The following is a 144,179-nucleotide window of genomic DNA, read 5'->3' as shown; positions in this document are numbered from 1 at the left end:
TTATCCGTCAACGGATAAAACTGAAGTACCTTTCAACGGATGACAATTTGCCTTATCCGTTGAAATGTCACATCAATCGATTCAGGTGTTTAACAGCCGTTGATTCTATTCTCTTAACCGTTGATACTCATACATACATCTGTATGTATTGGTTTTAAAGGTAGTTTTTAGAATACTTACAGTTTATTCTTAAAACGGCTGAAATTCACTAACGCATATTTATTGATAAATCTTTATTTTATATTTTTGTTTATTAATTTGAGAAAGCATATAAGTCCTTCTGATTGTTCATTTTTACTTTACGCTTTCTTAAAATTTCAAGCATTTACCATTTTCTCTCTGCAAAAACTTCAAGTTATTCTCTGCAATTTCTACTCACAACAATGGCACCAGTCGTGAAGATTATGTCTCAATCTGGGTTCATCTATGAAAAGAACAATTTCATAGCTTTGGTAGAAAAGAATGAAGCCCACTCAGACTATCACAGAATGATGGACTTCATCAAAAACTGTAAACTTAGCTATGCAATGCTGGAAGCCCCAACAATTTTCTGTGAAGTAGTTGAGGAGATTTGGACAACTGCTGAGTTCAACTCCATGGATATGACTATCTCCTTCACTCTCAAAGGTAAAACTCACTGTATTAACTGTGATGATTTACAAGCATGTTTTAAATTGCCTGAGAACAATGCCATGACACCACACACTGATAGTGATGTATCCAGCATGTTAGATTCCATAGGTTATTCTCTTAACTCTGCTAATTTAGGGAGTATTAGAAGAAAAGGCCTTAGGAAAGAATGGAGTTTCCTTGGGGATGCCTTTATAAAGGTTTTCTCTGGGAAAATTAGTAATTTTGATGCCATAACTTCATCTCTGATTAATATGCTCTATATGCTTGTTTCTGATAGGTATTTTAACTTTAGCAACTATGTGATGCTAGAATTAGGTACTAGATTAGGTAACAAAGCTAATAGACCTAATAACATCTATTATGCTAGATTCTTTATGTTATTGGCTAACCATGTTGCTGAAGGTTTAGTCATAATCAATGAGAATAATAAACTCAAGTGCTGGGCACAAGAGAAAAGAGTTCTTGCAGACTTGATGAGAATGGATCTTAACAGCAGTGTGTCATTGGTATATTTACCAATCATGAATGCACCTCAGGTAGGTGAGGTAATTGCTTCTACAACTCCTACTTCTTCCAACCCCTCTATTTCTTTATCTTCTAGTGTGGCCATGAAATCTGTGATGCCCCAACAGATTTCTACCAAGGTCACCAAAACTAAACTTTCAAAATCAAAGACAAAGAAATCCACCTCTGTTGTTTCTCAAAAGACAACAGTTGTAACACCAACTATTAACCCTGAGGTGAGTGAACAGGGTGTGAGTGGTGAGGGGAGGGGTGAACATCAAAGAAACCCCCAGGATAAGGAAGGAAAGTTGAGTGCTTCCCAAGCTAGCCAAGCCACAGTTTCTCAAAAAGCTGTGGTGGTTGAAAAGGTATCTAGCACATCCCTAGTAGCATCCTCCCAAAAGGATGTTACTATTGAAAATAGTTCCAAACCAGGAACACAGAACAAACGAGGGAGGGACACTAAAGCCAAACACTCACCAACAAAAGCCTTTATTAGAAGAAAGAAGGCTAGAACCCAATCTTCTACACAGGGTGCACACACTGCACAGATACATCCATCTGTATCTATGCCTTCTCAAACTCAGTTTGATGTGACTCCAATAAATATGGAGTCACAGCCCCATTCTCTCACAATAATCACACATCAATCACCAAACACTTCATCACCATCTCTGGATGTGGATATGTTATTCCCATCAATTCCTGATTCTCCCTCTTTACAACTCAGGGAGAAGCCCCACTCAAATACAGGTGATCATCATCTCTTGGATGATTTGTTGGATCACCCACAAATTCTTTCAGATATAATTGAAGGATCTGTGTCACCACATCTCAAATCAATCTACACAGATTCAACAGTTATATCACTTTCAATTTCAACTTTTTTTCCTTCTTCAACGGATATCACTCATCCGTTGACAAGTGGTTGTTCTTCAACGGATAAGCTTAACAGCAGTTATCCGTTGATAACATCAGTTTCACCTTCAACGGATATTCCACATCCGTTGACAGTCTCTACACAAATAACTGAATTAATCCCAAGTGTAGAAGACCTGAATACTGTGCAATCACTCTTAGGATTGAGGGAAGGGAGTGACAATTTGAGTGAGAGGCTGGGTTGCTCCCAGGCAAAAGGAGAGATTGAGAGCTCAAAAATGCATGCTATTTCTTCCAGCATGGCAAAAGTAAGTGAGTGGAGTACCACCTTAGTAGGTGAAGGTGAGGGAGTGAGTTGTGTGAGCCAGGGGGAGCCCCTGATGCAAGAACATAGAGAAAAAGAGAGAAAAGCAGGTACAGTAGATACAAGGGTGGAACCAGCCATTGCTAATGAGTCAATGATTGTGGATGATGCTGAAAAGGAAAGACAATTTCAGCAACATTACAAAGCTGTAATTGATAACATTTCCTTGGATGCTGACACTTTTACTCATCCTGTGACAGCCTATCAACTGTTGGCTGCTCAGGGCAATGAGAAAGCAGAAAGGTCACTACATCTAGTGCACACAACAGAATCTCTTCAAAGGGATAAAGCTGCCATTAACAAAATGCCTTCTACAGCTGGTGAGCCATCTGAGGAATTTGGAGCAAATTCTGATGATGATGACTCTATTTCTTTTGATGGAAGCATGAACTTAGGGGGAGATGAAGGCCCTAGTTCAATTCCAAATCTACCTGAATGGGCCTTGAATAAGGAGTACAGATCAGGGGAATTCAATGTCTCTTTAGTCAAACAAATCAACACTATTCAACAGGCCATTCAGAATACTTCACATGCAAGTATCAAGGCTATCCTTCAAGCTCACCTGGACTCACTGCATCTCATGAAGCTGCAGCAAGTGAAGCAGAATCTGAGTATGGATGATCTCAGGAAGGATATTGCTGACTTGAAAACCTATACTTCAGAAAAATTGGATTCAGTCATGCCCTATGGTACATTGCAGGACTTGGTTTTGAGATTGAAGAAAGAATCTGTTACTGAAAAACGGTTGGCCAAGTTAGAAGACAGAGTTCAAGTTATTGAAAATTCTGTGGCCACCATTCTTCACAATCAACAATCTCAAACCAGTCTCCTAATGCAGCTGGCAAAAGCACAAGGCTTGACCCCTCTCCTTGATGATAACAAAAAGGGGGAGAGTAAAAGGGAAGGGGAAGGAGAGCCATCTACAAAAGTCAACATATCTAAAGTGCTAGTTCCTGCCATCACTACTTCTCCAATCATTCAAATCAAGGGCAAGCCTGATGGAATTGATTTGATTCAGCTAGCAGCAGCTGAAATTCAAGTGAAAGAGCAAAGGAGGAGAATTGATGAAAGGTTGCAACTGTTGTTTGGTTCTATACAAGACAAATCAACATCTGTGAAATACAGCACAAAAATTGAACCAATCAACATGGAGCTCATGCCAGTAGGGAGTCATAAGGATGGAGAAGCTTCTTCCAAAGAACTACAAGCTATAATTCTCAAGCCCAATGAAAGATCCAATAAGGACTCAACAAAGAATCCTTTAAAAGAAGTGGACTTTCCTCCTCCAAAAGCTGATGAGAACAAGATTTTAGGCAGAAGTATTGCTTATCTCAAAAAGACCATGGATGAGGCTGTAAGGAGAAATAGAGCTATTATCATTAGAGAGGGAAAGAGCATATGTGTGATGCAAGGACATCCCAAATTCTCAATAGCCAAGAAGGAAGAAGACAAGCAATTAAAGGCTGACAAAAGAGCACAAGCAAAGCTTGAACAACAGCTAAAGTCAAGTCTAGTTGAAAAAGAAAAAGGGATTGAAGTCAGGGGTGAAGACAAGACTACAAACCTAGATGAGGTTTTAGGGAGTATATTTGGTGAGAGTGTGGAAGAAAGAGAGGAATGGCAGAAAGGAAACAGAAGAAAGGCCAAGGCACATAGAAGGAGTGGAGATAACACTGAAGTAACCAAATCTATATCTAAACCACTACCTTCCATACCTGAACCCCTTGTTGCTGATCCCACAATAAACATCCATGGTGAACCAATCATTCCAAAAGAGGAACCTATTGATTGGGACACTATCAAATTGCCTACCTTTCTAACCACTCTTCCACTACCAAAGAAACAGAAAAGAAAACCAAAATCTACACCTCCCATAACCTCTAAGAAATTCACTCAAAAACAAAAACCTAAGCCTAAGTCACCCATTTCTAAAGATGATTATGTTCACATCTGTGACATAAAAGAAATTTCAGACATTGAACTCTATCTGGATGAGCTGGAGGATGTAAGGGGAATAGCTGCCTACAGACAGTTACCAGAGAGATTAGTGTTCAGATATAAAGGAGCTGGGGAAAGAACATGGCCTCTCCACAGGATTCTGGATGAAGGCTACTCTACCTTGATTAGAGTCTATTCAGCTATACAAAAGGATTCTGGCTTTACCAGAACTGCCAAGACTGAAATTCTCAACAAGATAGCCAATATAAGGAAAACTTGGAGGGAGCCCAATGCTTTACCCAGGACTTTACTCATTCAAGAAAGGGAAATGAAAATTCTCAAATCACCTCATTGGTTGATGGAATTTAGAGATGATAAAGGAGTCAGAAGATTTTTCAGACTTGAAGACCAACTCAAGATTGCCAGCAATGAAACTCTCAAAGAAATGCAATCTAAGTTGGATGTCAGTGTTGAAGATGAAGCTGAATTCTTTAGACAACTCCAACTCCAAATTGAGGAAAATGACAAAAGGCTAGGAAAGAAAACCAGGGAACAAAGAAGAAAAAGATGATTTGCTCAGACTAAAGGAGTGTCCTTGGAAACACTGTAAATCTTCAATTATCTCCTAGTACATACACTTTTGCAGCATTTTTAAATTTCTACTTAGTTTCAATTCATATATCTGTTAAGTGTTTTGTTATCATCAAGTTAACCCTGAATTTATGCCTACAATTCTTATAGACATAAATAGGGGGAGATTGTTAGGAATGTATGTGCATTAGTTTGATGATATGTTTAACAAAATACTTAAGTAGAAATTTAGTGTCTGTAGCCTCAACGGATAAGACCACTTTGGCTATCCGTTGATGGTGTAGCTTTACTTAGAAATAAGTCTAGTGTTATAGCATATTTCAGTCTCTGTATTTAAAATGTAATTCTTGGAAGTTGAGAGAAACTATGAGTCATGTTGACTACTAGATGATATGCAGATAGGAAGGCCAATTGTAAATACTTCATGCCTTGTAATTTTGTATAAGTGAAGTGGTATCAACGGATGACTTAAAGACCTTCAACGGATGAGAAGCTAAGCTTCAACGGATGTCTCTAAAGCTTCAACGGATAAAGTCATCAACGGATAACATCCTTCAACGGATGAGTGCATCAACGGATGAAAGCTTCAACGGATAACATCCTTCAACGGATGAGTGCATCAACGGATGAAAGCTTCAACGGATGTTCTGATGATTAGCCGTTGATAAGGGGTAGTTGTACCTACAAACAGAGGCACATGGGTTGATAGAGACAACTGAGATGTGGTAGCCGAATTTCAGGAACAACAGAAAAAGCAGCCGTTCTTCTCTGGTACAAAGATGCAATAGTCAACAAAGTACTGGAGTGAACAGGAAAAGAAGCAAGTGAAGATCTTATTTTATTACTGTATTTTATATTGTTCTTCACTTGTACACTTGGTAATATATAAACCAAGTAGAAGCTAGTAATTAGATGTGAGATTTTCCAGAGCTGTTTAGAAAAATATTGAGAGAAAATTCATCTAGTTTGTACTAGGATGCAGCTGTGATCAACATTGTTTAATCACAGATTTTCTAAAATACCATCTCTGGTGGAACAACAAATCCACCAGAAAAGTTTTTAAGGTCTGTTGTGTTCTTTACATTTGTGCTTGAATATATATCTGTCTGTATTAGCTTAAAGCAATTCACACACTTGTTCTTCTTGAACACACAACTTTCATAAACTGCTCAAAACTTGAAAAAGTTTTGAGATTTACATTCAACCCCCCTTCTGTAAATCTCATTGTTAGTCCACTAGGAATAACAAGCACTGTATGATTTTTAAATTACTAACTATTTTGAATTTATTTTTGTACAGGACAATTGTTGTTTGATTTTGGTTGTGTTACTGGCATGTTATATTTGTGCAAGAGTATGTATTATGCAAAGGCATGCGTTATTTTCTTCTTATATTATTCTTAAAATTAAAGAGCTCTACTTTTATTAATTGCGATATTTTAGCTTTGTTTATCTTTCTCTCTATTTAGCTTGTAGTTCTTTTTCTCTACAATATATTAAAGTTGCAGATGGAACAACAGTCTCCTTATAGTATAGCAAACAAATAGTACAGGTTTGTTACTTATTCATGTGCGACATCTATTTGTTTGAAACTTTAGGTGATGTGATTTTATGTGTTCTACTTATTGGATGTAATAGTCTCTGATAGAGATAGTGAGACACTTGATTATGATTAAATTACATGTTAAACTCCCACCATATAATAACAGGAAAGTAGCTGTAATTACTAATGTTACACATGAATGTATAAGATATGCTCATATACATCTAGTCTTTTTATATAATAAAGTTCAAATTCATGATAACTTATTCAGTTACATATTGAAAGGAGAGATGTATCAAGTGCCTCTGGTAAGGATTAAATTTTATTTGTAAAAACAGAGCAGAGAGTTGCTGGAAATCATATATGTAACACCTAAGGTCATCCATGATAGCCTCAACCCTATAGCTCTGTAATAACCCTACTGAGGTTGAGCAGTTCAGCCAGTGTGGTTGCTCATAATCATGCCAATATATATTAGGTTAATTTAGACTGTTTGCATAATAACCAAAAAAATCAGAAGTATTTAACTGTAAGCTAGAGCTAGTTAATTATAACTTACGAGGCAAACACCATTCCTGGTCTTTTGCTTAGTTTCTATATGTCTCTAGGCTGCTACTAGATTTTAATAAAGCTTCCGGATACTCAAGAGTCTAATATATTGAAAAATTCGTTCTAGCACAAGAAGTTAGTATTGATATATGTTTATTCAAGTGATGTTAACCATCAATTAAAGTTTAAAAGTTCTTAGAAGAAGTATAAATCTTTGTTTTGAAATATTTGAAATATATGAAATCTGGTAGGACTCAAACAAAAAATTACCTGGGAAGAGCTTGCCAATGAAGAATAAATTTTTGGAAATCTAGAGGATCAAGATAGCAGTTTGCTTTAATGCCTTCACAAATTTCCGTCTCCCCTATTTGGTTTTAGAAGGAATGTCTTAAAGACATATCCCAGCACAATTAGGTTTTTTTGTAGCATTTTGCTTTTGAGTTTTTGTGAAGGCCTCAAGGCTTATCTATGGTTAGACGAATGCATAACACCCCCAATTTTCTTGTATGCCTAATATATAGATTACTACTGTCTGTTCTACGTACGTACATGCCATCTCTAAGAGGCGCCAAGGAAGGGAAGCTCAAAATATTGTAAAAGCAAGTTCTTTGCTGTTTTCGTATATCTCTATTAGTTATATGCAACCAATTGAATTAAATGATGAGTCCGGAAAAATTTTGGTTCATGCAAGTATATCTTGCAAATTTGCGCGTGAAGAAAGTTGGCACAAACATACTTATCACTACATATGAGCCCCTTTTAATAAAGTAAGTCTGAACAACTTTTTCTGGCTATATAAATCACCGTTCCAAGGTTTTGTTTTCCTTTAGCTGAGATGCATGTCTGAGTTAAGTACGGTACAATATCACATACCAGACATGGACATTTAGTCTGGCAAAGTTAATAGAATTTTAAAAGGAGAGCAGTAGTAGCAGTAATTTACAATAATGTTAAATATTTAATCAATTAATCTAGTGTCATGATAGTTTTAGAAAATGTTGAGTAGAAGGTAATACATATATGATAAAAAGAATATCGTAATTTGTATTTATCATGCTTTTTACTTGGCTGATTGTATATATAGACCAATAATTTTAGAATATTAGTTGATTTTGGTTTTTATATTATCATTGGTCTACGTGCAAAGTCTGCACATCAACTTATCAACACAAAAGTCTACACATAATCACATGTGTATATGCCTTATAATTTTTTTTGTCAGGGTATATACCCTATAATCTGAATTTAAAGTACTAAACGTTTAGACCAGATACATTAAATAATTGATAACTGAATATGAAGGTCCTCAGTTAATTAATTCTAGAGAATTTATGTAATTTTAATTGATTTGTTATTGTAGTTTAGGAGCACGTAGGCTTTATAAATTTATTATGATGTATAATGGTCAAGTAAATAGATGCATTATATTTTGATATTGATTATGCATTGCTTGACTGGAATATGCTGGTTGTATCATAGTTTGTTAAGAAGGAAAAGAGGCTACACCTGTTTTTTACACTTTATCGTTGTTGCAGCCATTTTGTGAGAGTGCCAACGCAGTCAGATCTGGTTTAGCTGTACCTGCAGCACAATCTGAATTTATGCCAATGGATGATGTTTTTAAAGCAACAGTCTTAAGCTTCAGAGTCCTCAACTAGAGTCTTTTCGGTAGTCATGCTTAAGAATCCATAGTATGGCTGATGAAGCACACCTTAACATTGTCTTGCTTTCTTCTCCAAGCGGAATCATCAGTGTCTTTAGCGTTACTAGGAAAAAAATCTGATAACCAATATTAAAATTTTGCCTAAAAATGGGATTTTAAGGAAAATATAGGTTGGTTGAACAATTTTTTTGGTTATTATGCAAACAGTTGAGATTGTAGTTTCACCCCTACTGTTTTAACATCACTATGTGCTATTTTCTTATTAATTTAGAGTTCATTTGCACGTTTGATCTAACTGTAATTAGATGTTAATGGTAAATCATATGTTTTTGAGGGTTGACATGGGCGGAATTAGGGTAATATACCTGACAAGTGTGTTTGTAGTAGGCGAAATCCAGACAAATGAGTAGTACTAACTACAAAAACGCAAAACATACAAAATTACATACATTTATGTGTAATAACTTGATTTGGTTTAACACAATGCAGGTGGCGGCAAAGATGTGGAGATTCTTCTGTATACCGTGGTAATAAAAACTGACTTGATACCTTTTGGAATTGGAATAGTAGGTGTAGTGTCTATTTCACACACCCCACACCTTATTTCTATTCACGTTTTTGTGTGTTTGTAAATTTAAATTATATTTTACAAAAAACAGCCAATATTTTTTAACTATTTTGAATAAGCATCAACAGCTTTTTAGTCCTTTTTATGTGCAATTGGTATATATATTAAATTATATTTTTTTATTAGCTGTAGTGTTGTCTAGAGGAGCTGCAAATGGCACTCAGTTCAAAATGGATACATCGAACACGACAGTGAGTCTAGTTCTTACAGATATCTTGTCATATTTGTTTCTTTATTTTATAGGTGTTTGTGGGAAGACTTAATTCTGAAATAACTGATGAAGAACTTAGGCATACATTTTCCGAGTATGGTGAGGTTCTTTGGGGCCAGTTGGGAAAGGGTGTGGTTTTGTTCAAATTTCTAACACGTATCCATCTACGAGTTAGGTTACTTACTATGTGCCTTTATTTATGGGTGGTGATGACACAGAGGTTACTTACTATGTGCCTTTATTTATGGGCGGTGATGACACATAAACTGTTGATAGACGGAATGTGTTGCGGAAGCAGATTAAGGCCAATGTAATTATTGTTGCAGCAAGTGGTAAATATTTAGAAGGTATATTCATTTGCACTACTTGTGTTAATTAAAATCCAGCTTACTATTAAATATAAACGTCAATCAGCTAAGATAGATGTTATTAGATAAATTTATGTGTTTACTAATTACTACTCAGTATGTTATATAATGAACGCTAAACATATATAAAATTAAAATCGCTACTTGGCTATATTGTTTGGAATTTTGACTTTTGTTGCATTAGTATTTCTACCTATGTGATCAGAGTGTTGATAGTGCTATAAAAAATATGTTTGACCATTATATTTTTACATATAAGTACGGGATGAGATTGCATATTAAAAGACATAATAGAAACAACTAAGAGTGTAAAACTCTACCCTTTGATTTCTCACCATTCTGCTTATTTTGTACCCAGGTCCTCAATATTCCAGCTAAAATCTTCCAGTCACTTGATTTAGCATGGACATTGCTAAGAATCTTTCCCCGTGAGCTTCTCCATCGTATATCAGCAAAGACATTTGATCAGTTCTACAGTCGAGATGCAGCCAACTGATGTTGGAAACGAAATCTTTAGTACTTAATTGCATGTTCACTCGTGGGGCTTGAGTTTTGTGTTCAAGGTGCAAGTACAGTAATGATGAAGGTACATGTCTGCATTTCCATTATTGTCTTTCAGATTTGGCAATGTTTAAAGTGAGTTCAAGAGATCCTACCAGCCATTGTACGGTTACAACGCTTGTTTACTTATTTATTTCTTTTAGTGTGAAAGCTGATTTTTTGGGGTATCCATTTGAGTAATAAAATTTTCAATATAAAATGCAGTTTATTTTGATGATGATAATGGACCAGATTATGTATTTAAGCATGTATTCAAATCATATTATTTCTTTAGTTTACCTGAGTGCAAGTTCCGTATATTTGATATATGTTAGTTACAAAAGCAATTGTACATCACTTTTAAAGAAGAAAAATTGATGTCAAAAAATTTAATGTACATCGCTTTTTGATAAAAAACTGATGTCAAAGATTGAAATGTTCAAGTCTAAATTGAACATAGACATCACTTTGTTTGGGATAAAACTGATATTTATGTGACAATATAGACATCACTTTTAAAGAAGAAAAACTGATATCAAAAAATTTAATGTACATCGCTTTTAGATAAACAACTGATGTCAAAGACTGACATGTTCACGTCTAAATTGAACATAGACATCACTTTGTTTGGGATAAAACTAATGTCTATATGCCAATATAGACATCACCTTTCACTAAAGAAATCGATGTTTAATATCTGATTTTACATCACCCAAATGAAAATATTCGATGTTAATGTGGAAAAAAACATAGCTCATTATATGTTTAATCTGTTGTAATAGGTGTAATTTATATATTAAATTATTTATTTCTAACATTTTTTGTAAAAAAATAATGCATGGACATCATCTTTTTTGCCAGAAACGATGTCTAAGCCAGTAAAGACATCGGGTTATGGCCGATGTCTAGAATAGACATCACCGACATCAACATCGGTTGCTAAACAACATAGACATCGGCCAAAAACCGATGTCTATGGACTTTTTTCTTGTAGTGTTACAACTTGCAAACCATAATCTAGCAATTGATTTTTCATCCATAAAATCTATGCACAACAACTGTCAGCAGCAATGCATTCAGCTTCAGCTGTAGAAGTAGAAACTGAATTTTGCTTTTTACTGAACCATGACACAAGCTTATTTCCTAGAAATTGACATGTTCCTGTTGTACTTTTTCTATCAATTCTACAACCTGCATAATCTGCATCTGAATAATCAGTTAGATCAAAACGAGAATCTCTAAGGTACCAAATGCCAAGTTTTGGTGTTCCCTTGAGATATCTGAAAATTCTCTTAATAGCTATTAAGTGAGATTCTCTAGGATCAGCCTGAAATCTAGCACAAAGACATGTAGCAAACATTATATCTGGTCTACTAGCTGTTAAGTACAGAAGTGAGCCAACCATGCCCCTATAACTTGAAATATCCACAGACTTTCCAGTAGTGTTTAATTCAAGCTTAGCTGCAGTGGCCATGGGAGTTTTTGCAGATGTACAATCCATTAGATCAAACTTCTTTAAAAGATCATATATGTATTTAGTTTGACTAATGAATATTCCATCACTAACTTGCTTAACTTGCAAACCAAGAAAGTAAGTTAGTTCTCCCATCATACTCATTTCATACTTACTTTGCATCAATTTGACAAACTTTTTGCAAAGTTTCTCATCTGTAGAGCCAAAAATAATGTCATCTACATAAATTTGAACAAGTATACTAGAGCCATTTACATTTCTAAAGAATAAAGTTTTATCTACAGTACCTCTTGTGAAATGATTTTCCAAAAGGAACTTTGATAAAGTGTCATACCAGGCTCTAGGTGCTTGCTTTAGTCCATAAAGTACTTTCAAAAGATAATAGACATGATCTGGAAAATTTGGATCTTCAAAACCAGGGGGCTGACTAGCATAGACTTTCTCCTCCAAATCTCCATTTAGAAAGGCACTTTTGACATCCATCTGATAGACCTTGAAATTGGCATGGGCTGCATAGGCTAAGAAAATTCTGATGGTTTCAAGTCTTGCAACAGGAGCAAAGGTTTCATCAAAATCTATTCCTTCTTGTTGACAATAGCCCTTAGCAACCAATCTTGCTTTGTTCCTGACTATTATGCCATTTTCATCCATCTTGTTTCTGAATACCCATTTAGTGTCTATTGGTTTCTTTCCTTTAGGCTTGGGCACCAGCTTCCAGACATTATTCCTTTCAAATTGGTTTAGCTCCTCCTGCATAGCTAAAATCCAATCAGGATCCAATAGAGCTTCTTCTACCTTCTTTGGTTCTTCCTTGGAAAGAAAGTTGTTGTATAGACATTCTTCTTGAGTTGCTCTCCTGGTTTAAACTCTAGAAGAAACATCACCAATTATGAGCTCAAATGGGTGATCTTTTGTCCATTTCCTTTGTTGAGGTAGATTAGCTCTAGATGAAGATGCCTCATTGTTGTCTTGATGTGTGATTGAGTTTTGATTGTTAGAAACTCCCCCTGAGTTTGTGGATCTTTGATTTGAGAAAGGGGAACCTTCTACAGGTGATCTATTCTGATTTCCAGCTTCTCTTGATAACCCGACGGATGGTGAATTTTGAGTACCGACGGATGAAGCTGGTTGTCTCCCGACTGATAAAGCAGATTGCCTCCCGATGGATGAAGCATTATGCAATTCGACAGATGTTGAATTTTGTGCTTCATTGGAAGTGGATTTTTCTGTATTATCCTTTGATACTATTTCTTGATCACTTTCATCATCACTGTCATCACTAACCATCTCCACATTGTCGAATTTGAGGCTCTCATGGTAATCTCCATCTTGTAGTCCTTCAATCTTTTTATCATCAAACACAACATGTATAGATTCCACAACAATGTTGGTTCTTAGATTGTAGACTCTATATGCTTTACCTACAGCATATCCAACAAAAATTCCTTCATCTGCTTTAGCATCAAACTTCCCATTCTGATCAGTTTGATTCCTCAAGATATAACATTTACAGCCAAAGACATGAAGAAAATTTAGGGTTGGCTTCTTGTTCTTGAATAATTGATAGGGAGTCATGCATTTTGCTTGATTAACCAGAGAAATATTCTGAGTGTAGCATGCAGTATTTACAGCTTCAGCCCAGAAATATGTTGGCAGTTTAGATTCTTCAAGCATTGTCCTTGCAGCTTCAATAAGTGATTTGTTCTTTCTTTCTACTACTCCATTTTGTTGTGGAGTTCTTGCTGCTGAGAACTCATGCAAAATCCCATTTTCCTCACAAAATGCTCTCATGACAGAGTTCTTGAACTCAGTTCCATTATCACTCCTGATTCTTCTTACTTTGAAGTCAGGATGATTATTGACTTGCCTTATGTGATTGATGATGATTTCACTAGCCTCATCTTTAGACTTTAGGAAATATGTCCAAGAGAACTTTGAGAAATCATCTACAATTACTAGGCAATATCTTTTCCTTGAGATGGACAACACATTGACTGGTCCAAACAAATCCATGTGCAGCAGTTGCAAAGGTTTTTCAATTGTTGAATCAAGTTTCTTTCTGAATGATGCTTTAATCTGCTTCCCTTTTTGGCAGGCATCACACAATCCATCCTTAGAAAACTCCACTTGAGGAATACCTCTAACCAATTCTTTCTTTACAAGTTCATTCATGGTTCTGAAGTTTAAATGGGATAGCTTCTTGTGCCATAACCAACTTTCATCTTGACTTGCTTTGCTGAGAAGACAAGTAACAGATTCTGCATTTGATGAGTTGAAGTCAGCTAGGTACACATTTCCTTTCCTCACACCAGTGAGAACCACTTTGTTGCTTTCTTTGTTAGTCACAACACAGGTTTCTGAGTTGAAGGTTACTGAATTGCCTTTGTCACACAGCTGGTTGATACTCAACGAATTATGTTTAAGACCATCCACTAATGCAACGTCCTCAATGATGACATTTTCCTTTGAAATCAAGCCATATCCCACAGTATAACCCTTGCTGTCATCTCCAAAAGTGATACTTGGGCCAGCTCTCTCCTTGAACTCTATGAGCAGGGTAGAATCACTAGTCATGTGTCTTGAACAGCCACTATCCAAGTACCATAGATTCTTTCTGTTTCCCTGCACACATCAAAATCAAATCAAGTTGATTTTGGTACCCAAGTTTCCTTGGGTCCTGCCTTGTTAGCTTTTTTTTCTATTTTTTAGGCTTTATTTCATTTGACTTGGGGATATCAGATTCATCCTTAGTCATTTGAGTAGGGCCTTTGAAACCATTCATTGCAACAGAATTATCATGCATATTATAATTAACAGGGAATGGCATGCTATTAGTGAATATGTTATTCGAGTAAGGCATGCTAAATGGCATTTGTGGCATACTAAATGCAACATAATAAGAATTAGGTGCAAATGGCATATTAGCAAACTATGCATTCATATTCTGTGTAGACATAGCATTCATAGGCATTGGAGGCATGACATTCATGTTGGGGAAGTGAGGTGGCACAGACATGGAAGTAGGCATGGCAGATTTGCAATTAACAGACAAATGGTTTACACTACCACACTTGACACAGATTTTTCTAGGAGCATATTTATCAGGTGTGTAGTTATTATGTTTGTTAATCCCTACCTTACCATTTCTATTATTTTTCTTTTTAGCCTATGTTTTAACCTCAATCTTTTCCAGTCTGTCACTCAATTGCTTGACAGTCATATGACCAACATTAGCCTTTTTCACCTTCTTCACTTGACTCGATTCTCCTGAAACAAAATTCTTGGAAACTGATCCATATTTCTCATGTAACTTGACAAGTTTGACTTTGCTCACAGGCTTGCTCACAGTCGACGGATGATGATTTATGTCACTCGACGGATAATCCTTTTTATTATCCGACGAATGACCCTCATCATCCATCAAGTCTACATCTGTTAGCAAACCTTCAACCAAATTGGATTCCAGCTTCTCTTTGCTTCTCTTCCAGGCTACATCACAAAAAGACTCAATTTCTTGAACTTTGGTGATTTGAGCATGGACATCTCTAGATGATTTCCATGCCTTAATCACCTCATGTTCACGATCAAGCTACTTCTTCAAAATTTCTTCTTTCTTCAAGGACTCCGTTAATTCCTCCTTGACAATCTTACACTCAATTCTCAATTTTTCAAATTCAATGAACTGAGACTCTAACACATTATTCCTCTCACTTAAAAATAAATTGTTTTCTTTAAGTTTAGCATTTTCTTTAGTGAGTGACTTAAGTGTAACACGTAAATGATATAACTCAGTAGACATGTCATTTATTGCATCATTACACTCAGCTTTAGATAAATGTGCTAGGTTTGTTGTAATTACCTGATTACTTGAAGAACATGTTTCTGTCTCATCAGACTTGGCCATTAGGGCTAGATTGACATAGCTGACATCTTCATCTTCATCTAAACCATCAGCTGCCCAGTCATTCTCTTGAGTAATGAAAGCCCTTTCCTTTTGTTTGAGCAGTTCAAAATATTTCTATTTATAATCCACAGGCTCAAACTTTTTCTTGTTGGAATCAGACTTTCTACACTCACTTACAAAATGCCCTGCTAAGCCAAATTTGAAACATTTGAATTTTGATTTATCTACCATGTTTCTATTTGGCTTAGCTGCTCCAAAGTTCTTTTTGAACTTGAGCTTGGCAAACCTTCTTGAAAGGAATGCTAGGTGTTCATCAATGTCATCTATGTCATCTTGGCTCAAAGAATCTTCATTTTCTGCAACCAGCCCCTTGCCCTTGTCTTCACAGACCCTTGAAGTTGACTCAACAGCTTCCATCTTCACTTCCCTCTCTTTCTCCAACTCAGCAACTAGTGCAATGGAACCTCCTTTCTTTCTCCCTTTCTCCATTCTTTCATCTTGCTCTATTTCAAGCTCATATGTCTTAAGAATGCCATACAGTCTCTCTAGTGTAAAATTCTTGTATTCTTGTGAGTTTCTCAAGGAGACTGTCATTGGTTCCCATTCTTTTGGTAGAGATCTTAGAAATTTGAGGTTAGAGTCTTTGCTTTGATAAACTCTTCCATGCAACTTCAGAGCATTTAGTAGTTTTTGAAATCTACTAAAAATATCAGTGAGGTTTTCACCTTCTTCAAAGTGGAATTGCTCATATTGTTGAATCAGTAACTGCATCTTGTTTTCTCTAACTTGTTCAGTGCCATCACAGATAATCTGAATAGTATCCCAAACTTCCTTGGCAGTTTTGTAATTGATGATGTTGTCAAACATATCACCATCAACTCCATTAAACAAAATGTTCATGGTCTTCTTGTCCTTCCTGACTTGTTCAATGTCAGAATCTGACCATTCATGCCTTGGCTTGGCAACTGATGGATCATTCCCAGATGCAGCTCTCATTGGTACATGAGGGCCTCTCTCTATACAATCTACATAGGCATCATCTTGAGAAAGCAAATGAAGATGCATTTTTACCTTCCAATGATGGTAATTGTCTTTATCCAGAAAAGAGATCTTGACTCCAACATCCTTCTTGTTCATCTTGCAGTTTGTTGTGATCTTTAAATTCTTTGTTCTTCAAGAGCTTGCTCTGATACCAATTATTAGTCCGTTAACAATATAACAAGAATTACAGAAGGGGGTTGAATGGAATTCTTGAAACTTTTTCTTTAATAAAACTTGTTCTAACTCAAATATATATATATCAGTGTGAGTTGATTAGCCGAATGCGGAATAATCACTTAAAATGAATCAAAACACAAGTAATTAAAAACAAGAGTCTTTAAAAACTTTCTGGTGGATTTGAATGTATCCACCAGAGATATATATTATATATCGAGAGAACTCTGTGTGCAAAAAGCTCACAGCTGCTTACAAAATGAATAACAACTTGAAAACCCAATTTTTTTAGAAAGGATCCAAGGGGACATATGTGGACCTATACACCCATCATCTGGCCCATTTAGGTACTTCATGGTATTAATCGATGCCTCAACTAGATGGTCTCATGTTTGTCTTCTCTCAACTCGTAATGATGCTTTTGCAAAACTACTTGCCCAAATAATCAAATTACGAGCTCAATTCCCAGATCATTGCATTAAGTCAATTCGTTTAGATAATGCCGGTGAATTCACATCTGCAACTTTTGTCGACTATTGCATGTCTGTAGGAATCTCAGTTGAACACCCAGTTCCTCATGTACATACACAAAATGGGTTAGCCGAGTCTTTTATCAAAAGACTCCAACTTATTGCAAGACCGCTGTTGTTGAAGACAAAATTACCTACATCTATTTGGGGTCACGCAATACTTCATGCTGCTAATATTATTAGGATTAGACCAACTTCCTACAACCAACATTCTCCGCTACAACTGGTACTTGGTCAAGTTCCTAATATTTCTCACTTCAAAATTTTTGGAAGTGCCGTATATTGCTCCATCACAAAGATCGAAGATGGGAGCTCAAAGAAGAATAGGTATCTACGTTGGTTTTGATTCCACATCTATAATTAGATATCTGGAGCCTCTAACCGGAGACTTATTTACAGCAAGATATGCAGATTGTCATTTTGACGAGTATATGTTTCCTCCTTTAGGGGGAGATAAACATTCAAACAAGGTTAATCCTGACATAACATGGAATGCATCGGGATTATATTTTCTAGATCCACGTACTGGTCAATGCGAACTTGAAGTTAAAAGAATTATTCATATGCAAAATATCGCAAACCAAATGCCTGACGCATTTAACGATTCTAGAAATATAACTAAATCTCAAATACCTGCAGTAAATACTTCAGCTAGAATAGATATACCAATTCAAAAATCAGATACAAAAGAATTGGTTACAGAATCAAAGCCACGCCTGAAGCGTGGTAGACCGGTCGGTGTAAAAGATGTTGCCCCACGAAAAAGAAAAATAAAGAAAATTACCCCTGAAGTGGCACATGCTCCAGAAGAAGCAAATACCCCTAAAGTGGTATTATCTCCTGAAGAGATTCCAGTCCCCGAAGATAAGGGATTACACAATCATGAAATTTCAATAAATTATGTGCATGATATGAAATTATGGGATCAAAGTAAAGCCATAATCGATGATGTATTTGTGTATTCCGCAGCATTGGATGTGGACATAAATTCTGATCCCGAACCACAAAGTGTGGATGAATGCCGTCGAAGAAAAGACTGGCCAAAATGGAAAGACGCAATCCAAACAGAATTAAATTCATTGCGTAAAAGAGAAGTATTTGGACCTGTTGTCCTAACACCAATCAATGTGAGCCCTGTTGGTAATAAATGGGTATTCATAAGAAAACGAAATGAAAAGAATGAAATTATCAGATATAAAGCCCGACTTGTAGCACAGGGGTTTTCTCAAAGACCTGGCATTGATTATCAAGAGACATACTCGCCAGTGATGGATGAAATTACTTTTCGTTTTATATTAGGTATGGCATCTAAAGAAAAAATGGAAACACGTCTTATGGACGTCGTTACTGCATACCTGTATGGTTCACTTGATAGTAAAATTTTTATGAAAATCCCAGAAGGGTTAAAAATGGATGAGTTCAAGAAACCTCGTCATAAATACTCCATTAAACTTCAACGATCATTGTATGGACTTAAACAATCTGGTCTTATGTGGTATAACAGACTTAGTTGTTATTTACAAAAGAATGGGTATATTAGTAACCAAATTTCTCCATGTGTTTTTATCAAAAAATCACAATCTGGTTTTGTGATTATTGCTGTATATGTGGATGATTGAAACCTTGTAGGAATAGCTACAGAGGTTGATGAAGCTGTCATATACCTAAAGACAAAATTTGAAATGAAAGATCTTGGAAGGACAAAATATTGTCTTGGTATACAGGTCGAGCACTTGTCATCAGAAATTTTCCTCCACCAATCTACATATACAGAAAATGTTTTGAACATATTTTACATGGATAAATCTCATCCATTGACTACTTCAATGGTGGTTAGATCTTTAGAGCCTGATAAAGATCCATTTCGACCACGAGAAGATGATGAAGAGGTTCTTGGTCCTGAAATCCCATATCTAGGTGCAATTGGTGCACTTATGTATCTTGCAAATAATACAAGGCCAGATATTGCATTTGCTGTGAATTTATTGGCTAGATTTAGCTCTGCTCCGATGGACAGACATTGGAATGGGATTAAACATATATTCCGTTATCTTCGGGGAACAACAGACTTTGGATTATTTTTCCCGAAAAACTCAACATCTCAGTTGATCGGATATGCAGACGCTGGATACTTGTCAGATCCTCATTCTGGAAAATCACAAACTGGATATGTATTTACATATTGCGGTGCAGCCATTTCCTGGAAATCCACGAAGCAAACTACAGTGGCAACCTCAACAAATCACTCAGAACTCATTGCAATTCATGAAGCAAGTATAGAATGTATTTGGTTGTGGTCTATCATCAAGAATATTCAAGAATCATGTGGATTGCCAGTCATCACAAGAAGTCCTACTGTCATGTTTGAGGACAACACTGCATGCATTGATCAACTCAAGGAAGGATATATCAAAGGGGACAGGACGAAGCACATTTCACCAAAATTCTTTTACACCCACGAGCTTCAAAAGAATGGAGAAATTGATATACAACAAATTCGATCATGTGACAACCTTGCGGATTTATTCACGAAATCATTACCGAATTCAACATTTGGGAAGTTACGACATAACATTGGAATGCGTCGACTCAAGAATTTGTTACAAGAAAACTTCGGAAAATGATTAATTTTTCCAAGGGGAGATTGTACTCTTTTTCCTTCGCCAAGGTTTTTACCCACTGGGTTTTTCTTCGACAAGGTTTTAACGAGGCAATTTATGATCCACACTGTCATGACAATCAAAGGGGAGTGTTATAAGTTGATTGCCATGTAGTCAAAAGTTAAATAGTAAGGCTAGATTTATAGGAGTAGAATTTTCACATTGCATTTAATAAACATGTTGCTTGTATTGGCTATAAATAGCCTCACTTGTTACACATGAAGAAGCACAAAAAAATATATATAGCTTCAGCTTCTTTCTCTCTACACAACTCTTTTTATCTCCATTTCTGCTCTATTTAGTTTTACAAAGGTTCGATATAATACTTTTATAGCTATTATTTTACAATAATATGTTAAATTTTGAGGAAAATGTTAGATTTTTTTTTATTGTAGGTAACCCGCAGCCGCTACCCTTCGGGTGCGCATTGGGTAAACCCTACGGGCTTACGCAATAGCCTGCAAACCACGTGAACCAAGCTAAACCGCATTTAAGCGACATGCTCTGACTCAGGAGGCATAATCATAAATTCTCATCCCGTGGGATTCAAATCTGTGACCAAGAGGACAATTTTCCTCTCTTTAACCAACTGAGTCAACCCTTGCAGGCGGAAAATGTTAGATTTGTAACATGCTATATAGACTTTCACTTTCTAAGTAATGTCACGAAGATAAGAATGTAATTATAAATTAAGTTATAAAAATCAGGTAAGTTCTTGAGATTATATCATATAATTAACTATAAATAATTATTTTCATTTGTTATTATTACAGTTGAACCTCGATTAAATAATAATCGTTAAAGTAAAAATCTCGTTAAAATAATATTTTTTTCCGGTACCAACATAATGGATACAATATATTTTTACTTCCGATAAAGTAATAAACTCGATAAAATAATATTTTTTGCGGTAACAACCATATTACTTTAAAAGATTTAACCGTAATAACATACCGTTATAATAGGTTCTAACAACATATGTGGGATGTAAGTGTTCTTTCGGAAGAAAAGCATTAGGATCAAAGTGAATGCATTTAAATATTTAAAATGTAATCGGAATGATGGGTGAACATAATAGAAAAATTATAAATTTAATAATAATATTCATAAATGAATGTACAAGTTCCGAAAAGAAAAAAAACAATCGAATGTATAAATTTTGGTTTGATGGGCCCAGGATATGTTTTGAGCTGAACGGCCCAAGAGAACATTAAATTGGGCCGATTTACTGAAAAGGCCCAGTGGCCGTATATAGCTGCCTCTTGTCTGAAATCGAAGTCGAGCTATATAGGTCGTACTAATTTCTAATTCTCCCTTCCGTACAATACAACTAATAACTCTAACTCTGTAAGACAAAATGGTGGATAAAGACGTTGTTCGTGTGGTCTTCGGTATAATCGGTAATTAGGGTTTTAACAAATTTTGTATAACAATTTCTGATTTAACTTCACATTAGGGTTTTGTGTTCAAGTTGAGGTCTTTAAGTGATTTGCTACTTAACATCAGAGTAGCGGTGAGGGTTTACAAGTGTTTGTGTTTTATATTTTTTTACAAATGTTTAGTTCTGCAAATAATATAAAACAAAACGTAACTGAACATATTACATTATTTAAAATAAATATCCTGACTTAATATGCATTTAATAGAAATATGCATTTAATAAAATATATCTAAGAATTACAAATGTAATCGTCAGTATCAGTGTTTGTCCAATCCTGATAGAGATAGGCCAACCCATCAAGGTCAGGATTTATTCAGTTTCAGCAAATTCTGATCCAGGCGGCGGGACTTATTTAGCCTCAACAAATCCTGATTCAGGAGTCCGAATTTAAGCAAATCCTGGTCAATATTTGTCCCAGCAAATTAGAGTTTGTAAATTTTGATATATATTTATATTTATATATATATATATCGTAGGTAACCCACAGCCGCTACCCTTCGGGTGCGCACTGGGTAAACCCTACGGGCTCACGTTATAACCTGCAAACCAGTGAACCAAGGTAAACCGCATTTAAGCGACAGACTCTGACTCAGGAGGCATAATCATAAATTCTCCTCTCGTGTGATACGAACCTGTGACCAAGAGGATAGTTATCCCTTCTTTAACCAATAAATTAAGTCAGTAAATATTTTAATTAAACAAGCAGTAAAATTTCTCGCACTGGTCGCCTCGCGTACGCGAGATGCCGATACATTCACCCAAATTGCCCTTCGACCCGACCCGTATCGTGTCGTGGCGAGGCAAGATGGCGGCGCGCATGTGTGTGTGCGCGCGAGACACACAATAACACCATGCACACCCACGGGCCTTAGTAGTTGTATATTACTCTTATACATGGTGCTATATAAAGCACTCAATCTCTCATTACCTTATCAATGTGAGATAAACTCACACAACCATTTTCAATCTACTAACTTCAACTCAATTTATTTACGGTTTTCACTAAGAAAATGACTTAGATCCAAACATGAAAGTTTAAATTCTCATATCAAGGATCAACCTCCAACAATTAGTTTTAGGAAATTACATCAAGAACATGTCCAAAACAAGTCTCAAACTTTTCATTTTCTAACATTATCTTGCCATGACGATGAACTGTCTCTTTTTTGTGTTATATAGTGTGTCATTTATTCATCCTGGAAACTTACTTCTGCTAACTGCTCTTGGCACCGGCCTTGCTATACATATTGCTTATCTCATCATCTTCCTCTCTACGCCATAGAAACTCTCAAGAAAATGCAGGAGATGCTGGATATCAACAAAGAAAATGAAGCGGAATTCAACAGACAACTTGAACCGCAGAATAAGGAAAACAATGAGAAGTTGGGGAGGAAAACAAGGGAATCGAGGAAAAGAAAGTAATTTGCTCAGACAAGAGGAGCACCTTGATAATGGCATGTAAACTTCTTTTAACCTTCTTTGTACATTTCTATTGTAATGCAACATTTTACAAATTGTCTACTTTTCAATGTATTATCTTTATAGGGTGTTTTGTTGTCATCAAATCAACCTGAATTTATGCCTATAATTCCATTAGACATAAGTTGGGGGAGATTGTTAGGATTATGTTGTAGTCTTGATGATAACTCACCAAAACTCTTTAAGTAGATTTGTTTTGTGTCAATTAGAAGTCTTCAACGGATAACCTCAGTTTATCTATCCGTTGAAGGAGTAGCTTATGTTAATAAGTATGTAGCACATTCTGTACACTATGATAACTGATGGATTTGATAGTTATTGTCGTTTCCAAGTCATGTTGACTACTAGCAAGATTTACAAAATAGGTGGGCTAAGTATAAATATAAAATGCCTAGTAATTTTGTATAAGTGAAAGAGTGTCAACTGCTAAGCAAACATCTTCAGCTGCTAAACTACAAGCTTCAACGGATGACTCTACAAGCTTCAAAAGATAACTCAATATTCCTTCTACGGATAAGTTAGTCGGGAGGTCTTCAACTGATATCAGATAAAGTTTCAACGGATGTCAACAAGAAAGTTTTAATGGATGACACTAATATAGTGTCAACGGATGACTACAATAAAGTTTCAACAAATAACATCAATGTAGCTTCAACGGATGATCAACAAGATAACAGTTGATAGTGACTAGACAGAAGTTGACATAGTCACATGAGTTGATAGTGCACAAAAGGAATGTGGCAGTCTGCTTACAAGTTTTAGAAGAAAATAAAACATTTCCATTTCCATGCAAAACAAGCTCTTTCAAAGATGCTATATCTTTCTTGGATTGCATTGGACATAGAAATAAAGAAGCATGTGCATGGATCTAACTGATAGAAATATTATGTTTATTTTATTGCACATCTAAACTTGGTTCATATATAAACCAAGTGTAACAAGTATTTTAAAATAACTAGCAAGAACAAAAGAGTTTAGCAAGCTGTATCTTTAGAAAGTACTCTCAAGTTCTAAGTTGTACTAAATTACTTGTAAGCAGTTGTGTGCATTTTGCATCACAAAGATTTCTTCAAATATACATCTTTGGTGTAAAGACAAATCCACCAGAAAATTTTAAACTTGTGTTTATTTACTTTGTGTTAGTAGAATACTTTAAAAACTTTATATGCATTCTTGCATATTCACAAACACAGTTGAATATTTCAGAAAGAGTTTTTCAGAAAACCAAAAAGAAACTAAAATTCCTTTCAACCACCCTTATGTAATTATGTTGTTACATTATTGGAAAATAACGCCAAACCTGACCTTCTACTCATAAAACTTCATGTCAACGCCATCATGCTACATAATTTTTTGTTTTCATTTTAAAATTCTTATTATATAGGCCATATCCTCTATTTTAGCATATTTTATTTTTGTTATTTTAACTTTTGAGTAAATAAAATATTAGTTTTTACTGTTTATGTAACTCCGTTTGTTTTATTTTTATAGTTTCATTAAAAAATTTCAAAAATGCCAGCATGTGTTATCTTAGCAGAAAAAAGGTATTGAAATTGTGTTGGTATCAAGAATCGAATTTGTGTCCTCTTCTTCAAGAAGTTTATCTTGGTACCATTGTGCTATAATGAATTTTATTATTTTTATTTTAATAGTTTCTACAATAATATTGCTGTAATTTAAATTTTGTGGTCACCCACCACCACCACCACCCCACGCGCGCGTGTACATACACACACACACATATCAGTTATGTATATCAGTGATTTTTTAAAATTTTATGATTTATAGTTTTAGAATATTAAATATTTTTATACTTTATTTGGATTTGTTTTCTAAAACTCATAATTCAGTTTGATTTGCGAGTTTATCAAGTCAAGAGTATTCAATTAAATTCAGGAGTACTTGGAATGGGTACTCGGATCAAAAATCAAATATATAAATTTAACTAATATATTAGTATAAATATGTATCATATAAAAATTATATTTTACATATAGATGAAATCAACTGAAACTATATATATTACTCTTACTCATATCATTATTGTATACATACTCCAAAATAACAAAAAAAACATTAATTATAATTCATTACGGAGGTGTAAACTATTAAATTGTACAAAATTGGGCAATATATATTACACAACGAGATAAGTGAGTAAATTTTGTAAGCCTCTCAAATTATTAGGTAATTATGTTGGTTCAGTGTTTTTTTACCCTTTTATTCATTTTTGACTTTTTCATGTTTAAGTCGCTAGGTCCGAATTTGACTCGAACTAGACTTAAAATCAGGTTATATACTAATGAAAAATCAGCTCGTGAATAAGTTCGAGTATGTGTACTCGGGTCGATATCTTGGCCAAGACGTTCGAGTTTTAAGATAATGATTTTGATTAGTCGAGCAGTGACACAAAATTATATTAAAATTTGATCAAATATAAATAATATATAATATGTAGTGCATTTCATTTTTTGTTATTAAGCGTATTTCTAAAGTAAGAAAATTAGTGCTGAAAGTTTTATTAAATTAGACAATAATCATTTTTACACCCTCGTGTTGGCTAATTTAGTTTTAATCATAACACTTTTCTGAGTATACTTCATTTGTTATTATCATCTAAGAGAGTATGTCATTTTCTATTAGTTTTAATATGTCTTACACTATTATTAATTTATAAAAAAAATTCAATTTGTTTCACTCGCCTTTTAATCAACCTATGTGTTAATAATTGAGGAGTGAGACCAATTAATAACCAATATGCTCTCTTTTTTTACTATTCATTTTTATAATCTCAACAAAATAAATAGCTAGTGATGAGTATTAAGCCCGCCTCTCTTGACCCCGATCTGATCCCCGTCCCATTAGAGTCGGTGATTCGAGAAATTTTTTGAGGGCGGGACGGGGAACCAAAAAGGTTTTTTTAAAAATTTCGAGGATCGGGGCAGACTCTAGGATTAGTGTCTCCCCGTCCGGATTCTCCAACCCCAATTACATGAGTGTGTGTGTCTATTTATATATATATATATACACACATATTTATATATTATATTAAATATTTTTTATTAAATATAGGATTTAAAATATTATATTATAAAAATAATGGATAATTTTGCGGACCATTTTCTTTTACATTGTAATATATATATCATTATTTAATATTTTAATATATCATTATCTTCGATCTAATTCAACCACCCATCAACCACCATCACCTTTGGCGTCCATTATTTCCGGCCACCACCACCCCCGACAACCATCAGTAATGACCACCGTCAAATATAAAATCAACATCGTCTAATCAAAAATCATCACCGAAAAATGAAAAATCACCACCAGAAAATGAAAAATCACCACCGACAATCAAAAATCTCCAGATTCAGTTCTTATCTTCTCCCTCCAGATCCACTCATGGTTACCAACTTCGACCACTATACCAATATAATCACCGCATCATCATCATTAATCATCACCGATCACAAACAATCAATAGAAAAATCAAATTATTAAACACTTCAACCACCTCCTACGATTTTCACCAGCATAATAACATCACATCATCGTCATCACCACCACACACCACCACCAGAATTACTAATATTTTAAATATCACCATTGTAGAGTAATCAAGTAATACTATAAAATTAACAAAAAAGGAAAAACAATATGAGAAAAATCAAATCGAATAGTAGTTTAAGATCTAAGTTCGGTTAATTATAATTTCGTCGGAAAATATGAAATCGTAATTTAAGAGCTGAGAGCGAGCAGGAAGAATTGTCGTGGAGCGGGGATAGAAAATGGTTTTTACGGACTCGTCAGAGTTGAAAGGTGGAGTCTGAGGAGGGAGGGAGAGGAGAGGGGGAGAGAAAAAGTGAGAGGAGAGAGATGGTGAAGCAAGAGGGAAAGAGAGAAGGATACGCATATATGATGTTTTTCGGCGACAGGGAGGCGGACGAAGCTGCTAGATGGGGTGAGGTGAAGCAAGAAGGAGAGAGAGAAGGATACACACATTTGATGTTTTTCTAAGATTTTTATAATTAATTTTGTCATCGTAATATTCTTCTAAAGCTTATACTTTCTATTAAATCAACTTAGCATCTTCATATTTTTCTGAATTTCCTTTTTAATATCATTTCTCCGTTTTTCTTAAAATCAACTTGCTATATTATATTTTCCTGAATTTTTTCTTTCATTTTTTAGCATATGAAGTAGTACAAAGACAAGTATCTGTAAATATGTTTGCTCGATATTTTTTAAAATCGTTATATAATTATATTACATATTATATATGTTATACTAGATGACACCTCTCATATATATTTTTATAATTTTCTCAAAATTTTATATTATTAAATAGAAAAAATATTACATTGACTATTGACTAATAAATAATATAATTTTATGATATTATGTTTATGAATAATGAGAGAGCGACTCATTGGAGTAAACATATTTAACGAGAGAAGGATTTTTTAAACTTTTTGATTTATTATATTTATTTATTATTCATAATTTCATAATGACAAATATAAGATAAGAAATATAAGAAAGAAAAAAGTTGGAACATTATTTTAGAAGACAGTTGCGAATCGCGGCTTAGTAAACTAGTTTCATAACTATTTAACACTAGCTTAAATCTCGTGCGATGCACGGGTTCTCGCTAATATTTTAACTTTTTATTTATCCCATCATATTATAATTTTAAAATATTTATATAAATATATAAAAATAATAAATTTATAAAAAAAATAATAGGATAACATGTGGTCGTAGTTTAGTGGATAAGTATGATAATATAAGGCCTGTTTGGCGTACTCTTTTTAAGTTACTTATTAACTTATAAGCCCGTAAGTACTTATCGACGAGTGTTTGTCGACCCAAATTATAAGTCAAATTTACAACTTATATGCTGATAAGTTGAATGTTAGCAGCGACATACTTTTTCTCAACTTATTTTAATTTTTCGCTTTTTTTATTAACTTTAGTTTTAAAATATATGTTTGTAAATATTATTTAAATTTAAAATTCATGAATTAAGATAATTATATCTAAAAATTATTTATTTTAGTTCATTTAAGTTAAAAAATTTCTGATTTTTAAGTAAAATTATCCAAACACTTATATAACTTATAAGTGTTCATCTACTTATCACTTATAAATCACTGATTCATTTAAAGTCATAAGTTAGTTATTTTAAAATTTTCCAAACGGGCACATTTTTTTAATAATAGAATAAGTTGTGATTGTAGTTTAGTAGGATAAATAGACTATGTGTGTAGTAGTTTAATAATTTAGTAGTTTAGCGAATATATAACACTATTTATTTATTTTTTGAATAACCAAAATTAGGGAATAACCATTGAACCAAATTATACCCCATTTCAGTTATTATAGAAATATTGTTGGAGGAAGTTCATAACAACACGAAATCGGAGCACTACAAGAAAAACGGCTAAATACAACTGGTCCATAACCGGTCGTATTTAACTAAATACGACCGCTAGCGGTGGTATTTAGCTAAATACGACCGGTTTTAGTCTCGGTCGTACATATGAGAGTGATATTTAGTAATCGGTTGTATTTAGTATAAATACGACCGTCTAAATACGACCGCCAAATTCGACCGGTTAAATTCGACCGCCACCGGTCAAATTTAAATTTCACTTGAATTTTAAAATTCCCACCAAAAAAATTGAATTTTTCTAGAAAAATTTAAAAAGTCCGCCCAAAATTAAATGCGACCGTATACGGTCAAAAATACGGTTCTAAATTCAACCGGATGTAGCCGGATTAACTAACAGGAATTTTTAAAAAAAATAAAAATAAAGCCCCTAATTTAAATTTTAATAAAAATCAAAATTTTTCTTTTTGCTTCTTCGCTTTCCGGCCAACTGCCGGAATTTCTTGAGGCCCCTTTTTTCCCCTCCCTCTCTGTCTCTCTGGGTCCAAATTTGAGTCCTGGCCTAACATAAGTATTTGTTAGAAAATGGAAAGTTTGAGGCATATTTTATATATGTTATTGATATGATTTCCAGAAACTAACACTTGGAGGTTGTTCCTTGACATGAGGACTTAAACTTTCATATTTGGATCTAAGATATTTTCTTAGTGGAATCCATGAATATATTGAGACAAAGTTGCTTGTTTGAAATGGGTTATGGGGATTTTGTCCCACATTGGTATTGTAAAATAAAGATATTGAGTTTATATAATATCTTGTGTTAATGTTGTTTACAACTACTAGCATAAGTGGAATGCTTGTGTGGCCTAGTGCTAGTGGGAACTCTTATATTTTTTTTCTAGTACAAGTTTAATTATTTATATTGATTATTTAATTATTAATATAAAATATATTGAGTAAGGATTATTTTAATCATACTCTGAATATATTTTGTAATATTAATATTAATTAATCAGGATATAATATAAATAATAAGGAAAACCCATTTTGTTTACTTTTTCTATTTTGTTACTTGGTGTACCACATCGAGTAAAATAGAAGAAGAGCAACTTGAGATGCCTATATATTGAGAGGTATACTTGAGATTAAAATGACACAAGTCTCGGTGCCTACCTCGCAAACATATATGAGTTGCATAGGTTTTTTGGGCAAACTGAGGTGCGAGTCGTCGTTGATCATTGTTGGTTCTGTGGCCAGATTGATATGTTGCTGTTTTATCCTAGAAGCGATATTGCTGCATTCCATCACAGCTTAAGTGGGGGCAATAATCTCTTCAAGAGCAGTCAAGTCCTCTTGAAGGGTTTGGCGACTCAGCTGTTGTGTTCTTTTTCTTATCAGAATTTGGAAAGCGATAAGTGTAATATCCCATATTTTCAAATATTATTATTATAATTATTTGGAATTATTTATGTGAATTTTATGTGAATTTTGGTGAATTATCTGGTAATTGGAATTGATGTTTGGGTGTTTATATGTGATATTATTTGAGTATTTGAATTATTATATGTCCAGAATAAAATATAGATAATTGTGATATTTTTCTGGTAATTTTTGGACTGTTAGATGATTTTATATTGATTTATGAATTATTAATTATTTTCTGAATAATTACCAAAATTATTTTATAAAGCCGGGAATCGTCCGACTTCAACCGTTTTTACGTTTTACAACCCGAAACTCTTCCGAAAACTCCTTCCTAACCTAATCTGGTAATTCCGGACATTTTCCGTGTTTTGACTTTTTCAATCCGGATTACGGTTTGACCCGTGTGCGTGGCCCGGCGCAATATTTTCGATACGATAATCATTTCGGTAATCGACAAAAACCCGTATTCTCGAGAGACGGGATATTTTTACGTTATTTTCGTATATAGTGTTTTATAAAAAGCTCGGTTTTGATAATTATCCAATTCTGGTATTGAATTGTATCGTTTTTGTAGTTACTTAGTGGCTAAGTAACTAATTCAATGATCCAAAACGATCCAAAACGATCCAATATTCCATAAATATAAATAGCCTATTAATTTCATTTATTTCATTTTATTTTTATTAAAAACAAAAATCAAGAATATTTTTGGGGTAAAATTTCTTCAAGAACAAAGATTTGATGATTCTGGGAGTTCTAGGAAACCAAATCAAGCGTTCTACATACCAAATTGATCCTTGTTTCGAGCCCGTTCTATTGGTACCAAAATCACGATCCGAGAGTAAGTATTGGGAAAAATCGATTTTTTGTGTTCTTGAACTTGGAATTCGTTTTTGATTCTTGGGTACTTGTTTGTTGTTTTTGATGATTGATAATTGTTCCTGGGATTACAAGGAGTGGTTTAGCATATTATTTCGTTAATTTTGGTTATGATTTGAGTAAGTTCGAGTTCTAAAATTTTTCAGATTTTTCAAGTCGATTTTTGAGATTGTTGTGATGTTCTTGATGATTTTTAATGATTGGGATAGTTTCTAAATGATCTAAGCTTTATTTTGGTGGTCGAATCATCGAATTTGGTTCGGAATTGATGGAGTTCAATATTTTGGTGATGTCGCCGGAGTTGGGGTGGGTTTTGGCCGGGGAATGCTTTCCCGGAGTGGTTTGAAGAAGGTGATGGCGAGGATGGATTCCTGGAAGTGCGAGGAATGAATTGGTGTTGAAACCGTGGCAAACCATGTTGTTTTGGCTGTTCTCGGGACTTCACCGGAAATACAGAGATGCCGGCCGGATTCTGGGTTTCCAGATTTCCGGTGAGGTGTTCTTGAAATTTCGGCTATGTTCTTGAGTTGGCCACTGTTTGATCCGATGGGGAAGACAAACCCCAACCCTGAATCTGTTTCTGCCTTTTTAGATTTAAAAATAATTTAAAATTCTTTTTGTTATTTACAAAATTCATTTTTATTTTGAAAATCATTATTTTTAATTCTGAAAATTTATTTTAATTTAAAAATAAATCCAAATTATTTAGTTATTTATTTTAATTGATTATTTAATTAGATTTAATTAGTTAAAATTGATTTAAAAATTCCGAAAAATAGTTCGAGCTTTAAAATATTATTTTAAATTATTTTCCAGGCTCAATAATTCTTATAAAATTATTTTCGAGTGTTCGAGCCCTATTATTTAATTATTAAATGATTCGGAGACCCGTTTAAATCCGAAAAATGTTCAAAAATTCGTAATAAATCAACCGTTCGTCCGTTTAATATGAAACGAACGCGTACAGACTCAGAAAAATATTTCGCTTTCAATAAAAATATTTTCGAGACCCAAATTCTTTTGTTTCAAAAGGTCGCTTATTTTACGAATCATTCTGAGTCAATTATTGATCGATAAATCTTATTTTGACCCAATTTCAGTTTTAAACGTACTGAGTCCTGTGTTATATGAATTATGTGATACGTGAGTTATGTGATTACGTGTTATATGAATTATGTGTGTATGTGGGTCAAGATTCCTGTGATTGTCTGTTATATTTATGTGTGGGCTATCGTATGGGTAGACGATAGGATTTTGACGCGTAGTTCGTCGAGTGATTATCGTTTAGACGATTAAAGCTATATCTTTTAATTATAGATGCGGATTTCTCGAGTTGATCGGGACAAGACGTTGGATAAAGAATGAGATGGAATGGTATTGGGTATCTGGCTTCTAGCAATCGCAGGAGCAGCATATCAGTCAAGTGTTGAAAAGAAGGACGGTGATGTTTTAAGACAGAATTTCAGAATATATGCGTGTTTGCGAGTGTGACTAACTGCTAAAAACCCAAAGGCAAGTACCCCTGACTTCACTTATCGTTCAAGTGATGTTTATTTCGAATCATTTTATGCAAGTATTTCTATCATCACTTATTGTTCAAGTGCTATTTATTTTGAAGCTTATTATACAAGTATTGCTTTCCCTCTTCAGTTCAAGATAGATAAATGTTTTACATATCGCTGAATTAAATGATTCTATTTATGCAAGTATTCTTCTGCTATTCTATGATCAGAATAGCTAAGTGATTTTACTTATCCAATTATTGGATTTATAAATGTTTTGGATTTTGAGAAAAGTGATTTGGTTGCGAATATTCCTACCCAAGAATTGGAGGAATAAAATTATTTCGGGTGTCGGGTATCATGACCCCATTTCAATAAAAGGTTTTAAGATTGGATCATAATTGCGTAAGTGACCGGGACGGACGGTCCAGCGGAGGGCTATTTCTAAGTGCCATATGAATATTATGACACCATTTTGCCACAGGCTAGTTATGCCTTTTTGTTTGAGTACTCGTGTTTTTGGGGTCACGTTTCTATGAATCATGACCTTGTGCTATCACACGGGCTGATCAGCATGTGATAGTACGTCCGTCGGAGGATTATCCTAATCTAAATTATCATATCATTTTGATATTCATAGAATAAATGATTTATTAACTGATTCTGTTTTGGATTAAAAGTACTGATTATGTTTTGGATTAAAAGTGAAATTGTGGCTTTGATTCAGTTTCTGATTTTGGGGATACTTACGTTGTTGTTAAATATCAAATGTGGTATTAGTATAGATGATTGATGTTGACTTCAGTATGGGTATTGTGAGCATCAAAGTTCGTATTGATATCTAATTTGATATGACAACAAAATAAGTATTAATATCAATAGTTGAGTTTTGAGTAAAGTTTATGATGCATTCCATGATCATTGTTTCATGTTATTGTGGTTTACGATATTTCCGTAAACACTGTTTTTACGAGTTTTATTCTCGTCAAGATTCAAAGTATTGCTGAAGCATGTCGCTCAAGAATATCAAAATGCTTTTGAATACAATTAAGGAATCAATTCTGGGGTTCCTCAACTAAAATTTTATAATTCAACAACTATGATTTTAAAAATGTTCTGCTCTAATGCAGATGTCGGTTTTATATCAAACGACCCTATATTTACTATAATGATCTTGCTGAGCATTTCTTCCGCTCATACTTGCCTGTTTTTAAATTTAACCTCCAGTGAGGATTAGCTTGCTGTTTAGCCGCGTAATTCGAGGAAGCAAGAGGAAGCTTTTCGAAGGTGGTTGGTCCAGGGTTTGCGGACTAGTGTAAGTTTTATTATGTAAAGTTGTTTATATTATATTATATTATAATTGTGTATTGTATTTGGGCCTAGTATACTTCTTTTCGAAGTTATACTAGCGGGTTAAGTTTTAAGGTTGAGAATTATTAAAAGAGTTTTAAAAGAAAGTGAAAAAAAAAATTATTTGTGGAATTTGGAATTCTTGTTTCTAAAAATGTAACCTTAAAAGATCTTGGAGTAGATAGGGGTCATTTATGATAAATATCTTCCGCTGGCATTTATTTATTGATTTAACAGGTTATTTTGGATTGAGGTTTCATCGTGACGACCAAATCCCTTGACCCCGGATTTGGGGGCGTTACAGGTTGGTATCAGAGCTGAGGTTATAGTAAACTAGAAACGAGAGTGTGTAGGAGTGTGTATAGCTATGTGAGGACGTTTGAGCTCATATCGAGTTCCTGTTGGACTATTGGATATAGTACCAACGAATAAGTTAAGATAAGGCAAATTTGTTTGAGATGGTTGTGCTAAGCCGGATGGAACTCCTGGCAGTTGCAAAACTTCTATGGTGGAATCTTTCGAGACTACGATTTGACGACGATGAAGATTATCGATATCCTTAAAACATGAAGAAGTGTCTAGAATCGGACGACGAGTCAACAGGATAGTTCAGATAGAAGATAAGTATTAAGACTTTGGCAATACCTTTTCTTTCTATAATTCCTTTTGACATCTCTCAAAAAGAAGTAATTGTTAGAGAATATATTCCCTAACACTCATTTTCAATCATATATGTGTTTTAAATGTGCCAGAGGCTGTCGTGAAGCCTATTTTTTTTGGTTTTGATAGCTCTGTCAAGTTGTGATAATAAATTCCACTTTTATTATTTGGTGGATAGTTTCTTGGTGATGTGACACCAGTTGCTCATTTGGTGTCAGAATTTTGTTCTCTGGATTTCATTCCTTCAGAAATATCAGCTTTGAAATCTTTTCAGTTTTATTCATTTGATTTTTGATCACTTTGATATTCTTTCATTCTGACTGAGATGAATAACCCTAATTATAGGGGACACAAGGTAAACCTGTCTGTGTGATAGGAGTTGGATGGGACGCCATCACTTGTGTGTATTGTGAATACATGAAGGTTAACAACCTTTAGTAGTGTCTTAATTTGGACACGCAATACCAAGTTCATTTGATCATATTGATCTCTCAGTTATTCTTTCATTTCAACAACACTTTCTCATAAATTCAGACTTTGGTACCCACAATGGTGAGACATCCGTTATGATATCAAATTCTTTTCTTTTTGAAATTCCATGATTTTATCAATCCAAACATTCGAAGGTATGCCAATCAAGTTAAGTTGAGTTATCATGGTCAAGTCAAAGCAGGGTTATGTAACGAGATTACCAAAAGCAACAGTGGACTGCGATGCGGTTATAATATTAGTGACATATACGAAGTCAATCTGTTTCTGTATTTCTCTCTTTATCTATCTTTCTTTTCTTCTCTCTATCTTTCTTTCTATTCTTCTTTCTCGCGATCAGTAAAAGTGATTTTATTGAGGAATTGGTCAAAGAATGTAGACGGAACAGTGGTACACAGTAAAGCTCCTGTAAAAGTTTTTATTATGCAAGGAATACAAGATTTGTTCGAGATTATGGAAAATTGAGTTTATTTGGAATTGGAAAATTTGTGATAAGATCCCTAGTGCTCTCTTCTGCTGATTCCGAGGACGGAATCCTTATAAGGGGGGTAGATTGTAATATCCCATATTTTCAAATATTATTATTATTATTATTTGGAATTATTTATGTGAATTTTATGTGAATTTTGGTGAATTATCTGGTAATTGGAATTGATGTTTGGGTGTTTATATGTGATATTATTTGAGTATTTGAATTATTATATGTCCAGAATAAAATATAGATAATTGTGATATTTTTCTGGTAATTTTTGGACTGTTAGATGATTTTATATTGATTTATGAATTATTAATTATTTTCTGAATAATTACCAAAATTATTTTATAAAGCCGGGAATCGTCCGACTTCAACCGTTTTTATGTTTTACAACCCGAAACTCTTCCGAAAACTCTTTCCTAACCTAATCTGGTAATTCCGGACATTTTCCGTGTTTTGACTTTTTCAATCCGGATTACGGTTTGACCCGTGTGCGTGGCCCGGCGCAATATTTTCGATACGATAATCATTTCGGTAATCGACAAAAACCCGTATTCTCGAGAGACGGGATATTTTTACGTTATTTTCGTATATAGTGTTTTATAAAAAGCTCGGTTTTGATAATTATCCAATTCTGGTATTGAATTGTATCGTTTTTGTAGTTACTTAGTGGCTAAGTAACTAATTCAATGATCCAAAACGATCCAGAACGATCCAATATTCCATAAATATAAATAGCCTATTAATTTCATTTATTTCATTTTATTTTTATTAAAAACAAAAATCAAGAATATTTTTGGGGTAAAATTTCTTCAAGAACAAAGATTTGATGATTCTGGGAGTTCTAGGAAACCAAATCAAGCGTTCTACATACCAAATTGATCCTTGTTTCGAGCCCGTTCTATTGGTACCAAAATCACGATCCGAGAGTAAGTATTGGGAAAAATCGATTTTTTGTGTTCTTGAACTTGGAATTCGTTTTTGATTCTTGGGTACTTGTTTGTTGTTTTTGATGATTGATAATTGTTCCTGGGATTACAAGGAGTGGTTTAGCATATTATTTCGTTAATTTTGGTTATGATTTGAGTAAGTTCGAGTTCTAAAATTTTTCAGATTTTTCAAGTCGATTTTTGAGATTGTTGTGATGTTCTTGATGATTTTTAATGATTGGGATAGTTTCTAAATGATCTAAGCTTTATTTTGGTGGTCGAATCATCGAATTTGGTTCGGAATTGATGGAGTTCAATATTTTGGTGATGTCGCCGGAGTTGGGGTGGGTTTTGGCCGGGGAATGCTTTCCCGGAGTGGTTTGAAGAAGGTGATGGCGAGGATGGATTCCTGGAAGTGCGAGGAATGAATTGGTGTTGAAACCGTGGCAAACCATGTTGTTTTGGCTGTTCTCGGGACTTCACCGGAAATACAGAGATGCCGGCCGGATTCTGGGTTTCCAGATTTCCGGTGAGGTGTTCTTGAAATTCCGGCTATGTTCTTGAGTTGGCCACTGTTTGATCCGATGGGGAAGACAAACCCCAACCCTGAATCTGTTTCTGCCTTTTTAGATTTAAAAATAATTTAAAATTCTTTTTGTTATTTACAAAATTCATTTTTATTTTGAAAATCATTATTTTTAATTCTGAAAATTTATTTTAATTTAAAAATAAATCCAAATTATTTAGTTATTTATTTTAATTGATTATTTAATTAGATTTAATTAGTTAAAATTGATTTAAAAATTCCGAAAAATAGTTCGAGCTTTAAAATATTATTTTAAATTATTTTCCAGGCTCAATAATTCTTATAAAATTATTTTCGAGTGTTCGAGCCCTATTATTTAATTATTAAATGATTCGGAGACCCGTTTAAATCCGAAAAATGTTCAAAAATTCGTAATAAATCAACCGTTCGTCCGTTTAATACGAAACGAACGCGTACAGACTCAGAAAAATATTTCGCTTTCAATAAAAATATTTTCGAGACCCAAATTCTTTTGTTTCGAAAGGTCGCTTATTTTACGAATCATTCTGAGTCAATTATTGATCGATAAATCTTATTTTGACCCAATTTCAGTTTTAAACGTACTGAGTCCTGTGTTATATGAATTATGTGATACGTGAGTTATGTGATTACGTGTTATATGAATTATGTGTGTATGTGGGTCAAGATTCCTGTGATTGTCTGTTATATTTATGTGTGGGCTATCGTATGGGTAGACGATAGGATTTTGACGCGTAGTTCGTCGAGTGATTATCGTTTAGATGATTAAAGCTATATCTTTTAATTATAGATGCGGATTTCTCGAGTTGATCGGGACAAGACGTTGGATAAAGAATGAGATGGAATGGTATTGGGTATCTGGCTTCTAGCAATCGCAGGAGCAGCATATCAGTCAAGTGTTGAAAAGAAGGACGGTGATGTTTTAAGACAGAATTTCAGAATATATGCGTGTTTGCGAGTGTGACTAACTGCTAAAAACCCAAAGGCAAGTACCCCTGACTTCACTTATCGTTCAAGTGATGTTTATTTCGAATCATTTTATGCAAGTATTTCTATCATCACTTATTGTTCAAGTGCTATTTATTTTGAAGCTTATTATACAAGTATTGCTTTCCCTCTTCAGTTCAAGATAGATAAATGTTTTACATATCGCTGAATTAAATGATTCTGTTTATGCAAGTATTCTTCTGCTATTCTATGATCAGAATAGCTAAGTGATTTTACTTATCCAATTATTGGATTTATAAATGTTTTGGATTTTGAGAAAAGTGATTTGGTTGCGAATATTCCTACCCAAGAATTGGGGGAATAAAATTATTTCGGGTGTCGAGTATCATGACCCCATTTCAATAAAAGGTTTTAAGATTGGATCATAATTGCGTAAGTGACCGGGACGGACGGTCCAGCGGAGGGCTATTTCTAAGTGCCATATGAATATTATGACATCATTTTGCCACAGGCTAGTTATGCCTTTTTGTTTGAGTACTCGTATTTTTGGGGTCACATTTCTATGAATCATGACCTTGTGCTATCACACGGGCTGATCAGCATGTGATAGTACGTCCGTCGGAGGATGATCCTAATCTAAATTATCATATCATTTTGATATTCATAGAATAAATGATTTATTAACTGATTCTATTTTGGATTAAAAGTACTGATTATGTTTTGGATTAAAAGTGAAATTGTGGCTTTGATTCAGTTTCTGATTTTGGGGATACTTACGTTGTTATTAAATATCAAATGTGGTATTAGTATAGATGATTGATGTTGACTTCAGTATGGGTATTGTGAGCATCAAAGTTCGTATTGATATCTAATTTGATATGACAACAAAATAAGTATTAATATCAATAGTTGAGTTTTGAGTAAAGTTTATGATGCATTCCATGATCATTGTTTCATGTTATTGTGGTTTACGATATTTCCGTAAACACTGTTTTTACGAGTTTTATTCTCGTCAAGATTCAAAGTATTGCTGAAGCATGTCGCTCAAGAATATCAAAATGCTTTTGAATACAATTAAGGAATCAATTCTGGGGTTCCTCAACTAAAATTTTATGATTCAACAACTATGATTTTAAAAATGTTCTGCTCTAATGCAGATGTCGGTTTTATATCAAACGACCCTATATTTACTATAATGATCTTGTTGAGCATTTCTTCCGCTCATACTTGCCTGTTTTTAAATTTAACCTTCAGTGAGGATTAGCTTGCTGTCTAGCCGCGTAATTCGAGGAAGCAAGAGGAAGCTTTTCGAAGGTGGTTGGTCCAGGGTTTGCGAACTAGTGTAAGTTTTATTATGTAAAGTTGTTTATATTATATTATATTATAATTGTGTATTGTATTTGGGCCTAGTATACTTCTTTTCGAAGTTATACTAGCGGGTTAAGTTTTAAGGTTGAGAATTATTAAAAGAGTTTTAAAAGAAAGTGAAAAAAAAATTATTTGTGGAATTTGGAATTCTTGTTTCTAAAACTGTAACCTTAAAAGATCTTGGAGTAGATAGGGGTCATTTATGATAAATATATTCCGCTGGCATTTATTTATTGATTTAACAGGTTATTTTGGATTGAGGTTTCATCGTGACGACCAAATCCCTTGACCCCGGATTTGGGGGCGTTACAATAAGAGATAAGTTTTCTTTACTGTCTTTGTCAATTACAGTCTTTATAGTTTGTTATTACCTTCGTATTTTGTTTCGTTAGTTGATTATTTGGTTATTTGCCTTGTTCTTGTTATTATATATATATATATAACTGCCCATTGTTGCTGTGTAGTTAGAATTATACCCAACAATCTTGAAGAAATTATAGTTATATATAGTTAATTAGCAAGATGGTTAACGAAACTGGTGATGTTCCTAAAACTGTTGAGACTGGTTCTGGTTCTGGTGGTACTACTACCATTGACTGGACCACGTATCGTTTTCCCCATCCAATTGATTTATCGGGTATGCCTAATAAATTTAGTGGTGGAGCTTCTTTTTTTTTCTCGTTGGCAGAAAAAGACGAAGCTCTAGTTAACAGTTAAGGGTCTATTGTTAGTGGTACAATATGATCCTCCTGTATTGGATCAAGAGAAAGCTGAATCTGTTAAGGTTTATGCTTTATGGGCTGAGAAGGATGGGGTGGCTAGGGCAGCAATTTTGGCATCCTTGGAGAACATCTTGGTCGATGTTTATTCATCAGATGCCTATACTGCTAAAGTCTTATGGGATAAGCTGGACCAAACCCATAATACTGATTCTCAAGGATTTGAGAAGTATTTCGTGGCTAGATTTCTTGATTTTAAGCTGGTGGATGAAAAATCTATGACTGAACTGGTTCATGAGTTTGAGATGTTAGTTCATGATTTGGGTGAGTCCGATATGGTCTTGCCTGAGAAGTTTTGAGTGATGTTTGTGATTGAAAAGCTCCCTAAGTCTTGGGAAGAGTTTGCTCTCTCCCTGAAAAGACAGAAAGGAGAGATCACATGGACTAACTTGATGTTGGACATCTCTGTACAAGAGCAGTACAAGTCCAAACAGGGACATGTGTTGCCTGTGGAACATGGGAGCTCGAAGGTGAATGTAGTGATTATAGGAAAGAAAAGAAAGGTAGTCACTAAGAAGGCTAACACTAAACCTGACAAGAACAAGGCTAAGAAACCAAAGGCGAACAAACCATGTTGGTCTTGTGGACAGGTTGGTCATTGGAGCAAGGACTGTCCAGGTAATAAAGCTAAGAAAGCTGGAGTGGTAGCTCAAGCAAATACTGTGCTTGGACTTGGAACCACGAGTGGGCCAGTAGCTAACATGGTCATTTGTGAGGTTGTTGCCTCTGGAACCGATGACTGGTATGTTACTTACCACCCTGTACTACTTTCCACTTATCTGTCACGTGAGTGGTTGATTGATACTGGAGCTAATGTACATATTTGTGATGATATTAGCATGTTTGTATCTTATCAACAGTCATGGAGTGACAGTGACGATCGGGAATGCTAGTGTTGCACAAGTTCTTGGATTAGGAAACGTGGACCTGAAGTTTGCTTCTGGGAGGATTCTATCTCTCACTAGAGTGTATCATGTTCCCTTTATTTGTAGAAATATTATAAGTGGAAGTTGTTTAGTTAAAACGGCTTTGAACTTTTTTTGAAGTGTAATAAAGTAGTTATTACTCATACTGGTACATTCTTTGGCAAGGGTTACTTGTCTAATGGTTTGTTTTTAATAAATGTTGAACCCGTTTTGGGTGATTTTATTAATGATAGTGTTGCACCTTCTGTTAATTGTGTAGAATCATCTGATTTGTGGCACTTACGACTTGGTCATTTAAATCTTCGTGCTCTAAAGAATATGTTGAATTTAGAGTTGATTCCAAAGTACGCCATTGATAAAAAATCTAAGTGTCAAGTGTGTGTAACTGCTAAACAAACAAGGAAACCTTTTCATAATGTTGTTAGGGATTCAGACTTGTTAGATTTAGTGCACTCAGACATATGTGAATTTGGTGGTGTGTTGACCAAGGATCAGTGTAGATATTTCATTATCTTTATAGATGATTGTAGTAGATAGTGTTATGTTTATTTGCTTAAACATAAGTATGAAGCACTAGATAAATTCATTATGTATAAAAATGAAGCTGAAACACAAATTGGCAATGTACTTAAACGTTTGAGGTCTGATAGAGGTGGTGAGTATACGAGTACCTTGTTTAATGAATTTTGCGCAAGCAATGATATAGTTCATGAGGTTACTCCATCATACACACCTGAGTCTAATGGGACGGCAGAACGAAAGAACAGAACTTTTAAAGACATTAAAAGTATGCTAATTAATTCTAGGTTGCCTAAGTACATGTGGGGAGAGGCTCTGAATACGGCTTGCCATATTCTGAATAGAGTCCCTCTGAAACATATGGACAAGACACCATATGAATTATGGAGAAAGCGTAGGACAAGTTTGAGTTATCTTCGTGTGTGGGGGTGCCTTGCTAAGGTGCTTTTCCCTGAACATAAGAGAAATAAACTGGGTCCGAAAACTGTTGATTGTATTTTTCTGGGCTATCTTGAAACCAAAACTGCTATGAGATTTTAGTATTAAAATCTGACATAGATGGTATTGTGGCGAATACGATAGTCGAGTTTCGTGATGCAGCTTTCTTTGAGGAAGTATTCTCAATGAAGACTGGTATACCTTTGGGTAGTTCTGAGGATTATCCCACTCACACATCGACTTCTATTCCTGATCATGTGGAAAAGATGACAAATGTGGGGGTGGATCCTGGTAATAGCTCTACTCCTAACGAAGTAGCGGAACCTAGAAGGAGTAAGCGTGCAAAGGTAGTCAAGGACTTTGGAAGTGACTTTATCACTTACAATGTCGAGGATGAGCCTTTAACTTTCCGTCAAGCCAAGGATTCTTCGGAGTCAAGGCATTGGAAAGGCGCTGTAAAGAGTGAAATTGACTCAATTGTTTCAAATGGAACATGTGAGTTAGTTGATTTCCCTCATGGGTGTTCTACTATTGGATGTAAATGGATCTTCAAGAGGACGCTAAACCCTGATGGACCAATCGATAAGTACAAGGCTAGGCTAGTTGCTAAGGGCTTTAGGCAAAGGGAAATCATTGATTATTTTGATACATATTCTCCAGTTGCCCGAATGACAACAATCAGAATGCTTATTGCATTGGCTTCTGTACATAGTCTTATCATCCATCAAATGGATGTAAAGACAACTTTTCTTCATGGTGACCTTGAAGAAGAGATTTATATGGATCAGCCTGAGGGATTTTTTGCTTCTGATAATGAGAGGAAAGTATGTAGAGTAGTCAAGTCCATCTATGGCCTTAAACAAAGCACCTATAGACTGACATAAAAAGTTTGATGAAACTGTTTTAGACTTCGAGTTTTTAGTTAATGAAAGTGACAAGTGTGTCTACTATAAGGTTAGAAGTAATGATTGTGTGATCGTGTGCTTGTATGTAGATGATATCTTGTTATTTGAAACCAATATTGAGATTATTAACGAGATAAAGAGTTTCTTGAAGATGCACTTTGAGATGAAGGATATGGGTGAAGCTAGTGTGATTCTTGGGATCAAGTTGACTCAGTCAACTGATGGAATAACTTTGTCACAGTCTCATTATATAGAGAAATCTATACTTGAGAAGTATGGTTATTCAAATTGTAGAATCGCTAGTACACCATATGATTCAAAAGTTGCCTTAGTCAAGAATAGTTCAGGAGTTCCTGTATCTAAGTTAAGGTATTCTTAGATTATTGGGAGTTTGCAATATCTTTCTAATGTGACTAGGCCAGATATTTCTTATTCTGTGTCTAAGTTGGGTAGATATACAAGCTGTCCAAACAAGACTCATTGGGAGGCACTGGATAGAGTTCTTAGATATCTGAAGGGAACTATTTCCCTTGGCTTGCATTACCGGAGATTTCCAGGGGTACTCGAGGGGTACAGTGATGCAAGTTGGATAGCTAAGAAATCTGGTTCCAGTGGAGTGACTGGATATGTGTTTACCCTTGCGGGTGGAGCATTGTCCTGGAAGTCTTCTAGACAGACTTTGATTACTCGATCTACTTTTGAGGCTGAGTTGTGTGCACTTGATGCCACGGGGACGGAGGCTGAATGGTTACATGGACTCATGAGTATGTTACCTGTAGTAAGCAAGCCGCTTCCTGCCATTTCTGTTCATTGTGATAGCCGTACAACTATCGAAAAAGTCAGAAGTGTAAAATATAATGCTAGTATAATGGATTTGTGGGGGATTGTTAGAAAATGGAAAGTTTGAGGCATATTTTATATATGTTCTTGATATGATTTCCAGAAACTAACACTTGGAGGTTGTTCCTTGACATGAGGACTTAAACTTTCATATTTGGATCTAAGATATTTTCTTAGTGGAATCCATGAATATATTGAGACAAAGTTGCTTGTTTGAAATGGGTTATGGGGATTTTGTCCCATATTGGTATTGTAAAAGAAAGATATTGAGTTTATATAGCATCTTGTGTTAGTGTTGTTTACAACTACTAGCATAAGTGGAATGCTTGTGTGGCCTAGTGCTAGTAGGAACTCTTATATTTTTCTTTTCTAGTACAAGTTTAATTATTTATATTGATTATTTAATTATTAATATAAAATATATTGAGTAAGGATTATTTTAATCATACTCTGAATATATTTTGTAATATTAATATTAATTAATCAGGATATAATATAAATAATAAGGAAAACCCATTTTGTTTACTTTTTCTGTTTTGTTACTTGGTGTACCACATCGAGTAAAATAGAAGAAGAGCAACTTGAGATGCCTATATATTGAGAGGTATACTTGAGATTAAAATGACACAAGTCTCGGTGCCTACCTCGCAAACATATATGAGTTGCATAGGTTTTTTGCGCAAACTGAGGTGCGAGTCGTCGTTGATCATTGTTGGTTCTGTGGCCAGATTGATATGTTGATGTTTTATCCTGGAAGCGATATTGCTGCATTCCATCACAGCTTAAGTGGGGGGCAATGATCTCTTCAAGAACAGTCAAGTCCTCTTGAAGGGTTTGGCGACTCAGCTGTTGTGTTCTTCTTCTTATCAGAATTTGGAAAGCGATAAAAGATAAGTTTTCTTTACTGTCTTTGTCAATTACAGTCTGTATAGTTTGTTATTACCTTCGTGTTTTGTTTCGTTGATTATTTGGTTATTTGCCTTGTTCTTGTTATTATATATATATAACTGCTCATTGTTGCTGTGTAGTTAGAATTATACCCAACAGTATTCAGATTACCAAATTACCAAATCGGAACCGAGTTTTAGCGTAAAACAGAGTTTGCACAGCAGTGAAGATATGAATCAAAGTCACCTCAAGTTGAATGAATTGAGATTGTTTACCTCGTTAAAAGGAGTAGGTGGGCACCAGATACCAGTAACCGGTGGTCTTTCTTGAAGCTACGTTGATAAACGATAACAAAAGTTAAAGAGTAAAAAACTATCAAATTATCATCATCCATCGTATATCTCATGAAATGCACATCCACCAGAAATATTATCCATGCCTGTTGGTTTTCTGTGTGAGAGAGAGAGAGGCGCAGGGAGAGATTAAAAAGTGAGAGTGACGAGAAATGAGTGGTGTTGTGTTTTCGTTGATGTAAATGTGTGTATAGGTGGTACATGTGTTTTTACTATCGTGATAGTATCAGGGAGGGCAGAGAGGGAGAATGAGAGAGAGAGGTTAGAGTGGATTTTTGGCCTGAAAAGAAAAAAGCAACGGTGGGGGAGATGGAGTTTGTGCAGGGGAAAAGAGCAGGTGGGGTGGATGGGTGGGGCGCCGAGTACCAGAAGGGGTAGTGGGAGCCTGGTAGGTTAAAAACACTTTGTTTTAAAGTTCTTTTTTTACTTATAATTTTATTTAATAAATTGTAAATTCAGCTGTTGGATTGTTCTTTCTAAGGATAAATTTGGTGCGTTAGATCTGATTCACACAGATCGGTGACATGGCACAAAATTTAACTTCTACCGGTCGAATTTAGGAGCGTCGGTTTATAAATTCAACCACCTGATAAAACCTATTTTATTTTATAAAAACTAACATTTGATACTTTTTCAGTTTTTAATTATTTTTTTGTGTTTTATCGGTTACTAAATACAACAGTTTGCAATCACTTTAATTATTTCCATCAATTTTTGTTGATTTTTTTTTTGCATATCTATGTTTTGATTTATTTAAAAATATTTATAGTCACTTTAACTAGTGTTTATTCCTGAATTGGTGTTTCGGCTTTTTTAAAAAATATTTTTCAACGATACAACTATAAGGATGTCAATAAATATATATATTAGTGATATAACCAAAGTTTCATATCCAAATAATTTTATTTGGTTTGTCATATTAACAGTCAAGTTTCAGTTTGACTAATACAAGTAACTAATGATTATTCCTGAATTGGTGTTTCGACTTTTTTAAAAATATTTTTCAACGATCCAACCGTATGGATGTCAATAAATATATATATTAGTGTTATAACCAAAGTTTCATATCCAAATAATTTTATTTGGTTTACCATTTTAACAGTCAAGTTTCGGTTTGACCAGTAAAGCTAATTTGTGTTTATTCCTGAATTGGTGTTTCGACTTTTTTAAAAATATTTTTCAACAATCCAACCATATGGATGTCAATAGATATATATATTAGTGATATAACCAAATTTTCATATCCAAATAATTTTATTTGATTTGCCATTTTAACAGTCAAGATTCGATTTGACTAATACAACTAACTAGAGTTTATTCCTGAATTGGTGTTTCGACCTTTTAAAAAATATTTTTCATTGATCCAACCGTATGGATGTTAATAGATATATATATTAGTGAAATAACCAAAGTTTCATATCCAAATAATTTTATTTGGTTTGCCATTTTAACAGTCAAGATTCGGTTTGACTAGTTCAGCTAACTAGTGTTTATTCCTGAATTGGTGTTTCGACTTTTTTTAAATTATTTTTCAACGATCCAACCGTAAGGATGGTAGTAGATATATATGTTAGTGATATAACCAAAGTTTCATATCCAAATAATTTTATTTAGTTTGCCATTTTAACAGTCAATTTCGGTTTGACTAGTACAGCTAACTAGTGTTTATTCCTGCATTGGTGTTTCGACTTTTTTAAAAATATTTTTCAATGATCCAACCGTAAGGATGGTAGTAGATATATATATTAGTGATATAACCAAAGTTTTATATCCAAATAATCTTATTTGGTTTGCCATTTTAACAGTCAAATTTCGGTTTGACTAGTATAACTAACTAGTGTTTATTCCTGAATTGATGTTGCGACTTTTTTAAAAATATTTTTCAACGATCCTTTTGTATGGATATCAATATATATATATATATTAGTGATATAACCAAAGTTTCATATCCAATTAATTTTATTTGGTTTGCCATTTTAAAAGTCAAGCTTCAGTTTGACTAATACAAGTAACTAATGTTTATTCCTGAATTGGTGTTTCGACTTTTTTAAAAATATTTTTCAACGATTCAACCATATGGATGTCAATAGATATATATATATTACTGTGATAACTAAAGTTTCATATCCAAATAATTTTATTTGGTTTACCATTTTAACAGTCAAGTTTCGGTTTGACCAGTAAAGCTAATTTGTGTTTATTCCTAAATTGGTGTTTCGACTTTTTTTAAAATATTTTTCAACAATCCAACCATATGGATGTCAATAGATACATATATTAGTGATATAACCAAAGTTTCATATCCAAATAATTTTATTTGGTTTGTCATTTTAACAGTCAAGTTTCGGTTTGACTAGTATAACTAACTAGTGTATATTTCTAAATTGGTGTTTCGACTTTTTTAAAAATATTTTTTAACGATCCAACCGTATAGATGTCAATATATATATATATTAGTGATATAACCAAAGTTTCATATCCAAATAATTTTATTTGGTTTGCCATTTCAAAAGTCAAACTTGAGTTAGACTAGTACAACTAACTAATGTTTATTTCTGAATTAGTGTTTCAACTTTTTTAAAAATATTTTTCAACGATCCAACCATACGGATGCCAATATATATATATATATATATATAGTGATATAACCAAAGTTTCATATCTAAATATATTTATTTGGTTTGTCATTTTAACAGTCAAGTTTCGGTTCCGTACGGATATCAAGACCTATATATATTAGTATTATGACAAATTTTTCAGGAAAAAAATAAATTTATTTGGTTTGCTATTTTAATAGTCAACCAGTAATTTGATTAGTACTTCTTACTAGTGTTTAGTCTCATGTTGATGTTTTGATTTTTTTTGTAAATATTATTGAATAATTCAATTATACGAATGTGAAGGCCCGCATATATGAGTGATATGACAAAATTTTCAGAAAAAAAATAAATTCACCTGGTTTGCTATTTTAACAGTCAACCAGTGATTTAACAAGTACCTCTTACTAGTGTTAAGTCTCATATCGATGTTTCGATTTTTTTTTTAAAATTATTGTGTATGAAGCACATAGATGTGGAACTCTTGTTACTTTTTTTGTAATTTTTTAATTATATAAAACAAATATTTAAATTTTATATTATTATCAAACACAAAAAATCAAAATTTTTCCAAAATATATATTTTTTTGCCACCATAAATATTTGTACATGTGATGAATATTATACTTGTATATAAATATATAATTTTTTACTATATGTAATATTATTTATATTTTTAAGTATTTTTTGTGTTTTTTCGTTTACTAAATACAACCGCTTACCGTCACTTTAATTATTTCAACCGATTTCGATTGAAATCATTTTTTGCAATTTCAGCAAATTCAAAGAAAAAGAGCGGGAAAATATCCCGCCATTTTGGTAAGGCTAAATTCAACCGATAGCGGTCGAATTTAGTAGCGTTAAATTATTCAGTTGGCGGGAAAATTCCCTCCATTTTTTGATGGATTCAAATTCAACCGCATAAAAAATCCGGTCGCATTTATGACTAAATTCAACCGCTGGCGGTTGTATTTAGCCGTGCCCAATGAAACAACCAAAATCGGTCGAATTTAGGCCGGTTGAATTTATGCAGTTGAATTTAGGAGTACTTTCTTGTAGTGGAGGGTTATTGGAATATTAGAGCGATTTGTGTGTAATTGTGAGATTAGGGTTTATAAAAAAGAGAGGTTGGACTTGGGAGGTGTCTCGATTTGTCTCATTGTATTGGATCCCTTTGCCAAGATGTCTGCGTACCAATTTATATTGGATCAAGCATACGCAGTTCTGTGAAATTTGGGCTTATCCCTAAGAGACTTTAGGGATAAGTTTCGTTAATGTGGTAATTACCGATTTTATCTGATTTAATCTGAGCGTTGTGATATTTTCCTCATTTGAAGAATATCGTTGAGAGATATTTTCCGTTATTGATTTATTAAGATTGATTCTTTCCTCGTTTCAGAGAGAGGATAACTTGGGCCTTAAGCAATTAATTATTAATCATAATTAATATTTAACAAATTATAGAATTATTAAAAACTATTTGTCATACCAAAACGTGGCATAACAAGTATACAGTATAGTACAGATAGATTAATTAAAATTTTATTTTGTATCTAATAATTTATTAATAATGTACGGATAAAAAAATTATACCAATTACTCGGATTTGAAAAATGGGTCCGATGACGTATTTTTTAATGCTTAAAACTAGTAATTGAAATTGAATTTGTAAGAGGAGCTCCAATGCTGCCCATTTACCCGCATAGGGACACGAGAAAAGTAATATGGGATGGCCGTTTACAAAACACAGCACTGGATGTAGTACGCACAAATGGGCAAGGCCAGTTATTTGGCCAAGACCAACTTCTTACTTTCCTTTATTTTAATATTACTTTGACTTGGCTTTTTGTTGTTAACGTTACAATTTTTTTTAAAACTGATTATACTGCTATATAAACGGTCATCTACCGAATATATTAAACGACTATTTTTTGTTCCTATAAATAAACACCTCATTATTCATAATTTTTACTTCAAAAAAATCTAAATTTTCTCTCCAAAAATACTTTAATTTTATTACGCCAATTCTAACATAATAAAATTAAATTAAATTTTAAATAAAGTAATTAATCATTTTATTAAAAATTAAATTAAATGAAAATCTATACTATATTATAATAGCCGGAATAGAGATAATTTGGTTCAACGGTTTGGTTCAACGATAATTCTCTAATTTTGATTATTACAAAAATAGATAAATAGTGTTTTATATCTAATAAACTACTAAATTATTAAACTACTACTAAATATAGTATACTTATCCGACTAAACTACGAATCCAACTTATCTTATTATTAAAAGATATAAATAATAGTGTTATATATCTGCTAAACTACTAAATTGTTAAACTACTATAAATAGTCTATTTATTCTACTAAATTACGACCACATGTTATTCTATTATTTTTATTATAAATTTATAATCATTATATATTTATATAAATATTTTAAAAATATAATATAACTGAATAAATAAAAATTTAAAATATTAATGGGAACCCGTGCATCGCACGGGATTTATGCTATCTATACTATACTATAATAGCCGGAATAGAGATAATTTGGTTCAACGGTTTGGTTCAACGATAATTCCCTAATTTTGATTATTACAAAATAGATAAATAGTGTTATATATCTAATAAACTACTAAATTATTAAACTACTACTAAATATAGTATACTTATCCTACTAAACTACGAATACAACTTATCCTATTATTAAAAGATATAAATAATAGTGCTAAACTACTAAATTGTTAAACTACTAGAAATAATCTATTTATTCTACTAAATTACGACCACATGTTATTCTATTATTTTTATGATAAATTTATAATCATTATATATTTATATAAATATTTTAAAAATATAATATAACTGAATAAATAAAAATTTAAAATATTAATGATAACATGTGCATCGCACGGGATTTATGATAGTATAATATAATATGAATACATTAAGTACTATACATTAAAGGAAATGGGCATAACATTGGAGGGAATTGGCCATTTGTTCCATTTGGCCAACCCAATTTGACATGACAAATACATACCCCACAAAAAGGTGAAATGGCCGAGGCAGTATTGGAGCTGCTCTAAGTTCCGAAAAGGTTAAAAAAAAGGAATGGAATGTCTAAATTTTGGTTGATGGGCCCAAGAATTGAATGGGGCCGGTTTAATGTAAAGGCCCTGTGGCCGTGTATATAGTTGCCGCTTGTCTGAAGTCGAAGTCGAGCTATAGCCTATAGGTCATTCTAATTCTCCTTCTGTAATAATATACAATTGATAAATTACTCTCTCTCTCTGGATAAGATGGTGGATAAAGATGTGGTTCGTGTGGTCTTCGGTATAATAGGTTATTAGGGTTTTAACATGTTGATTTGCTTCTACAGTTCACATTAGGGTTTTGTGTTTTATTTTATTAATTTGGTAGATGCTTGTTTTATGTTCAAGTTAAGGTTCTGTAAGTGATTTTTTACTGATACTGCTCTCCCTTTTTTCTTTTGTTCTTCTTTGTACAGCGAATGTCATCTCCATTTGCCTGTTTGCTTCTGAAATGTAAGATCTCTCTCTCTCGCTCCCTCCCTCTCTCCCTCTCTCCCTCTCTCTCTCTCTCTCTCTCTCTCTCCCCCTCTCCCTCTCTCCCTCTCTCTCCCCTTTCCCTCTCTCTCTCTCTTGTATATATGTTTGTGTGTAGTGTGTATCACTTGTTTACATGTTGTATTTCGTTTTCTCGGTTTGAAACTCTCTCTCTCTGCCTCCCACCGCGGTATTGATGTTCAAGGCTTGTTCGAAATACAGGTTTTCTCAACTAACGTCAAGTGAATTTTTCTCTGTTTTAGTTGAGAACAGTTTTTTTGACAGTCTCGAATATATATCAGTAGCATATTGTAGGAGTACTAAGTTGGAACGGGAAGTTGCAAACTTCTGTGGGGGTGACTTTAGAATTGTGTATTAAGTAGGGAAGATTCTGTTAATGTCGATAGTCTATTATATCGAATTGTTACCTAAATGTATGTCATTGATGAATTTTGAAATTGAACATGTTCACTTGCATTGGTAAAAGGCTGTTCTGATGTTGAATTTAGAAGTACTGAATTTTCCTTTTATTCGTATTTAACTGCTGTTATATTTGGTAAAGGAAGCTTCTTGTTATTAGTTATTTTTCCTTTGATACGATTTTTGTTTGTGTTGGATAAATAATTCAGAGAACTGATTAGCATTACTAATATTTTTTTTGTGTATTAAGCAAACTTCAAGTCTTCTATAATAACATACTCAATTTACCTTCTTCTGCCAAACTGTTAGATGTTCATATTATGCAACTTTGTTGAATGAGTGTCTCTGTATGGGCACCATATTTGGTCTTCCTACCAAGGGCACATTACATTAGTCAAGTCAATGAGTCTACAATGGCCTACTATATTACACCCTGTGCTTGTCGAGTTGTGGTCCAAGACTTCGATAAATACTTTCCTACGTTAGTTGCAGATATCAAATATGACCAATATAGGCTGTTTCAATACAGCAAAACAGTTTGGTGGGTGATAGCAAATCGAAACAGCAGTGTATTTTATAGTTGTAGTAGTGATCATGTATCACAACATTTTGATCTTTTTAATAAATCATGTTTGTGCTTTGGCAGACCAACATTTTACAAAGCAGTAAAGAAATCTAATTCATTGGAAGACATCAATGCTGGCTATTATCTTGCCATGACGATGAACTGTCTCTTCTTGGTTTTATATGGTGTACCGTTTTTTCACCCTGGAAACTTACTTTTGCTAACTGCTTTTGGCACTGGCCTTGCTATACACATTGCTTATCTTACCATCTTCCTTCTCTACTCCAGCTGTAATAAAAGGGTAAGATAAGTACCTTGTTTGTATATGATACATATATTGCGTATTTTAAATTTCCTTAATAACTACTTATACTACGTACCTCCGTGTTGTGTAACTATAATGCATATGTAGTGATCAATCGACACATGGTATGTATTACAGATGTACGTAGGAAGTGTATTTCTGACTGAGTTGTTGGTGATCGGCCTTGTTTCTGGGTTGTTGATTGGACTAGAACATAATGTTCGGACCAGAACACTGTATGTTGGGTTTTTTTGCTTCATCATGTGTTTATTCATGCTCACGCCTCGTTCAACACTCATGGTACGTATTGCATGTGATAATTAATAGCCGTAGCTCATAATTGTATCACCTGATAATTGTGTGAAAATGTGTAGTAACGTTGATTGTCTCCTAGTCTTGTAAATCTCTGATGATTACATTTGTGTATGTAACAGTTGGAAGTGAAAGACACAAAGAGTGCAGAGTGCATGTCGTTACCAGTTACCTTGGGTGACATCCTCAGTGGACTTTGTTGGTGTATCTATGCCGCACTTGGATCTGACAGTTTCTTTGCGGTAATATATTTATTAAAATGTGATTCTCGTTATTAAGTAATGCAATCATAGATTTGATTGATTGGTGCGGGTAAACAAAATATATATGTACCTTTCACGGTGTGATTTAATTAGTTTGAAGCTTTTTAGTTAACTAGTTTTATGATCTCTTGTTGTAGGCTCCTAATGGTCTTGGATGCTTATGGGGATTGTATCACCTGAGACTATATTGTCTTTACAGAGAAAGAACTCCAAAGGCTCGTGATGATGATAAGGAGCAGCTAGCCCAAGCTGAGCTGAGTGAGGGGAAGCTAGCTGATATGGAGCAGAGGATGGAGCAGAAGAAGCTTGCTCTTGAGCTTAAGCATGAAGAAATCCAGCAAGCACTGAAGTTGTACCAAACCCAGCTTGCTCAGGTTGAGCATGACATAGCCAACCTTGGGCCATCAACCGGGCAACCCCGAGATGGGGTTGACATGGTTTAGGTGTGAAGATAACAACAAATATTATGATCTTGGAACTTAATATTATCTTTGATTTAGGCACGTGTTTTGTGGTGAACCTCTAGGACAGTATCTAATACTCCCTCCGTTCCGTCGAGTTCTCTACGTTTACTATTTGCACGTATTTCGAGACTTTTATAAAGTATAGTTTCATAATGTTTTTAAATTTTTTTTTTTTGAATAAAAGTTTAAACATGAAACTTTTATTCAGAAAAAAAAATTAAAAAAATATTGTGGAGTTATGCTTTAAAGGAGTATTGAAAAGCGTGCCGAAAATTAATGTATAAAATTCAATGGGACAGAGGCAGAGGGAGTATCTATTTAGGGGTTAAATTCTGTGACTTTTTTGTAAAAAAGAACACTCCCCTTCGTTAACCATTGATAATGACCATTGATAATGATATCCACATCCCCATCCCCAAAACATATTATAAATAGTAAGTTCCTAAAAATTTTCTCATATTTTATTTATCTTCAAAAAATTTCCTACATCTTAATCCCCGTTCCCGTCTCTCTCTTTATATTATTTTTTATTAATTCTTTCTCCCACCTCTTTTCATAACTTTAACCACTAAAATATAAAATGGGGAATGAAAAACAAGTCCCAAATAGAGGGACTCAAATGGGATGTAACATGATATTTAAGCTAAATTTCTTAAATTTCTTAAATTAAGGGGATCAGGAATAGATGAGTAATGAGATGTGAATGTTGTTAGAGCCAACCTGATTTATGCATTCGTGTTATAAATACATCAGATAAAAAAATGACGTGATCAAAATAATGATTCTAATAATTTTCAAAATAATGTAAAAAGAAGGTAAAAATAAATAGGGTGAAAATGTTTTTAGGAGAAACAAAAGATTCCCCTGTTGCTTTGTCAAGACCAAGCTAAACAATGACATTTGACTCTGTTGATTTATGTTTTTATAAACGTCCATGAAATGAAGGTACACGAACACGAGACGAAACGAATCTTTAACGGTTCATTTTTGAGTTAGGTATTCATAACACGAAACACGAAAGTCCAAATGAAAGAATTGTGACCTCTAGTACAACTGTACAAGTATAGCTTCACAATCACACAAACGGCTGCTGCAAATAACACTCATGAAAAGAAGATACAATCTTGCTTTATGGTTCTTTGTTATCTCCTTCCTCTAGGCCAACGTACTGATAAAGATATATGAGTGCAGTAGTAGTTATCTCTTATGTGATAGCTATATTGGTTAGTCTGTTATAGAGTTTTGTAAATATCAGTTCCTAAGTTATAGGCTTTGTAATTCTATCGGTACAATGTGTTGTGTATAAATATCTGTAAAGCTAATACAAATATATACACTTCTCCCATATATCTCCTATACTTGTCATGGTATCAGGAGTCTCTTGATCCTCCTCTCCTCAATTTTTTTTTTCTTTTTCTCTATTCCTCATCATGAATACTACTAATAGCAGTAGCACCATCCCAAATTCCAGCGAACCCTCCAAACCCCTGGTGGTTGTGAATGTTCATTCTGTGCAAAAACTAACACCATCCACATATCTTACATGGAAGTCACAAGTTGAAGCTCTCCTCATTGGGTACGATTTGTATCATTTTATTGATGGTACTCATACTTCTCCTCCCAAAACCATAACCAAGGGTGACGCGTCTGAGATTAACCCAGCATACAATACTTGGGTACGTCAAGACAAACTATTGTTCGGCGCTCTTGCTGGAACTCTCTCCACCAACATCAGCCCGCTCATTACCCGTGCATCTACTACAAAAGCTGCTTGGGACATACTTGCAAACACTTATGCTAATCCATCTCGTGGTCATGTCAAACAACTCAAGGCGCAACTACGACAAATTTCCAAGGGTATTCTTTCTATTTCTGATTTTATGCAACAGCTAAAGCGTATTGTGGATGAACTTGCTCTTTTAGGTACTATAATTCCTCACGAGGATGTTCTTGATCGAGTTCTTGATGGTCTTGATCCCAGCTTCCAATCTGTTATAGATGCTGTCCATGCGCGTGATACCCCAATTTCCTTTGAAGAGCTACACGAGAAGCTCATCAACAAGGAACTTCTCATTAATACGGCTATTGCACGTGAAAACTCTCCTATTTTTCCGGCTACTGCACATCCTACTAACACTCGCTGGAATCCCAACTATGGCCAGAATCGTTTTGCGCAACGTTCATCGCCTCCTCCTGCCATCTCGAACAGTCCTCAACCGCCTAAGCACTTTAAGCCTTTTGCTGGTAAATGTCAGTGGTGCAATGTAAAGGGCCATGTTCTTGCCTATTGCCCAAGTTTCAGAGAAGTGCATCCATCTATTACCTTGCCTCCCCGCAGCTTCCGCACTAACACTCCACATGCTAATGTTGCCACGGCAAATATCTCTACTGGTGTCCAAGATGTATCATCTTCACAACGAACTCCGGGCTGGTTACTAGATAGCGGCGCAAGCCACCATGTCACAACAGACTTGGCAAACTTATCTCTTCACTCTCCTTATGATGGTACAGATGAAATTATTATTGGCGACGGCTCTGGTCTTCCCATCTCTCACATTGGTTCTACTCTTCTCCCTTCCTCCTCTCAGTCATTTTCTTTAAATAATGTTCTATGTGTTCCCTCTATGCACAAAAATATAATTTCTATCTATCAATTTTGCCTTGATAATAATGTGACTATTGAGTTCTCATCATCTCTCTTTTGCATCAAGGAGCGTAGTACGGGGGAAATAATTTTTAAAGGGCCATTTAAGGACGGAGTTTATGAGTGGCCAAAATCTCTTCCTCAACCATCTCGAGTCTTCCACGCCACCAAACAAGTTGACTGGCATCATCGTCTAGGACATCCATCAATTTCAATATTTAAGCAATTGCTCTCTAGTTTAGAAATTTCTCATAGTCGTGATTCTCATTGTAATTCATGTTTGATCAATAAAAGTCATAAACTTCCTTTTGGCATATCTACACTTACTACATCATCTCCTTTTGAAGTTATCTTTAGTGATGTTTGGTCATCTCCAATATATTCTTTTGATAATTTTAAATATTATGTAGTGTTTGTGGATCATTATACCAAATATATATGGATCTATCCTATGAAAAATAAATCAGACACTGCAACTATATTTCCAAACTTCAAAGCCTTTGTGGAAAAACAATTCAGTAAGTCAATTAAAACTTTCTATTCTGACAATGGTGGCGAATTTCAGAAATTAGCTCCCTTTCTTTCTCATCATGGTATTTCTCACCTCACAAGTCCTCCTCATACTCCTCAACACAACGGATATGCCGAACATAGACACCTACATATAGTAGAGACTAGTCTTGCACTCCTTACTCATGCATCTATGCCTCTCAAATTTTGGTCTGTTGCTATCCAAACAGCCGTGTACTTAATTAATAGAATGCCAACTCCCACTCTTCAAAATCAATCTCCCTATCATACTCTATTTGGCATCAAACCCAAATATGATAATCTTCATAATTTTGGATGTCTCTGTTATCCGTGGCTTCGGCCATACACTCCTCACAAATTGGCACCCAAGTCTATTGCTTGTGTTTTTATTGGATACCTCCCTGCCCAACATGCCTATCTCTGCCTCGATCCTATTACTTTTCGCGTATACTCATCTCGCCATGTTCGGTTTATCGAGGATGTTTACCCATTCGCTACTAATAATTCCGCACCTCCGCCACGTGCTATATTAGACGAATGGTGTAACTTTAACCTTGCCATTCCTGTATCACCATCCAATGTACAATCTTCCACTAATTTTGAAGAGTCTCCATCATCATCTAGTCACATTGTTAATCAATCTAATCAACAAAATATTATGTCCAGCACTCAAATGGACCAACCTACACCACCTCCTCCTCTTGCTCCAACTCACTCCTTCACAACACGAGCAAAAAATAATATCTTTAAACCCATTAATAAATTAAATCTCTCTGCCCAACGTACATCCGTTGAGCCTTCAACTGTTAAGCAAGCCCTTGTTGACCCAGGATGGAAGAATGCAATGGAATTACAATATAAAGCTCTTGTTGACAATGATACATGGGAGCTTGTCCCTCATTCTCCATCTCAAAATTTAGTTGGCTGTAAGTGGGTTTTTCGGACTAAATACACAAAAGATGGACAGGTTGACCGGCTGAAGGCTCGCTTGGTGGCTAAAGGGTTTCATCAACGCCCTGGCCTGGACTATACAGAAACATTTAGTCCTGTCATTAAACCATCAACTGTACGTATACTACTCACTCTTGCTGTCTCAAATGGATGGAACTTAAGGCAACTTGACATCAACGATGCTTTTTTACAAGGAACCTTAACTGAAGATGTCTACATGGCTCAACCTGCAGGGTTTGTTGACCAAGAGAAACCTCATTATGTATGTCGTTTACGTAAAGCAATCTACGGTTTGAAACAGGCACCTCGAGCTTGGTATAATGAACTTCGAAATTTTCTTCTTAATAGTGGCTTCACAAACTCAGTCATGGATACTTCGTTATTTTTTAAAAAAGATACGCAGACACCCATATATGTCCTTGTATATGTAGACGACATCATAATCACAGGCCCATGCTCCAGTACTGTATCAAAGTTTATTAATCAGCTTGCTCTGCGATTTTCTCTGAAGGACCTTGGTGAGTTAAACTACTTCTTGGGGGTGGAGGTGCAACCTTGTTCTCGTGGCTTATTTTTAAGCCAACGACAATATATCATTGACTTGCTTCGACGTGCATCTATGTCGGAAGCCAAACCCGTCAGTTCTCCCTTGGATCTAAATGTTAAACTCACTTTAGAAGCTGGAACTATCCTGCACAATCCTACTGAATATCGTGCTTTGGTTGGGGGATTGCAATATCTCTTACTAACTCGGTTAGACATTGCTTTTGCTGTGAATAAATTATCCCAATTTATGCATCGTCCTACTACTTTGCATTGGCAGGCTCTGTAATAACCCCAATTTTTGAGAAATTTTGAAACCCTTATGAATAGTGTTTTTGCTGAACGAGAAAACTTTTCATGCCACGCTATGTAGGGGTTCTGTTATTGATCTTATGGGATATTATTAGTACTCTATGTGGTATATAAGTGTATGTAAAGATCGTCAGAATCCAATTCCGAACACTTTGGTTTTTCCCGGAAATCCACAAGATACGGAGAGAATTGAGTATAAGGTAACAGGATAAAAAGGATTTAAATTAAAGGATTATAAGAGAGGATCATAAAAGGAATACAATGTATTGAGAAAGGTTAAGGGAACCTAAGTAATAAGATCCCGGGTATGATCCTTCAAACGATAAACGAGAACGAAAGTTAAGCGAACCGTATAACAGATCAGCGGTCATTAGGCAACGATTAGGAAGTTAATCAAAGGGATTAATGGGAATGATGTCATCCAACCAATAGAAAGAAGACAAGGAAGGAAGGATGACATCATGAGGATGAGGTAAGCATGACATGGGAAGGAAGGAGGTGTGGTTGAATAAGAACCACACAAATTCAAGGGCAAGGTAGTAATTTGCTAAATCAAATACAAATCAAGTCAACCAAGCCAAGTAAAAATCATTTCCATCAAAAAATCAAAACAACCAAGGCATGAGTTCATCTTGCTCACGGCTTTTTAGCATTTTCAAGGGTAGATTTTTCAAAAATCAAGATCCAAGCATCCTTAATTGGTAAGAAAATTCCCTAATCATCCTTATGCTTAGTTATGGCTATATCATGAGTTTAAGCCTTTAATTCTTTCTCTAACTTCTTCATTTAATCAATGAAGAAGACAATGAATAGTGTTTTCAAGTTTTTAACTTGAACTTTTTCTTGTTTTTCTTAAAGATCCAAGCTTTCCTAAGGCTTCTCAAAGTTTCTTAAGGCTTCCTAGCTCTACCCACCACTCCAAGGAAGGTATACCATTTCCAAACCCTAGGTTCATATATATTATAAGGTGATTTTGATGAGTAGGATGTTATTGTAGTTGTTGTTATGATGTGATAAGGATGGAGGATGGTTGTATGTTGGATTTGAGGTTGATTTGGGTTGTTTGTGAATGGGTTGAAAAATGGGAAATCGCGTAAACATAGCCGTCGTAACGTCCGATTTTCTTTGGACTGTTTTTGTGCATAGCATTAGGACCCGAGAACCCCCTGCTAGATTGTGACCACTGCCATGTTTAGATAGCTCATGTTACGAGCTTCGTTTTGATATGTAGTTCGTCCGATTCCGATTTACGGTTTAGGAGAAACGACCGTTTCAAGTAACGGCGTTTCACGAACGAAACTTTTTCCCTCGCCTTACTTTGGAATGTAGGTTAAAGACCAAAAAGGGTGAGTTAATGTATGAAACATTTATGGTAAGTGTGTTAGGCAGTTGGTAAGTCATTCGCGAAGGAATCGCTTTAAAACTCGTAAAGGTTAAATTATTAAAAATGGTGGAGCCGAGGGTACCCGAGTGACTTAAGCGAATCGGTGAGCGCAAAACTAGCATTAGAGTCTAAGTTAGTTAAATCATAGATTTACAAGTGATTTTGGTTTAATTCCAACTTACTTGTTGTTTATAGGTTATCAGACTCGTCCCGAGCCTTTCTCACCCCCAAGTCGCTCAGGCAAGTATTCTATCCGATACACTGTTGTTGTGATGTAAATGTATGCATATGCATTATCTTGTGATATTGCATGATTGTTATTAGCAAATTCTTGCGATATATTGTAGCATGTGATATGGTATATATGCATGCCTGTTTTATATTCTTGAAATATACATCTGTTGGTTATTTGATAATACCTATGCTAGAGGATAGTTGTATCTTGCATATACCCTTAGTACAGGGACCCAAAGGTGAAAATATTTTCTAAAACCGGGAGTCGAGGATCCCGAGTAGATTTTGTATATGTGGATATGGTTATATATATATATATATGGTTATAGTTTTCCAAACTATTAATCGAATAAGGTTTATTCGATAACTTTAACTTTATTTTATTATTGAATATTATTTCGAATATTATTCGAAGGCGTATGACTCCTTTTATTTATTTATTTGAATATTATTTGAATATTCATTTGAGGATGTATGACTCCTTTATATTATTTATTGAATATTATTTGAATATTCATTCGAGGGCTTATGACTCTTTTATATTATTTATTGAATATTATTTGAATATTCATTCGAGGGCTTATGACTCTTTTATATTATTTATTGAATATTATTTGAATATTCATTCGAGGACTTATGACTCTTTTATATTATTTATTGAATATTATTTGAATATTCATTTGAGGATGTATGACTCCTGTATTTTATTTAATGAATATTATTTATAATATTCATTCGAGGTATTATGACTCAGCTTATTTTATTTATTGAATATTATTTGAATATTCATTTGAGGATCTATGACTCCGATTATTTGCTGAGGTATATTCTTTATTTTATTAAAGAATAAGGTGTAAATAATCAAACTTATTTTCGATTATTCAAATAAAGATAATACTTTCATATAAGTATATCTTTGGTTATTTAATACTCGTTTCAAGTATAAGTTTTAATACTTCTACATCAAATTATTTTTATAAAGATTATTCTTTATGGGAATATTATTTAAATAATAATATTCAGATATTTTCTAATATTCTGGGGACTGATTTACTTCATTAAATCAGCCTTACTCCAAACACTCTTTAAAGTGTTTTCGAGTCTTCAAAATGATTTTTAAAAGTCAGAGCGGATCCCAAAACTCATTTTTATATTTAAGATCTTCCTTTTTAAAAGGGGATTTAAATACTCGCTAAAAAAACCTGGGGAATCCGGCTCTGTGGTGTATTTTATATTCGCAACAAGGTTGCAGATTTGGTAAATGAATTGATTACTTGCCCAACGTTCGGGAAGTAAGCCCCTCTCATTGAGTCGGCATAAGCGACAGGCCGAGGTACGGTCTATTATTGTGTAAGTGGCTCAGTGGGAGTCCATCAAATGCATAGGTGGCTGAGTGGCAGTCCAGCATAGGTCTTAATTATGACCAGGGTGATGACCAGTGGGGAATTCGTCCATCTACTAGTAGAAAAGGTTACTTATTGGTATCTGTGCCTGATCAGCAAGATATCGGGTTTATGCCAAAATTCTTTTCCTTTCCAAAATTCATTGGATGTTTCGAACTCTGTTCATACTTCACATAACAGAGGTTCCAGGAAATGTTTTCGGGATATATATATATGTGGATATATATATATATATCAGGACTAAATAAAGTATCTCATAACTTTTTCATTCAATAATATTTCAAAGATTGAATCTATTCAAGTCTTGTCTTGTAGTCTCATCTATGTGATGAACTTTTGAAACTGGTTATAACTTGAACGGTGGTAGTTCAAGTAGTATTGGGAAAGATATAAGTATATTGGGGTATTTTGTAACCTCATCTTTTAAACTTATATCTAATTAATAATTGTCTTATGAATGACAAAGATTTTCAGAAAAACGTTGAGACAAGGTTAGATATATGAGATCACCTTGCAACGATATTTTTTTTATACAGTTATACACTGGGACTTTGTGTATATTATGCATGGAAGAGGACTTCCAATATTTTGAAAAGTATATGTGTATATATACTGAATATTTTGCGACTTCATCGCATTAAGATATCAAACTTGGTTCATTTCTTTTGACCAAGACTTTCATGAGTATTATGAGTAGGCTCATATAATGTAAATCATTATACATATTATTTTGGTGGGCTTGCTGCTCACCCTTGCTTTATTTCTTCATCACACAACAACAGTTAGGAAAGATGGCCAGACTCCAGCAGACCCAGCGCAAGCGCGTGGGAAGCGTCCCGCGTCTTCCCGTTGATGTTGTAGCTGCTATAGCTGCAGAGGTAGATCTATTGTAGATCAGACCATCTACTTTTGAGAATCAATTATGTATAATTATAACTTGTGGCAGATAATGGCAATTAACTGTAAATTTATCAAGTAATCATTTTGGGTTGTAATAACTTTTAAATTGTGGATTCAAAGACTTGTACTTATTTGAATTTCATCTCTGAGACTATAACGGGTTGTGGTGTATGTTAGTGTGGGGTCACAGCATAAGGTTGTTTATTATTAATTAAGTGAAGTGATATTGTGGAAAGAAAGACCGTGACGTCCCGGATCCCCGACCCCGGATCTGGGGGTGTTACAGAAATGGTATCAGAGCTAAGCGTTATAAACCTCAGAGATGATGGGACGTTAAGATAATAAGTTCACTAAGATAATAAGAACTCTTGCCAAGTTCATAGTCGGACTACCTAACGTAGTACTGACAGTTAAAACCCTTATGGGAACCCTTATAAATGTAGCGATAGAAGCGTAGTTCGTTATCGTATATGGTAGCGGGACTCCGAACCCTGAAGTTGAGGAACATCAACGCGATGATGTTTTATTACTCATTGGAGATCGGATTATGGATCCGATAGAGTGTCCTAATGCAGGACCGGATGATGTTGATATTGAGAATGTAACGGTTGAGGATGTTGTCCTAGAAGGGATAGTTGCTGAGAAGGATCCCATGGAGGATCCTGACAAGAATGAATAAAGGACCACTGATGAATTGATGACCATGGTTTGGTCGACTACCAGAGGTAGGATTGGCCGGTCACTACCGGAGGATCGTTCAAGTTGTAAAGATAGTAGCCCCTTTAACGCGGCTTACTCGTAAGACTGAGAAGTTCGAATGGACAGAGAAATGCGAGAACAGCTTTCAAGAACTGAAACAGAGGTTGGTGATGGCCCCTATGCTGGCGTTGCCGGATGGAAAAGGAGATTTTGTGAAGTGTAGTGACGCTTCGCACAAGGGCTTAGGGTGCGTGCTTATGCAGCACGGTAAGGTAATTGCGTACATGTCAAGACAATTAAGGTAATATGAAATTCGATATCCCCGCCCATGAGCTTAGGCTCATGGCAATAGTTTTACTCTAAAGATTGGAGGCACTACTTGTATGGAGAGAAGTGCGAGAATTACCTCAGCCATAAGTGCTCTAGTACATTTTCACGTAGAAAGAGCTCAATATATGCCAGAGGAGGCAGTTAGAGCTAATCAAGAATAATGATTGGGAGATTCTTATCATTCGGGGAAAGCCAATATGGTGGCTGATGCCCTTAGTAAAAAGGAGAGACTCAAGATGATAATGTCTTTTGGAGAGTTTATAAGAGATGTTGAGAAAATGGAAATAGAAGTGAAGGTAACCGGAGCCGGTACCGAAAAGCTGTTTGAGATTGCAATAGAGACCGAATTATTGGAAAAGAGCATACGGTGCCAGAGAAAGATGATAAGGGAATAATGAGGTATTCCTACAGAAATTGGGTTCCAAAAGTTCAAGAGCTTAAGGAGGAGAACTTAGATGAGAGCCATAGTTTGAGGAATAAGATTTAGGGCAAACCCTGAACGTGATAGTCAGGGAGGTCGCCATCAAGATAGAAGGAACCCATGACATAATGGAGTGGAAAAATGAGGATTTTAAATTAAAAGATGACCCCAATTATGGGGAGTAGGATGAAACCTTTCATACTAAGAAAACAGAAAGTCGAGTAAGGAAAGGAGAACCGAGACGGTACTCCTATACGGCAATTCATGGACCTGTCTAAAAAGAACTTAGACTATTATCCCCAACCACCACCCTGAGGAAACAATGCGGTGAGAAATTTTTTCAGGACCTTTAAGTCGCTAAGCTCTCAGAGTTCCAAGGAACAAGCTGACCCAGTCGAGGCAAAAGCCTGACTAAAGGAAATATAAGAATCATTTGAAATTCTAAATGATTGACGAATCACAAAAGACTGTTTTTGTTACTTACCCTCCTAAGAGAGAGGCCACCCGCTGGTGAAAGACCAAGAAAGGCACGGAGCCAGAGGTTATAATAAACTGATTTAAGTTCAGTCAATTGTTTTCAGGAAAGTACTTCCCAAGGTTATGGAGATAGTGTAAAAGCTCTAGAGCCAGAACAAAGACAGACGAGTATGATGAATGGTGAATTTAAGTTGTAAAAGTTGTCAAGATTCGTTCTAAGGACACGAATCCAGAATGACGGGATGTTTGAAATCAATGCTTATGTTGTGTTGGTTCATGAAATAATGATAAGAGAAAGGAAAATAAAAAGAAATTGAAGTAGAAAGGAATATAACGGCAATAGAGTTTGAGGTATGATAAGGGAGTTGGGTATGAGGAAACCCTAAAGACTCGTAGCAATAGAAATAGAAAAGTATGTAATCGTCAGGATGAGGGTGATTCACCATGAGTTAAAATTGCTGGGTGAAGGCATAAGAGATGCATATATTTTATCCCCTTTAAGTTGGGAGGATTCGAGGAAACATTGAGATAGTTCGAAGGATAAACAATGAGACGCGAATAGACTGAGGAGACAAGGAAGTAAGAAACTAGGAAAATTGGATGAAGGAAGTGACCTTCAAGAATGTGAAGTGTAAGACCGGTGGCATGATACCCAGAAAGGGAGACGCCAGGTATGAAAGATATCCCAATATTGAGGTGACTGTTGAGATAAACAACAAAAGTAAATAAAGATTTATTAAGAAGAAGTTCACGTTGAACACGACCAATATCTTCCAGATCATCCATGTGATCATTACCAAATCAGGAAAGAAAAGCGGATAACCATTTTTATCTTTTGAAGGCCATGTGGATTGACCTTAACTTGAATAAGGATGCTATTGTGAAATTCGGTATAGACTATCGAGGTGGAAATGATTGAATAAGATACCCTTATCAGGGATGTATGACTTTATTTATCCATGGAAGGATGCTTGTACCTTTTTAAAGGTGGAATTAAGGATAGAACATCGGTAACTTAAAACGAATCCTAGGGGAATGCATAAAGGTTGGCATTTCACCCTTAATAGGGATAGTATGAGTTTTGACAGTATGAATTGGAAAGGATTAAGGTAATAATAACCTTTAAGGATCAGTGGAGAAATTTTTCAGAAGTAAATAGACAATGGTTCTAGTATCAGTAAAAGGTATTTTGATATGCCCTGTATATAGGGAATACAGGAGGAACGATTGAAGGATAACCTTAGAGGTTTTACAAGGAGAAAGGAAATATTCGAAATTCTCAAGAATAAAAATGTTGATAAAGGAAATATGACGTAATTATATTGATGCCAAGTGAGGCACGTGTTAAACCACGAGAAGGTATGGATCGAACCAGTAATGGTCGAAATTGTTCAGGGCAATTAGGACTTAAGATAGAAGATGTTCTAAGTATGATTGAGAGTCAGTCTTGACAGTGATTAACCTCTAAAGACTGAGGCAATAACTTATGGAAAAATGGTGATTTTTTTTTTTACTCATCAGATTTTAGGGAAAGCATTTTCACTCAAGCAGTGATCGGAAATAAGGAAGAAAATTTATTTGGAGGTGGTTAAAATGACTTTGACTGTAAGGAAATTTTACTATCAGGAAAGGCCAAAGAGGTGGCCGACACTTTAAAGGTAAGTGGATAATTATAGGCGCGTGTGCCAAAAGAATACAGTGATGATGGTTAAAAATGTGAAGGTTGAATTATGGTTTGGAAGATTGACATTCCTTCTGATGACTGTGCAATACCCAACCGTAATAGTAGTTGGTAAAGGTTTAATTCGTGTAATCGCCATGAGCGGGCTATCTATCTTAGAAGGTACTATCTTGAGAATGAGCCTGGACCATGTTTCAAAAGGACTAAAACAAACCTTTGAGTTAAGTCTTCTATTTAAGGCATATGATTAAGAATGGTATTAACCTGCTATCATTGCTTTGATTGAAACTCTTCTGCACTTTTATCTGCTTCATGTCATGAAAGTACGTCAGAGTTTGGAGTGTTCTTCATGAATTGTGATTGGTGGTTATGTTAACTCCTTAGGAGAATTAGATACGAGATGGATGGACTCCGTATGGTTAGTTATTAAGACTTCATGGAAAATGAATGACTACAGTAGGTCAGTGGTGGACCTTAGTAAGGCAGCAATGATTCTGCGAGTAATGAGCTGATTACAACCGTGAGAGTTGTATTGGAATGGGTGTTGAGATTGAGTACCACTAATCGGGTAGTGGTAGTGTATAAGTTATCATTGATAGACTAATTAAGTAGAGTATCTACCTAGTGAATAATTATTCTTTCTTATCAATAGAGAGTCGTATTATTATACAAGGAAGGTTGCGGTGCAAGCATAGAATTCAAGTAACGATGATGTCTAGAATGAGATCCCAGATTCGATTTTCGATGTCGAGGGAGTTTCAAAGGTAATTGTGTATAAGCTCGAGGAAGAGCATGGGTCCATAGAATGATGGACGGGATAGCGAAAATATTTAGGCACGTGAAATGCGATGCTATAATACTTGATGTTGATATAAATACATATATGTTTTGTTCTTCTATGACAAACCTCTATAGTTCAGAGGTAGATTCCAAGCTAGATATTTTGTGGCAGTATATTTTTTTTTCATATACACAATTCTCTTCAATTCGTTCTTTTCTCTTCTTTTCATTTCATGTAAGCTGAGAAGAACAACCCTTCCAGAAAGGGGAGGTATTGCCGAATGACTATCTATCTTTGTGATAGAAGCCTAGTAGGATACCATCTATTGTTTAATTGCTTGTCAAGTACTAAAGGCTGGCCACCTTCTGTACTAACTATGCGATATAACAAGTGTTCATGATCATAGTGATCTCTCAACAAATTCCTTTACTTCTATTTGATTGATCAAATTTTGGAAAATAGAAACAACTGAAAAAGGAGTAATAAAGTGGTGGTAGTATGCGGAATGGGAACACATTCGTGATACTAAGGTTGACGTGGTTATTAAAAGGTTAAAGAACGCTAACGAGCACAAGTATAACCAGTATAATATTAGGAACGGAAGGTAGTAGCGATTACGAACTGGAAAAGAATGGGTATTGAGAAGCAGAAGCTCTAATGATAAAAGCTATAATGAGAGTCTGTGCAATAGACTTGAAAGAATTTGGAATGATCACTTAATTCGGATTGAGTTAGCTTACGACAATAGATCATATGTCATTATCGAGATGTCGCCTTATGAGATTCTTGAGGGAAGATAATGTCGATCTCCCTTATGTTAGGATGAAGTTGTAGAGCGCAAGATGCTCGGACCTGCAGTAGTCCAAAGGACCAAGGATATGATAGATCTAATCAGAGGACGGCTGGTAGTAGCCCAAGATGGACATGATAAGTATGTTGATTTGACACGAAAGGATAAAGAGTATGAAATAGGGGACCTAGTAATGTTATAGGTATCCCTTGGAAGGGATTGATGAGGTTCGGAAAGAAAGGAAAGCTAAGTCTACAATTTGTTGGACCCTTGGATATATTAAGACGTTTGGGAAGTTAGCATATGAGCTAGCCCTAACCCCGAACATGTAGCAGGTCGTAACGTGTTTCACGTATCAATGTTAAGGAAGTGTAATTCAGATGCCAGATAAATAGAGGCATATGAGCGCATAGATATGCAACCCGACGTAACCTATATGGAGCAACCAGGAAGGGTTATAGAGTGAAAAGGAACAAGTGCTTAGGAGAAGGATTATCAAACTAGGCAGAGTTTGGTGGTAGAACCACAATGTGGGAAAATTGACTCGAGAGTTAGAAAGTGTAATGCTAAGAAAGTATCCCCATTTGTTTTCTATCTGATTCCGGGACGGAATCCTTTTAAGGAGGGGAGACTGTAATAACCCCAATTTTTGAGAAATTTTGAAACCCTTATGAATAGTGTTTTTGCTGAACGAGAAAACTTTTCATGCCACGCTATGTAGGGGTTCTGTTATTGATCTTATGGGATATTATTAGTACTCTATGTGGTATATAAGTGTATGTAAAGATCGTCAGAATCCAATTCCGAACACTTTGGTTTTTCCCGGAAATCCACAAGATACGGAGAGAATTGAGTATAAGGTAACAGGATAAAAAGGATTTAAATTAAAGGATTATAAGAGAGGATCATAAAAGGAATACAATGTATTGAGAAAGGTTAAGGGAACCTAAGTAATAAGATCCCGGGTATGATCCTTCAAACGATAAACGAGAACGAAAGTTAAGCGAACCGTATAACAGATCAGCGGTCATTAGGCAACGATTAGGAAGTTAATCAAAGGGATTAATGGGAATGATGTCATCCAACCAATAGAAAGAAGACAAGGAAGGAAGGATGACATCATGAGGATGAGGTAAGCATGACATGGGAAGGAAGGAGGTGTGGTTGAATAAGAACCACACAAATTCAAGGGCAAGGTAGTAATTTGCTAAATCAAATACAAATCAAGTCAACCAAGCCAAGTAAAAATCATTTCCATCAAAAAATCAAAACAACCAAGGCATGAGTTCATCTTGCTCACGGCTTTTTAGCATTTTCAAGGGTAGATTTTTCAAAAATCAAGATCCAAGCATCCTTAATTGGTAAGAAAATTCCCTAATCATCCTTATGCTTAGTTATGGCTATATCATGATTTTAAGCCTTTAATTCTTTCTCTAACTTCTTCATTTAATCAATGAAGAAGACAATGAATAGTGTTTTCAAGTTTTTAACTTGAACTTTTTCTTGTTTTTCTTAAAGATCCAAGCTTTCCTAAGGCTTCTCAAAGTTTCTTAAGGCTTCCTAGCTCTACCCACCACTCCAAGGAAGGTATACCATTTCCAAACCCTAGGTTCATATATATTATAAGGTGATTTTGATGAGTAGGATGTTATTGTAGTTGTTGTTATGATGTGATAAGGATGGAGGATGGTTGTATGTTGGATTTGAGGTTGATTTGGGTTGTTTGTGAATGGGTTGAAAAATGGGAAATCGCGTAAACATAGCCGTCGTAACGTCCGATTTTCTTTGGACTGTTTTTGTGCATAGCATTAGGACCCGAGAACCCCCTGCTAGATTGTGACCACTGCCATGTTTAGATAGCTCATGTTACGAGCTTCGTTTTGATATGTAGTTCGTCCGATTCCGATTTACGGTTTAGGAGAAACGACCGTTTCAAGTAACGGCGTTTCACGAACGAAACTTTTTCCCTCGCCTTACTTTGGAATGTAGGTTAAAGACCAAAAAGGGTGAGTTAATGTATGAAACATTTATGGTAAGTGTGTTAGGCAGTTGGTAAGTCATTCGCGAAGGAATCGCTTTAAAACTCGTAAAGGTTAAATTATTAAAAATGGTGGAGCCGAGGGTACCCGAGTGACTTAAGCGAATCGGTGAGCGCAAAACTAGCATTAGAGTCTAAGTTAGTTAAATCATAGATTTACAAGTGATTTTGGTTTAATTCCAACTTACTTGTTGTTTATAGGTTATCAGACTCGTCCCGAGCCTTTCTCACCCCCAAGTCGCTCAGGCAAGTATTCTATCCGATACACTGTTGTTGTGATGTAAATGTATGCATATGCATTATCTTGTGATATTGCATGATTGTTATTAGCAAATTCTTGCGATATATTGTAGCATGTGATATGGTATATATGCATGCCTGTTTTATATTCTTGAAATATACATCTGTTGGTTATTTGATAATACCTATGCTAGAGGATAGTTGTATCTTGCATATACCCTTAGTACAGGGACCCAAAGGTGAAAATATTTTCTAAAACCGGGAGTCGAGGATCCCGAGTAGATTTTGTATATGTGGATATGGTTATATATATATATATATGGTTATAGTTTTCCAAACTATTAATCGAATAAGGTTTATTCGATAACTTTAACTTTATTTTATTATTGAATATTATTTCGAATATTATTCGAAGGCGTATGACTCCTTTTATTTATTTATTTGAATATTATTTGAATATTCATTTGAGGATGTATGACTCCTTTATATTATTTATTGAATATTATTTGAATATTCATTCGAGGGCTTATGACTCTTTTATATTATTTATTGAATATTATTTGAATATTCATTCGAGGGCTTATGACTCTTTTATATTATTTATTGAATATTATTTGAATATTCATTCGAGGACTTATGACTCTTTTATATTATTTATTGAATATTATTTGAATATTCATTTGAGGATGTATGACTCCTGTATTTTATTTAATGAATATTATTTATAATATTCATTCGAGGTATTATGACTCAGCTTATTTTATTTATTGAATATTATTTGAATATTCATTTGAGGATCTATGACTCCGATTATTTGCTGAGGTATATTCTTTATTTTATTAAAGAATAAGGTGTAAATAATCAAACTTATTTTCGATTATTCAAATAAAGATAATACTTTCATATAAGTATATCTTTGGTTATTTAATACTCGTTTCAAGTATAAGTTTTAATACTTCTACATCAAATTATTTTTATAAAGATTATTCTTTATGGGAATATTATTTAAATAATAATATTCAGATATTTTCTAATATTCTGGGGACTGATTTACTTCATTAAATCAGCCTTACTCCAAACACTCTTTAAAGTGTTTTCGAGTCTTCAAAATGATTTTTAAAAGTCAGAGCGGATCCCAAAACTCATTTTTATATTTAAGATCTTCCTTTTTAAAAGGGGATTTAAATACTCGCTAAAAAAACCTGGGGAATCCGGCTCTGTGGTGTATTTTATATTCGCAACAAGGTTGCAGATTTGGTAAATGAATTGATTACTTGCCCAACGTTCGGGAAGTAAGCCCCTCTCATTGAGTCGGCATAAGCGACAGGCCGAGGTACGGTCTATTATTGTGTAAGTGGCTCAGTGGGAGTCCATCAAATGCATAGGTGGCTGAGTGGCAGTCCAGCATAGGTCTTAATTATGACCAGGGTGATGACCAGTGGGGAATTCGTCCATCTACTAGTAGAAAAGGTTACTTATTGGTATCTGTGCCTGATCAGCAAGATATCGGGTTTATGCCAAAATTCTTTTCCTTTCCAAAATTCATTGGATGTTTCGAACTCTGTTCATACTTCACATAACAGAGGTTCCAGGAAATGTTTTCGGGATATATATATATGTGGATATATATATATATATCAGGACTAAATAAAGTATCTCATAACTTTTTCATTCAATAATATTTCAAAGATTGAATCTATTCAAGTCTTGTCTTGTAGTCTCATCTATGTGATGAACTTTTGAAACTGGTTATAACTTGAACGGTGGTAGTTCAAGTAGTATTGGGAAAGATATAAGTATATTGGGGTATTTTGTAACCTCATCTTTTAAACTTATATCTAATTAATAATTGTCTTATGAATGACAAAGATTTTCAGAAAAACGTTGAGACAAGGTTAGATATATGAGATCACCTTGCAACGATATTTTTTTTATACAGTTATACACTGGGACTTTGTGTATATTATGCATGGAAGAGGACTTCCAATATTTTGAAAAGTATATGTGTATATATACTGAATATTTTGCGACTTCATCGCATTAAGATATCAAACTTGGTTCATTTCTTTTGACCAAGACTTTCATGAGTATTATGAGTAGGCTCATATAATGTAAATCATTATACATATTATTTTGGTGGGCTTGCTGCTCACCCTTGCTTTATTTCTTCATCACACAACAACAGTTAGGAAAGATGGCCAGACTCCAGCAGACCCAGCGCAAGCGCGTGGGAAGCGTCCCGCGTCTTCCCGTTGATGTTGTAGCTGCTATAGCTGCAGAGGTAGATCTATTGTAGATCAGACCATCTACTTTTGAGAATCAATTATGTATAATTATAACTTGTGGCAGATAATGGCAATTAACTGTAAATTTATCAAGTAATCATTTTGGGTTGTAATAACTTTTAAATTGTGGATTCAAAGACTTGTACTTATTTGAATTTCATCTCTGAGACTATAACGGGTTGTGGTGTATGTTAGTGTGGGGTCACAGCATAAGGTTGTTTATTATTAATTAAGTGAAGTGATATTGTGGAAAGAAAGACCGTGACGTCCCGGATCCCCGACCCCGGATCTGGGGGTGTTACAGGCTCTAAAACGTTTACTTCGCTATCTTAAAGGCACTGTTGAACTGGGTTTAACTCTATACACACGGTCTTCACTTTCTCTTCATGCATTCTCTGACGCCGATTGGGCAGGTGATATTGATGATTATAAATCCACTGGTGCATACATTGTATTTCTGGGCAAAAATGTTATTTCTTGGAGCTCTAAGAAACAAAAATCTGTTGCTCATTCTTCCACCGAAGCAGAGTACCGTTCTGTTGCACAAACCGCAGCTGAGCTTGCTTGGGTTACTCATTTACTGTGTGAACTTGGTGTGTCATGTCCAAATCAACCAGTCATCTATTGTGACAATATCGGTGCTACCAAACTTAGTGCAAATCCAGTATTTCAATCCCGAATGAAGCATCTTGGTGTTGATTATCATTTTATTCGTGAACGTGTTCAAACTGGTACTTTACGTGTTGTACCAGTAGCAAATGATGACCAGCTTGCAGATGCATTAACCAAACCCTTGTCTCGACCTCGATTGGAGATGCTCATGTCCAAGATTGGTCTGTCCCTCCGACCGTCCAACTTGCGGGGGCATGATAAAGATATATGAGTGCAGTAGTAGTTATCTCTTATGTGATAGCTATATTGGTTAGTCTGTTATAGAGTTTTGTAAATATCAGTTCCTAAGTTATAGGCTTTGTAATTCTATCGGTACAATGTGCTGTGTATAAATATCTGTAAAGCTAATACAAATATATACACTTCTCCCATATATCTCCTATACTTGTTATCTCCTTCCTCTAGGCCAACGTACTACTAATATACTACTCCCTCCGTCCCATTAAACGTTTCCTCTTTTGACTTTCGGTACTGTTCACGGTAAGCGATTGACTACTAATTTACGTCTAATCTATAATATTAAACATAGTCATGAGTAATCTCGTTGGATTCGTATTTATCAGTACTTTAATACCGTGAAATTTTTATATTTAATACTAATATGAATTTAAAGATATTAACAATTAAAAGTGTGCATTGACAAACGTGTCCAACACAAATAGGAAACGTTTTTAGGGACAGAGGGAGTACTACCCGGTACTAATAGACCAATAGTAGTCCTTCCGTATCACAATAATGTTCACATTTTGACTTTTCTGAATGTGTTAAACCATTGACTATTAATTTACGGTTAATCTATAAGATCAAATATAGTCATGAGTGATTTTGTTGTATTCGTGTTTACGAATATTTTAATACAGTGAAATTTTTATATTTAATACTAATACGAAATTAAAGATATTAATAATTAAAAACGTGCATTGACAAACATGTACGACACAAATGAGAAAAATATTTAGATAACGAGGGAGTAATTGTAAACTGTAGAAGGGACAACTAGTATTAGTACCAGCCGCCTAAAATCCTTTCACAAGAAATAGAGGCGGGAAGATTTGATTTTGCCTTGAAAAAACGGTAATTTGTTTTTGTTCTAAAAAAAACAATAAAATTTCTATTCGCGGATATTTTATGACATATTTTTAAAAATAATTTATTTTTTATAAACAAATATCCACTAGTAGACATTCTACTAAAAGATAATAGTTTTAGAAATACAATAATCCTATTTTGATACTTAATTTACTTGAATCTGCTACTAACTCATTCTATTAGTTTAAGTATACTTGGTTTGATTGATATTTAATTGAATAAATTTGTACTCAAACATCAGAATTGGCATATTTGGACGATTACTGGGAGAGTAATTGGAAAGCGGAGTTAAATTAATTCGAATATAAGTGGGTATTCGGGTACTCGAATACCGAAAACGAGTTTTCGGAAAATTGATTACGCCAATGTCGGAGACGTAACTGAGTATAACTGATTTTGAGTTTTACAGCTAATAGTTTTACAATCGCACATGTGTTTTCATTAATATTTTTATATTATTTAAAATTATAACAAATACTTTTTAATTAATATTAAATGGTATACAATTGATAAGATTTGGATCATTAAACTTTAGTATATTTATAAATAATAATATTAGTATTTGTTATTGACGATATTCGAACTTGAAATTTGGATAAAATAAAAATAATAATATAAATATTTGTTGTTGGCGCGGTTCGAACCTGAGAGTGTGAGTATTGGATATAACTGCATGATCGTTTGATTAAAAATATCTGACGGCCATGAACGAGAATAATCAAACCAACCAAAAAACGAGCATATCAAAATATACCTCATGATTTGAATAATTTTTGAAGTCAAATAAAAACTAAATTTAAATACAATACAATACAAGACATGGATGATAATTTTACCCGACCCGACGGATATCTGACCCGTTCCGATATTTTCGGATTTGGATCCGGATCCAGATCTTATATTTAGACCTGAAAAAATTTGAATCTCGATTTGGATCTTAGGTATACCGAACTGATACCCGACCCGAAACCCGAAATCCGTTCCAAACCCGATTCGAACCCGAAAAAACCTGATAGCATATTTTATCTTACATAATTTTATAACAAAAATATCTTATTTGTATACATCAAATATTTAAATCTAGTATTATAACAGGAACGTTAGATACTTATCAATTATTAAAGTTATTATATTTCACGCTAATATTGAATTATTTAGTTAAATTATTATACAAAGTACTATTTTTTTAGTTAAACAAACGCACACGCAGGATGAGTAGAACTTTAACCTAAATTTAAAAAAGTAAGATATTGACCACTACACCAACCCTATATTGACAATATATAAAGTAGCATTTTTGTATTCTTAACATCGAAAAAAAATGTGTTACTTAACATATATGTATAATAATATAAATTTCTTTATTTTTAAGTAATTACGTTTAAAGTATTTGAATTAAACCCGAAATTGACCCGAAATCTGAAAAACCCAAAAAACCCGATAAATCGAATTTGGATCTTTATTTTTAATATCCGAACCGAAACAAACCCAATCCGAACCGAAACATAACGGATTGAATTTAGATCTTACGCTACCCGAATTACTCCCACCCGTTAACATCCCTAATAAGAGGATGTTAGGGGACCACCCCAAGCCTTCTAACTACTAGGCATATATATGACTGCCGCACGTGTTAGATCCCTACACGACCATCATATCATTAACATCAACCAATAAAATTCAGATTAACCATTGTGTTAAAAATTAATACTAGATTATACCAACTTATTCTCTCAGTTTAAGCAGACTCAGTTCAATTGATTTAATTAATTAATTAAATTTGTACTCAAACATTAACAAAAAAAATTGTATCCCCTGCATAACATTTTACTAAAGATCATCCAAAAAAAATTTAAACACCCTTACGTCTATCGGTTATGTCCGGTTGGTTTTATCATATTTTTTATGACATCATCAAAATGCTGCCATATTTTACAATCAACAGCATCAAATCTGAAAGAAAGATGAGAGTGTTTTAATAGTAATATATACTCCTGCATGCATTCATTAATGTTCATCTTCATCTACCAGAGTTATGTAAATTATGTCATTAACATTAATTACATGCATATAATTACTATAGAGGGGTAATGACCTGTGGACACAGTTAGAATGGGGCCCAAAATTTTTAAGTTATATAGTTATAGTTGTAAAAAAAATAACATGTATAATATTAAAACTAATTGATAAAAAAATAAAAAATGATATATTAAAAAATTGAGAAAAAATTAAATTGACAGATAAGAAATTTGATAAATAGAAAAAAAGAAAAATTGACATTTAAGAAACAAATTAAAAAGTAATTCAATTTATGTTATTGCTCTCCTTAGTTAAAATAATTTCTATCCCTCCCCCGTCATTAGATCTTAAATAGCTTCCAAGGAACAAATAAACTGTTATAATTATTAAATATGTTATTGTCTCGATCTATTTTTACCTATGATAACTATTTTTTCTTCAATTTAAATAGACACAAGTCGCAGTTTAAATGATCTATACATTAAACTGAAAGTATTACAATTTTCTTGATCAGATAAACTAATGTCAGACACTGAAATTGCTGAATTCCTGAGTTTGTTATTTGTGCATATTGCTATTCAAATGCTTTAATAGTAACTTATAGAATCTTTTTAGCAATTCCAGCGACCGTGGTACCAGCGGAATGAAGTTTTTCGAAATTAAAGTTGATAAAAACCTACTTGATAACCTTAATGTCACGACAACGTTTGATTGGTCTTGCAATTTTATCAATCGAAAAGGGACTTCTGGAAAATATTGATTTTGATGTATCATAAAAAATTTTGCATCTCGGAAAGCTCCTAGAATTCAATTTTTATGAATCGTTAGATTGTGTATTAAGTCATGAATTATTTGGACAGTTTTTTTACAATATATCTAAATGAAAATTTAACCGCTTCAAATTATTTTCATATTATTTTTAGGGCCTCCGATTATTATCTCGCCTAGCACCCCAGAAAGTGAAAGATCGGGCCTGCATAAAATCTATAAAACAATACCATTTTGTAATACTACTAGAATGCAGATTGATACATGCTAAAAATTCTGGACTACTAGAATTGTAATACTACTAGAATGCAGATTGATACTACTAGGAGTATATATTACTATTAACTAAAGATTAAATTTCGAATCCTAAAAATTACTCTCTCAATGAGAGTCGACCCCCAAACCCTAATTAGCCGCCTCAAAAACATTCAGATCTACTCCTTTTTCTTCATTAATTAAGCTCTCTTCCTTTTCCCAAAATCACTTCCATCTTCTTCTCCCCATCTAAAAATCAGTTTTTTATTTTTTTCAATAATCATCCTTATTTTATAAGGATTACTATCGTACCCAATCTTTTTGGGTATTTTGTTTGTCCTCCTTTTGGAGTGGTCCGTATGTTTTTGATATTTTTGACTTGTTGGTTTGTATCGTTGGGAATAATTCAATTGGTGTTTCGGGAAATCTTGAAAGCTCGCATCGAGTCTGAATCGGTGGTGAAAATCGCAAAAGCTCACCTTTCACAACGGAAGATTGTTCATATTACGAGGGCATCTGTACCTCCAATCACTTCTGAACATTGGATTACAACTGGAATTAATTGTGTGAAGGTCAATTGTGATGCTACTGATTTTGGAGATGGTGTAGGATGATTTTTTTGGAAGCTATTGTAATCTTTTTCGGTTTAAAGAATATTTATATTCTGTATGTTAAGCGATCTGGAAACAAAACGGCTATTCATTTAGCTCATTTATTTGTTTGTCAACCTGATCGTATCATCAGTTTTGGGATTTGTCCAAGCTGCATTAAGTCTGTTTGATAAATGCATAATATTTTGGCAAAAAAAAAGAATGTAGATTGATACACATATTTTAGAACTTGGAACCTGGATTTTAGTAAATTTTGATTTTAGAAATCGAGAGCAAATAAAACTAATATATGTGCCGCCAGGCTGCTGCTACTTGATTTTTCTTCAAATCTTTTTCTGCCTTTACCTCTCTCTGTCGTCATCAACTCATTTGCACACTTTTCTGCCTCCCTATTACACATTGATTCTGGCTTGGAAAACCGATGATTCAGGCCCTTCATACTTTTATCCGGTGAACACTTTGATTGTTCGACGTACACACCTGTAGCTTCATTCTTTTATACTACAATCCATGCATAGCTAATCATGTTGAAGTAGAGGTGGCCAGACGGCCGGTTTGATTCGGACCGTTCGTGAACCGGCTCGTCTGATAATCGCTTGACTCGGCTCGTTGCGTGCCGGTTCATTATTCGTCAATAACCGGGTTTATATGCGAACCGAACACGAATCAGGAGAATAGAAACCGCGAACGGACCGGCCCGGACCGCGAACCGGCCCGTATGAACCGTAAACGAATAGCTTTGTTATAGTTTGGCACGGCACGGCCCGTATGAACCGTTATTCGGCACGTTGAACCGTTATTCGGCCCGTTTGAACCGCACGGCACGTTATTCAGCGCGTAAACCTGCAGCTCCAACGGCCACCTGCGCCACCTGCAGCTCCTCCACCTCCAACGTTAACCTGCTGCTCCAACGGTTACCTCTTTATTCTCTATAAATAAAGTCTACCTCACTGTGTAGCTCTCACCTCTCACTCACTATCAATCTTTCAATCTCTCTCACTCTCTCAAGCTCTCTGCTCACAAATCAGATTCCGGCAACACTGCAACAAATTAGATTCCGGCGAGTTCAATTTTTTCTTTCTGAACAATGGAAGAAGGAAGGGGTACTATTTCTTCTCAGGGATCGAGTCAAGCAACTTCTATGCGACCTCCTCGACCGGAAGTTGGTAAAATTCTTCCTCAGTTTTTTGATATAATGTTCATATTCGTGTTCTTAAATTTTCATTTTTTTTATGTTTTTTGGTTTATTAAAATTTTGCATTTTCGAATGATGTATAATTTTTTTTTTATGTTTTTTGTATATATTCGAATGTTGTATAATTTTTTTATGTTTTTTATGTTAATTTTGTATATATTCGAATGTTGTATATTATTAATTTTGTATATGTTCGATTTTTGCAGGGCCCTCTTGTACGTCTACGAGACATTCCTCGCACGTTTGGAATTATTTTTCGAGACAGGCAGTACCGGAAGATCCCAACAAATTTAAATGCTTTTGTTTACTTTGTATTCAAAGCGGCCGAAATCAATCCCCGTTTCTTCACTCTAAAGGTGCCGGCACAGGTACACTTGATCGACACTTGAAAACGCATCACGGAATTTCGAAACAAAGTCACGAAAGTGGAGAAGCACGCGGGGAATCACCGCAACAAACACAAATTGGTGGTTTTGTGACATCGTCTCCCGGTGGAGGTATGCCTTTCCACTATAGTCGAGATAAAATGATCGAATCTTTTGCTACTTATGTTACACTAGACGAGTTACCTTTTTCTCACGGTGAGAGTCCTAATTTAGAGCACATGATGAAAGAATCAATAAACCCGGCTTTTAAAAGAATTCCTAGGAACACGCTTAAACGTCACACACAAAAACAATATTATAGTCAACGTGCGCAATTAATTGAATTTTTTCGTGATTATGATGGCATGGTTTCTTTAACTAGTGATTGTTGGAGTTCGAGTTGCGGTGAGCCATATATTTGTGTTACCGTGCATTGGATTGATTCTGATTATTTTTTACAAAAACGAATAATTGCCTTCGATGTTATGGACGAGCAACACACGGGTTATAATATAAAGACGAGAATTGTCGAAACTATTAACGATTTTAATTTGCAACACAAGGTGTTTACTATTTCTTTGGATAATGCTTCGGCAAATGATAAAGCTATTTACTATATTGCACAAGATATTCCTACTACTTTAGACGGTCTTTTTTTGCATGTTAGATGTTGTGCACACATTGTCAATTTATCGGCTCAAAAGGGTATTCAACAAATAACCGAATTTTTAGCACCTATTAGAAAAATAATTAAGTATTTACGTATCGCACACACATTAAAAAGACAATATAAAAAATTGTGTAGGGAAAATGGATTAATACCCAAAAAGTGGGGAATTGATTGTCCCACGAGATGGAGTTCGACTTATAAATTACTATGCGAGGCAATTAAATATAAGATAGTTATCACCGAGTTATATAATTCCGATCCAAGAAATCAAGTGGAGGATAGACTTATTACCGAAAATGATTTGGACTTGGCAAATAGGGTACGTGATTTGCTTGATTGTTATGCACGTGGTACTAAGATATTTTCTTACGTTTACGAGCCAAATGTACATCTTGTTATTATTGAGTGTGTTAATATCATTACTACTTTAAAAGCATACGAAGAAGATAATTGTTTTGGTGCAATTATTGTTGATATGAAAAAAAAGTGGATAGAATATTTTACCGAATTTCCTTTTATTTATGGTGTTGCATGTCTTATTGATCCCGGTGTTAGAAAAGAAGGTTTAGAAAATATGTTAGAACATTATTACTCGGTATTAGGAGTTTCATATAATCACGTGCTTTATGTGCAAAATTGTTTAGACTTGTTACACCGTCTTATAGATCTATACACTCCTAGAACTCAAAATATTATACCACCTAAGACTAGTCAGTCTAGTAGGTTTAATCCCACATTGCTTGGTATCCTAACTAAAAAACAAAAGTTGAAGTAATGCACATGAATATGTGTGCAACACTCCAATTTCTTATCATGCTCGTGCAACACTCCAATTTCTTATCATGCTCGTCCACCATACAGACAATATTTGCCTATATATACTAAACCTATCTCATTGTATTCCAACATTCTTCTAACTTAATACTCACACCTCTCACACAAAACACTCAGATAAACTCTATACAAAATGAGTGAAGAAATTGTTAATGAAGGAGTGCAGTTTGATCCCAACCACACTGCTCTCCCAGAGGAGCAACCGAGGCGGCGTCCAAGGATTCCTAAAGGTGAGATCAGCGGCATTGGTAAGCGTAAGCACACCGCCGTTCGTGGCGGCGCTGACATCAAACCAAATGCTGCACCAGTTCGACCACCTCATCGTCCACCCTTTTCTATCAAGGAAAGAGAGTTTTGTAACATTGTACTGATCTTGTTTCTCATGTGCATCAGTGTTATGTCCATGTCAAAACCCGGAACAACTCCTCCCATCGGAGGTGGTCGTTTACTTGGTTGTATTTTTTGTATTACCTTTGTATTTCCAACCTATATATACAAGATTGCGAAAGATTACAATCTAGATTCAGCATTCCTGTTTTCGTACAAGAACTCCCCAAACTTCTACGAGAAGTCAGTGTCCCATGTCTTGGGCCTCATCTTCATCAGTTTATCAGTCGCAACTGCAATCGTTTCTCTTACCAGCTCTCATAAAAATCTCGTCTATCTGTGCTCCATTGCTACGACCGTCTCCAGCTTCCTGTATGCGGCGAGTCAGACAATTCACTCGGAAAAAGAGCATGGCGCAGTCTCTTCCATGGATGTCGAGGGAGAAACTGCACCATCAATGGTGTATCGGATGATGAGGCCGGTGGCTGCTTATCCACCACGGGGGCGCCTCAATCTGCTTGAGAACGACCCTGAACTTCCACCCTACCTTCTCTTATGAAATGCAGATGGTGATTGTTAGGTTTTTACGTGTTTCATGCATCTCTGTGTCTGTATGGGCTTCTTTAGTATTATTATGCCTTTTCTGTGGTTTAGTGGTAGTTATGTACGATGATTTGAATTGGACTTGTACTGGGCTTGTGGGTGGGTTGAGTTTGTCTTTTTGGGCTTACATTTTGCCCCCTCCTTATTTCAATAGTCTGTGTTTAATCTGAGTTAGTACAAATAGGGATGACAATTTATACCGAACCGATGGATACCCGTACCGATCCGATTGGGTTTTACCGAACCCGAATATTTCGGGTTTGGATTCGGGTTCGGGTTTGATTTTTAAACCCGAACCAATTTCGGGTCGGGTTTGGGTTTAAGGCATACCGTTCCGACCCGAACCCGAAAACCCGAAACTCGTTCCATTCCGACCCGAACCCGATCCGAAACTTGTGTTAATATATAAATAATATTTTATATTTTATAAGTAGTAATATAATATATTACTAATATTAGTACTAAAAAAAATTAATTTTTATAAACTATTGCATTAAAGTCGTTTAAATATATTTTTAGCAAGCATGTTCAATACAAGTTTACTAAATGTCAAGATTGTTCCATTATTTTACTAACAGTTTTAATCATAGAGGTATGATCCATTGTCTTATCTGAACCCTCTAATTCAACCCCAAAAATTTCAATATTGTCGTATTTATGAGCACTTTGCTCATATCAGATCATAGTAATTTTTCATTAGAGTTTGTGCAAATTAAGGTACAATTTGATAGTGATCTACAAACCCGAACCCGAACCGAACCCGAACCCGATGGGTTCGGGTTCGGGTTTAGTGGTTCGGGTTTTTTCGGGTTTGGGTTCGGGTTCGGGTTTAGTGGTTCGGGTTTTTCCGGGTTCGGGTTTAGCAAAAAATAATCGGGTTCGAGTTTGGTTTTTGCCAAACCCGTTCCGACCGACCCGATTGCCATCCCTAAGTACAAATTAACTTATTGACGCAGATATTTTTTAGGGGGGTCCGAAAAATTTTTAGTGCCAAATTTTCAAATTTAAATTTTTAATTAAGTTAATTTTTTTTTAAGTTAAAGAAAAATATTAACAAAAATTATTAAAATATAAGAATAATTTGTATGCATCACATATTCACCATGATTTATATGTTTGGACTTAACAGAATATAGTAAAAAAGAAGCGGCATGTATGTAAAAACACAAAGTTACTAAGCAAAAGTAGAAGAAAACACAAATTTAGATATAAAAAGCAGAAGACATGGTTTGAACACTGGTTAATGGGGAAAACTACATCATCATCAACCAGCTAGACTACGAGCAGAAGTTAGTTTCTAAGTATACTACATGAAACTTATTTGAAAACTTGGGGGGACAGGGAACCTTCTGAACCCCCTAGATCCGCCTCTGCCAACAAATCATATTATGTTATAACAGAAATGTATCCCACTTCCCAACACCTTGACAACCTGTATTAGTTGGCATCTGTTTCCACATCAGCTGTGCGTATCTTAGCTGACGCAACAGTCTTCTTATCCATACTAGTATCTATAACAACCCCCCTCAAGTTGGAGGTTTGAAAGAGATTACAAACTTCCAACTTGCAGCAAAAGAAATGAAGAGAAGCAAAAGACAATGCCTTAGTAAACATGTCAGCTGGCTGCGGTGCAGTAGAGATATGTGAGGGTAAGCTAAAATTTAGCATTTAGCATTTAAATGATCAATCTTAGGGTAAGCTAAAATTGAGTAAGCACCTGAACAGGTTAAGACAAGTCAGGACTTGTCACAGTGAGATATAATAATCTGCCAACTGATCTCTGTAAACAGATCCATCAGAAGAAGAAAGAAGAGCACACTGAGAATCCTGCAAAGTATGAGTTTGCTCCATAGGAACTTTAAAAGGTTTACAGGAAAGTAAACCAGTATCAGTGAGAATATCAAGAGTATACTTGTGTTGATGCAAATAAGCACCACTAAAGTTTCTTGCCTCCTCTATACCAAGAAAGTACCTCAAATCACCTAAATCCATTATTCTAAAGAAGTGATCCAAATGATCCTTAACTTGTTGAATAGGATAATGGGAGGTACCATTAATAAGGATATCATCTACATAGACCAAAACAGCCACAAAATCTCCTGACAAAGTGAAGGTAAATAAACTGTTGTCTAAGTGAGACTAACTAAAACCATATTATTTAAGGGCATCAGAATACTTGGAGAACCAGCATCTAGGAGCCTGGTTGAGGCCATATAAAGATTTATTAAGCTTGAATTAGCAGTAGGATCAGAGATATGCTGAACAACAGGTAGGGAAGATAGCTGCAAATATCCTGGAGGTAACTTCATATACACCTCTTCATATAAATTACCATGAAAAAAATGCATTTGTAACATCTAAATGGGATATGGACCAACCTTTGGAGACAACTATAGAAATAGGTAACGTGACTTTTGTCGTTTTAGCCACAAGGGCAAAGGTTTCAAAATAATCTAAACCATAAGTTTGAGTGAAACCTCTAGCAACCAATCTTGCTTTATATCTTTCAACTGACCCGTCTGGAAAGTACTTTACCTTGAAAGGCCATTTACAGTCAACTTCTTCCTTATAGATTTAAATTTATCTATATCTTCGTATTTTCTTTTCAACAAATATACATAGCAGTATTTTGTACAGTTATCTATGAATGTAATAAAATACTTGTTTCCTCCTCTTATTGGAGCGAATTTTAAATCACATTTATTGCTATGTATTAGGTCTAGCACTTTGGTGTTTCTTTCCACACGTTTAAATGATGATCTCGTTAATTTTGCCTCAACACAAGTCCGACACTTATGTCTTGAATCAATTGTTAATTTTGGTATGTATTCTTTTACACTTAACCTTCGTAAAGCATCATAATTAACATGTCCTAATTTAGCATGCCATAAATTAGGAGACTCAAGTAAGTAAGCAAAAGAATTCTTCATTTCATTATCGTCCTTAATGGACATAACATTGAGCTTAAAAAGGCCATCGGTTACATAGTCCTTGCCTACAAACGTACCACTCTTAGACAAAACAACTTTATTTGACTCAATTATAATACGAAATCCATGCTTATACAACAAAGAACCAGACACAAAGTTCTTGCGAATATCAGGCACATACAGTACGTTCTCCAAAGTCAGATTCTTCCCAGATGTCATCTTCAGAATCACCGTGCCTTCACCTTCAATAGTAGAAGTCGCTGAATTCCCCATGTAAAGCTTCTCACCAGCATCGGAAGCTTTGAGGCTAGAGAAAATCGCCTTGTCCCATTAATCTGAGCAAACATGCCTAGTAGCACCAGTATCAATCCACCACTCACGCGGATTAGAGCCGACCAGGTTCACTTCAGATACCGTAGCACAGAGGTCTATGTTACCCATCTCCTTGGAGATATGATCAACCATGTTTACTTCTTTCTTCTTGTTGGGCTTTTTGGGCTTCTTGCAATCAGAAGACCTATGACCCACTTTATCACAGTTATAGCACTTTCCATGAAATTTCGACTTCGAAATCCCTCACTTGGGTGCCAGTTTCGCCCATTTACCAGAAGTGGTCTTCTTGGGCTTGGAGCTTTCAACATGCCCCACCATGTTTGCCTTCTCAGTAGAAATATTCACTTTCTTCTCAAATCCTCAATTGTCTTCTTCAATACGAAGTCTGAGAATCGGATCCTCTATGGTCATCTCCTTTCACTTGTGCTTAAAGTAGTTCTTGAACATTTTCCATGAAGGTGGCAGCTTTTCAACCACATCAGCAACTTGAAAATATTCACTAATGACCATTCCCTCAGCATGAATTTCATGAATGATCACCTGCAGTTCTTGCATCTGACTGACCACAATCTTAGAATCTGCCATCTTATAGTCAAGAAAGCGGCCAACAATCCACTTCTTTTCTCCAGTGTCCTCGGTTTTATACTTATGGTCAATTGACTCCCATAAAGCCTTAGCTGCTGGCTTCGAGCTATACACGTTATACAACGAGTCAGCCAGTTCAGCACATAATTTCGACATATGTAGTCGGGGTGCTTCCAAGCATCCACATCATACAAAGTCTGCGTGTTGCTCTCACCACTGAGCAATGGCACCTCTTCCTTCTGGAAGCGATCCAGATGCAACGTGGTAAAATAAAAGTGCATCTTTTGCTGCCAACGTTTGAAGTTCGTTCCGTTGAATGACAGTGTGTCACACTAAACTGTCCAATGACAGTGTGTCCCACAGGCACATGTCCAACAGGTGTCTGACCCCCATCAGATACTACGATCTATGCATTAGGGTTAGGCGCCTGCTGGTGAACCTCATCAGATCCAGCGATCTGTGCGTTGGGATCAGCCATCGCGTTCATCGTATTGTTCACAGTGTTATTGTCTATATATCTGTTACTCAACAAAACAGGCAGAGACAGATGTATTAGTCACAGATAATAGATAGTAATAACTTTAAGATTTTTATCCACAATTAGGGATGGCAACGGGTCGGGTATTATAAAATCCAAATCCAAATCCAAATATTTTCGAGTTATCCAAATCCAAATCCGTCGCATTTCGGATCGGATCGGGTATTTTTCCGGTATTCAAAATTACGAATAATGTAGTCAAAATTAATATTATTTATACATACAAACACTATTAATCACATTTATATGATATCTAAAATTAAAATATATTTACTAATAAGTAGTTAAACACATTATATTGCACAGGTTGACATGGTGAGTAATATCTAAGATATGTTGATAACATAATATTTAGTATTTTATCACAAATTATTATTTTTATAAATATATACAAAGAATATCTTACATAATAAAAGCTGATTTTAAATAAAAAGTTATAATTCACTAAATAAGTGTTGACAATTTTGATAATAATTTATTATTACACAAATAATACAAGAAAACTATGTAAATTATATGTATTACATCTAAAATATTACATATAATCTATAATAAATGTGTCGGGTTTGGATCGGATTTCGGATCGGGTATCGGTTCGGTATAGTTGAAATCCAAATCCAAAATTTCAGGTTCGGTATATCCAAATCTTCGGGTTTCGGATCGGATATCCATCGGATCGGATTAATTTGCCATCCCTACCCACAATCTGCGATTAATACAAATAATATAAGTGCTTCTGTGCGAATAACAGAGTAATAAACTGCGAAAAGTAAACGAACGGATATGAATGAGACGTTCTCGAGTCCAGTCGTACAACTGTCTCCTTAAAGCTATTAGGCCCTCACCGTATGTGTGAGTCGCTGGCCTCCCAGGATAAAACGAGAAGACGGCGGTGTTGCAGGAACAGCGCATTCGGCGAACTAGAACGGAGCAAGAAACTATCACCAGAATAGAGAGAGGGTAGGGTTTGTGTTTGGGAGGCGGCTGTGTTTTGTATATCGAATGAATGCAGAATGCCTAACCCTAAGTATAATATGATATTATATAGGCTCGAGGGAAACGTGTGCGCTACTTCACAAGTAATTAAATAAAACGCGTTAATTAATAATCAAATCCGTAACTGAATCAGATTATTATTACACCAAATCAATTATAATAATTCGTAATAAAAAACGAATTAAAAATTTAAAAACCCAAGACCAGTGGAAATTAAATTTAGCAAAACTAGTTTGTAATTATTCGGGCCAATTTTCCGCTACATTCGTGTCCGCAAGGCGCACACGCGGGCAAGCTCGAATGCTTCATAAGCCTCGGATTACCCCTCGAAAGCCCATGATTTGCACCCCACTACGCGCGCACGTAGGTGTTGGAGCAATACATAAGTAACACATTTGAGCACTACATAAGTGTTTTGCTATATAAAGCTATGTATTCTCCTTTGCAAAATCAATGTGGAACTTTCTTTTCTTCCACAAATTTTTACTACTAAGAGAGCAACTTTGGATGATCATATCTCATCCATCTCTTAGTCATTTTGAGTGATTCAAAGTGCCTCGGAAAGCTCACTCGGAGGAGAACGCATTTCGAGTGTCACTCGTTGAGCGCACACAACATTCGTCCACTCAAATTATGGCTCAAATTGACTTGACAATGTGGGACTACAACTCACATTTTCCAACAATACTAGTTGTCCCTTCTACAGTTTCTTTACTAATTATTATTTATTAGTACTAGGTAGTAGTGTATTAGTAGTACGATGGCCTAGAGAAAGAAGATAACAAAGAACTGTAAAGCAAGATATTGTGAGAGATTGTTTCTTCTTTTTAAGAGTGTTTTTTGCAGCAGGCCAGTAGCTATTTGTGTGATCGTTAATAGGGCCGTAATTCGGACCGAGCGAACCGAGTTTCGAGTCGGGCGTAATTCGAGCCGAGTTTAAGCGAGTCGAATCGGGCCGAGTGGAGTCGGGCCGACTTGTTTATTTAATCGAGCTTAAGCCTCATGAGTCGAGTCGAGCCGGCTCGTTTAGCTAAACGAGCCGGTTTTAACGAGTCGGGCGAGCCAACTCGTTTAATTTTACACTTAATCGAGTCTAAACCTCTACCCAAACTCATATCGTTTAATTTTACGAGTCGAGTCAAGCCGGCTCGGGTAATTAAACGAGCCGGAACTTATCCCCGAACTCGGCTCATTTAATTAAACGAGCCGAGTCGAGTCCACCTAAACGAGTTCGAGTTGGACGGCTCGCATCTAAACGAGTTCGAGCCGGGCGAGTTCCCGAGCTGTCTGAATTACAGTGCAAATTGTGAAGCTATATTTTTACTGGTTATCATTTAAAAGTCACAGAGAGCTATGAGCATGTATTAATCATTTTCAAACATATATAGTTTCAATTTAGGGAAATGTTATTTTCGGACTTCTATTTTCAGAGCAAAAAATAGTAAAAAAATCAAATTATTCTTGCACTGATTTTTCTCGAGAGTTATTTATGTGTATTTAGGGGTAATTATGTTATTTCATCCCTCACTTGTTCTGTAAATAAAAAATTGACTCTGAAAATAATATTCCCCTCAATTTACTGTAAAGGTAAATAACTGTAAAGGTAAATAAGTGCATGTTATCTGAGCCTATTCTAACTTTATACTCGCAAAAAATGATAGTAAGTAAATTTGGTCCATATATTGTAGTGACTTCAAAATCTGCATGTTTTATATATGATGTCACTTGTAGTAGCATGCAAATGAACGTTATAAGAAATTGGTGTGTAAATATATTTATATGCACACAAATTCATAGGGCTGCAAATGAACAGAACTATTCACGAACTAAACTCGGGATCGGCTCGTTTAAGTGAACTCAGCTCGGTTCATTTTTTTAAATGAGTCAGCCTTGAACATGAAAATGAGCTCGGATAAATAAACGAGTTGAGCCGAACTTTTTGTATGTTCGGCTCGGACTCAGCTCATTTAGTTCGGGCTCGGCCCGGACTCGGCTCGAACTCGGGAACTCGACTCGGCTCGGAGAAAGTTTATATATATTATAAATAATAAATTATTACTAAATACTTCAAAGTTTTTACCGATACATTTTTTCATCATTTATTAATAATTTAATTATTTTAGATATTTTGTTTATTTTTCTAAATTTAACACTTAGATTTTTTGTAAGTAATTATCAAATTGTTATCATGATACATTCATCTCCAATTATTCATATTTCATAAACACAATTAAATAACTTGTAATTTACATAAACCAAATTTAAGTAAAACAACAAAACATAATAAAATTTGACATCGTCATTTTAAAAAGTAATGTACGATTTATAAAGTTACAAATGTCTCAATAATTAAAAATTAAAATTGGATATATTTTTAAAAATCATCCTGAAAAATAAAATGATATAGCTTGATTAAGAAATAAGTGTAAAGTGTGAGTGTGTGTGTATATATAATTTTAAGGTAAAAACTAGTAGTTGATCTCGATACAACTTGTAAAATTATAAATTATAATTTAAGATTATTCGATTGAAAATTATATTCAAAATATTAGTGGACAAACTCGACTCGGCTCGAGTTCGGCTCAACTCGGTTGTTCGTGAACAAATTCGTGTTCGGCTCGGGCTCGACTCGTTTATAAACGAGCCGAGCTTGAACATCACTTTCCGCTCGGTTATTAAACTCGGCTCGGCTCGTTTTAAAAAATAAACTAAACTCAGCTCGGCTCGGACAGAACTCGGCTTGACTCTGTTCGTTTGCAGCACTACAAATTCATGTGCGTTACTTCAGTTCAACATGAGTTTTTCAGGTACTTTTCACTAATATAAAAAAATGATGTAATTTACAAATGATGCAAGTATATGTGTTCGAAATATCCCCTCCTTAACAATTAACATACGAGTACAACACACAAAGCGCAAATTCTCAGCGGTAAAAATATTTTTCACTGCAATTCAGTAAACAAATCATTTGTGCCTTACACGGATTTTAACCGGTAGCAGTTTACATTATTTTGGATGTATTAGAATCATTATTTTGATCACAAATCATTTATAAACCAATGCATATATATTACATGAGAATTTAACCCCTAAATATATAGTATTTATTTCTCATATTTGTTTACACTTTCCTTTTTTTGAGATGTACTTTTCAATTATTTACATTTCAAAAATTTCCAAAAATATTAAATAAATTTATAATATAAAAAGTACCTACATCCACTATTTTTTCCCACTACACTCACTTTATACATATAATATTAATCGATCACACTACTTTACTTACTTTTTAAATATACTCCACCACTTTATCATTTGTTAACTACACCGTGAAAGCTACTATGACTGCATTATTTAGTAACGAGAATCACATTTTAATATATATATATATATATATATATATATATATATTACAGCAAAGAAAGTGTCAGATCCAAGTGCGGCATAGATACACCAACAAAGACCACTGAGGATGTCACCCAAGGTAACTGGTAACGACATGCACTCTACACTCTTTGTGTCTTTCACTTCCAACTGTTACATACACAAATGTAATCATCAGAGATTTACAAGACTAGGAGACAATCAACGTTACTACACATTTTCACACAATTATCAGGCAATACGTACCATGAGTATTCCACGAGGCGTGAGCATGAATAAACCCATAATGAAGCAAAAAAACCCAACATACATTGTTCTGGTCCCAACAGTATGTTCTAGTCCAATCAATTGAAGAGAATAAAGACTTATATAAACTATTTATGCACACACAGAATGACCTAATACTCAAAGTTTGTAAGTACTGGAATGATTTGTGTTATTCTCTTACTAAAATTGAACTGAGTACATACATATATATAAGGAAATAATCTAACTAAGGTGGCTATAACCATGCAACTATCTCCTGGAAAGTCTCTAACACCCCTATCGTCCCATGACTCTCCTAAAAACACTGGAAGACTTAGTCTAAAGCTAATAGCACGACTTAACAACAACCATTATTCAAAAACACAAAACATAGATAAATAAAACAACTAAAACAAATAAAATAAGTTAGATTAATTTCCAACAATCTCCCCCTTAATCTAAACTTGTTTCTGCAGATTCTTAACATAGCCTGTATGGCATGCCTTGAACTGAAACAGCTTCTTCATGCCCGTATGGCAAATACATTGATCCAGCCCGTTTGGCCTTTCTGTGCCCATATTAGACCACTGATCACAACTCCTTTTGGCTTCCTTGTTTACCCGTCTGGCAATTTATTTGCTGCCCATATGGCATCCATTTCACAGCCCTTATGGCTATTATTCACAAGCCCGTATGGCTTGTCTTTGTTGGCCCATATGGCCTCTACAACAATGTCGGTTCGTCGTCATGAAGCTGTGCTATATTTGCTTCTTGACAGTGTTCTTTCTTTCGTCGAGGTTTGTCACACTCTGAGGCGAAATGACCATAAATATTGCAATTGAAACATTTTATCTTGCTCTTGTCTAGTCTGCCCTTCCATTTCTGAGCTAAGAGAAGCTCTCATATGGCACCACTGATCACAGCTCCTTTTGGCTTCCTTGTTTGCCCGTCTGGCAATTTATTTCCTGCCCATATGGCATCCATTTCACAGCCCTTATCGCTATTATTCATAAGCCCGTATGGCTTGTCTTTGTTGGCCCATATGGCCTCTACAGCAATGCCGGTTCGTCGTCATGAAGCTGTGCTAGATTTGCTTCTTGACAGTGTTCTTCCTTTCGTAGAGGTTTGTCATACTCTGAGGCGAAGTGACCATAAATGTTGCAATTGAAACATTTTATCTTGCTCTTGTCCAGTCTGCCCTTCCATTTCTGAGCTAAGAGAAGTTGTTGCTCACTTTTACCATTCATTCTTTCTTCATGGGCCTTGAGACATCCCACCAGTTCTTCAACTGACATGACTTTAACATCTCCAAATTGTTCAATGTTTGAAGCTATTTGGAGGAACTTATCAAGCACATCTCGTAGAATCTTCCTTACAACACTGGATACTTCCATAGCCTCTCCAAGAACTCGAATGTTAGTCACAATGGCACTTAATTTTAAGCAGAAATCTTCTATCTTCTCTGTGTCTTTCATCATGAGAGATTCGAATTCTCCCTTTAATGTCTGCACCCTAGCCTTCTGTGCTCGTTCCACCCCCATACATATTGTCTTGATTGCCTCCCAAGCCTCCTTTGCTGTTTCCTTTTCTGCAATGACCAACAACACATCCTCAGGCACACCTTGATAAATGGCTGCAAGAGCCATCTGCACAGTCCTTTCATCTACTGCAGCCCTGGGTTCTTTCTGTTCAATAGCACCCCAAACACCTTGTGCCTTCATGAAGACCTTCATTTTTAAGGACCAGGCAGTGTAGTTGCTCTTGGTTAGCATAGGGTAGTTCACAACCACATCACCTTCCTTTGTTCTTGGTGTCTCCATGGATTCTGATGTGTGTCGTGGTTGATACTTTGGCATAAAAAGGACCTTCGAACCTGGGGAGCTCTGATACCAAATGAAGAGAATAAAAACTTATATAAACTATTTATGCACACACCGAATGACCTAATACTCAAAGTTTGTAAGTACTGGAATGGTTTGTGTTATTCTCTTACTAAAATTGAACTGAGTACATACATATATATAAGGAAATAATCTAACTAAGGTGGCTATAACCATGTAACTATCTCCTGGAAAGTCTCTAACACCCCTATCGTCCCATGACTCTCCTAAAAACACTCGAAGACTTAGTCTAAAGCTAATAGCACGGCTTAACAACATCCATTATTCAAAAACACAAAACATAAATAAATAAAACAACTAAAACAAATAAAACAAGTTAGATTAATTTCCAACATCAACAGCCCAGAAACAAGGCCGATCACCAACAACTCAGTCAGAAATACACTTCCTACGTACATCTGTAATACATACATGTGTCGATTGATCACTACATATGCTTAGTATAGTTACACAACACGGAGGTTCGTAGTATAAGTAGTGATTAAGGAAATTTAAAATACGCAATATATGTATCATATACAAACAAGGTACTTATCTTACCCTTTTATTACAGCTGGCGTAGAGAAGGAAGATGGTAAGATAAGTAATATGTATAGCAAGGCCAGTGCCAAAAGCAGTTAGCAAAAGTAAGTTTCCAGGGTGAAAAAACGGCACACCATATAAAACCAAGAAGATACAGTTCATCGTCATGGCAAGATAATAGCCAGCATTGATGTCTTCCAATAAATTAGATTTCTTTACTGCTTTGTAAAATATTGGCCTGCCAAAGCACAAACATGATTTATTAACAAGATCAAAATGTTGTGATACATGATCACTACTACAACTATAAAATACACTGCTGTTTCTATTTGCTATCACCCACCAAACCGTTTTGCTGAATTGAAACAGCCTATATTGGTGATATTTGATATCTGCAATTAACGTAGGAAAGTATTTATCGAAGTCTTGGACCACAACTCGACAAGTACAGGGTGTAATATAGTAGGCCATTGTAGACTCATTGACTTGACTAATGTAATGTGCCCTTGGTAGGAAGACCAAATATGGTGCCCATACAGAGACAGTTTGGCAGAAGAAGGTAAATTGAGTATGTTATTATAGAAGACTTGAAGTTTGCTTAAATACACAAATAGAATGATGAAGTACTAAGTTGCAACTTCCCGTTCCAACTTAGTACTACTACAATATGCTACTGATATATATTCGAGACTGTCAAAAAAACTGTTCTCAACTAAAATAGAGAAAAATTCACTTGACGTTAGTTGAGAAAACCTGTATTTCGAACAAGCCTTAGACATCAATACCGCGGTGGGAGGCAGATAGAGAGAGAGAGAGAGAGAGAGTTTCAAACCGAGAAAAATGAAATACAACATGTAAACAAGTGATAAACACTACACACAAACATATATACAAGAGAGAGAGAGAGTGTGTTGGACTTTATATTAATCTAAACTTATCTGAGTATTTGTTTGACTTAATTGTTTAGCAATAAACCAATGTTTATTTGTGAACGTTGGAGTATTTGATTTAGTCATAGTAGTTGCTTGTGTTTAGGAAGTTAGTGGAGAAAAACCAGGACCTGTACACCTGGTTTGTAGGATCATGAGTAGAACTCTGCTATTAGTATTCAGTATCTTGTAGCTTTTGAATAATAAGAAGTACTCTAAGCTTTCCATATCAGTAATCAAACATTTCAGTTCCTTTATATTTAGTTCTATATCCTACATCTGGTATCAGAGCACTTAATACCTGGTACACGTACTTTGACTGACAACTACAGATGGAGCCAAACAGGAGTAAAGAGGGAAATTATGGGCTAAGCTATCCAATGCTCTCGAAGATGAATTACACAGTTTGGGCAATCAAAATGAAGGTAATTATGCAAGCTTACGGTGTGTGGGATGCTATCGAGCCCAAAGATCCCAAGGCTCCAGTTGAGGAGAAAACAGACAAACGAGCAATGGCCATCATTTATCAAGGGATCCCAGATAGTACACTGTTGGCCTTGGCTGAAAAGAAATCATCCAGGGAGGCCTGGGTGGCGATTAAAACATTGAGTCAAGGTGCAGATAAGGTCAAGAAAGCAAAGGCTCAAACGCTCAAGGTGGAATTTGAGACACTGAAAATGAAGGACTCTGAACACATAGATGATTTCTGTATGAGACTCAACGGTCTGGTCACTAATATCAGAGCGTTGGGAGAGGTAATTGGGGACGAGTATGTTGTGAAGAAACTACTGAGGGCTGCGCCAACCAGATTTTTACAAATTGCCTCGGCCATAGAACAATTTGGTAATTTGGAGACCATGTCAGTAGAGGAAGTCACAGGTTCTTTGAAGGCTCACGAGGAGCGTATGCAAGGACAGACGGAGACTAATGAAGGACAACAGCTACTGTTGACTGATGAGGAGTGACATCAGAGGGAGAATAAAGATGGCAAGCACCTTTTAACCAGAGAAGAATGGTTAAAAAGGAATGGAAAGAACGTGTCTCCAGGTGGTAATGATTATTGTGTGAAGGATAGTCGCATTGTTCGCGATAGAAGTCAGGTGAAATGCTTTAACTGTGGGTCTTATGGTCATTTTGCGGTGGAATGTAGGAAGCCAAGGAGAACCAGACCACAGAAAAGTGAAGTGAACCTGACACAACTAGCTGACGATGAGCCTGCATTATTAATGGTTGTGTGTGAGAACATTGCAGAAGAAATGATTATGCTAACCGAGAACGAGAACTCGAAGACTAACAAAGGGGAAGAAGAGAACACATGGTATCTCAACAATGGGGCTAGCAACCATATGACGGGGCACCGGGGAAAATTTGAAACTCTGGACAGAACAATCAGAGGTCAGGTAAAATTTGGAGATGGGTCTCTAGTCAAGATTGAAGGGAAAGGATCCATTAAAGTCATGTGCAAAAATGATGAAACAAGGGAGTTACATGGAGTATATTATATACCAACATTACGAAGCAACATTATTAGTCCGGGCCAGCTATCAGAGGAAGGCCACAGGGTCGTGTTGAATGGGGAAAATCTGTGGATATATGACAGTTGTGGTAGACTCCTTATGCACGTTAAGAGATCTGGAAATCGTCTGTACAAGATTCAAATCAAAGAAACACAACATCATTGCCTTCTGACACAAGGTGAAGAAACAGCGCGACTATGGCATCAATGTCTTGGACATGTGAACTTCAAGGCCATGCAGCTGATGTCCAAGAATCAAATGGCACACGGTTTACCCTCTATTGTTCAGCCAAAAGAAAATTGCAGCAGCTGCCTTATGTCGAAACAAACACGTAAGCCTTTCCCTTCTCATACAAGTTTTGTTGCTAAACATGCTCTGGAATTAATTCATATAGATCTTTGTGGACCAATAATATCATCCACCCCGGCGGGTAATAAGTACTTTATGCTCTTAGTCGATGATTATACCCGTATGATGTGGGTGTACATGCTTAAAACAAAGTCTGAAGCAATAACTTATTTCAAAAAATTTAAGTTGTTAGTTGAGAACGGTACAAAACCAAGGATACAGGTCTTAAGATCAGACCGTGGTGGAGAGTTTTGCTCCACAGAGTTCCAGTCATTTTGTGAAGAGCACGGAATTTTGAGACACTATACAGCGCCCTACACACCTCAACAAAACGGTGTTGTAGAGCGCCGTAATAGAACAGTTGTAGCCATGGCCAGGAGCATTCTGAAAGAAAGACAAGTACCTAACACCTATTGGGGGAAGCTGTGCGGCATGCCGTGTATGTGCTGAACAAATTACCCACATGATCTATGTCCTCCATCACACCGCATGAAGCTTGGTTTGACAGAAAACCAAATGTCAAATTCTTGAAGGTCTTTGGTTGTATAGCCTACATGAAAGTTCCTGCGGTTCACATGACAAAATTGGATGATAGAAGCAAACTGGTGGTACATTTCGGCAGAGAACCGGGTACTAAAGCTTATAGGCTGTTTGATCCACTCACTCGCAGCATACACATCAGTAGGGATGTAATCTTCAACGAAGATAAAGCATGGCCATGGGAGACAACGAGCAGCGTAGATACACTTGGAACAGACCAATTTATTTTGGAGTTTCCTGATTCAGACGTTTCTGAAAGCTCAACTGAATCTGAATTATCCCAAGAGAAATCAACTGGGTCACCATACACACCACAAACTTCACTTCAAAGCAACCATCATACTTATATCGAAGGGACTGATAGTGGACGGGTTTCTTCTTCTGATGACAGTACGCCACCACAACATTTTAGATGTCTTAATGATATCTACCAGCACACAACTAATATCGAATTGGCAGAAGAAGAATTGCTCCTGATGGGTGTTGACGAACCTGTGAGTTTTGCACAAGCAGTACAGGACCCCGTGTGGAAGGAAGCAATGGACACAGAGATCAATTCCATTGAAAAAAAATCACACTTGGGAACTTACGACTTTACCAAAGGGACACAAGGCTATCGATTTGAAGTGGGTTTTTAAGCTAAAAACCGATCAACATGGTGAAGTCACTAAACACAAAGCCCGTCTCGTAGCAAAGGGCTATGTGCAATGTCACGGGATTGATTATGAGGAGGTTTTTGCGCCCGTAACAAGGCTGGAAACAGTGCGTCTTTTATTGGCTTTGGCAGCCAAAAATAATTGGGAGGTTCATCACCTCGATGTCAAGTCTGCATTCTTGAATGGAGTGTTACAAGAAGAGGTTTACGTTTCTCAACCAAAGGGTTACGTCAAGAAAGGACATGAACACATGGTTTACAAGTTGTTGAAAGCTCTGTATGGCTTACGCCAAGCCCCACGGGCCTGGTATTTTCATTTGAATCAGTACCTATTGAAGCTGGGTTTTATTAAATGTCCGTTCGAACATGCTGTCTATCTCAAACGAGCTGGAATTGAGACATTGATTGTTGGTGTCTAAGTGGACGACTTGATCATTACTGGCACAAATATGTCAGACATTCTCAAATTCAAGGGGAAATGAGTAAGGAATTTGATATGTCTGACTTGGGAAAACTGTCATATTATTTGGGTCTGGAGGTCACTCAGGGCTGCGGATTTATTGAAATTTGTCAGTCATCCTATGCAAAGAAGGTACTTGAACGAGAAGGGATGATCGAGTGTAATTCGGTAAAGTATCCAATGGAATACAAGCTGCAAATGCATACGGATCAGACGGGAACACCAGTGAGTCCAACGCATTTCAAAAGTATTGTTGGTGGACTTCGATACCTTGTACACACACGGCCAAATATCGCTTATGCCGTAGGGATAGTGAGTCGATATATGGAGAGACCTACAGAGCTGCATATGAATGCTGTCAAAAGAATCTGTCGATATGTGAAGGGAATATTACATTTTGGTCTGATATATACACAAGAACATGGGAATTATATCTTGTCAGGTTTTTCGGATAGTGATCTTGCAGGGAGTCTGGATGACAGAAAAAGTATGGGAGGAATGGCATTTTATCTTGATGAAAACCTTATAACCTGGGTATCTCAAAAACAGCGTTGTGTAGCTATTTCATCATGTGAAGCCGAGTTTATGGCGGCAACAGCTGCCGCATGTCAAGCAATTTGGCTCCAGCGTGTTCTCGGATATATTCTGAATATTAAAACTGGTCCAGTCATAATATATGTCGATAACAGCTCTGCAGTGGATCTCACCAAAAATCCAGCATTTCATGGAAGGAGCAAGCATATCGATCTGCGTTATCATTTTATTAGGGACTGTGTAGAGAAAGGGCTGATAGTCATCAAGCATGTCAACACTAAGGAACAACGAGTTGATATAATGACTAAGGCTTTAGCAGCAACTAAATTTGAGAAGATGATAAGTCTGTTGGGTGTCAGAAAGCTTGAAGATGTTTAGATTAAGGGGGAGTATGTTGGACTTTATATTAATCTAAACTTATCTGAGTATTTGTTTGACTTAATTGTTTAGCAATAAACCAATGTTTATTTGTGAACGTTGGAGTATTTGATTTAGTCATAGTAGTTGCTTGTGTTTAGGAAGTTAGTGGAGAAAAACCAGGACTTGTACGCCTGGTTTGTAGGATCATGAGTAGAACTCTGCTATTAGTATTCAGTATCTTGTAGCTTTTGAATAATAAGAAGTACTCTAAGCTTTCCATATCAGTAATCAAACATTTCAGTTCCTTTATATTTAGTTCTATATCCTACAGAGAGAGAGTAGGGGAGGGAGGGGGAGGGAGAGAGAGAGATCTTACATTTCAGAAGCAAACAGGCAAATGGAGATGACATTCGCTGTTCAAAGAAGGACAAAAGAAAAAAGGGAGAGCAGTATCAGTAAAAAATCACTTACAGAACCTTAACTTGAACATAAAACAAGCATCTACCAAATTAATAAAATAAAACACAAAACCCTAATGTGAACTGTAGAAGCAAATCAACATGTTAAAACCCTAATAACCTATTATACCGAAGACCACACGAACCACATCTTTATCCACCATCTTATCCAGAGAGAGAGAGTAATTTATCAATTGTATATTATTACAGAAGGAGAATTAGAATGACCTATAGGCTATAGCTCGACTTCGACTTCAGACAAGCGGCAACTATATACACGGCCACAGGGCCTTTACATTAAACCGGCCCCATTCAATATTCTCTTTTAGGCCGATCAACTCAAAACATATCCTGGGCCCATCAAACCAAAATTTATACATTCGGTTTTTTTTTTCCTTCTCGGAACTTACGCATTCAATTTCAATTACTAGTTTTAGTCATTCTAAAATACCTGATCGGACCCATTTTTCTATGATTTTTTTATCTGTACATTATGAATAAATTATTAGAAACAAAATGAATTTTCAATTAATGTTAAATAGTTATGAAATGTAAAATATGTAAAATATGTAATAATCTTTAAATAACTAAAAAAATAGGGATAATACATTAAATTTAATTTAAATATTAAAACTATAGACGTGTTGAAATACATCAAAGAGATGGAAGGTAGATACCCAAATACCTGGATTGGTTATAGGATTTTTCTAACGATATCGGTTATTATGCCGAACGTAGTTTTCCAAAGTTGAAGTTGATAAAATCCTACATCCGTTCAACTATGTTTCAATAAAGGCCAAGTGGCTTAACTATGTTATCAATAGAAAATGATATGGTTGAAAAACTTGATTATCTAAATTTGATTGATATTTTTACATTATAAAATGCATGCAAGACGTGTTATATTTAAGTAATATAATAAGATTAGTTTGCATAATATTTTGTTTTTTTCTCTTATTAGTATATTTGTAGCTCCCGATATATATTTTATACTTGATTTATTAATTTATAACGCACCATAATTTGAGTTCGTCTAGGACCCCTCAATTTTCAGGCCCACCCTGGACAAAGATCGATGTTTTGGGCGGTTGTTTTCCACAATGCTACGCACGTGAACGTGAACATTATTAGGGTTACTTGTCTTGGGCAACAGCTTGACATAAAAGACTGGTAGGCATCATGACGAGACAACAGGGACAAATATGACGGTTTTTGTTTTCGTTATTGCATCAGGTCTGGTGTTGAGCAATTCAAGGCGTTCATGATGGATGCAAGTCACCAGAGAAGGTTGTTGTGGTGCACAACCACATAGACATTAAACAAGCTTCCGGTGCAGAAATAAAGCTGTCACGATGGTATACACACAAAACATGGCTGAGATACAATAAACTGCTGCAGGTGACGACGGCTCCTTGTGTTGTTAAAGATGGCGCAGAGTAAAAGGAAGAATAACAAAGTGTGTACTGGGTCTGTAACAGGAAGGTTTAACCCACAACAGGAGGAGGTAATATCGCTAATGGTGGCAAGCACATTGGTTTACAATGGTCAATTCAAACCAGGCCTAGGCAAACAAGAAGCTAAGTCTTTTTTGTTTATTTATTTTAATATCATTATTTTTATTATTATTATTTTATTTATGTAAGTTGTATATGTTATGTCATGCATATAAAAAATTATTGGTAAATTATCTAGTTAAATAATTTATATTTGAAACTAGTTCAATGGTTTATATTTAGAGTAAAATCATGGTTAGATTGCAGGTATTTTTATACTTAAAACATTCTAGGAGTAATACATTCTTAAATGCATAAAAATTATTATAAACATTGATAAAAGTGTTATTTGTACATCTTATATATTTAATACATATTTTCTTTGCATTTTAAATATGGCATTTAGGAGTATAAATATTTGTGTTAGGCTTATATTAAAAAATTATATTTAACATGGTTATATTCTTTTGTTTTTGTCGCTGGTTAATTATATTCTTCTATTTTTGTCGCATGAGTAAGAATAAAAAAAAGAATTACATCTTTGATAATTGTTTGTATTAAATATTTTACTTTTACAAGGTTATTTGTGTGCGGGACTAGAAGCACTTGCAAAAAGAAAAATTAAAGAAAAAGGCCTACTACATAACTTTGTCCAGGAACCCTAAGAAATCTCCACCAGTAACGTTTAGCCTCATCTGTACTCTCATCAGCGTTCTTCTCTGTATACACCTTGGGTACGGGGGTTGTAAGTTTGCTTTTCTTGTCTAGGCTACTGAATCCTGTTATCATAAGATCCTGATGCCTTTCGGCAACGTGTAACCCTAGTAACCACCCTATTCATGCGTGTCCTTCTTGAAAATGGCCTCCATGAATGCCTTCATCAAGAAACCCTAATAGGACAAAGAATAAACACCTTTATCAATCGTTTGTCCTCCACAAACGAATAATCTGAATCCCCTCCTTATAGTGCCAAATGTTGTTGGAGGATTTTGATAACAACACGATTGTCAGAGATTTGTTTGATGTTGTAAGATGGTGTGTTTGATGGGTAGTTTTTTCATGATGATCGGTGGTTGAATCTAAGAGTTTGTGGATTATTGTTAACCCGTATTAGCACATATCATCCCTCGAACTGCCTGCGTATCCTATTATAAAGGAATCAATCCATTTACATAGTTCTTAGATCCAGGACTCCTTGCTTGATAAGACAAACCAGTTCCCACAGTTAATCCAACTGTTTCCAAGTGAGCTTCTAGTGTCCTAGCTCGGATAGACATTATAAGTCCATGTTAATCCATGATTTCGTGTAAATATCCATTAAACTGTGTAATTATCCTTTAATTGTAAGTGTTTATCACATTTTTAGTGATAGAAACCAGTTTGGAGTCCATTCCATATAGATAGGAGTTGTTCTCCTTTGTTTTAGGAGGTATAGTCCTAGTAGGACAGTGATTCTGCCAGTTGAGGTACACTGATGCTCATGCATCACCTAACCATCCTAATACCTTCAACGCCTCACCAGTCCATTAAGGCCTCAATCTTGATGCATTCCAGCACCTTCCATGATCACATAGACCTGCCAACAGCCAGCTTAACCTCCTGGTTTAGCCTTACCCAAGGTTCTGCACCTTAGTGCAGATACCTCTAAAACCATGAACCTTTGGGCCAAACCCATACCAAAACATATCATAATCCATGCCAATCAAGCTCAACCCCTTTATGGGCCTTAAATCTAGCTCATGCAAGATTTTGGGCACAACACCTGCATATTTTACTTCCACCATGATCCGTTTACAATGGACCGTTACAACCCATCTCTGGTCTTCCCCTTGCTATTTAGAATATATTGATATCAGATAATCAATTTATAGATGTGTTAGGAATATATGTGCATTAGTTTGATGATATGTTTAACAAAACACTTAAGTAGAAATTCAGTGTCTGTAGCCTCAACGGATAAGACCACTTTGGCTATCCGTTGATGGTGTAGCTTTACTTAGAAATAAGTCTAGTGTTGTAGCATATTTCAGTCTCTGTATTTAAGATGTAATTCTTAGAAGTTGAGAGAAACTATGAGTCATGTTGACTACTAGAAGATATGCAGATAGGAAGGCCAATTGTAAATATTTCATGCCTTGTAATTTTGTATAAATGAAGTGGTATCAACGGATGACTTAAAGACCTTCAACGGATGAGAAGCTAAGCTTCAACGGATGTCTCTAAAGCTTCAACGGATAACATCCTTCAACGGATGAGTGCATCAACGGATGAAAGCTTCAACGGATGTTCTGTTGATTAACCGTTGATAAGTGGTAGTTGTACCTACAAACAGAGGCACGTGGGTGAACAGAGATAACTGAAATGTGGCAGCCTAATTTCAGGAACATCAGAAAAAGCAGCCGTTCTACTCTAGTATAAAGAGACATTAAGTCAACAAAGTACTGGAGTGAACTGGAGAAGAAACAAGTGGAGATCTTACTTTATTATTTTATATATCCTTGTCTTCACTTGTAAACTTGGTAACATATAAACCAAGTAGAAGCTAGTAATTAGATAAGAATTTTTCCAGAGCTGTTTAGAAAAATCTTGAGAGAAAAATTATCTAGTTTGTACTAGGATGCAGCTGTGATCAAATTCTTAGATCACAGAATTTCTGAAATACCATCTCTGGTGGAACAACAAATCCACCAGAAAAGTTTTTAAAGGTTTATTGTGTTCTTTACATTTGTGTTTGAATATATATCTGTCTGTATCAGCTTAAAGCAATTCACACACTTGTTCATCTTGAACACACAGTCTTTATAAACTGCTCAAAACTTGAAAAAGTTTTGAGATTTACATTCAACCCCCCTTCTGTAAATCTCATTGTTAGTTCTCTAGAAATAACAAGATGAATGCTCAAAAGGGGAACAGAATAAGACCTAGTTGCTATATAATATTCCAAAGTCCTTAAACGGCTTTTAACGAAAAATGAAAAAGAGATGTTACCTCGATATTCTAAGCCCGTGGACCATTAACCAGTACCAGCCTTTACAAATTTACACTAAGTTTTAGTTAACGTTGTATTATCTTTAATTATCTTCAACCAATCTTTCACGATATCATCTTAACTTCAAGAATGGGCTTTCATTTAATTGTATTATTGTCGGTTTACAAAATAACAACTCATACTTCAATAGTTTCTCGACCAATTGATTGGTGCAGACTGGGATGCCTGATAAACACTTGGGGCAGGTCCATTTACATCAACAGGTACGGCCATTACCTGGGATTGTTGTAGCATAGTAGTGGGTGAACGGCAGCTCCCGTTACTGGTTGTGCAGAGTAAAAATTGCCATAGTTTCCATGGGTGACCTGAGTTGCAGGAGAAGCTATCTGATCTTGAGGAATAAATTAGAAGGAACTAGCCTGCAAGCCAGAAATATCTCTACCAGGAAGAGCAAGCCATATGCTTGTACCTTCACTCTGCAAACCATAAAAATATAATTCAAATTTTATAATGTACCTCAATAAGATTTTCCATAGAATACTATCATATCTTCATGCATGTATAAAAAGCATAAGTTTCAAAAAAATAGGTATGAAATTAAGAAAAGAAAGTGAACAAGGCCCCTGGGAGCCCTGCTTCATAAATCTTACATAGAAAATACAATTTAGGAACTCATCCACTTTGTCTTTAAAGTTTTAAACCCTTTCTACTTAAACAATCACAACCACACACCTTGTCTTTGAAATTTCAACCTTGAACGTAAAGGGAGAGAGCATACAGCTACACCAAGAGTTATTGGGTAGATTATAGATTTTCACTTGTAGCCCCAAGAAATTGATATGAAATTTCGAAGATGCCCTTCCACTTGTAGCTCTCAAGAAAAGAACATGAAGCTTAGAAGATGCACCTCTAAGTCCCAAGAAATTATTGTAAATTAAACGAGGATAACCTACTAACATTAATCATGTTGTGTGTCCCTTACAGAAAACACATGTACTTTAAGTGTGTTTCATAACAATAGCACTCTCTGATCACCATTCTTCATTTCACCACCCTCCTCTGTAATTTACTCCATCTTCGTGTCTCTGCTCTTTTCATTCAACACTTCTTTCATAATATGCTAGGTCTGTCATTTCCTAATCAATGCTACTTTGTTCCCCTAGACAATCCAAACGCCATTTCCCCATTCAAAAATCTCGATTTTGCTCATGACCCTTATTCTTAAAAAAATCGTATCATGTATTCCTACAATGGCCTTTTATTGTGCTCTTCTAAGCGCCTTAACAATAACGCTTTGTCTAAAATTTATGTTTATAAACCCCTCCATAAATCATCAAAATACCATTCCTAAACTACCTCTTTGTTCTATCTATATCGGCTTTGCTTATGATCCTTCAAAGTCACCTCACTACGAAGTTATTGCTAAATCATCATGTGTTGGTGACTAGCATATTTATTCCTTCAAAACTGGGACTTGGAAGGCCCCTGTACAGTCTTTTACTACGTATTTAGAAAGATATTTCACTGAAGGTGTCTATTGGAACAGATGTATACATTGGTTAAATTTGTTCATGGAACGCTTCTCAAATTTACATGATTATTTGTACTTCAATCTGGATGAAGAAAGGTTCAGAGAATTTCCAAGCCCTGGTATTAGTGTAAATAAAAATTCAGAAAGTAGTTTGTATTTTGGGGAATCTAAAGACCATTTTCATGCTATCGAAATTTGTCCATATGACACTTCACTCACCGTGTATGAGATGAAGAGTGATTACTCTAAATGGTTTCTCAAGTATCGGACTGAACTTGATCAAATCGCCAAGGCTTTTTTATAGATGTATGTTTTTTCTTACAACTGGAGATGCCTGGTAAGGTTATATACTACAATCTCGTTGATGGAAGCCTCAAACTTATATTGAATTTCCGTGTAATCTTGAATATGGAATATAATAGGTCACTGGAAGTTTTTACAGTTTTTCGTACATTGGATCTGTATTGTGTGCATAGTTACAACATGTTGTTGGTCGATATGCTAGATCTTTGCCAAAGTTGTATAATCAGTATGTCTAGGAAGGCACACCGGCACAGGGGAATTTAGGTTTTTCATTTAAATTATTTTGCTCATTCTAAATTTGATGTTTTTGTATAATTATAAAGCAAATTTTTTCTTCCAATACATTCATACTTTGATTAATGTTTTTGCTTACACCTCCAACCCATTTAACCTTCTTTTTTTTGTGAAATTCCAACCCATTTAACTTTAATTCCTATATTGACTAATGATTTAATAAGAATGAAGGTAGAGATAAAAAGGACACCAAATGTAATGGAGAAATATGGTTGTGACTGCCCGAAGAATACTTAAATTTTTGAACTAAAAGTGACTTTAAGCTGAAAAATTATAAATGGTAAATGATACTGAAAGAAGATATTGAATGCCTTTTCAGTAAATGATATAAAGTGAAATGGAATGTGTAAGATATGTGTATATTTGTAATAGGACGAAGATGATGATAATAATATCATATATACATTCATTTAATTTTGGTCTTCCCTTTCATGCTGCTAATTGTACTCTCTCTATATGTGTGTATAAGTAAAATGGGCTTTGTGAAAAAGTTTCTAACCTGGTGGTTGATGATTAAACTTGTAGCATATTAAGAAAGGAGGAAGAGGAGAGGGGGAGGCTGTTGCGGAATATAGAAGTCAGAAGAGCATGAGGGACAAAAGAGGACCGAATAGGAAAGCGTGTTACCATTGTAATAACAAACATGTAGCACAGAAATATGGTAACATATAAAATTCGAGAATCCAAACAGACTATCTCTAAAACCTTCAACAAGTTCTGTGCACTGGAGTGTTACACCTACTCCCAAGAAGTTCTTTGACTCGGCCTAGAGCTGGAAATTCGTGTCGTTCATATACTTTTGTGTCGTGTATTTTCGTGTTTCGTGTAGTGAAGGGCAAACACATATCCGACCCGTTTAGCATTTGTGTACTTAAGGGTAAACACATATCCACAACTCATTGTTTCGTGTTCATTTCGTGTACATTTCGTGTATAAAATAAATAAATTTATTAATTAATATATAAAATATTATATAATTGGATATAATTTTACATATAAATACACTAAATATATATATATATATACATATAACGTATACTTTTGTATATATTTTTATAAACATGTACTCTATCCCATAATAAGTTTCCTATTTTGACTTTTGGCCCTATTCATCGTAAGCGATTGACTATTAATTTACGTCTAATTTATTAGATCAAATATAATCATGAGTGATCTTGTTAATTTATACGAAATTAAAGATATTAAGAATCAAAATTGTGCATTGGCAAACGTGTCCAACACAAATAAGAAACGTTTTTAGGGACAGAGGGAGTATGAATTTTATGTATAGATACATATAATATTATAGTAATATGTATATTTATAAAAATGAATATATAAATATTAAAAAAATTATTATTAAATTTATTATTTCGTGTATTTTTGTGTCGTGTCGTGTATCCAAGGGTAAACACATATTTGTACCTGTTTAGATTTTGTGTTCTTTCATGTCATGTACTTTCGTTTTCGTGTACCAAAAAGCTGAACACATATTCATTTACATCATGTCGTTCTCATGTTGTTTTATCGTGTCATATACCAAATTTTCAGCTCTAACTCGGCCTCACCTTGAGCTCTCTTAATCCGACGAAATATTTCAACCTAAGCCTTTTCAGTAGCTTCCATCCTCAGCTTTGCAGCTGCAACAAGTATGAACACAGAATCTAATATAAAATAAATCCAGTTTCTTACTCGAAATATATTTTAGACCCAAAATAAGGTAGACAAACTTCAAAGAAATGTTAAAATATATGCGGAAAGGAGCTCATTTTTTTTTGGAAACATATGAAATGAGACATATAAGGTTGACATATGTATTCAATAAGGGTGCACCAAATTCAACGTGGTAATTCTGATGTGCCTGAGTATGTCATATCAAAAAATGAACAAACTTCATCTTCGGCTAAGAGCCCCCCAAAAGACATACACACATGTGGTAGAGTGTAAACAATCATTTTGACGTTTAATAATAGAGGATTTGTCTCTCAAACCTGAGTTTTCAATTGGCTTATCCATATTTTGGGACTATACAATTGAAAAGAACTTTCTCGGTTGCTTCCTCTGAACACAGCGTAACAAAATCACCATCATTTTCATTTTTGGGCATCCTAGCGATGTTTCATAGCAGTCCATATCGATCTTGGCTAATTCATGTTTTAAGGGCATTAATCCCATAGTGTACGGTGTTTTAACTTGTATAAATGTATGGTTCAGTGAAGTTCTTCTGCTAGGTTAATAATTGGAGTAGTTTACCAGAAAAATTAAACTAATGTTTTTGCACAGTACATACATATACCTCTCGCACAAAGGTGTAACGTATAAAGAAGTAAAGTAATATATCATTTTAAATAAGGTTATATATGTGTCTTAGCAGGATTACATCATAACATGTCATGTATTTGTCATTACCTTATGTGACGCCCCCAAATCCAGGGTCAGATGATTTGGTCATCATGATGAAACCTTAATCCAATATAACATGTTTAATAGTAAATAAATGCCAATAACTGAAATATATCTGTGACCCCAAAACTACACCAAGATCTTTTTAGGTTACAGTTCTAGAAATAAGATATCCAAATTCCACAAATAAAATTTTCACTTTCTTTTAAAACATCTTTTTCAAAAAATTACAAACTCCAAACTAAATCCGCTAGTATAACTTCGAAAGGAAGTATACCAAGTCCAAATGTACGATAATATAACTAATAAACAAACAAACAACTTTACACAATAAGACTTACACTAGTCTGCAAACCCTGGACCAACCACCTTCCAAAAGCTTCTTCCTTTGTTTTTCTCGAATTATGCAGTTAAACAGCGCAAGCTATTCCTCATTGGAATGTTAAATTTAAAAATAGGCAAGTATAAGCGAAAGAAATGCTCAGCAAGTTCAGTATAACATAATATATGGTCTTTTGATATAAAAACCAACATCTACAATAGAGCATAATACATATATCATAATTGTTGAACTATAAAATTTAGTTAAGGAATCCCAGAATTGGTTCCTTAAATGTATTCAAAACCCTTTTGATATTTTTGAGCGAAAATGCTTCAGCAATACTTCAAATCTCGACGAGAATAAAACTCATAAAATAGTGTTTACAGAAACATCGTAAACAACAATATGAAATAGTGATTATGGACTGAATCATAAATTTATTCAAAACTGCACTCTTGATATTAATACTCATTTTGATATCATATCAAATTAGATATTAATACTAAATTTGATGCTCACAACATCCCATACTGAAGTCAACATCAATCATATATATTAATACCACTTTTGATATTTAACAGCAAATTAAATATCAACATCAACTTTTGATGTAAATCATGCAATGACAATTATGATAAATCATATATTTATGATAATGAATAACAAGATACGTACTAAAACAAAAGCTATCATAAGCTTAAAGATTAAACGATAAGTTTTTAGATTGGAATCTTTATCCGAAGGACGTACTATCACATGCTGATCAGTTCGTGTGATAGCACTGGATTATGATTCGTAGAAATATGTCCAAAATCAAGAGTACTCTGATAAATGCCACATATCGGCCAACACCAATATGCATTTAAAGGCAACATATCGGCCACCACCAATATGCATTTAAAGGCAACATATCGGCCACCACCAATATGCATTCAAATACGACATATCGGCCACCACCAATATGCACTCAAATACGACATATCAGCCACCACCAATATGCATCCATCCAGTTAAAATATTTTCTATAAAGGAATCGAATCAGTCGATATCCTTATTCAAATAACTCCCCATGTCACATGGTCCGGAGTAATCGCATCAACTGATGGCGAGATAACTAGAATGATTAGTTATTCGCTAAATATGTAATCAAAATTCACTGTATTGAGTATATCTGGATAGAATAGTTATTCACTATCTATCTGGAAATGAATTATATTCTAGCATAACAATTTCCATAATAGCACGATTTCAATAATCCAATGATTATATGCATGCAATGTCTCCCAAAATCTTTATAAAATAGTTTAATCCATATATATAAACATATATGATTCTGGAAATAGGATAGCATATGAAAACTTGCATAATAAGCATTCAATCATTTTGATATGTAAAACCTTTAACTATTTTGAAATTAGAATAGTACAGAGAAACTTGTCGTTGGTTTTTAGTAGTTAAGCACACTCGCACTAACACAATAATCTCATTCTGAATTCGCATGACATCACCATCTTTTTATTTCGACAATTCACTGATATGCTGCTTCTGCGATTTCTAGAAGTCTGATATGCATACTGTTCAATTTTACTCTGGATTCCACAACCTGGTCTTGATCATCTTGAACATCTCGTATCTATAATTAAAGAATAACACTTTAATCGTCTATACGATAATTACTCGACGAACTGCGTGTCAAAACTCTACTCGTCTACCCCTACGATAACCCGCATATAAAGAAAACAGTCAGCACAAGACTCTTGACCTACATACGCACGTAATTCATATAATTCATATATCACATAACTCAGGTCGTCAAAACATTCGACTCGGTACGTATAAAACTGAAATCGAGTCAAAATACGATTTTTTATAAATACGTGACTCAGAACTAACTTGCAAAACAAGTGACCTTTTGAAACAAAAGGATTTGTATCTAGAAAGTATTTTTAATAGAAGCGGAATGTTTTTATGAGCCTAGACGCGTTCGTTTCGTATTAAACGGATGAACGATCTATTTTTTACGAATAAAATAAGAATAATTTAATTAATAATAATATTAATTGAATATTCGATAACTTTATATATTTTTAAAAGCTCAAAATAACTATAAGATATTATTTTTCTCAATTATAAATAATTACACTTCATTTAACTACATATAAATAAAATTAATCGATTAAATGAATTAATCGATCAATTAAATGAATAAATAATTAATCAAAACAAATTATAAAAAATTAAATCAAATTTGGATTTTCAAAAATAATAAAAGAGAATACTTTTCTGGAATTTTAATTAATTTAATTAATTATTTAAAAATAATTAACCAGTTTATTTTTGAATTAAAATATATTTTTGGAATTTAAATGAAATTTGAATTATTTTCTGAAAATAATTCCCAGAAACATGTTTTGACAAGGGGTCATCTTCTTTGATGGATCAAACAAGATATTGGAGGAGGAAGATGACCGGAAAACTTTAAAGAACTCGTCGGAATCCGGCAACCTACAACCAAATCCGGCGAGCCCCGTTTTGGTCAAAAACGACTGTTGACCCCACGGTTTTTTAATCGTTTTCGATCTACAATCCAACCGGCAACAACAATAACAAAAAAAAATCATCTCATAGCATCCATGTAGCTCCGAATCAGGCACCATCACCATTAAAATCGATAGGACGATACACAATTCCACCGCATGTTAAATCATGGTCAAACATATTTTAAATAATATTAAACATATTATTATTCATTTAACATGTAACACAATAGCTGTAAAATATTATTTATTTATTTATTTAAATATTTTTAAACCTCACCCTATGCCCGGGTGAACACTGTTAAAATATCAAATAATATTTCTGACACAGATAAAATATTGAGGTGAGTAAAATATTCACTCGATCCCCAAGACTGGAAAACACACTCAATTTTAACGATCTCGATTAAATAATCGTCTCTCAGATAAAAATTTTAAATTATAAAAGTAATTAAATATTTTCACAATAATAACAGGGATTGGGACAAACTACCAATTAGCACATTACCATTTAATGAAACGGACACGTCAAACAGGAATAAAATATCCATAATTTTATTCTTTCTAAATCAGAAAATTATATAAACATATTCGAGGAATAATAATTTTAATTGCTGAAAATTCGGGATATCACACCTTACCCGCATTGGTATTCATTACTCTCATGGCATGTTCATCCAGTTTGATATCAACTATAAGTATCTGGATGATCTGATATCCGAATTCAGACATTGCCTGCAAGCACCACAAATCAAAAATGTTAGAGGCACAACACTGACTAAAGTTTACACTAACACATAATTACTTCTAGTCAAAATTTTACCTTATTAAGTTCGTCTAAACAACATTGGCAATCTCATTTGTCTATTCAAAAGCAACATCTAAATTGAGTGTAGAAACCTTACATCTAACAACTAAATTGTAAACAAATTCAAAGTGTGCAAAACATACATATACCTAAATTAATTTAAACATTTACATATATTAGTAAAATTAGTACTCAAACAATAAAAAAGTAACTCGGTGTGTCTCCACATTAGGATTAGATAAATACCATCCAAGACATAAGTCTCAATCTGAGACCTTGTATTTGAGAGCCGGTAAAATGCACAATTGGTCTTCTTTTCCCGCGCACGGTATTGAACTGATGTTACAACATTTACGAATACATTGTCCTATAACCAACAAGAATAATTTCAGTCCTGATAATCTGTAGGCTAAGCTGAAGAGCCCAAACACATCATCAGCTAACATAATAGTATATATATAATAAATCTTAATTTAGCTAAATCGAAGTAGTTTCAAACAAACCGAGAAGCGTTAACGCACTTCAACATTTAAAAAAGTTTTTTTTTAAACTACATTTAAACAAGTTATACACACTACACATAAACATATACGGAGAGAGAGAGAGAGAGAGAGAGAGAGAGAGAGAGAGAGAGAGAGAGGGAGAGAGGGGGGGAGTAGTTTTCAACCTTGCATTCATAGATGCTAACCAAGCTCCTGATAGTTTCAAGAGCTTTGTTAAGTTTCTTTCTGAGACATTCTTTGCAGGTGCTTTAACTGTAAATCCAATTCTGTATCTGGATATTCTCAATGACTTTTGGAACTTGGTTGTGATTAGGACAGTGGTGCATGAGAACCAAGCTGTATTCATGGTAATTAACTGCTCTATTCAAGGCCAACAGGTGGAATTTACTGAGAATGATGTCAACCTGGCTTTGGGCTTCCTACTGACAACACGGTGGAGGTTCCAACTCAAGAAGAGCTAGATGGGTTTATGGACTTTATCAACTACAGTGAGAAAATTAATTTGACTAGCTTCAATAAGAAGTATCTGAGGGGGAATGGTCATTCCTGTTTAACTCAATTGTGAGGGCCTTCACCTGCAGAAAGACAGACTATGACAAAATCTCAAGTGTGGTCCAGAAGCTGGTGTTCTTAATGGCTCACAATAGACACATAAATGTGGGGCTTCTAATTCTGCAGGAATTTAACACAAGACTCACAATGTCTTTGGCTACAAGAGGTAAGGAAATTTTATTTCCTAGGTTTATAATGTCTACTTTAAATCATAAAGTTCAAGACATTCATTTACTTATGGTATAGATAGAATACAAATAGGCAATTATAAATAGGCAATTGTAAGTCTTAGAATCACTCCATTTATGTTGGAGAAATTCAGGACTTACCATTACCCTATGCCTGACATGAGGTCTAATGTTCAAGTTAGTATAGTTATGGCTCATGTCCCTGTGGAAGAACAAACATAGGAACACCAACGGGGGTCTTCCCAAACTGAGACCCTTCCTTTTTTACTATTAGAAGCTAGGAAACCAACCACTTCATCCTCTCAAAAGGGTTAAAAAGAAGAGAAAGCAGGCACCCTTGACTATTATAAATGAGAGTGGTGAGGACCAAGTTCAAATAGATTCTAACTTGGTCAAGAATCCAAAGGAGGTGAAGAAATCTGAGTTTACCACTTAATTGGCTACCTCTGCATCCTCTCAAAAGGATGTAGTTGCAAAAGAAGGTTTAAAATAAACTTAAGAGATATCCTCTCAACTGGGTGTCTCTATTGAACAAAGCACTCTCCCTGGTGCATCTTGTAAAGAGTCTGCACCACAACTTGAACACATTCAAGTGTATGAAAGAAGAAACAAGGATGACACACACTCTGAGAGCACATCTTTTGAAGCTCCCTAGTCTATTCGGGGGAGCTGCCAACACTCAATTCTCAAATCACTAATCTAATATCTCAAATTTCTTCTACATATAATGAAACACTTGTATCCACTTCACAAGTATTGTCAACATCAAGTGACATGATTCATGAAACTGTGTTCACCACCCAGGAACCACATTTAGTTGGGGAGAGGCTACACTATAGGATATACCTTGATGACACCAACAAAAACACAGGGGTTTCATCAGTTTTAACTGAAGACCATGTGGTTGTCACAAATGCACCTTCATGTACAAATAAATATTCACAAGTTGAAAGGTTTGAGGGTATTACTCCTGAGGAGGAGCTATCTAAATCCTCTCCAATTTAATTGGAGGTTCCTCATGTAGGGACAACTCCCCTCAAAACCCTGGATGAGATTGCTTTGTCAATTGAAATTATGAGTCCAATTGTCAATAATTGAACTATTGGGGAGATAACTACAACACATTCAGGTGACAGTTCTTTACAAGAAGAACAAGGGTTTGAGGCCATGGTACATGACAGTAACCTGATCAAATCCCCTCCAATTCAAATGAAGGTTCCCACTATTGGTGACCAACACATTGTCACAACCACAGTTTCTACTGTGAGTTCAACTGTGATTCCAATCACAGGGTTACCAACCACTTATCAACCCTCTACCTCAACCCAAAAAGATATACCATCTACCTCTAACCCTTCACAACAACCCTCACACGTCATCTCACAGTGGCTGCAGGATGCTCAAACTCAGCCAATAACCATGAATGACCTCCTTGTGGACCAACTCTCTGGCCTTGCCAACATTACCTAACAATTACTCACAATTGATATGTCCAATAAGGATTATCAGGCTATCTTGTTTTCTTATAAAATAGATGTTGAAGAACAATAACAAAAGTTTGTCAATAAAGTTGAGCAAGATGGCAACGTGGATGTTTAGCTAGACAAATATTTCAGTTTGGAGATGGATGAGGTTTTGGCTAGGTTTAGAGAAGAGTACATAACTATCCTAGGAAGCAATGCCAAAACTCTCAGTCCACAGGAAGTTTATGATGCTATTACAGAGGTCTACGAAGCACAACTCAAAGCTTTTCACCTTATTGGTAAAGCACTCCAACAGACTCTGAATAGTCATCAAGACAGAATAAGAAGATTGGTGAAAGACAAATTGGATGACCTTGTGCCAACTCATGTGGAAATCAATAATAAATTCAAGAAATTTGATGAGCAAATGGCAAGGTTTGATGTCACCAGTATGGAGCAGAGCATCAAAAATCTAAAGCAATCTTTTGTGGTTCTGCATGAAGTTGTCCAGAATCACATCACAGGTAACAATGACACAAGGGTCAAACTGGATCAACTGCATCAAGCTAGGTATGAACCTTCATCTTTTTTAATGGAGGGAATCAAGGAGTCTATTCAAACCACATTTGGTGTTCCTGTCTCAACAAGCTCACATCAATCAATCTCCACATCAACAAATCTCCCCATCCAGTCTCTTCAATAACAAGTCTCAACTCTGCAAGCCTCAAATGATTCACTTACAGCACAAGTTCTTCAACTCACAGCTCTGGTACAAAGTCAACAGGCTGACATCAAGACTTTGGTAGACTCCCATAAACATCTTCAAATGCAAAACTCAATATCATTGGGAGCTATCATGGGTGCTCTAAATTTTTATTTGCATGCACTTCCTGAAACTGTGAGGCCTGAAGTTCCTACACCTCTCATCTTGCCTTCTACCAAGACTAAGGGGGAGATAGAGGCTAGGTTGCTAAAATCATCTGTCCAAACACAAAGAGTCAAAGCCAAAGAAATTGAACAAGCCAAAGCCAAAGCTAGGGAAACTGAAAAGCAAGTTGATGTTGGGATGGAGAGGCTACTAAAAGCAGTTGAGGGACCTAGTCTGAGCAAAGAATTTGATGAACTGTGCTTCTCTATCCAACAATTTCTTCACCTACAAGAAAGCTTTGGACAAGACTATCAATTTCATAAGGGTGATCATGGTGGTGACTAAGGATGGTTTTCAAGAGAGAAGAATTGTTGTCAATATAAATGACTCAGGTGTGGATAGGTGTATGCAGGTGTCCTTCAATTATCTCATAACTAGAAGGGTATCTGAATTGGACATCATAATCAACAAAGTTAACAGGGTAATTCAAGAAGACACTCTTTTGCTTAATGAATTGAAAAAGGCTCAAGAAGCTGCTTTTACAGAAGCATATCTCTAACCAAGCAAAGGAGCGGCATACATAAGTCCATCCACCAAATATTACAAACACTTACAATTCTCAAAGCAATGTATCATGGCAAACAAGAAGCTAATAATGATTCTGAAAACTGATTTGAAGACAAAACAGAACAAGACTGGTGAAGATAAGGAAGTGATCAAGATACCGGGCAGATACTTGAGAGATGCTAAAACCATGTTGCCCAAAATGTAAATCATTACTAAGAATGACTTGGATGGTGATGAGCAGAAGAAAAATGATCAAAAACCTTATGGCTCAAATCCAAGTTAGTCTTCTAGGGCAACTGGCATCAAGGTAAATGAGAAAAGAAAGAGCCGGGATGACAAGAAGAATGATGGTAAGAGAAATTAAAGAGATAGAGAAGGCGATTCTAAGAAGAGAAATGTCCAAGAACTACAAGTCAAGATTCAACCTACTCAAACCTTTAAGCCTGCATGCTCAAACACTCAACCACCTTTAACCTCTAAGCCTAAACTTTTGTACAAACAAACTGCAAACACCTTACTCAAAATACCAATCACTTCTGGCCAAACCACCTTAAAGAAAATCTCAAACCTACCTTCATTTAAGCCATCAATCAAGACTCATTTCAAGACGGTTGGGAAAAAACCAAAGAAGTTGCAAGTTGGTAAGGGGGTTATCTGGAATTGCTTTAATCAGACTGATTTTCTACCCTTAAACCGGTGCATCACAGATGATGACTACTTTCAACAATTATCTGAAGAAATGGTCAAAGTTTAGGTTGTAATATTGAGAGAAGTCAGAATCTATTATCAGGATGGCTCATTCACTCTGCTTAGCATAGAATTAATGGATACACTTTCAACCACAGAATTTAAGAGGATGATTAGCTTAATGAAGGACAAGGACACAAGTACAAATGCATGGAAGGCGGTGATGTGTGTATGGCTGAGAGAAAGGGATGAAAGAAATGCAAAAGCAAGGGTTGAAAAGGAAAAAAAGGATAGGAAGTATGCATAAGAAATTGTTATGTTTGAACAAAGATCAAATTGAGCTCAAAGCAAAAGGTATGAGTAGAATTTCAAAATATGGACACTTTCTAAACATAAAGATTGGCAGTTACTCAAGATTCAGAGTTAATTACCTCAATGGTTACAAACTGGGTGATTGGCTCAAACTGGTAGAAGCCTTGAGAGGGACATAAATTATTGAAGAACTAAATGTACTTATAAATCTCAAAGACCTCATTAGGAAAAAACCAGTCTATGAAGATTTCACCTAGTTTTTATACTATTGAACTAATATAATTGCTCAATGTATAAATATTGAAATTTGTCAAATCTGTCAATTTTTTTATTTATTTGATTTTAGCTTGGGGTCAGTCTAGTTATCAAGCATGAATTTGTGATAAGCAATCTTCTCACAAATTGGGGGAGATTGTTGTGCAAGACATGCCTATACAATAGCAAAACTAAGTCAAATTGACAGGCCTAAGGTTTAGTTGTTTGATAATCAACTTTATATTTTGTATTTTATTTTTTGAGTCTTTAAAATGGTTAGAAGATTAGACTGGAGTATTTTTCTGTAAACAGTTCAAACCTAAGGAATAAACTCTGGAAGAAGATCAAGATAGATCATGCCTCAGAGAAATGATACAGAAGCTTGGAGTTAAATAAATCTGTTTTATGAAAAATGTTCTAAGTCAAGATATCAACAAGTCACAGATCAAGCAATATAGAGAAGTCATTCGAGAACTCCAAAATGACTTATCGAGAAGTCCAAAATGGCTTTTAGCGAAGTCTCAGAGATATCGACAAGTAAAATGAAGATATGAAGATTGGAGATATCGACAAGTCATTTTTGCATGTAGAGAACTCAGAGATATCGACAAGTCAAAATAAAAATGTGAAGATTGGAGAAATAGACAAGTCAAATTATCATTCGAGATCTCAGAGATATCGACAAGTCAAAATGTATATAGAGATCTCTGAGATATCGACAAGTCAATTCTACATGTAGAGATCTCAGACATATCGACAAGTCATTTAGCATGCAAATATCAAGAGACCTCAACAAGTCAAATATACCTATAGAGAACTCTGAGATCTCGATAAGTCATTAAACTTATTGAGATGCCACTTCTCTATAGAATAAACTGGAGATCTCGACATGCCTCTCAAATACAGAATGCAAACAAATGAAGATTCAAGATTAGCAGTCAACAAATGATCTATCAACTAGATTGAAAAGTCTACAAAGTAGCAGGGGAGAATACAAGATCAAGGGCCATGATTAACTAGACAAATGATGGTCACAAACCTGCAAGATTCTGTACAAATTTGCTAAGCTGGAAATGGAAATAGAAAAAGGTTGATTTAGAAAAAGAGTTTAGTACATTTTAGTGCAAGTTTTGTAAACCGTGCAGCTAGTGTATAAAGCATGGATTGGTCTTTAGTTTAGAAGTATCAAACAGTTTTACATTTTTTCTTGTATTCTCTCAAGGAAGAAGCTGAGTTCTTATATTCTTAAGAATACGGAATTTGTAGCAAGACAAACTTAATTAATACCAATTAAGTGAGTTTTGAAATATTGTGCTTGATGTGCTTGTTGTTTTAATATCTCTACAATTAAACTGCTTTGTTCACACTCCATTTTCCAAATTTCAAAAAGACTAAAATTTAAGAAAACACGTTCACCCCTTTATGTGTTGTACTCAATAGCTAACACCTTTTATTGTGCTCTTCTAAGCGCCTTAACAATGACACATTTTCAAAAATATATGTTTATAACCATTCCACACATCATCCAGATATGCTTCCTAAACTACCTCTTTTCTATAGATATATCGGCCTTGCTTATGATCCTTCAAAGTCACCTCACTACAAAGTTATTGCTAAATCATCACGTGTTGGTGACTTGCATATTTATTCCTCCGAAACTGGGACTTGGAAGGCCTCTGTACAGTTTTTACTCCATCTTTAGGAAGTAATTTCACTGAAGGGGTCTATTGGAACAGATGTATACATTGGTTAAGTTTGTTCATGAAACGCTTCAAAAAGTTACCTGATTGCATGTACTTCAATGTGGATGAAGAAAGGTTCGAAGAATTTCCAAGGCCTCCTATTAGTGTGAATAAAAGTTCCGAAAGGAGTATGTATTTTGGGGAATCTGAAGACCATTTGCATGTTACCGAAGTTTGTCCATATGCCACTTCATTCACCGTGTATGAGATGAGGAGTGATCACTCTGATTGGTTTCTCAAGTATCGGATTGAACTTGATCCAATAGCCAAGGCTTTCCCAAAGATGTTTGTTTCTTCTTATAAAAAGAATTATGCGGTGCTCTCACTTATCAGAAGAGAAAAATTCCAGGAGGATTCCTTCTTGGTTTTGGAGATACCCGGTAAGGTTATACGCTACAATCTTGTTGATAGAAGCTCCAAACTTATATCAGATTTTTGTGAAATCTTGAATATGGAATATACTTGGTCCCCGGGAAGTTTTAGAGTTTTCCCCTACATTCGATCTGTATTGGATGCATAGTTACAACATAATGTTGGTTGAGGTGCTAGATCTTTGGCACACTGGCACAGGGGTATTTAGGTTTTTCATTCGAATTGTTTTGCTCATTCTAATTTTGATGTTTTTGTATAATAATGTACTTCCTCCGTCCCTTTCAATTGTTATCATTTTTGGTAGAGTGTCCGACACACATTTTATTTTAAAAAAAGGTTATAGAATATACTTTCTCTTCATCTTAAAATGTGTGTCGGCAAGGTTGTTAAGTCGACAGTCGACAAGTCGAGCCCGAGTACCGTGGAATTGACTAGTCGACAAGTCACCCGACTAGTCGTAAAAAGTCGTAAATAGTCGACAATATCCTATTTAGAGTAATTATAATATATAATATAAGAAAACAAACTTCAAAATAATAGTTTAAGTAAAAACTAATAGATAATAAGTTCAAATACCCAAAGTCAAACATCTTTAATCAAATAAAAACATAACTAAAGAGTCAAATCAACTAAACAAAAACAATCATGCATCATAATCATCTATCTCGGAATCATCTCCATCTCCTCCTTGGGTATTCTCCTCGGGTGGGACACCATAATCATCTTCCACTTCCTCATCATCGAAAGGAATATTATCTTCATCTTCATCTTCTTCATCAATCCGATCTTGTGTCAAACTAGTGTTCCGTCGAGTATAGGTTAGAGTGGAACCACCTCTAGCTCTCCTCGGAAAATTACGTCCCTCAAGTGATTCGGATGCACCCGAAGCTATATCCACCGCTTCCCAAAACCTATCCTCAATGCCAACCCACTCATTAGCCCATTCCAAGTCCTCAAATACAAGTGGATCAAATTTCCTTCCTAGCTCACATCTCTTTTTGAATCTTGAATCAATCTTCCGGTTGTATTGGACATACACCAAGTCATTCAAACGTTGATGTTCCAACATATTCCTCTTCTTCGTATGTATCTAAATTAATTAAATGTAATTAGGCCAACAATAGGAGAAATAGTTGCAAATTGGCAATAAAGTAATAAACACTTTAAAAAAGACGAGGCACTTACAAACTCAAATGTACTCCAATTGCGTTCACAACCGGAAGATGATGCACACAAACCAACAATACGCCTAGCAAATGATTGAAGCTCAATCGCACGGCCTCCATATGCATTCCACCAATCAACTAATATATAAACAAGAATAACACAAAATAAGCATTTTTTATGAAATTTACAAAGTTTTGAAATGAACTTACGAGGACTTTTTGACTTTCTATGCTCAATTGCCATTTCCCTTGCAAAGCCTTCTCGAGTATTTTTGTAGGCATCCGCATAATCACTTATTTTGTTCCTTGTATCCCTATCCTTGACCATCTTCTCAAGCACATCATTGAAATCTTCTCTAAGTCGTGAGGCATAGTCGGGATCGTTTTCAAGAAGATCAAAGTATCTCCCGGGATTAAGAAACAAAGAAGCTCCATGTAATGGTTTTCCCATTTGAATATTCCAACGATCATCAATGATTTTCACCACTTTGTTCCGAATTGCCATTTTTCCCCCTCCAAATTTCTTCTTAACTTCGGCTTTTGCATAATCAATAGCAGCTGCAATTTCAGCCAAAGCAAGCCTTTCATCACCATCAGCAATGCGTAACACTTCAAGAAGTGGCAGTGATGCATCTACACAATCTCCAACATTACTCCAAAAGACGGACGAGAGAACAGTGTCACAAACTTTCCTTCCATTTTCTGATTTTGATAACTTTGACATGGTCCAATCCGACCCACAAAACAAGAAACGCAATTGTTCTTGTTTTTTTTTTTGCAAACTATCCGATGTAAGAAAAGCAGTGGCAAACCTCGTAGCTCCAGTCCTGATTAGGTCCCTCCCATTAGTGTTCTCCCTCATAGCATCAAGAACACGCCCATGCCTATAGATAAATGTAGTGCATCTTCTTGCCTGGTTGATTGTCTTCTTAAATGCTGGAATTTTGCCAATGTCCTCCAACATCAAATCAACACAATTCCCCCATGATTTGAATTCCCGCAAAGAATACATTTAACAACGTCTTTGTTAACTTCCGACATCGGATAATATGCATACTTCCATCCCGGATCATTTGATCTACTAGCTTTTCTTTTAGGATCTTTAGCCAATTCTCTCCGCGTACTTTCAGTTTCGGTGTCCATTTGTTCCTGCAAATAAATAATTTGAAATTAAAAATAGTTAACTAATGTACACTGTGTTTTTTAATTACAGGTGCAGTAGTATGTGTTCAGCAGTGTGTGTTCTATCTGTGAAGCACAGTGAAGCAGAGGCAGGCAGTGAAGGCAGTGAAGCACAGGATAGGGGCAGAGTGAAAGTGATGCACACAAGCTTGTAATTCTAATAAATTATTATTGTAATTTTAGTGAAACACAGTGAAACATTCTTTTGCTTTACAAATAAAGCACAGTGATTTTTGTAGTGAAAATAAAGGAGAAATTAAAAATTAAAATTAAAAGTTATTTATTTAATTATAAAATAAAGGAGAATTTGCTTTAAAATTTACAATAAATAATTTGTAAAGGATAAAACAATCATTAAAAAAAACAAAATCAAAATCAAAATAATTATAAAAAAAAGAAACGAAAAAGAAGTGAAAAGAAAAAAAATCAAAATAATTTTTACATGTAACGGGTAGAAACAAAAAGGAAAAAGTTATTTATTTAATTATAAAATAAAGGAGAATTTGCTTTAAAATTTACAATAAATAATTTGTAAAGGATAAAACAATCATTAAAAAACAAAATCAAAATCAAAATAATTAAAAAAAAGAAACGAAATAGAAGTGGAAAGAAAAAAAAATCAAAATAATTTTTACAAGTAATAAATAGAAACAAAAAGGAAAAAGCGGTGAAAAGAAAAAGAAACGGTTGTGTTATGGTATATATATATACAAACAGAGGAGAGAGAAAAGATGGATAGAGAGAGGAGAAGAAGAGATGAATAGAGAGGAGGGAAGAAGAGACTTACCGGAGATGGGATCGATCCGCCAGAGATGGAGATGATTCGTCGGATGGACGAGAAGAAGAGACGGAGATGGTGTCGGCGCATAAGTGTATACCTGTGTTTAGGACAAAAAGTGTATCTATATATGTAGAAACCCTTTTTTTTTAATCGGGTACAGGTTTTGGCCCGGTTTCGAGCAGGGTTCCGGGTCGGATCCGGGTAAAACCCATGGACGACTTTTTCACAAGTCGCTGCTCGACTTTTTAAGGCATGTCGACTTGTCGACTAGTCGACGGTGTGTGTCGGACACTCTACCAAAAATGATAACAATTAGAAGGAACTGAAGGAGTAGCATTTTTTAAATTTATCGATATATTAAAGGGCCCGAGTAGGGACTATAAAAATTTATTAATTAATCGAGATTATTAATTTATCGAGGTTCAACTGGATTCAGTTGGGATACTTTTAATGTCACGTGATGCTAGCATTATTTTTAAGTGTAATGGTTAAGCTTGAACTAGGCAACAATTGCCTCTGTGTCTTTCTAGCTGTATTCTAAATTGTTCAACAAAATCTGCTGAGATGATACATTCTTTCCTCCAATAACTGCTTATCTATGTGCTTTGTAATGGATTTCATACATCTCCTTTGTATCTTCTTTAATTTCTCTCTTGCAGCCAAACAATAGAAAGGCTATGACAGCTTGTGGCAACACAGAAAAATCAAATTCTGCACTCTAATGTACCTGTAATTATATTCAATAACTGCTATATATTCAATAATTTCAATAACGGTAGTTTTTGAATAACTACAGTTTATGAATGAGCCTGAATGAACCAAATGAACAAGTACAAGTTAAACACAGTATAGCCAAACTGCGATTTTCAGAATCACCTAGACCCATCTTTGTAATGAATTACTATGAGTCACAGATTAATATAATACCATCCCTTCATATTTTACTTCCACCGTGATCCGTTTACAATAGATTGTTACAACCCCTCTCCAGTCTTTCTTGCTATTTAGAATATATTGATATCAGATGATCACTTTACAGATGAATGCTCAAAAGGGGAACAAAATAAGACCTAGCTGCTATATAATATTCCAAAGTCCCTACAAGGCTTTTAACAAAAAATGAAAAAGAGATGTTACCTCTATATTCTAAGCCCGTGGACCATTAACCAGTACCAGCCTCTACAAATTTACACCAAGTTTTAGCTACCGTTGTATTATCTTGAATTCTCTTCAGCCAATCTTTCACGATATCACCCTGACTTCAAGAATGGGCTTTCATTTAATTGTATTGCTGCCGGTTTACAAAATAACAACTCATACTTCAATAGTTTCTCGGCCAATTGATTGGTGCAGGCTGGGATGGCTGATAAACACTTGGGGCAGGTCCATTTACATCAACAGGTGCAGCCATTACCTGGGATTGCTGTAGAAGTGGGTGAACGGCAGCTCCCGTTACTGGTTGCGCAGAGTAAAAATTTCCAGCATAGTTTCCATGACTGACCGGAGTTGCAGGAGAAGCTATCTGAGCTTGAGGAATATTGTAGAAGGAACTAGCCTGCAAGCCAGAAATATCTCTACCAGGAGGAGCAAGCCATACGCCTGTACCTTCACTCTGCAAAGCATAAAAATATAATTCAGATTTTATAATGTACCTCAATAAGCTTTTCCGTAGAATACAATCATATCTTCATGCATCTATTAAAAGCATAAGTTGCAAAAAAAATTGGTATGAAATTAAGAAAAGAAAGTAAACAAGGCCCCCGGTAGCCCTGCTTTAGAAATCTTGCATGGAAAATATAATTTAGGAACTATCCAACTAATACAGCATATTATTCCATTTATGGTTAACCTTCTAAAATTTGTCACATTTCACATTATTGTAGGCTTCATCTGTTTTCGTTATGCTTGTAGGCTCAAATCATTCCACCTATGAAAGGATGACATTTAGTCCAAGAATCTGAACAGAGGGAGTATTCCACCAAAAATATATAATGTCTCCTTAAAATGGGCTTCACCTTTTTTGCGGCTTAGATTTATGTTAAATCGGCAAGCCTTCAAAATGACAGTTACGTAATAAACTGTAAATTCCTAAAAAATATGAATATTTAAGTGTCAAGATTATAAGTATTTTACAAAAACCGAGACTAAACCTCGTTCGCTCTACTAACAACCAAAAATATTCTTCATTTGAGAAGTTCTGAACAACAATTTTATAACCAACTAAATTTATCCTATATGAAATTAAAAATAATAATACATAAACATAATTTAATAATATCAGTGTTGCGGCAGCGACACTGAACTGACAAGAAATAGACATGGAAAAAACCTTCAAACTAAAAATTACAAGATGAGTCAATTTCAGCTACAAACAAGTGTTAATAAACGCAATATGTGCACCAACGCACTAAGACCATCCGGGGCATAACGCAACACGCAATGTGCGGATTCATCGAAGACAAGTAAATATACAAATATCCATGCTATATAATGTAAAACATTATTTTATAAATAATAACCCATTAATAGAAAAACCAAAATGTCATATATTTATATCCTATGGAAACCGAATTGATCACATCAACTCAAAATCTAAAATAACTTGAAGTCAAAGTAACAATTAAATGGATAGGTTGTTCACTATACTCCATCCACAAAATCATCTTCTTCAACCATTATGATTCGAATCCTCAAAAAAGTCAAGTTCATCCTCATTTTCATATATGTATGTGTGTGTATGTACAAGAATCATATATATACATGTGTATTGTTAGTTTATATGTGTATGATATATATAAGAATCAGTAAGTATGATAAGAAAGAAAGAAAACAAGAGAAACCTGGCACCATTCTGGTACAATCGCTCGCTTAGTCGCTCCTGCGCTCTTCGTGTGTATATATATTTCTGTACAAACCCGTTGTCGACTGATATCAGTATTTATGGATATTTTCTACCTTATTTTAAAACAACCCAATCAAGCACCCTATTCAACGTCTGATAAAAGCGCGCTTCTTATGCGCTTTTCGGACTGTACTGAAGCCCTCAATGCGCACAGAAGCACTCGCTTCCGTAAAGTCTCATCGCATCTCCAAAGCAAAGTGCTTCGGGTGTGCATCGCATCTCGCAGATGCGCATGCATATGCGTGCTTTTAATAACACTGCTACAAACCGAACAAATTTGTAAGATTCGCCACTAATAATGTCGCAAATATAAAATAAAAAAATTCAAAATAGATTTCATTTAACATAAACTTAGTTACAATAAATCAACATAAAACACAAATACAATGCCTTCAGGGTGTCATATTCTAGAAGCTCAACTATGTAACTGAATAAATCATCCTTTAAGTTTTTCTTTAATAGCAGCAATCCTTCTTAAAATTCCGATGCATTTTACATTTAAAAAAGCAGGGAAATCTTTGGTGTACTATACTAATGTCCCGCACAAGGTGTAGTCGCTCAGGTACTCTAATATGATGAGTAGCCATAATTGGGATAATAGTACTCTCTATGTATGGACAACTAAGGGCGACGAGATAAGATGTATTCCAAATCACTTGAAGTTTGTAGACCAACTCCAGTTTGTATTTGACCTACCCATCGAGTCTTTATCCGAAAATTTATTAGAAACTAAATTGGTTATAAATCCAGATGACATCAAAATTATAACAAAATTTACCTAATCAAATCAATAACAATATACAACTTGATCTTATATATCTATCTTCTATAAACAATTCAATGTGACAAACTCTCGCAAAACCTTGAGCACTCCATAACTAGAAATGGATCTTATACTTCCATTGCTACCTCTTAGTCACAAGAGTGGACCACAATCTCCCCAAGAGGTACAGTCTCATTTTTGTCGACAATTTGAAAATAACCGGGGTCGGATGGTTTGAATCCGAACTATGTAAAATTACTAACTCCCTCAGCAGAAGCTACTAATGGATATTGTACTTTTGTCCCCTCTTCACTCAAAACCCCACTCTTTTGCCTTCATTGGGATTGAAGAGTGGATAAACGGGATCTCATACTTGGGCAATATTTAAACCTTGTGTGGATCGCTATGAGCCTATCTTGGGAACTATATTTCAGACTTAATGCTGATAATAATAGAATTACTAAGATTCAAATTGGATTAAAAGAGTACAATACATTGTCACATGATCAACTATTCGAAAAAGGTTTTAGCAGAAACCACTACATGGATATTAAACTTCTAAAAGTTCATAACCATTAAAAGTAATATATGAATTATATGCGTTGCAACCGTGACGCATTTTTTTATTTTTTATTTGTGTTTGTCTCGGGTGCCAAATAGGTTAACTTTCCCAAATATGCCATTTATACTCTCAAAATTGTGCTAGAGGGCCAACTCACTTTGACATTGTTGCACTTATTAAGAAATAATTTTCTGCCATGTATATTCTTAAACAATATGATCAGTTGAATAAGATGGCAGAGTCATGATGATGGAGTGAAAAGATTTACTACAATAAATCACAAGCAAGGTTCATTCCACAGAACTTGTAAAACAGATGACTTCTTTTAACAAAGGGAGCTATAAGCCTATAACTTATATATTTTTATCCCCTTGATAAACTACTGATTCCATTTTAACTCAACACCTTCGGACTTCATTCTAAGGTTATTAAAGTTCGTTTTCTGAGCTAAAATCTACTTACTACTTGTGAAGTAACATTAATACAGTAAAATCAGTGCACACATTGCATACTAATGTCGAGAATTTCGATTTTTTCTAATTTAATGTTGAGATTTAATAACCTAGTAAACACACTTTCATATGATTCCAAAAATCTTTCAATGCAGAACAGCTATCCATATAAATACAAAATTTGACAGATAAACTTATGTCTGTTCTGCACTTTCACTTTTGCCTAATCAGAATATAGAAAAGAATTATTAAACCGAACATAGATTCTGGTTCCCTAAAAAAAATACTTTATACTTCCAATATAGAAATATGTCTCGAAGCAAGCATAACAGCAAGTACTTTAAGGAAAGTTCATCTCGGAAACAATAGAATACCCAATGCATGCATGTAGCTAGATATTTGGGTCCGAATGATATTCAAGAATTTCATCAGATGTATTGTTATTACCAACCTGCTGCCCAGCAATGAAGAGATTATTATCCTTTATCTGGACCGTAAGAAGATCCTCGCCGGATCTTGATTGTCCTGTTGCTGAACTGGGACTAAAACTTGCAGGCGTGTTACCATATGGTCCGTAACTGCCATGTGCTGCCACGTTATTAGTGTTCCCGGTTGTACTTCCTGCTTTATACTGGGGAAGTGAATATTTGTTAGTTGACCCTGGAGCTGGATACACACTGCCCGCTTGAGGCTGGGAAGGTGGAAATGCACCATTACTCATATATTGGTGCATAGCTGGAGGAGGAAGATAAAACGGAAAGTAGTAGTGACCACCATATGGAATATAGTTGGGATAATGGGGCAAATGCATCCCAGCTGGTTGTCCAAAAACAGGAATAGTTTGCTGCGTTACAGCTACTGAACTCGGAACAACCCCGGTGGATTGAGTCGCAGGAGGAGTCGAATCACTTGTAGGCAAAATTAAAGTGTCCCCTCCCTGAAAGTGACATTTACAGGCATTAGCAAGTATAACAATTCAATTGGATGGACAGTTTAACCATATATTCATATCAAATTAAAAACAGATTGTTAGTTTGCAAATATTTTGGCAAAGAAGAGTATGACAATAATATAATATAACAGACCACAAATATAAGGACTGATGATGAAATATGTTGAATAACTAACACTTAAGTAGTAAAATCGATCGTTACACCAATTGAAGAAAGTAAAACTTTCTACTGTCAGTTACAAGATGCAACATTAGCAATAACTTGCCTTGACATGCATCTTCCACAGATTTCTACTATGTGTCTATACATCAAAACCCATTTCTACTATTTGAAAGACATTCAGGAAATTTATAATCATTGTAATATGGCCTTCAAAACAACAGAAAGAAACCAAGAGATCTGACTTTAAACCTCGACAAAATATAAAAATATATGTCAGTTTAATCACTAAAAAAATTAGGGTTTTAAAACTTCATGGTGCCTACATGTCTTACCATGAAAAAAATTATAAAAAGCACAGATCATTTAAGACTTGGAGGGGACTCCAGATTTACAATGAAAAACAAACTACAAAACCAAGGAGCCTGAAAAGATTCTAATGTAAACAAACCTCTTGAGAAGACTGGGAATTTTCTGGTGGTAACATTGTCACATTTTCATCATCTTTGGTTGATATTGCAGGCTCATACAACAGTGAAGGACGACCCTCAATATCTACACCAGGCCGATAGTACTGAGCATAATAGCCGGCCAGATCGAAAGGTTGCTGCACCTGTACAAAAAGCTATCATGATATTCCAAAGAAGACAGAGATATGGTGAACTACAATGATAGATTCATTAGCATAAGAATAACCATAATTCAGTAATCAGAAATCAATTCATGTTCATGTATCAGTGCGACTGCATGTGTTTATTTTTTTTCTCAATTCAGACACGACCTATAATTTGAAGACTTACAACAAAAGCAGGTAGACGAGAAATATCATGTGTTTGAGACTTAGTGCTCTCAGTGGGCAAAACCTGGCTCGCAGCCATAGAAGGCATGATACCAAAACCATAGTTAGGATAAGCATGAACTGTTGAATATTGTTGATATCCAGGTGGCAAGTCAGTTTCTTGCTTGGATTCACTGTACTCTGGAACCACCCTAGATGAAACATCATGAACGTCAGATATCAAACTATCAGATAAATTTGCCGATGCAGGAGGATAATCTTCCTCTTCAACAGACATCAATTCATTGTGATTGCTGAAGACAAAACAAAAATAGTCAAATTTCCAGAAAAGTAAAAGTTAAAAGATGCAATCGATAAAATACATACATTAATAGCAGTATTAATCGTTTTAGGCTTTTAGCATCTGTTTTTTTGGTTGACCACTTCTGGATTACTAAAGTAGAACATAGAGAAGTGCATCAAGATTCCATATGCTAAATAAATGCCACAAGTCAGAACCAGGTCACATATACTAACATCCGGAGAAACTCATTCCCCCAAGTCTTTTCATCGTCAGTCTTACTTGTTTCCATAGTACTGCAGGACAGTAGGTCAAAAAGCCCAAAGAAAGTATTTGGGAACAGTATAATAGGAGGCTTTAGATGCCCACTTTTTAGAAAATTATAAATTAGGATTAGGTACATTATTATTGATTAAAAATATTTTACAGTTATATTTTAATTAGGAAAGTAGATCATTATATATAAGAATTTAGTCATTGTAATTCAACAGTGATTATTATTATTGAGAATTAGAGTGCGTTGTTTTTGAATATCTCTTGCGTTAGAATTCTGCCATAAACCCTAATTGTACCCTCCGTCCCCCGTTACATAGTCACAAGTTCACATTTGATTGTGCTCATTCCTATAAACAGAAACCATTATCTATTGGCGGAGGGGGCGGAGATGACAGCATAGCAATGTGATCATGGTGGAAAGCAGGGGGTTGAGAAAAAAGAAAATATCCGTGGCCAAAACTGGACCTACATTTTGATTGAAAAGAATATTGCGAGTAAAAAAGGTATATGCATGTTGGAACACCAACTGTAATTGCCCTAGTATAAGGTTATTTCAAGGTGTTAATATCAACTCATAAGGTGCACTTTTTAAGTGAACAAAGGAAGAACATGACTTAAATATAAAATGAAAGATGATTAACTTTAATTTTTCACAAACCTTGTCTGGTCCGCATTTTCTTCCATCCCTTCAGATGTTTCAGGGATAGATGGACTCTTCTCATTATCAGGGCAAGCTATACTCGACCCAAAATTAGCATCAAAACTTCCAAAAATGAAGCCAAGTTTTTCAACTTCTGGAACCTGGATATGCTTTGGAATAATAACCTGTCGACTATCTGAAATGCAGGTTTCCTCCAGCTTCTTTTCCAGTCCAAAAGTAGTTTGCTTTGCAAATTCATTTCTTGCTTCATCAGGGGTTGCTGGAACCTCCAACATAAGAGTTGTACGAGGACCTTCAGGAAGATTAGAATTTGCAAACTTTGGTTTCCATTCCTTGTTAGGTGCCACTACAGAATGACATTTATAATTATCGGTCATCACTTAAATGCAATAAAGTAAGAACTGATAAATCTAACTGACAGGCATGTAGCAATTCTCTACCAGCCAAACTTATCAAATCGAAGAGACTGGAATTATTTTATCTACTATTTTTCCAGAGGAAAGGCAAACACATAATCTGCATTTCATCCTTACTACAAAAGATTCAACAAACCCATAAGAGGGGTGATGTTGAATTGACAATGTTAAGTCTATGGAAGACGCCTACTTAGGCCGACATGGTTTAATGAAAAGGCATTTAACACAGCATTTAAGTAATCGCAACATGGCATAAATTGTTAACTACAAAACTTGAAGTAACTGAGAGAGGAACCAAGACGTCAAATTAATTCAACCTCATTACCTTTCGGTGGACTAATAACTTCTGGTGATCGGACACTGTAGTCAGAAAAAGGGATACTACCAGTAGGGTGGCTTGGAGTAGACGCTACAGCTTTCGAAGATTCTGAGAGCTGATCCTTGTGAACCAGCGGAAATAAGTTTGGACTTTTTTCATGAACGATAGATGAGCTTCCAACCTTTGAGCAACCTGTAATCTCAAGCATGAAGGACAAAAAACTCTCGCTTTAAAAATATATCTTCACTGCACCACAAATGAAAAAAAATGTAAAACACTCTTACACTTAGTGTTAGCATTGTTTTCGTCTGCAGTGGATTCACTTATGAGTGGACTGTCCACTTTAGTAACATCACTAGCTGCAGCAACAGGCTGGCCAGCGTGTCCAACACTCTTACTATCAGAAGTTACGCCAGCATGAGTATTGAGATTGACAGTAGAGCTGCAAATAAAATTTGCGAGTAAAGGTTCATCACAAAGTGCTAGGTACTTTATAACTAGAATTTTTCAAAGAGAAAACACGATCGAGTAAATAAAAAAGTCCCTTCAAAATGATATTAAAAGTTAATGTACGGCCAGTTTAGGTGTGAGCTGAATTACCTCGGATGGGATACTTCCTTACTCTTAACATCTTGGGAGTTGGACAGTGGTGAAATGGCAGCTCTATCTGTTAAAACTTGAGTAATTCCATTTTCCTTAATGGAGACAGATTTCTGACCTGCACCACCAGTATCTGAAAAGAAAGAAAGGCATAGAACTAGCTGAGTGAAAGCCTGTAAGCAGAAACATTAAATTTAAAAAAAAAAAATCTGGCACTTTTCAGGTAAGCAATAAGATCACCACTGTTTTCTTTTGATTATTGAACCCTTTAGAAATGTGTCTTAAAAAGAGCACCGCATGAGGCAAAGGCTCTTGGAAGACACAATAGGTGTCCTAAGACTACCACTTCAAAAGAATTTACCTAATACAAAATCATGTCAAAATATCATGACATGTCATTTTAATATCCCCCAACTCCAGAAGTTGGATAGCGGTCTAAATCTATAGCATTAAAAGAAACAAAAAAAAAAAGTTAACTAGTTACCATGAGACATATGTCGAGAGGAATAGTTCCCCCGCTCGCCCCTATTCCCCTGGTCCTGCATTCCTGGTTTCCACCTTGAACCTGCTGACTCCTTCACATACTGCATATTGGAAACATTATGAGAATAGCAATACAGATGAACCAGAATTTCTGAACAGAAGATGAATTTAGAAACTGACGAATGTGAAGGCTCTTCACATAGCAATATACAAGATACTTTTATACTAACTCTCATTAATCATGATCCAAATTATATGTTCGGATACATAAATTAGGATATGACAACAAATTACTATACATACCAAATAGTAAGTGATAACTGTACTTTAAGAATTAACAAGTAATTATTGTGCCAAACATTCCAATGTATTCAAGCATAATTTATTATCAATAGGCATACAAAAAATAACACTTGGCTGTACAAGGAAGTTCTAGAAGTCATTGCAAGACTTACAAACATTTTGATATATCCATTATTATTAATTAATTTTTCCACTTTTTAGAAAAATAGTACCTCTTTCCGCCGGTCACGCTTCCTTCTGACTTCTTGAAACGAATCTGCATTATTAAAACAATATATTCAACGCCGTTAAATCGTGCAAAACAAACTTCTATGAAAAAACAAATACATTGAACAACAATAACATAAAGACACTAAATCAACAACAATGACAGCTAGGAAAAACTTATAAATCGACATCTAGTACCGTCATTACAGTATTTCCATATACACGTATCTTAAACTAAATATAGACTACATCACTACCGCGCCAAGTACCAATCTAGTCACTTAAAATCAAACACAAAACAGAACATAACAGTCTTAATCACCGTAAATTCACATCTTCAAACTAAAACATTTATAATCCCCCTAAATAGAACTCACTTTTCGAGACACCAAAATGGCAAAACCCTATCTTTACACACACATAAACAAAAATCTAACTCACATATACTCCACCCAGCATATAAACATAACAAAAACACAAATAAATCAAAAAAACCCCAAATGCAAACATAAATCACATCGATAAACCTACAAATTAATTAATTAGGCTTAGATACATACATACATACACAATTCATCAACACAGAAGCTAAAACAACACTAAACAAATTAGGTCAAAACAGATACATAATAGACGAGACAGAGAGAGAGAGAGACAGAAATGGAGAGAGAGAGGGAGAGAGGGAGAGAGGGAGAGAGAGAGGGAGAGGGAGAGAGGGGAGAGGGGGGAGGGAGAGCGAGAGAGAGAGAGAGAGAGAGAGAGAGAGAGAGAGAGGAGAGAGAGAGAGAGAGAGAGAGAGAGACGACCTTGCTGAAGCAGCCTCTGAGCAGTCTCGTTAGGATCCATGTTACATTCTTTAAGCATGAAATAAACGTCTTCATCGTCATGATTGCCAGAGATCTCCTTGATGTTCTGAATCACCTTCTTCACTTTAGCCGGAATCACAACCTTGCTTCCTCCTCCATTGCTCATCTTCGTCTTATGTGTATGTATCTATCTGTGTCTATATGTTGAGAGAGAGAGAGATTGGGGGAAGAAGAGAAAGAGAGAGAGACTTTGGCGAGGGTTTTTGAATTTTATTCCCAATTTTATTTCCACAGACAAAAGGGGGGGGGGTGTTGTGTTGTGTTCAATATGAGTGATGTGTTGTGTTTTAAAAATGTTTTATGTCTTTATTTGTATTTTTTTAGGAATATTTGAGTGTGTTTTGTGGAAAAAATTGTGATAGCAGGGGAAATCTTTTGATTTTCAATGTTTTTTTAAAAGAAACTCTGAGAAATTATATTTTTTTCATTTATTAAAGATAAGAGGAGATTTTTAATAAAAAAAAGTTGGTTGGAGGTTTTGTTATCTTTAAATTCGGTTACCCTGTATTTCAAATTTTGAATTTATTGCTCGCAAGATTACAATTTTTTTCAAAGTAACGTATGTTCGGTATTTGCTGGGATTCTTCAATTTTTGTCGGGATGCATTTCAGATTGTCAATCTTTACCTTCCGTGTGAATTTTTTTGTTATAATTTATTGGGGGCCCATTTTACGATATTATAGTTATCTGTAGTTAATAATATATTATAGATTGCATAAGATTCGGTATTGACTATAATACTCTTTTTTATCAGTGATAGTAAAATTCGACTGAAAATTTTCATTTGTTTTGATCCATGAGAAGATTTTTATGAAAATAATAATTAATTTGAGGAATTCTTAATATTTAATCGGTTACTTGTTTTTTTGACAAAGAAAACATGTTTTCAAATTTCAATCCTAATACTTTTCACATCCTTAATCTTTTGTATTGATGACCACTTGATTCCGTAATTTTAGATTTTTTTGGTCTAAAGTTAGTATACCCTTGGGAAAGTCAAACGAGAGTTTCTTGTTCATATCTCTCATGTAAAGGACTATTCGATAACATGTATAACGCACAATGGAACCGAAGACCAACATTATGATTTCCAACTTGTCTCCAAAAAAAATGCTTCGAAACTATTCATTGATAAGTAAGGCTTGTCAGTACAAGATAATTAAATCAAGCGGTGAAGCGAGCTAAAAAGGTTGATGCAACTGGATAAATAACAAAGGGTTGTATGCGCCCAAAACACGAGGTGGCCAACATGCAAAATAGCGTTTGGGTCGGCCGAATTTAAAGAACCCTAATGCTTGTTCGTTCTTGGAAACTCATTTTGGTATCAATCTCAAGTTCCTGAGTTGCAAAGAACAATCTGAACTGAGTCAATCTTTCGACAGGTATGTGTCACACGCGATAGTTTGAATTGGAAGGAACATGAGGTTATCCAAATCACTATCTTATTTTTCTTGAAAGAATAGGTTATGGTATTTGACTAAGTAAGAAAGTAGTACTGTCTGCGGTTCCTATGTGTTGTCTTAACTCCCTTTCGGCTACAAAATGAAAGTTATAAACAATTCAATGTACCCATCGAACTGTAAAACCATAAAAAAATTGAAAGGCGACGCAGAATCCGCGCGACATATAATATTTAAATCGTAGTTAAGATGTTTATCTTAAGAAACTTTAGGATTTCGGTTGTTTAATGGATGTTCAAACTTTAAACAATCGCCACATATCTCATCGTAAAACGATCTACGGCTTGAAGGTATCTGTTAGCGGAGGAATTTGGTTAACAAATAATTGAGATTCGTGGTCGATGTTTGAAGAAAATGATGATATCAGCTTATAATCTATCGGAGTTTATTATCAGCATTTGATATCAGAGTTTAGCAGAAGGTGACGTCATCAATATATGTCATCAGCATTTGCTGATCAGTAAATGATATCGGTATTTAGTCATTACAGCTGAAGATCATGAGATATTGAAGAATGAAAGGATTTGCATAATACAAGTCGGTGAAGGACTTTACTTCTAGTAGCGATCAAAATAAGGATATATTTTATGATTCCTTATTGTAATAAAATAGGATTCCTTATTTGATTGTGTAGTTGTGCAGTATATAAGGACGAATTAGGTTAACACTTTATGTGTCGCGTATTGATATATCTTTTGTGTAACCTAGCAGCTCTCAAGGATATATATTCATCATTTGGGAAATTATTTTGTATTCAATTTTTATTAATCAATACAAAATGTTTACCCTGTTGAGTGTTTATTTTGACTTGTCTGCATAAACTGTATTCGCCCCCCCTACAGTTGTATTAAGGATCTAACAATTGGTATCAGAGCTTGTTGTTAATATACAAGCAGTTTAAGATCTAAAATCAATTTTATAATGGCAGATAAAGAACCTCAACAAAATCCCCCACCTCCTCCACCAGCCAATCAACCTACCAATCATAATATGAGCAGGTATGAGGCTATCAAGGTTCCCATACTAAAGATTCATGAATATCCAATATGGAAGGTAAAGATTGTCATGTGTCTAGAAGCAACAGATCCTGAATATCTGAGAAAAATTTATGATGGTCCTCACAAGCCAATAAAGCTAGTTGTTGTTGTTGACCAAGAAGAAATTGAAGGGTTTCGAGCACATAAATGCAACAGAAACGATGTAAAATTAAATTAAAACCGGAATAAAATCAAAACCCTACGCAGGATCCATGTGAAATAGATATTTAATTCGTAGTAAGAATCTTTACCTTAAATAAGCTTGAAGAGTTTATGAATGGAGGATTAATGGAGTTTCAAACCTTTTTGAATCACCACGAATCCCGCTCTCGCGATCTACGCTCTACGGTATCCACACGAACGCTTTTTTTGAAGGATTGATGTGTACTAGTACCGAAAACTCCATCTCTACCTCTCTTCCTCTTTCTCCTTGAACGGATAGGGTTTTATAAACCATGCATTATTTTGTATAAATCAGCCCTCAAAGAGTTTATATAGAGAGAAGAATGAGTTTTGTAATTATAATCTAATTAAAATTAATACTAATCTGAAACCCAATTTAATATTTAATTAAGTCACACTTAATTAATTAATAAATTATTTCGGAATTAGCTTAAGCAATTTCTATATTTTATTTATTTAATTAATTAAGTCATACATAATTAATATCATAAATAAAATAAATTACTTATTTAATTTAAATTCATAATTTAAATTATTTCTCCTTCAAGCGTTCTTTGTGTGTGACATTGTAAGTTATTATTACGTTGGAAATAATTTTAATATCTCGTATTAATATTATAAACAATGAGCGGCATCTAGTAATACATCATTGCTACCCAAGTAATAATAATTAAATTGGTGATTCGATTAAACCTTTCGTGATAATGTATAATGTAATATAATCCCTTGAACCAAATACTATAGATTAAACTAGAGGCATGTAATGTGTCATCCTCGTGATAATTTAATCCAAGTTTCCTTGATCAATGAGTAGACTATCATATCAAATCAACATTTGAGTGTGGTCACGCATTTCATAGTCTAGCTCACACAAGAGGCCAATAATAACACTCCGAAAATAGGAGAGTTAAATCTCATCTAGATCATTCATATTTCTCATACGAATCATAATATACCCGAAATACACTTTTATCATTACCCGGTCAAGGATAACTTTTAATGGAATCAAAGTTTATTAATTCTCGTATAAAAATATAATGACTTCAGGTCTAAGGACCATTACATCATTATCACTGTGAGAATAACCTATGACACTATAAACATGTAGTATCTCATAACAGGTCAATCCAACACCATGTATCTAATACATGTGCATGTGTTTTAACTTTAGTATCACCATACATATGATCAATGAGATGTGATCATCACTCAACAAATTAAACACACTAGACTTAATGCATTATTATTGTCCCCTATAATAATACTCAACTAGGGACTTTTAGGAATATCGATACTATTATCATAATCTCATTTCTAAGTCACGTACTTAGAGGTATAGAATTGCATATCATATTCCAAGGATATTTATTAATCTAACATTTATATCGCAGTAAATCAAGAATTAATAAATTATAAAAGGGAATAATCGATAGAACATCAAAATTAACAATACAAATGTTTTAAACTATAACATTATAGTGTTGTCTTTATGGTACAAATACTAACAATATTCCACTTGCACTAGAGCCAATCACACATGTATCTAATACTCATGAAACTAGTATGCCTATCGTGCTTCTGCTGCGACAAAGCCTTAGTCAGCGGGTCTGCAACATTATCATTACTATGCACTTTACATATATATCTCCTTGATTATTAATCTCATTAATAAGGTGATATCGCCTAAATATATGCCCAAACAGTCTCCTTAGTTGTTTTGAAAGCATTAACGTATTCAGCTTCCATTATAGAATCATCAATGTTCTTGCTGTGAACTATTTCAGCTAACATCATTTATATTTAGACAAAATACAAAACAGACATAAACACATAATCATCCTTGTCTGTCCAAAAATTAGGTTCAGAAACTAGCATCAGTGTAACCCTTTACAACTAGTTCCCTATATTCTCCATACACCAAAAATAAATCTTTAGTCCTCTTTAAGTACTTAAGAATATTCTTGAAAATTATCCAGTGACCCTCACTTGGATTAGACTGGTATCTGCTCGTCATGCTCAAAGCATACGAAACATCAAGATAAATACATATCATTGTAGACATTATAGCTCCAATTGCTGAAGTATATGGAACTTTCTCAAATGGCCTTTATCATCTAATTATTTAGGGGGCAATTATCTTTGAGATCACTCTCCAATGAGACATCGAAATATATCATTTCTTTGCCTCCTGCTTCCTAAAATAATGCAATACTTTATCAATGTATGTACTCCGACTAGGTCGATTAATCTCCTCAATCTATCTTTATAGATCTTGATCCCTAATATATAGGTAGCATCACCTAAGTCTTTCATCGAGAAACTATTTTTCAACCAAGTCTTAACAACTTGTAGAGAAGGTATGTCATTCTATATCTGTTATATTACATTTATATATAATAATAGGAATGTCGCATGGCTCCCACTAACCTTCTTGTAAACACACGATTCATTTTCATTTTGAATAAAGCCAAACTCTTTGACTGTTCAACAAAATTAATATTCCATCTCCTTGAGGCTTGCTTCAATCTATAAATAGATAGAAGAAACTTACAGAACATCTTAGCAAACTTTGGATCGACAAAACTCTCAGGTTGTATTATATATACATCATCTCCAAGGCTCCCATATAAGATAGTGGTTTTAACATCCATTTGCCAAATCTCATAGTCAAAGTAAGCAGCTATTGCTAGCAAAATCCTGATGGACTTGACCAGCAACTGGTGAAAAAGTCTCATCATAGTCTATACCATGAATTTGCTTGAAACCTTTTGCCACTAGTCGCGCTTTATAAGTTTGTACTTTACCATCCATGTTGGTTTTCTATTAAAACCCACTTGCACCCTAAAGGTTTTACCCTTTCGAGTGGATCAACTAAAGTCAATACTTTATTTTGATACATTGATTCCATCTCGGATTTCATGGCCTTCAGCCATCTCTTGGAGTTTGGACTGTTCATAGCAACTTGTTAGGTGAGAGGCTTATCATTATCCATAAGCATCACATCATTATCTTGAGTCAAGAGAAATCCATAATTTTTCTTGGATTCATGGTGAATTCTACTTGATCTACGAACAACCTGTGTTTTCTGAACATGATTACTTTCAACATTTTCATGTACATTCTAATCTTGTTCCAACTCTGGTTCAATGTTATCATGTGGTTTTCAATCTTTACCAAGATGTAATGTCCTCCCATTGATGTTCTTAAAAAGTAGTTCTCCCTCAAGAAATACAGCGGTCCGAGTAACAAACACTTTGTTCTCGGAAAGATTATAAAAACTATACCCTAGTCTCACTTGGGTATCCCACAAAATAACATATATCTAATTTTGGTCCAAGCTTGTCAGAGGTTAAACGTTTTACAAACGCTTCACGTCCCCAAATTTTCATAAATGACATGCAATGACGTTTATCAGTCCATATCTCATATGGAGTCTTTTGAACCGCTTTTGTCAGAACTCGGTTAAGTGTGTATGCAACCGTTTCTAGAGCATAACCCCAGAAGCTGATTGGAAGATCCGCTTGACTCATCATCGATCACACCATGTCCAATAAGGTACGATTTCTCCTCTCATAATCTCTATTCCATTGAGGTATTCCAGATGGAGTAAGTTGTGATACAATATCACACTCCTTCAATAAACTCTTGAATTTGAGCTTAAGTATTCTCCTCCACGATTTGATCGTAGAACTTTTATATTTTCCTCTATTTGCTTTTCTACTTCAGCCTTATATTCTTTGAACATTTCAAAAGAATCAGATTTGTTCTTCATAAGATATACATATCCATATCTACTAAAGTCATCAGTAAATGTTGTAAAGTAGTAAAAGTCGCCCTTACCATCGTACGCATTCGACCACATACATCATAATGTATAAGTCCTAATCATTCGGTGGCCCTTTCACCTTATCGGGTATAAGAAGCTTTCGTTATCTCGCTAATGAGACACGTTTCGCATCTTCCGTATGATTCAAAATCAAAGTTATCCAAGTATCCATATATATGTAACTCAAAAAATGTGTTTCTCATTAATATGGCTTAATCGATAATGCTAGAGGTAATGATTGATCCGAGTCATTTCAGAACATATAATTTGTTAACTAATTGTGCAACATTATAAGCCTTATCATTGAAATAGAATAAACAACTATTGTTTATTTAATTAAAATGAAAAACCTTTCTTGTCCTAACAAGAAATTGATATAATGTCTCCGCTAAAGGCAGTCACATATTAACAATTTACCAAGTTCTCAACTTCACCTTATGGGCAAAATTAGGTACCGAATTCTTTCAACTAAAGCAATAACTTTTGCTTCAATTGTAACCCAATACCTGAAACTTGACCCTTGTTGGTATTCTTTTTAAGATCTTCCAAATAAACTCGACAGTCTAACTTCCAATCATCCGGTTATTTCCATAGAAGAGATAATCATCTTCATTAGCACCACCACTAATAGGCTTCAAAAGCCCCTTTGGGCTTTGGGATTGGACTTTGGTCTGGTAAAGAGTAAGATCAAATCTTCACTTTGCATGCCCACTTTCTTTTCCCATTTGCATTTAATGTGTACACCATCAATATGGACGTAGTTCATGCTTTTACCATGTTATTTTCATCAGTTCTAAAATACCTTTACGACATGCAAGCCGTATTTAAAAAACCAAAACCATTAACCTAAGATCATAAACCATAACCATCCACCATACTCAATTAACACATAAGAACATGTTAGAACACATATTATGGGCCTGTTTGGCAACTTACTTATAAGCCACTTATGGCTTATAAGCCCGTAACAGCTTATCGACGAGTGTTTGTCGACCCAACTTATAAGCTGAATTTACAACTTATAAGCTGATAAGTTGAAAGTTGGCAGTGACGTACTTTTTTCCAACTTATTTTCATTTTTTCACTTTTTCTAAAGTTTTGATTTTAAAATATAAATTTTTAAATATTTTCTAATTTAAGATTCATGAACTAAGATAATTATATTTAATAATTAGTTGTTTTAATTCATTTAAGTAAAAAAACTTCTGACTTATAAGTAAATTTATCCAAACACTTATAGAACTTATAAGTATTTATCAACTTATCACTTATTTCGCACTTAATCATTTTAAGTCATAAGTTACTTATTTTAAGATTTTCCAAACGGGCACTATGATCTAAACATATCATACTCATCATGATCTAATCATAAAAACCAAATATGGAAAAAAAATTAAAATTCAAAATTAAATCGGATAAACACATAAATGAATTAAACACTTTCGCAAGTAGCTCTGATGTCATTGAAGGGTTTCGAGCACATAAACGCAACGAAAATGATGTAAAATTAAATTAAAACCATAATAAAATCAAAACCCTACGCAGGATCCATGCGAAAATAGATATTTAATTCGTAGTAAGAATCTTTACCTTAAAGAAGCTTTAAGAGTTTATTAATGGAGGATTAATGGAGTTCCAAACCTTTTTGAATCACCACGTATCCCGCTCTCGCGATCTACAGTCTACGGTATCCACACGAACGCTTTTCTTGAAGGATTGATGTGTACTAGCACCGAAAAATCCATCTCTACCTCTCTTCCTTTTTCTCCTTGAGCGGCTAGAGTTTTATAACCATGCATTCTTTTGTATAAATCAGCCCTCAAAGAGTTTATATAGAGAGAAGAATGAGTTTTGTAATTATAATCTAATTAAAAATAATTGAAATCCCAATTTAATATTTAATTAAATCACACTTAATTAATTAATAAATTATTTCGGAATTAGTTTAAGCAATTTCTTTATTTTATTTATTTAATTAATTAAGTCATACTTAATTAACATCATAAATAAAACAAATTAATTATTTTATTTAAATTCATAATTTAAATTATTTCTCCTTCAAGCGTTCTTTGTGTGTGACCCTGTAGGTTATTATTACGTTGACAATAATTTTAATATCTCATATTAAAATCACAAACAATGAGCGTCATCTAGTAATACTTCATTGCTACCCAAGTAATAATAATTAAATCGATGATTCGATTAAACTTTTCGTGATAATGTATGATGTAATATAATCCCTTTAACCAAATATTTTTGATCAAACTAGAGGCATGTAATGTGTCATCCTGTTAGGAATATATGTGCATTAGTTTGATGATATGTTTAATAAAACACTTAAGTAGAAATCTAGTGTTTGTAGCCTCAACGGATAAGACCATTTTGGCTATCCGTTGATGGTGTAGCTTTACTTAGAAATAAGTCTAGTGTTGTAGCACATTTCAGTCTCTGAATTTAAGATATAATTCTTAAATGTTGAGGGAAATTATAAGTCATGTTGACTACTAAAGGATATGCAGATAGGAAGGCCAATTATAAATATTTCATGCCTTGTAATTTTGTATAAATGAAATGGTGTCAACGGATAACTTAAAGACCTTCAACGGATGAGAAACAAAGCTTCAACGGATGTCTCTAAAGCTTCAACGGATAACATCCTTCAACGGATGAGTGCATCAACGATAGAGCTTCAACTGCTAACACATCAACGGATAAAGCCATCAACGGATGAAGGCTTCAAACGGATGTTCTGTTAAATAGCAGTTGACAAGTGGTAGTTGTACCTACAAACAGAGGCACATGGGTTGACAGAGACAACTGAGATGTGGTAGCCTATTTCAGGAACATCAGAAAAAGCAGCCGTTCTACTCTAGTATAAAGAGGCAATAGTCAACAATGCACTTGAGTAAAATGGAGAAGAAACAAGTGGAGAACTTATTTTATTATTGTACTTTTTATCTTTGTCTTCACTTGTAAACTTGGTGTTATATAAACCAAGTAGCAGCTAGTAATTAGATAAGAATTTTCCAGAGCTGTTTAGAAAAATCTTGAGAAAAATTATCTAGTTTGTACTAGGATGCAGCTGTGATCAACTTCTTGAATCACAGATTTTCTGAAATACCATCTCTGGTGGAACAACAAATCCACCAGAAAAGTTTTAAGGTCTGTTGTGTTCTGTACTTTTGTGCTTGAATATATATCTGTCTGTATTAGCTTAAAGCAATTCACACACTTGTTTATCTTAAACACACAGCCTTTGAAACTGCTCAAAACTTGAAAAAGTTTTGAGATTTACATTCAACCCCCCTTCTGTAAATCTCATTGTTAGTTCACTAGGAATAACAATTGGTATCAGAGCAGGCTCTTGACACACAAAGAGTTTAAAGTTCTTGGAAACTAACAAAGATGAGTAAGAAGGATATTGGAGTAAAAATCCCAGTTCTTGACAAAGACAGTTATCACCATTGGAAGGTGAAAATGCACCTTCATCTACTCTCCCAAGATGAAGGTTATGTAAACTGCATTGAGAATGGTCCTCACATTCCCCACAAAGTAGCCACAGTTGCTACAGCCACAATTGTTGTTGGTCAATCCATTCCAAAACCTAGAGCAGAATGGACAATGGAAGACACAAAAGAAGTCCACAAGGATAAGAAGGCTATGAACATTTTGTTTAATGGTCTTGACAAGGATATGTTTGATAATGTGATAAATTGCACAACTGCCAAAGAGGTTTGGGACATAGTCCAGCTACTGTGTGAAGGTACAGAACAAGTAAAAGAAAACAAAATGCAGCTTCTCATTCAACAGTATGAGTATTTTCATTTGAAGAAAATGAATCTTTAAATGACACATTCAATAGATTCCAAAAGCTGTTGAATGGATTGAAGCTGTATGGTAGAGTGTACCAGGTGAAGGATTCAAATCTTAAATTTTTAAGATCCTTGCCAAAGGAATGGAAACCCATGACTGTCTCCTTGAGAAACTCTCAAGATTATAAGGACTTCACTCTTGAAAGATTATATGGAATCTTGAAGACTTATGAACTAGAGCTGGAACAGGATGAGGTATTGGAGAAGGGAAGAAAGAAAGGGAGGTTCAGTTGCCTTGGTAGCTGAAAATGAGAAAGAATGCAGACAAGAAACTGTGAGATCAACATTAAACTCCAAAGATGGCACAAGCAAATCAGAATCAAGCAAGGGGAAGGAGCAAGTTGCTGAGAATGAAGACAACTCCAGCCAAGATGACTCTGATGGTATTGATGAGCATCTTGCATTTCTGTCCAGAAGATTTGCAAAGATGAAATTTAAGAAAAACACTAGAGCCACTAAACCTCACAAGAACATGGTGGACAAATCCAAGTTCAAGTGTTTCAATTGTGGTATAAGTGGACACTTTGCAAGTGAGTGCAGAAAGCCAACTACTGAAAAGAAGAAATTTGACCAAGTAGATTACAAAAAGAAATATTTTGATCTGCTCAAGCAAAAGGAGAAGGCTTTCATTACTCAAGAAAAAGACTGGGCAGCTGATGGAGAAGAAGAGGATGAAGATGTGGAATATGTCAACTTGGCTCTCATGGCTGATTCTGAGGAAAATGAAGTTAGTTCATCAAGCACCAGGTAATCACTACTGATTTAACACAGCTTACTAAAGAAGAGTGCAATGATGCTTTTAATGACATGTCTACTGAATTGTATCACTTGCGTGTGTCTCTAAATCTCTTGCTAAAGAAAATAGTAGGATTAAAGAGAACAATCTGTTTCTTAAGTATAGAAATGCTGTGTTAGAAGATAAGTTGATTGACCTAGAGAA

The 144,179-nt window shown here is 35.0% G+C and overlaps 6 protein-coding genes across 12 annotated transcripts; 2 read left to right on the top strand and 4 right to left on the bottom strand.

The window, feature by feature from the left end:
- The first annotated feature begins 50,490 nt into the window (after window positions 1-50,490).
- On the top strand, window positions 50,491-53,654 carry LOC141721692 (bidirectional sugar transporter SWEET7b-like). 4 transcript variants are annotated; one of them, XM_074524741.1, is made up of 6 exons: window positions 50,491-50,595; window positions 50,869-50,905; window positions 51,993-52,212; window positions 52,354-52,515; window positions 52,650-52,769; window positions 52,928-53,654. In XM_074524741.1, the coding sequence occupies exons 3-6, from the start codon at window positions 52,063-52,065 to the stop codon at window positions 53,231-53,233; spliced, it is 738 nt and encodes a 245-aa protein (XP_074380842.1). In that variant the 5' UTR covers window positions 50,491-50,595; window positions 50,869-50,905; window positions 51,993-52,062; the 3' UTR covers window positions 53,234-53,654. The 4 variants fall into 4 exon arrangements, with proteins under 4 accessions (XP_074380842.1, XP_074380839.1, XP_074380840.1 ...); XM_074524738.1 differs by having other exon boundaries at window positions 50,588-50,702; XM_074524739.1 differs by having other exon boundaries at window positions 50,595-50,693.
- Window positions 53,655-91,367: 37,713 nt separating this feature from the next.
- On the bottom strand, window positions 91,368-92,138 carry LOC141720104 (uncharacterized). Its single transcript, XM_074522460.1, has one exon. It carries the CDS (start codon window positions 92,136-92,138, stop codon window positions 91,368-91,370), a length of 771 nt encoding a protein of 256 aa, XP_074378561.1.
- Window positions 92,139-92,532: 394 nt separating this feature from the next.
- On the bottom strand, window positions 92,533-98,789 carry LOC141717316 (bidirectional sugar transporter SWEET6b-like). Of its 2 annotated transcripts, none has more exons than XM_074519400.1 (3): window positions 98,664-98,789; window positions 98,461-98,497; window positions 92,533-92,979 (listed from the first exon to the last, which is right to left on the bottom strand). In XM_074519400.1, exons 1-3 carry the CDS (start codon window positions 98,704-98,706, stop codon window positions 92,751-92,753), a joined length of 309 nt encoding a protein of 102 aa, XP_074375501.1. In that variant the 5' UTR covers window positions 98,707-98,789; the 3' UTR covers window positions 92,533-92,750. The 2 variants fall into 2 exon arrangements, with proteins under 2 accessions (XP_074375501.1, XP_074375502.1); XM_074519401.1 differs by having other exon boundaries at window positions 98,673-98,789.
- A 17,397-nt stretch (window positions 98,790-116,186) lies between these two features.
- On the top strand, window positions 116,187-118,879 carry LOC141720103 (F-box protein At5g07610-like). The gene is made up of 3 exons (XM_074522459.1): window positions 116,187-116,347; window positions 118,178-118,295; window positions 118,397-118,879. The coding sequence occupies exons 1-3, from the start codon at window positions 116,187-116,189 to the stop codon at window positions 118,877-118,879; spliced, it is 762 nt and encodes a 253-aa protein (XP_074378560.1).
- Window positions 118,880-119,374: 495 nt separating this feature from the next.
- LOC141720102 (uncharacterized) lies at window positions 119,375-120,861 on the bottom strand. The gene is made up of 2 exons (XM_074522458.1): window positions 119,917-120,861; window positions 119,375-119,821 (listed from the first exon to the last, which is right to left on the bottom strand). Exons 1-2 carry the CDS (start codon window positions 120,859-120,861, stop codon window positions 119,375-119,377), a joined length of 1,392 nt encoding a protein of 463 aa, XP_074378559.1.
- A 1,914-nt stretch (window positions 120,862-122,775) lies between these two features.
- LOC141721691 (GBF-interacting protein 1-like) lies at window positions 122,776-133,128 on the bottom strand. 3 transcript variants are annotated; one of them, XM_074524737.1, is made up of 12 exons: window positions 132,802-133,128; window positions 132,001-132,044; window positions 131,487-131,586; window positions 131,003-131,135; window positions 130,687-130,844; window positions 130,409-130,594; window positions 129,665-130,013; window positions 128,452-128,743; window positions 128,103-128,264; window positions 126,991-127,476; window positions 124,701-124,765; window positions 123,230-123,472 (listed from the first exon to the last, which is right to left on the bottom strand). In XM_074524737.1, the coding sequence occupies exons 1-12, from the start codon at window positions 132,965-132,967 to the stop codon at window positions 123,379-123,381; spliced, it is 2,235 nt and encodes a 744-aa protein (XP_074380838.1). In that variant the 5' UTR covers window positions 132,968-133,128; the 3' UTR covers window positions 123,230-123,378. The 3 variants fall into 3 exon arrangements, with proteins under 3 accessions (XP_074380836.1, XP_074380837.1, XP_074380838.1); XM_074524735.1 differs by lacking the exon at window positions 124,701-124,765 and having other exon boundaries at window positions 122,776-123,472; window positions 132,802-133,126; XM_074524736.1 differs by lacking the exon at window positions 124,701-124,765 and having other exon boundaries at window positions 122,776-123,472; window positions 128,452-128,641; window positions 132,802-133,126.
- Window positions 133,129-144,179: the final 11,051 nt, after the last annotated feature.

The sequence above is a fragment of the Apium graveolens genome, chromosome 4 (genome assembly GCF_009905375.1).
Source record: "Apium graveolens cultivar Ventura chromosome 4, ASM990537v1, whole genome shotgun sequence".
NCBI classification, from domain to species: Eukaryota; Viridiplantae; Streptophyta; class Magnoliopsida; order Apiales; family Apiaceae; genus Apium; species Apium graveolens.
This window is presented reverse-complemented; position numbering and strand designations above follow the sequence as displayed.

Excerpts from the sequence above, each read along its gene's own strand:
- LOC141721692 (XM_074524738.1), top strand. The coding sequence starts at position 50,660 with ATGGTGGATAAAGATGTGGTTCGTGTGGTCTTCGGTATAATAG. Across the intron at positions 50,906-51,992 it reads TGCCTGTTTGCTTCTGAAAT|ACCAACATTTTACAAAGCAG; the intron begins GTAAGATCTCTC and ends GTGCTTTGGCAG. Across the intron at positions 52,770-52,927 it reads GATCTGACAGTTTCTTTGCG|GCTCCTAATGGTCTTGGATG; the intron begins GTAATATATTTA and ends CTCTTGTTGTAG.
- LOC141720104 (XM_074522460.1), bottom strand. The coding sequence starts at position 92,138 with ATGGAGACACCAAGAACAAAGGAAGGTGATGTGGTTGTGAACTACCCT.
- LOC141717316 (XM_074519400.1), bottom strand. The coding sequence starts at position 98,706 with ATGGTGGATAAAGATGTGGTTCGTGTGGTCTTCGGTATAATAG. Across the intron at positions 98,498-98,663 it reads TGTGGTCTTCGGTATAATAG|CGAATGTCATCTCCATTTGC; the intron begins GTTATTAGGGTT and ends TTCTTTGAACAG. Across the intron at positions 92,980-98,460 it reads TGCCTGTTTGCTTCTGAAAT|GCCAATATTTTACAAAGCAG; the intron begins GTAAGATCTCTC and ends GTGCTTTGGCAG.
- LOC141720103 (XM_074522459.1), top strand. The coding sequence starts at position 116,187 with ATGGATACACTTTCAACCACAGAATTTAAGAGGATGATTAGCTTAATG. Across the intron at positions 116,348-118,177 it reads AAGGAAAAAAAGGATAGGAA|ATATATCGGCCTTGCTTATG; the intron begins GTATGCATAAGA and ends TCTTTTCTATAG. Across the intron at positions 118,296-118,396 it reads CTGGGACTTGGAAGGCCTCT|TTACCTGATTGCATGTACTT; the intron begins GTACAGTTTTTA and ends CGCTTCAAAAAG.
- LOC141720102 (XM_074522458.1), bottom strand. The coding sequence starts at position 120,861 with ATGTTGGAGGACATTGGCAAAATTCCAGCATTTAAGAAGACAATCAAC. Across the intron at positions 119,822-119,916 it reads ATTGGAGTACATTTGAGTTT|ATACATACGAAGAAGAGGAA; the intron begins GTAAGTGCCTCG and ends TAATTAATTTAG.
- LOC141721691 (XM_074524735.1), bottom strand. The coding sequence starts at position 132,967 with ATGAGCAATGGAGGAGGAAGCAAGGTTGTGATTCCGGCTAAAGTGAAG. Across the intron at positions 130,014-130,408 it reads AGTTATTAGTCCACCGAAAG|TGGCACCTAACAAGGAATGG; the intron begins GTAATGAGGTTG and ends GTCATTCTGTAG. Across the intron at positions 127,477-128,102 it reads ATTCCCAGTCTTCTCAAGAG|GGAGGGGACACTTTAATTTT; the intron begins GTTTGTTTACAT and ends TGTCACTTTCAG.